General features: G+C 46.5%; 1 protein-coding gene across 1 annotated transcript; it reads right to left on the minus strand.

Moving 5' to 3' along the window:
- Window positions 1-39,700: 39,700 nt before the first annotated feature.
- On the minus strand, window positions 39,701-120,342 carry LOC144773820 (uncharacterized). The gene is made up of 7 exons (XM_078658916.1): window positions 120,114-120,342; window positions 119,439-119,533; window positions 118,912-118,925; window positions 118,376-118,515; window positions 42,212-42,304; window positions 40,844-40,975; window positions 39,701-40,117 (listed from the first exon to the last, which is right to left on the minus strand). Exons 1-7 carry the CDS (start codon window positions 120,340-120,342, stop codon window positions 39,717-39,719), a joined length of 1,104 nt encoding a protein of 367 aa, XP_078515042.1. The 3' UTR covers window positions 39,701-39,716.
- Window positions 120,343-144,179: the final 23,837 nt, after the last annotated feature.

Consider the following 144,179-nt stretch of genomic DNA (forward strand, 5'->3'; position numbering starts at 1 on the left):
TGAGCAGCACATTTGACCACAGCTACTGTTTCTGGTAATTGGATTGCTTTTGCTTTTAGCAAATCTTTCACAAAATGTCCATTTTTAATAGGAGTGCCTGATGAAGTCAGAAACTCCCTTTGCATCCACAGTTCGCCAAAATCATGCACAACTCCATAGCCATATTGGCTATCATTATAAATAGTCACTTTTAATTTTTTCCCAATTTTACAGGCCTTTGTCAATGTAATTAGTTCAGCTACTTGTGCAGATTTGACTCCAGGCAAATATGATGCTTCAACTGGACCCCATAGAGTACAACAGCATAAGCAGCACTCAAACCTCCTTCCTCATGTCGCATGCATGAACCATCTACAAATAACTCATGTTCTGAATTTATTAGTGGCTCTTCTATTCATTTTTATCTTCTGTAAAATGCGAGTCAGGCAATAATGTTGCTGGGTTCAGAATATTACACCTAGCAATTGTCACATTTTCTGCACCTACAAGAATGTGTTCATACTTAGTCAGCCGACTAGGTGTAAGGTACTGAGTTTTTGTCCTGGTTAACAAAATTACAACTGCATGTGGGATGTATATGGATGTCCCATAATAATGGACTCACTTTGCTCAAGACCCGTGCAAGTTGCTGCTACTGCTTTCAGACATCCTGGCAATGCTGCTGCCACTGGATCCAGTGTAGAAGAAAAATATGCAACAGGACGTCTCATCAGACCATGGGTCTGAGTCAGAACTGAAAGTGCACAATTGTCTCGTGTATCACAAAACAATGCTAAATCTTTTGAATAGTCAGGCATCCCTAATGCTGGTGCTGAACACAGATAATCTCGTAATTTCAGAAAAGATTACATGCTTTCATCATCCCATTCTACTGGGTCTTTTGCTCTCTTCTTCGTCATTTGTATCAATGGTTTTGCTAGGACTGCAAATCCCACAATCCATTGCCTTCAGTAACCTACAACTCCCAGAAACATTCTGATTTCTTTCTGCGTTTGAGGTAGACTCATGTTCTAAATTATTCTGATTCTATCAGAAGTAACCCTTCTAACACCTCTCTCTATCTGGTGCCCCAGATATTTCACTGATGTGGTACAATATTACAATTTCTCAGGTGATACTTTGTGTCTTCCTTTACCTAAATGATTCAGCAAAGCAATAGTATCAGTAACACAGTCTTTTCGATTCTTAGATGCCACCAACAGGTCATCTATATATTGCACCAAGACTGATTGTCTGGGCAATACCAGAGATTCAAGGCACTTTTTCAAAATCTGATTAAAAATCAATGGAATTTCCGTGTACCCCTGAGGGACATGATTCCAAACGTAGATATGGTTGTCAAATTTGAACGAGAAAAGATACTTGCTATCTGGATGTAATGGTATGGAGAAAAACGCATGGCATAGATCTATTACAGTGAACCAGCCTGATGCCCACGGTATTCGATACAGAATCACAGCAGGGTTTGGCATCACTGGACAACATGGGAAAACAATTTTTTTGATTTTGCGAAGCTCTTGTATGACCCTGTACTTTCCACTCGGTTTCTTTATGCCAATTATTGGTGAATTACATGGACTGCTCATTATTTCCTGCAAAATTCCTGCTTCAACTAGATGTTTTATTTCTAGTGCAACTCCTGCTTTTATTTCTGGGCTCATTTTGTATTGTCTAATATTTGGGTAAACTGCACCTTCTTTTACTGTCACTCTTACTGGGTCAACATCCGCCAATAATCCTACATCTTTCCCCATGAAATCCCACACTTTAGGATCTACCGTATGTTGCAATTCTTTTGGCAAGTCTTTTATGGTAAAATTTGTTGTTCAGTTTCTTGTTTTGCTAACATGATTTTATAAATTCCATCTTCATCTGGGGTTTGAATTTCAACGCCATTTGGTGTACAAAAGAAAGTGCAATTCATTTTGCACAACAAATCCCTACCTAACAGGTGTACTGGACTGGAGTCACATACAACAAATTTGTGCATTCCTTTAAAATTACCTATTTTTACTTCCATTGGTTCTGTAACTGGGGTATTAATTTGTTTATTAGAAACGCCCACTACTTGGTTTGCTTCGCCCGAGAGGGGTAGGTTTGGAACGTCTCTGTTCTCACAGTAGAACGGGTAGCGCCTGTATCCAACAGAAAGGTAACATCATTTCCTTCAACCTTTCCCTCAATGTATAGACATGACAGATCAACCTGCAAGGATGCGCCAAGTATGCACTCCTCGTCCTCCCCCCTCAGGCACCGTCAGAAACTGTCTTCATCAAAGTATGAGTCGCTCAATAGAAATTGGGGTGTCACTGTGTCCCTCTTACCACTTCCTTCCCAACTTGTGGTATCTACACTGTATGTAGGCTGACTCCCAGGGTTTGGCATAGGCGCCAATTGTAACTGGTTTTGTATTACCTGTTGTTGCTGCTTTTTCGATACCTCATTCCGCGTCTGTGAATTCAAATTATTATTTAATACAGCCTTACACACGTGCTTCCAATGCCCCAACTTGCCGTTTTAATGCAACCCATTTTCCTTAAAGGAAAACGGAATGCGCTTCAAAAACAAAAATGAAAAGTTTTCTTTACATTTTTTAAGAGTAGCCTGTGGTTTATGGGGCCACTGCCTGCTCTTATAAAACGTTGTTGCATACATTTACAAAGGAGATCCTATTTGCGAGTGGGTTACCACCAACTTCAAGTTGGTGGTAAAATGTAACTGTTTTGTGACGTCATTTCGGTTGCAAAACATGCTTACATACTACTGCGACTCACTATTATGAAGGGATGCCCTTAACACGCCCCTTCCTAATCCCGAATTGCTAACCCAATTTGAGATTCAGTAATAGGTTACTGAATTGCAAAGCTGGCATTTGTACATAAATAAATGCTTTTTTCCAGTCGCAAACAGCCAGATTCTGCAAATTGAGCCATTTGCGACATAAAAAAAGCTATGTACATGTGGCTACAAGTGCACAATGCTAAATGAATTGCTTTTAGGAGCTTTTTGTAAATTTAAAGTGTGATTTCAGTGGTGGCATAGGTTGCATATTTGAAAGCATTCAAGTCTTCATCCACAGGAGTGCACTTCTTTTTATCGTTATATGTCTGCTCATAAAGCTGCTCTCCCTTTCAATCCTCACCTTTTCAATTGCTGCCTTCTCTGCAAAGATTTGTCACTGGAGTGCCAGACTATAGCTGTCAACTTGCTCCATGTCATGAGGTTGACTGTTAAATTGTTTACATTTTTCAGCGAACATCGCTATGCATGCTGGGATATGTAGGCCTATACTTATAGTAAAAAGAGTGAAACTGCATGCCCCAGGTTATTTTGTGTTATTGTTTGGTAAACCAGAACTGACTGAAAATAACTTTCAAGTTATGGGACCAATTTGACAACTTTGCGAATAAGATGTATGAAGTGCAAATCTCATACAGAATAAGAAATAATCAAGGGGCAGAGAGCGCAACAGAAACAAGAGATATGAGTGTCTTAGCTGAATTCTAATGGTATATGAGAGGCATTGACTAGAACTGTGACTGACTTTGGTGTGTGCCCACTAATCTTTCAGAGATACAAGTTGAGATTTGAACCTGTTGCCTTCCACCTTTTGCTCTACATCCCTCACCAGGCTGGTTGATGTGTTCTTCCTTGCTTTGTGGCCCTGGCTACAGAGTCAATTTGCAGCCACGGCACTAGTGAGTCATTGGAGGTGGACATCTGAAGGTCTCTGAAGGAAGATACTTCTTGTGGTGCAATGTCCCAGTGGTGTGATTTGTGTGGGTTTCACATGGTGCACATTAGTGCCCTATGATGAAAGGGATATGCTAGAACTAGTTCCGAAGACACAGCTGTCTCGTGTGGTCACAGCACCACCTCAGCCAACCCCTCTTCTCTCGGAAGCTTACAACATGTGCAAATGGGTCACATGCAGGCTAGTAAGTGGTCATAGAGTTGGAATTAATGTTCTATTTCCTAGCTAAGCTCCCACATAGTAAGATCGCAGTTCATAGATGGACTACAGATGTGTTTATAGACTGCTCTTTAGGATTCTGGGGGCACATCAATGGCAAGAACATGCCTTGTAAGTGCCAAAGGCACAATTCAGTCCCAAGCAGCAATCACTGATTTGGTGTTTAGTTGTCTTTAATGAAGCACACATTTGAGGCACACTTGGACCTGGCATGTCATGATTAGTTACTTGTAACTGGTGCTCCTTGCAGTTCTAGCCGCCATCCTCACAGAACTGTCCCAGGCTAAGGAGGTTGGCCAAGCAAAGCTCAAGGACTAATTGGAGCGGGACTGGGACTCACACCAAATAAGATGGGCTAAACACAGTCCCCTTGCAGTGTCACTTTCCCTCTTCACTTGTGGTGTAGCTTTAACTCCTATTGCTGGAGCCATTCCACTTCTCTGGCCAGCCGGCTTTTTCACCAGGCAGCTACAGCTAAGGTTCTCTTCTGTGCATACTCCTCCTGCAGGGATGCCTCCAGCACTTTCTTCCAGCAGACAAGACAGACATTCCAAAGCAGGCCCACAGTGCTTTCAGGGGATCATTGCAGATTTCTTCAAGTGATGTTTCCTAATCTGACTAGGAAACTGGCTATCAAAAACACTAGTCCTGCAACTCTTAGAATTCTACAACGCTCTGTGGGGAGTCGCCATCAGAGCTCAGTAAGAAGTCTCAGAACTCTGATATGTAGTTTAAGTTCTTTTATTATGTTAATCTTGCAGAAACTGTGTATGTATTCCATCGATGTGGGCCTCCAGCATGATCAAGGTGATTTTACCACTTTCTGCTTCCATTCTCAAACAGGTACGCCCCAATCTTTGTCATCAGTTTATGATGGTCAGAAGGTGGTAACACGGCAGTTCTCCATTAAGAGAAACCCAATACATTGCACTATAGGGACAGGAGACTTCATACTTCACACACCTATCACTCTTTCATGAGTTGCAACTCCAGGGGAATAAAAGGGCAGGTCCTGTCAAAAGACACTTCACTAAGGAGATAATACTGGGAACAGAAAATGGCAGTAACAGCAGACGGATACCTCTGCACATCCAGAGGCAATTATTTCCATCTCTTCCACACACTGAAGGCGTGATGTTCCCAAAGGGTTCATGAATGCTTACAATAGACAATGTGAATTTGGCAGGCTTCTCTAACCTCCATTTTGTGTAGATTTTTTCAGTAGTAATCCAAACTGGATTCCACTGAGCTGAATGTCTATTCTAGCCACACACTTCTGTTTCATACTACCATGCACACCAGTTCTACATACATGCAGCCCCTCTATGCAGACAGAATAAAGTGAAACACTTGATTACAGGCAGTACGTTTGTCCTGGTGACGCCAGAATGCCATGCACCCCTCAGTAGGAAACAGGTAAAAATGGCTACCTGTCCTACATTATCGATTAGCAAAAAGCTCCCACTGCCACTCTTGTGTAATCTGATGAGCTAATAGTAGTCATGCTTTTTATAGAGGCACACGTGGTGCACTCCTCAACACCACTTAACTCCACTGTGGTTCTCAAAGTCACAACTAAAGAAGTCCTGCATGATGGTCATGTATGCTAAGAAAAACTCCTAAACAATGCCAGAGTAATTCTTGAGAAAATCAGAGGAGAGGTACATGCTTACAACATCATGCAGAGAACCTACCTGCCCAGACGGGGCCCATTTGGGGTCTCAGCACCGTTCTAAGGGCCAGATATACAAACACCAATTTCCTAATTGCGATTCTCTCCTAATCTCTCCTAATCACAATTAGGAAATCATTATTCCTAATGTATGAAACTCTTTTGAGTTTCATTAGCGACTCCTAATGGGTCACAAATAGTCCTACCTCATACATATTATTGAGGTATGCCGCAATTTGCAACCCATTAGGAATCACAATAATCACAGGGATGGTGGACTGCTGAGGTCAGCAGACCCCTGTATCTGTGATTGCTTTTAATAAAGCTATCTTGGGGTATATTCACAAGAACGTGTGATAACTACCGCAAGAGTAGCTTCACACAACTTTCAACATCGCAGCCTATCGCGGGAAAATAACCCTGTGTCAACGTGGAATTCACAACGCAGCAGTAGCACGCTATAGACACCAGATAACGCATCAAATATCCGCAAGAAAATCAACGCCACGCCGCAAAAATGCGATACGCGAACGCTACAAAACATGCAATGAGGCCAGCCACGTTACAAAAAGTTGTGAAAAGCAGCCACAGGCCTGAAAATCACACGCATCTGGCGGTACAATGCACCATAAAAACCACAGAAAAAATACACCAGAAACAAGCCAAAGCACGTAGCAACATGGATGCACCCTGACCCATCGCAGAAGTCAACTTGAATCCCACAACCCCACAGACCACCAGCAAGGAACAATGTGTTCGGGGAAGGCCAAGGAGAAGAGGGAGAGGAAGGGGGGGTGCAGACCGCAGGAAAACAAGACCAGCGTCACGGAGGTGACAGAACACTACCAGCAGCTCACCCACTAGCAGACCACCTGAAATGCAGTCGGAATGCCGAGGAGGCCAATCGAGGAGGTCAATATGCTCTGGCATGACCTGACAACCTAAACCAGACACAAACCCGCTGCCAACAGGAAGCCAGCAACAGCAACAGGAGGTGGCAGTCCAGCGCCACAGGAGGATCTGTAGGAAACCCAGGCCACAGTCATCAGTGTGGAGATGATGTAAGGAGTAGGGCGTACAGACACAACTCGAGAGGACCTGACACAACATCAACAGGGAGTGCAATGAACAGGGACTGGGGAGATGGGCAGAATGGCACAAATGCACAACGAGGTGTAGCACACTGCACACCCACAATCACCCAGGATCATGCCCCAGATCCCCTTGGCACACTGCGGCACACACACATAGCAAGAACAGCACACCCACATTGATGACAACGTGGTACAATGCACATAGGCGACACTGCAGAACAAAGAACACAACTGGCTCCGCACATGCATAGAAACATGCCTTCTACATCTGACAGAGCCGGAAACTGTGAAATGGAAATGTACTCGTACGACCTCACATCTGTCATGTAGTCCATATGTACACTGTCCCTCAGAAGAATCCAGCACCCCCAAACATTCACAATGTACATTGCCATACAGTCTGCATGCAAACCAGCACAATGCGCCAACATACATGTCAACACAAAGTCAACATGCATCTCCCCTTCACATCGCAAAGGGGCACACAACACCTTCAGCAGAGCACAGAATACAACACACCTGTGATGCCGGAGAGGACCACCACACCGTCGACACCGATGCCCTACAACAGCCAATGGATATTCCACGCAACCCCCCACCAGGACCAAGCCAGCCAAGCCACCAAGAGGAGGACACTGAGCCTGTAACAGACCACACAGCAGGAAGCACCCGCAAGCACAGCTGGCTCACGACACTCCACCCACCCACACATGGTTGGTGAGACCCGAACCCATGTAATGCCAACTAGGACAGATACGTAGGTGTCTATCACCCTTCAGGGCCCACCCACACCCCACTAAGGAGACCCACACTGCCATAGACACATGCAGATGCATATTCACAGTACAGAACCACGCCCAGGGGTGCTCAAATAGCAGTCACACACCCATGTTGGCTCTGCGTATGACGGCTCTGGCCACTCCCCTTATGAATTAAGTGGGTGACGACAAAGCTAAATGTCCAAGCTCCAACCCGCTGCCTGCGGTGACATGTCTGCATCTGATGTACAAGGCACAATGTAATATCGTAGGGCCCATGGCCCTCATGCATACAACAAGACCACAGGGACACACGCATATATCATGTTGAACTGGCTACGGGCACATGCGCCCGGCCCCTTTATTGGCAGGGCCACATGTACAGTGACGCCTGTTCTGGATGTGTGTTGGGTGAGTTCAAGCCAATCCGCACTGAATATCTGGTGCTGGCAACCACTTGAACATTGGACACCAGTGCAACGGAAACAGAAAACACATGCATAAAAGAGTCAACTGCTGAGCAGCATGGAGTGAGCCGGAGAAAGTCCAGATGACAGCCAACATGCCTACCGAAGTGTCTATGAGTTTCAGTGCACTGGGGTTGGGACACTAGAGACAAGCGCGCTCATGTGAAGAAAAAGTAGCGGATTGTTTCTCTTCAATATATTCCTGATGCAGACGCACTGGGGTATGTTAGACCTGCATCGTCTTCCCCATCAACGTCTCAGGGCCCCCACACTATTTGAGGTGACATAGCTGCGCAACCGCTTCACAGCACAAAACTCAATCAGCAACGGACAATGACCTGCGGTGCACTGAGTCACTGGCACCTGGAGTGATAAGCAGGGCATCAGGCCGATGATGGCATCCACGACAGGTCTGAGCAACTCAGTAAGTCTGTCAGGACCACCATTTCGACTCTGGCAGATGGCAGTTGGAGGTGGTCCTTGCGGTGGTGGCGTGTGCCCCCTGCGGTGATGCGAAGTCCGGGCTGGTCTGGACTCGCTTTGGTGCGTGAGCCCTGGTGGGACGCATTTGGGCTCGGAGGCTGTGTACAACGCAAGGCCACAGAGAAATGGTGTTGATGACCCCAAGACCAACAGGGGCCATCCAATATCTCAGGAGAAGGGGTCCCTGCCTGGACCAGCACAGAGTTAGTGGCCCCGGATGAGCTACGGCCGGCACAGGCACCCAGCCCCGGGACGGTGACTTGCGGTGCAGTCAGATGGGCCATGCGACCTGAGCGGGTCCTCATCAATGTCCGAGGTGTATGTTGCGGAGGGTTGCGGGGACAGTGGAAGGTGTCCTCCAGGGCATGATCAGAAGGTTTGATTTTATCCGGAAGCAGCAAATCATGGGGTGGAAAGCGCAAGCCTTGTTTTCACCACCAATCCAGTATCAGCTACGTGAGGATTAAAACTATCCCTTAGTCCATAGACTCAGACGCCACCAATGTACGACCAGTGAGTGTCCATGAATGTCGGGGAACAGACTTAGTGGCACCGGGGCTGAAAGGGGATGGAGTCTGCGATGATGCCGCTACACTGATATGAACTACGCCATTGCTAAAGCAGGACTATGTGACCTACTGGACCACGGTGTAGGCCGGAGGCAGTGGTCAGCACGGGCCATTCACCGAGTGTCGCCGGCCTACGTAGTTCAGGTTCAGTGGCACCACGTGTTTGGTCACCTCCGTGACTGTGACCCGGCTCTTTCGTCCGGACTGAGCCTCATCTTCCTCTTACTTGTCTCCGTGCGGCCACAGGTGTGAACTCCACCATTCGTGATTTGTGACTAGGTGCTGGAGGGGAGAGCTACTGGTCTGCAGGGTATTTCTGGTCCCTCATCCATGTGTCGCCGGCTGGCGTTGAACAGGGTTTCTGGCACCACGTGCCGCCGGCTGGCGTTGAACAGGGTTTGTGGCACCACATGCCGCCGGCTGGTGTTGAACAAGGTTTGTGGCACCACGTGCCACCGGCTGGTGTTGAAAAGGGTTTCTGGCACCACGTGTTGCAAGATGCCCATATGGAACTATGCCTCACTGATCGGGGGGTCTGGTGCTGTGGCCGCTGACCCGGATTTGAGGTCACTGCCATTCAGGACCCAGGACACAGTTTCACAAATGGGACCTACAGGGCCGCAGAGGATGCTGGTGGAGTATGCTAATGAGGAAGGAGTAATGTGGGCCAGCATCGGGGGGCCAGTGATGGTCTGAGAGGCTGGCAGGGTTGAGGGCCTAGGGATTGAAGCTTACACAGGCACGTGGTGGGCCCTCCTTGACACACGCCGGTGTCGGCAGGTGATCAGTGTGGCCTGGCTGCGCAGGGGCAGGCCTGACGTGGTCGTGGACCAGCAGGCCGGGGTACGGCAGGGGCACTGGATCACAGGTGACTACGCTCATGAGGACGGTGTCGGCCTTTTGCGGGATGGGAGGTGCCACCCTGGCAGAGACGTTGGGCTTTCCAGAAGAGGACCACACCCAGGACTACGTGCTTTTTATGCACACCCCTATGCTGGCCTGGCGTATACTGGGCCATCCTACTCTGCTCACGTTTACGGGGGGAGTAACAGCCAACATTTCCGCGAGGACCCCTATTGGCTGGGGTGACTAGCCACTACACTCAATACACCAGAGGTATATGTCGCAGTGGATATGGGTGTGTTCTGCATACTGCGGTCTTTCCAGCACATCACCGCCACTCTTTGCCATGTGTACTTTCTCATTCATGGTTGTACTGCATCCTTCACACATGCTTGGTTGCCACCTCTCCCCACATTCGGCTATTGTGTGGTTGAGGTGCCATGCCATTGATGGCTCATGTTCACAGCTTGCCCAGGTTACCATTGTCAGTTGTTCTGTCGTGTCTGGTGGGTGGGCATGTTGTTGTGCAAGTTGGTTGTGATTTTGTGACGTGTGCATTGCCAGTTGTGGATTGCATGGCTGTGGAGTTGAGATGAGTGGGGTGTTAATTTGGAACTTGCCAAGGGGCTGTGCATTTACCTTGGTGCCATCCTGGGAACGCTGGTTGGTGATGGACTCTCGGAGGATGAAGGGATCATGCATACTGGCTGTGTATTTGGAGGCGACATTGGTGATGGTCCCACAGTGTTCTGATGTTGCCTGCACATTGATGTGTGACGTGTGCTTCCTGTTGCGGTGATTGTGTGCTGTGTCACCAGGGGGCACAGGTAGAACATGTGGGCTGTGGATTGCCTCCGACACGTGCGTGCATCCGGCTATGGCATATGGTCCTTGCTTGGTCTCCAGCGGTTCCTGTGCATTGTATTGGATGTATGAGGACTGGGGTGCCAGGATGATGGCAATGTCCAGCCCAGGTGTGGGGGCTTGGATGTGGCTGGCTGTGAGACTCCTCTGACTCTGGCCATTGTTGGTTGGGGTGTGCCAGGGGCCAAGAGATGCAGCACAGCCAGCAGCTTGGTGTGGGGTGGGATGTTGGTTGTCTGCTGTGTTGGTGCCGTGGGCCTGTTAGGCGATGATGGTCAGGATGCATAGGATGGTTGTCCCTTTCATCCTGTAGTAGACAGTGATATTGTCAGATGTTGGGTCTGTGAGACAGGTGCGTTTCCTGGGGGGCCGTTGGCTTTGTCTGCGCTGCCTCTGTGGTGGTCCGGGGTGGTGTGCCAGGTGGGTGTTGTGGCCCTCTTGAGTGTCCGGGCTGCATGATGAGTGGCTCCATGGCATCTGTTGCCCTTCCGATGACGCCCTGGAGTGTGCTCCCTTTTGTGGTGCAGGCTGTGGTCCAAATTTACACCAGGTCAGAGCAGGTGTTAATTTCCTGCTGCTAACACATCTTAGCGCATGTTTTGTGTTCTTCTCGCCGATCTAGCTGGTCCTTGTGAATGTTGAGGTGTCGTGTTGTCATGGCTTTTTGCACAGGAACGCCAACTCTGCATCTTATTAGCGATATTTGCGGGGGTCCTCTGTGGAATGTTTTTTGTGGCTGCTTTCATGGGAAAACTGGTGCTGAGGGCTGTTAGCACCAGCTTGTGAAAGGGGGGTAAATTTATCATGACTTTGACTGCGATAAAGTGCTGTTAATTCGGCGATAGCTCCTTGTGAATGTGCCCCCTTGGGGTATATTCACAAGAACACGTGATAACTACCGCAAGAGTAGCGTAAGGCAACTTTCAACATCGCAGCCATCGCTGGAAAATAACCCCATGCCAACGTGGAATTCACAACAAGGCGGAAGCATGCATTAGTCACCAGACTACGTGTCAAATGTCAGCGTGAAAATCAACACCACGCCGCAAAAATGCAAAACGCAAACGCAAAAAAACAAGCAAGGAGGCCAATCGCGGTACAAAAATCTGAGAAAAACAGCCACATGCATGTAAATCCCAAGCCTCTGGCGGGAAACAGCACTATAAAAGAAAAAAAAAGAAAAAGCAATTCAAACTGTGCTGCAACATGGATGCACCCGGACCGAATGTAGAGGACAAGCTGAATCCCACAAGCCCCATGGAGGTACTGCCAGGAATCCCGTGTTCGGGTATGGGCAAGGACAAAAGGAAGGCGGGGTTCAGCCGGCAGGAAGACCGGATCATCGTCACAGAAGTGATAGAACACCATCAACAACTGTTCGGCACCTCCACTGCGGCACTGGCAACCCAAACGGGATTATGGCAGGCCATCGTCACCAACGTCAATGCAGTTGGAGTGTTGAGGAGGTCACTGGAGGAGGTCAAAAGGCGCTGGAATGAAGTGCACAACCAAACCAAGGAGAAGCTCTCCGCCAACAGGAAAGCAGCAAAGGCGACTGGAGGTGGGAGTCCTGCAACACAGGAGGAGATTGATAAGCTAGTGGAAATGGTGGCCACAGTCAGCAGTGTGGAGATGGTGGCAGGAATTGGGGGCCTGGGCACAGCACAATATGACCTGACCCAACAGCAACAGGGTGAGTAATGACCAGGGACAGGGGGACGGGGGAGATGGACACAATGGCACATGCACAATTATGTGTAGCATACTGCACACCCACAATGATCATGGAACATGTCACTGATAGCCTTGGCACACTGCAGCACACATAGAAACACCAAGTAGGCCCCCATCCACAATGTGCACAAAGGGGCTCCCTCCATATCACCAGTATCACAACTGACCCATGCACATGTGCTGAATCCAGCAACGCAACGGCTCTGCGACCCACACTGACTATGCAAGTAACACTGAATGCCCGCTAGCATGGCAGCAGCCCAAAAGCATGAGATGGCCTACGAATCGACATGGAGGTAGCCCAGTGCGGATCACATCCGTAAAGGAGCAGTTCACACTCTGACATGTCCACATGCACACACAACCCATGCCGTACGATACACGCAGCAGATGAACAATGCACAAGGCCTCAAAATTTGTCCGAGAGCACATATGACCCAAGCCAAAAACAAATCAGGCCCGAAAAGCACGCAATTCTAAGGCACTCTGCCTCAAAGGGAGAAGGCTACACGGACTCAGAGGTGCAGAGGCAACTCCCCCAAAATGCAGCACACACACATAGCAATCACAGAACAACAGCAATGACGGCAATGAGGTAGAAAGTGCAACACCAACACTATAGGACAGGGCTCACAACAGTTCCCGCACGTACAGAGTAACTGTCCACTCACATCTGGCATTGCATGACACTGTGTGATGATAATTCACGGCTACTACCACACATCCGTCATGTAGTCGTAACACACACTGACTGCCATCAAATACCCAGCTCCACCAAAACAGTGACAGTGTACATTGGCATGCAGTCTGAATGTAAACATCTGCAAATCTTCAACATACTTGTGTAACTCTGTTGACCTGCATCTTACCTTTCACATTGCAGATGGACAAACAACAACTCCTGCAGGGCACGCCACACTTCACATCCTTGATGATGAAGAGGACAAGCTGCACATCTGTCACGACACCCTCCAACAGAAAATGGACAGCCTCTGCATACCATCCCCAGGAGCAGGGCAGACCAGCTGCCCCGAGGTGAGCCCACCTGCACAGACCACACAGCAGGAAACACAAACCACCACGGCTGTGTCCCAGCACCCCCGACCAATACATTGAGTTCCTACAAAGTGTGTGGGGTTGCCAGGTAGAGTTGGCTGAACAGCTGCGGGTGGGTTTCAAACTTGTGGCAGCCAAACTCGATGCCATATGTGGGTGTCTGAGTCCCATTAGGGACCACGTACAGTCCCTATTGGACACTCCCTGTACGCACCATGCTCCACCACAGACCTTGGCTGACCTCACTGGGGCCATGAATCGAATACAAGAACTGTCTGGTCAGACAGGTACCAGCGATTACAGCACAGAGTTGGCACAGATGCATAGGTAAATGGAAACCATGGAGTAGATGCAGGCTGTAAGTATGTATGCCATGGCTGGACACCAGCGAGTAGTAACTGGGAACTTCAATGCCTTGCAGTATTTCATCTTGCCATTACTGCCACTGAGCCACTCCCAGATGACTGCAGCAGGAACATCGACACACACAGCTCCGACCCCTGATGTGTTCGTGGCACACAGTGATGCTGCCCCATCACCTTCGCAGTCTGTTGTGTCATTGGTACACAGTGATGCAGCCATCAACCCACCACACACACCGGACACACACCGGACACAGAACCCATATCAGGGGAGTAGGAAGTGGATAGGAATTACTGTGTGAGGAAGGAGGCAGTAGCATCCATCCCCGCCATATGCCCTGTCCCTGCCTGGTTATGACCTATGCATCATGCCCTGGAAAATACCTCCTACTGACCTCCGGAACACTCTGCGACATACACCTGGACCCCGACACGGACTCCCATTTCATCACTGTTGGCCAATCACACAGCAATCTAGCTGTGGACTGCACTCTCCCACTTCCTAATCACTTCTCAATCCCCAAAGGACTCTGGTTGGCCCACCACTGGGCTTCCATGTGATGGGGCTTTGATGACCAAGTACAGCTCCAGCTCCATCAATCACCTGAATGTGAATAAAACATTCTAAATCACACAGATGTGTCATTACTATATTCACTCATGTATGGAAGTATGGCTGGATGTAAGGACAATGATTGCACCGGAAGGTACACCCTGGTAACTGACATCTATGTGCATGTGTATCCCTGAGACACATGGCAAATTGGATGACTGTGAAGGTGAGTACTAGCTGTGTCTCCATTGCACATCAACAACAATCTCATGACCCCCAAGCAGGCACATGTCCATGTGTTGAAGAGGGCTGTGTGTAGGTGTGACCAAATCGGTAGTAGGCCAGGAGTGGTGTCCTACATCACGTGTGTCAATAGAACTTCACAACGCATACCTACTTACAGACATCTGTGTGGACACATTCTGTAATGATATATGACATTGCTCAACATGGTTGGTGGTGGGACACCATACTCACATTGCTGAAGTCACATAAGTGCACATGTTGGCCAGAACCTATCCCAAAACAATGTCTGGCTCACAGAGGTTGAGCTTGCAAAAGGGACACATCCCCATTGCACATGCGGCAGTCAGTTCCTCCCTGTGTAGGTACGATGCTCATTGTGGCACACGAGTGGACAATGAAATCAACACACCTCACAGTTAGACACCAGTGGGGTGGCAAAGACTTTATTGGCATGTGTGTATCAGTACAGATGAGGCAAAGGCCACAACAGGCATGCTTCAGACACTTACACACAGCATGGGTACATGTTGAGGTTCAGAAAATGTTGGTGCAAACATGGACAATAATCATCATGGATGGCAACGCGAGGGGGTGTGTGGGTGAGGGGGTGTGAGGGTGTGAGGGTGAGGGTGTGTGAGGGTGTGAGGGTGTGTGAGGGTGAGGGTGTGAGGGTGAGTGAGGGTGTGTGAGGGGGTGTGAGGGTGAGCCGGTGAATGTGTGTGAGGGTGAGGGGGTGTGAGGGTGAGTGAGGGTGTGTGAGGGTGAGAGGGTGAAGGGGGTGAGGGTGAGTGAGGGTGAATGAGGGTGTGTGAGGGTGTGTGAGGGTGAGGGTGTGTGAGGGTGAGGGGGTGTGAGGGTGAAAGGGTGTGAGGGTGAAAGGGTGTGAGGGTGAGGGGTGTAAGGTTGTGTGAGGGTGTGAGGTGAGGGTGTGTGGGGGTGAGGATGTGTGAGGGTGAGGGGGTGTGAGGGGGTGTGGGTGCAAGGGTGAGGGGGTGTGAGGGTGAGGGGATGTGAGGGGGAGGGGGAGTGAAGGTGAGGGGGTATGAGGGTGCGGGTGTGTGTGGGGGTGTGTGAGGGATGCAAGGGTGTGGGTTGTGAGGGTGAGGGGGGTGTGAGGGTATGTGAGGGGGAGAGGGTGGGGTTGTGAGGGTGAGGGTGAGGGGTGTGAGGGTGAGGGTGTGAGGGTGTGAGGGTGACAGGGTGTGAGGGTGAGGGGGTGTGAGGGTGAGGGAGGGTGAGGGTGACAGGGGTGAGTATGATGGGGTGAGGGTGAGGGTATGCGAGGGTGAGGGGGTGTGAGGGTGAGGGTGTGTGAGGGTGAGGGGGTGTGAGGTGGTGTGAGGGTGAGGGTTTGTGAGGGTGTGAGGGTGTTTGAGGGGGTATGTGGGGGTGAGGGGATGAGGGGGTGTGAGGGTGAGGGGGTGTGAGGGTGAGGGTGTGAGGGTGAGGGGGTGTGAAGATGAGGGGTGTGAGGGTGAGGGGGTGTGTGAGGATGAGAGGGTGTGTGAGGGTGAGAGGGTGTGTGAGGGTGTGTGAGGTTGAGGGTGTGGGGGTGTGAGGGTGAGGGTGAGGGTGAGGGGGTGTGAAGTTGAGGGGGTGTGAGGGTGAGAGGGGGTGTGAGGGGTGTGAGGGTGTGTGAGGGTGAGAGGGTGAGTGAGGGTGCGGGTGTGTGAGGGTGAGGGTGTGTGAGGGTGAGGGGGTAGGAGGGTGGGAGGGTGAGGGGGTGTGAGAGTGAGGGGGTGTGAGGGGGTGTGTGAGGGAGAGGGTGTGAGGGTGAGGGGGTGTGAGGGTGAGAGGGTGGGTGAGGGTGAGAGGGTAGGTGAGAGGGCAAGTGAGGGTGAGGGGGTGTGAGGGTGAGGGGGTGTGAGGGTGAGGTTGTGAGGGAGGGTGAGGGGATGTGAGGGTGAGGGGATGTGAGGGTGAGGGGGCGTCAGGGTGAGAGGGTGTGTGAGGGTGAAAGAGTGTGTGAGGGTGAGAGGGTGTGTGAGGGTGAGAGGGTGAGTGAGGGTGAGGGAGGGTGAGGGTATGTGAGGGTGAGGATGAGGGTGTGTGAGAGTGAGGGGTGTGAGGGTGAGGAGGTGTGTGAGGGGGTGAGGGTGAGGTGGGGTCAGGATGAGGGTGAGGGGGTATAAGGGTGAGGGTGTGTGGGGGTGTGAGGGGGTAAGGGTGAGAGGGTTGTGAGGGTGAGGGGGCTGAGGGGGGTGAGGGGGTGAGAGAGGGTGTGTGAGGGTGGGTGAGGGTGTGAGGGTGAGTGAGGGTGTGTGAGGGTGGGTAAGGGGGAGAGGGTGTATGAGGGTAAGAGGTTGTGTGAGGGTGAGAGGGTGTGTGAGGGTGAGAGGGTGAGTGAGGGTGAGGGTGTGTGAGGGTGAGGGTGTGTGAGGGTGAGGATGAGGGGTGTGAGGGTGAGGGGGTGTGAGAGTGAGGGGGTGTGAGGGTGAGGAGGTATGTGAGGGGGTGAGGGTGAGGGAGGGTGAGGGTGTGTGGGGGTGTGAGGGGGTGAGGGTGAGTGAGGGTGTGTGAGGAGGGTGTATGAGGGTGAGAGGGTGTGAGGGTGTGTGAGGGTGAGGAGGCGTGAGGGTCCGAAGTAAATGATGGCAGGGCAGACATCATAAGACAGAGAGAAGAAACTGCGTGGTGGCTGCGTTGGTCAGTTTCAGAATCAGGAGGGGCAGTCTGCGAGGGATCAACGTGTCTAGAGGCAAAGCATAGCAGATGTAGCATTGCAGCTAGCTAGTCACATGTTTTCAAGCTGAGTGTCCCTAGAGAGATGGCAACACAGCTACAGCATTCGAGGAGCAAGGCTACTGTAAACAAGCACGGTAGGCTTTCACTTTCGTCCAGAAAAGAAACGAGAAAGGTGCAGAGAACGCCGAACAAGACACGGCTTCCCTGCGAAATGGATGCAAAAAAAAAAATAAGCTCTCGGCATTGCTGTGGTGGGGGGGCGGGGGAGCGGGAGTGCATTCCTTTGAAGTCTGATGGGGGGTCAGGGGAGCGGCAGACTTTGAAGTCTGATGCCGAGGCACAGAAAAGTGGTGGTGTGCAATGTGCACGCGGGGGCGGGGGAGCGGCAGCCTTTGAAGTCTGATGCCGAGGCACAGACAAATGGTGGTGTGTGATGTGGCTGGTGATGGTGTGCACGCGCATAGCTCGCATGAACTGTACGCGATCCGCAGGCTAGGTAGACTTTCTTTTCCGCTTACTATAATCTCGCCTATTTATCCCTGCAGGATATAATAGGCGAGACCTAAAAATATTTTTTTTAAATTCTCATAGGGGTTCACAAGAGACCCCTTACCCTTTGCTGATGGGTTACTACCAGTTTTAAACTGGTGGTAAAGCATTACTGTTTTGCGACCAGCATTTGGTCGCAAAACATTAATAATAATCCTGTATTTGTAAAGCGCACAGCTACCTGTAGTAGGTTTCCCGGCGCTGGGGGCCGTGGGAAGATTAAGCAAGCTATTGCCCAGAGTCACATGGTGCTGGGCAGACCCCTGCCGCCGTTGCCTGGGATCGAACCGTGATCCCCAGCATCCGACGTCAGTCGCCCTGGCTGCTGCGCCACACCTCTTCCACCTCTAATGCATACCATATTTGGTAGCAAATTTGATTTGATTTGATTTATTATTTGTATAATGCTTGAATCACCCCCCAGGGGGTATCTCAGTGCTCAGGACGTTCAATGAAAGCGGTGGCATTGGCTAGACTGAGAACAGAACAGTTTTCAGAGTTTTCCTAAACTTCAAGTGGTCAGGGCATTGTCTTAAGGCAAGAGGGAGTTGGTTCCATATGAGGGGGGCTTGAAGAGAGAAGGACTTGCCTCCAGTCCTTGACTTTTTCATCCTGGGTGTATTGAGGAGGGCTTAGGAACTTGAGCGTAGAGTCCGAAGTGGGGTGTATGGTTGTAGTCTCTCCGCCAGATAGGCGGGCCGTTCCCCCATATAGCTGTATGGGTGAGGCAGAAAATCTTAAATTTCACGCGTTGTCGTATGGGTAGCCAGTGTAGTTGGTGAAGGAGGGGGAGGGAAGGAGATCTATGAGGGGCATTTAGTATCAGGCGGGCAGCCGTGTTTTGTATCATTTGGAGTCGGTTTAAGGAGGACTCGTTGGCTGCGATCAGAAGAGCATTGCAGGAATCCAACTTACTCAGTATTAGAATTTGAGTCAAGTTCTTTCTGGTGGAGTCTGGTAGGTAGGGAAACCTCTCCTAAGGAGGCCTAATATGTGGAAGCATGAGCCCACGGTGTGGGTAGTGTGCTTCTTCATAGTGAGGGGCTGTTCAAGGTGCACTCCTAGGTTTTTAACGGTGGTTGCTGGGGAAGGGGCCTTCCCAAGTTCCGGGGGCCACCAGTGGGGTGACCAAAGGAGTGGGACGTTCGCCGAAAGGCAGAACCTCTGTCTTCCTGGCATATAGCTGGAGGTAGTTACTTTCCATCCATCGGGATATTGCTAGCATGCCGGCGGAGAAGGTGGATTGGGCGATCTGAGAGGTTTTGTTGAATGAGAAGGTGACTTGGGTGTCGTCCGTGTAGGATATAGGGACAAACCCCTGTTTCCTTAAGAGAGCTGCCAAGGGGGCTATGTAGATATTAAACATAGTAGGGCTTAGGCAAGATCCTTGTGGCACCCCCTTGGTTAGTTACTGTGCATTGGAGCGGTAAGGACAAATGTTAGAAAGGCGACCCCGGGGGAGGCAGAAGATGTCTGACTGACCACCCCTAGGTCCACCCCTCCGTCGAGAAGTAGCCGAGCGTTGTCGAGAGGCCTCCTGGGTGAGGGTCCTCTCCTAGGATCGTACAGCAGGGTAACCACAACACTTCAAACGGACACCACACAAGAGGTTAAGTTCTTAGGCTTTATCAAGAATAGAGGTTGCTGGGTCTCAGCGGTATATACAGGCAGATCGAGGGATCTGTAGAGTCTCGTAAAAGGGACAGGGTAGCGGGACAGTCTCGGTATGGATACAGGAAGGGAGACCCTGCGCACAGCTCTCAATCCTCGAGCCGGGGGTTCCGAGAGGTCGAGCCGTGGCAGCGCCAGCAGGACTCGACAGGTGGTCTTAACGGAGAGGAGGCCGCGGCAGCGCAAGCAGGCTCTCAAGATGGTTCAGCCGCGGCACGCAGATACTGACATACATCACTTTCTTATTTCTTTTAGAACTGCCCCTGATGAAGGCACCGCCTGCGTGCCGAAATGCATTGGGCTTCATGTCAATTATTTGAAATGTAAAATGCAGTTAATATGATGTATAACTGTCATGCTTTTACAATTGATTTGTACATATACATGTGAATTGTTATGATGACACAATAACAAATATTTGAATTACTGAGAATTCATCTTGAAAAATTGTTGAATAAATGTGACAATTACTACTATAAACAACTTTTATTGTGGTAAAACATTTTGAGAATGATTTAAAGTGCATAGCACTAAGTGAACAGTGCATGATTAGGTGGGCCACTACTCACCATAATTTATCAATTTAGCACCCAGGATTGACTCCCCTGAGTAATCATAGCACCAGTTGAATAACTTGTATGATTGGTAATAATTATTTTGCTCAAATCGGAGTGCTCCCCACAACCCCAATTACTATTTCAGCCGCGGCAGCGCCAGCAGGCTCTCAAGATGGTTTAGCCGCGGCAGCGCCAGCAGGCTCTCAAGATGGTTCAGCCACGGCAGCGCCAGCAGGCCCTCAAGATAGTTCAGCCGCGGCAGCGCCAGCAGGCTCTCAGGTGGTTCAGCCGCGGCAGCGCCAGCAGGCTCTTAAGATGGTACAGCAAAGGTGGGCCGCGGCAGCGCCAGCAGGCTCTCAGGGTCTCTTCCGGTTACAGGCAATGAGTTCTTCTGGTGTCGGCCGTGACAGCGTTAGCAGGGCTTCCAGTCCAGGATACAACTGCCGTCCTACTCCGGGGCTGGCCCAGATATAGGACTGGAGTCCTTTGATGTCCGGACCCTCGCGCCTGGGGGTCAGAGGGGCCGGGATGATGGTGTCCAGACACCCAGCAGGGGGGTGGAGCCAGCGCCCAGGGAGGCCTGAGGGCGATCGAAACCAGGCGTCCGGGGACGGCTGGAGGGCCATCGAAACTCCCTTTTCTCCGGGATCTGTCGAGTGGCCACTCGACCACCTGGGTGGATCTTGGTGCCTCGATGTCTGGGCTTCGCTGGGGCCTGGGCCGGGGCCGAGGCCACGTGGTCGTGACGTGGTGGGCCCAAGAGGGAGTCGGGCGCGGCCTCGTGCTTAGGTCGTGAGGGGCCCATGATGGAGCCAGGCCGGTAGTTGGGGTCCGGGATGGTGACCGGACCAACAATGTTGGGACGTGCAGTGTCGGGCAAAAGGGCTGCCCGATGCTGGGTGGAGGGCCGATGACGTCCTGGGCCCGCCATGCGGGTGGGGTAGGACCACGCCATGAGGCCGGGTCCAACACGCGTCCCCCCCAGCTGAAGGCAGGGGAGAGTCACCCATCTTCTTGGGGATTCTCCTCGCCGAGGCGGAAGAATCGGGACAGGCCGTCAGCATTGGCGTGGTCGTTGCCGGGGCGATGCTCCACAGTGAAATCCATCCCTTGCAGGGAGATGGACCATCGCAACAGTTTCGGGTTTTCTCCCCGCATCTGCATCAACCACCGCAGGGGCCGGTGGTCGGTCTGGACCCGGAAGTGGGTGCCGAAGAGGTAGGGCCGGAGCTTCTTTAGTGCCCACACCACGGCGAAGGCTTCCCTCTCGATGGTGCTCCAGCGCTGTTCTCTGGCCAGCAGCCGCCGGCTGATGAAGGCAACGGGAAGGTCGATTCCCTCAGGGTTCACTTGTGAGAGGACCGCCCCAATGCCGTGCTCCGAGGCGTCGGTTTGGACCACAAACTCTCGGCTGCAGTCGGGGGCCTGGAGCACAGGGGCGGTGCACATGGCAGTCTTTAGAGCCTCGAAGGCTGCTTGGCACTCTGGGGTCCAGCGCACCTTTTGGGGTAGCCTCTTGGAGGTCAGTTCTGTGAGGGGCCCCACAATGCTTCCATAGTCTTTTATGAAGCGCCGATAGTATCTTCTGAGCCCCAGGAAGGCTTGGACGGCTGTTTGGGTGATCGGGGGCTCCCAGGCCCGGATGGCGTCAATCTTTGGCTGGAGGGGAGCCACCAGGCCGCTCCCCACTTGGTGTCCCAGATACGTCACGGACCCTTGGCCGATCTGGCACTTGCTGGCCTTTATTGTTAGTCCGGCCCGTCGGAGGGCCGACAGGACCTCCCGGAGGTGGGTCAGGTCCTCACCCCAGTGGCGGCTGTACACCGCAATGTCGTCTAGATAGGCGCACTGAATTCTTCTAGTCCGGCCAGTACCCGGTTCACGAGTCTCTGGAAGGTGGCCGGGGCGTTTTTCATGCCGAAGGGCATCACTTTGAAGTGGTAGTGGCCATCAGGGGTCGAGAAGGCCGATCGCTCTTGTGCTCCAGGGGTGAGGCCGATCTGCCAATACCCCGCCGTGAGGTCGAAGATGCTGAGATATTTGGCGGCCCCCAGGCGATCGATCAGTTCATCTGCCCGGGGGATGGGATGGGCGTCTGTCCGGGTGACTGCATTCAGCCCCCGGTAGTCAACACAGAACCGGAGCTCCGGGGGTGTGCAAGGGACGGTGGCTTTAGGGACCAGGACAACAGGACTGGCCCAGGGACTGTCGGAGGGTTCGACTACCCCCAGAGCTAGCATCTTGGCCACTTCGGATTGAATGCAGGCCCGAACTCGGTCGGGCACTCGGAAAGCTCGGTGTCTTACAGGTGGGTTGTCTCCGGTGTCCACATCGTGGACACACCACCGGGTGACTCCAGGGGTGAGGGAAAATAGGTCTGCAAATTGCCCCAGCAGCTCCCGGCAGTCTTGGTGCTGTTCTGGGGTCAGGGTAGAGGAGAGCGTGACCCCTTCGATGGAGCCGTCTTTCTCGGTGATGCTCATGAGATCTGGTATGGGTTCGGAGTCGTCTTCAGCTCCGTCATCGGTCGCTAGCAGCAGACTTAGTTCAGTGCGGGAGAAGTGTGGCTTGAGCCGGTTAGCGCGCAGAACCCGGAGGGGGTTCCGGGGGGATTCCAGGTCCACCAGGTAAGTGACGGGGCTCTTGCGCTCCACCACTTTGAAGGGCCCCGTCCATTTGTCCTGGAGGGCGCAAGGTTCAACCGGGGACATGACCCAGACTTGCTGGCCTGGCTCGAATTCGATGGATGAGGCGTTCTGGTCATACCAGCGTTTCATCTCCTCCTGACTGGCCTCGAGGTTGACCTCGGCAAGTTCCCGGAACTTCCGAGTCTGGTTGCGGAGTGTCAGGAGGTACTGGTAGACATCTGGTGGGGCACCTCGGACAGCCGTCTCCCAGCCTTCTTTGACCAGGCTGAGGGGGCCTCGGACCGGGTGCCCATACAATAGTTCGAAGGGGCTGAACCCCAGGGACTTCTGGGGTACCTCTCGATACGCAAACAGGAGGCAGGGCAGCAGGACGTCCCATCTGCGTCGTAGTGGCTCGTCTAAGCCTTTGATCATCCCCTTCAGTGTTCGGTTAAACCGTTCTACAAGTCCATTTCCTTGGGGGTGATACGGGGTGGTGAACTTATATGTGACCCCGCACTGTTGCCACAGGGATCGCATATGCTTGGAGATAAAGTTTGTACCCCGATCACTCACGACTTCTCGGGGGAAGCCGACTCTGGAGAAGATCCCCATCAGCGCTCGGCCTACTACTGGGGCCGTGATGGTTCGGAGGGGGATGGCCTCAGGATAGCGGGTGGCATGGTCCACCAGAGCGAGGATGAAGCGGTGCCCCTGAGAGGTGCGGGGGTCCAAGGGTCCCACAATGTCGATCCCCACTCTCTCGAAGGGGGAGGTGACCACAGGAAAGGGCTGGAGTGGGGCCTTGACTTTTCCCCCGCTCTTCCCGCTGGCTTGACACGTCGGACAGGATCGGCAGTGGTTGTGCACATCGTTGCGCATCTTCAGCCAGTAGAAATGGGTCATCAGGCGGCTGTAAGTTTTATCCTGCCCCAGGTGCCCGGCGAGGGGCACGTCGTGTGCCAAGTTGAAGAGGAAGTCTCTGAAACGGAGGGGAACGACCAGTACTCGGCTGGCCCCTAGTTCGGCAACTTTCTGCTCGCTGTAGAGAAGGTCGTGGTCCCAATAGACCCAGCGGGACCCCGAGGGGCCTCCAGCGGCTTGAGTGGCAGCTTGTTGTCGGATTCCCTCGAGGGAGGGACAGGTTTTCTGTTCCTTCCGGAATTGTTCGCGGGTGGGGCCACCTTCTTGGTGCCATTGAGCTAGTTCTGGAAGGTGGCCGAGCTCGGTGAGGTCTTCATGGTTGGGCCCCTGGGGGCCAAGTTCAGGGTCGGCGTCCTCGGGGACGGCGGGCGGTGGCGGTGCGGGCCACTCTGGTTCCTCGGTCGGGGCATCCTCCGGTGGGGCGAAGGCTCGGGTGGACATGGAGCGGGTGGTCGCACAGACCCACTCTGGAAGGCCTTGCATCCCCAGATGCTCTCTCCGCTCTCCGCTGGCCCAGGGGGAACTTTCCAGGTCGTTCCCGAGGAGGCAGTCCACGGGGGCATCGTCCCGGACGGTCACCTTCAGCATACCCGACACCCCTCCCCATTAGAAGGTAATGCGGGCCATCTGGCACAAACTCTCGGAGTTGTCCGCCGTCCGCACCGGGCACATGATATTGGGGAGAATTTGCTCTGGGGTCACCAAGTGGCGTCGGACCGCTGTTACGCTGGCTCCAGTGTCTCAGAGGGCTTCGACCCGGCGGCCGTTGATGGTGACCCATTGGCGATATTTCTGGTTGTTGCCTGGGATCGGGTCTCGGGGGACCAGGTCTCGATCACCCAGGCATGCCAAGATCATGGCGGCGGGCTCCCATTCGGCCTGTTCGGGGTCGTTGTCATCTTCCTCGCCTCTTTCTTCCCCCAGGGCGGCGGCCGCGATCTGGCGGTTGGGAGGACCGGTGGTGCCGGGTAGCTGGTTCATCGGGCAGAGGGGGTCATTCGCGTAGTGACCCTGTCGCTGGCATCTGTGGCACGTCACATTCGGGCGGGGCCCGGGTCGGGCTAGGGGAACCCCCCTTCGGCCCAGGGCTGGTGAAGTGGAGGTAGGGGAGGACCCCGTGGGGGTGTCTCGTCCCCTGCTCTGGCCTCCTCCGCCGCCTCGTGGTCGGTGGTTCCCCGGGGATCCCCGGCCGTAGTCTCCCATCGGACTCCGGGGGACTCGGGTGCTCACCCATCTATCCGCCTCGACAGCGAGTTTTCGGGGCTCAGTCAGTTTGCTGTCGAGGAGGTGCTGCCGGAGTTCGATGAAGCAGTTGTTGGACAGATGTTCCCATATAATGAGGTCGACCAACTGCTGGTAGGTGGTGACCTTGCTGCCTTTGATCCACCCCTCGAAGGCTCTGCTGTAAAAGTTCACGTATTCAACCCAAGTGGTACCGGGGATTTTTTTACAGTTTCGGAATCGCTGCCGGTACATCTCGGGGGTGAGTCCATAGCGAGTAAGGAGAGCGGTTTTCATGTGCTCGTACGAGGTCATCTCGGCGTCGGGGAGCTCTAGCAGGGCATCTCTCCCCTCATTGACGAACTTCCCCCACAGGCCGGCGCCCCAGTCCTTGAGGGGTACTCGATGTGCGGTCATGGCAACCTCGTAGGCTTTGAACCACTGTTGGATGTCGTCGTTCTTGTAATATTCCTTGACGACATCCTTGGGTATGTGCGCCTTTGTGTCCAAGGGCGGGGGAGAGATCTTGCCCCCGGAGGCGTTGGCATCATTCGTTTTGGCCTTGAGTTCTAGTTCTTTTAGGCCGCGCTCATGCTCGAGCATGAGTCTCTTTTCTTCGAGGTCTCTTTGTTTCCGCTTCTCTTCCAGGTCTCCTTCTAGCCGTAGTTGTTCGAGTGCGATTTTCCTTTCCACCAGCTGTAGTTCTCCATCCAACCGGAGTCGGGCGAGCTCCAACTCGTGGAGCCGGTTCCTCTCTCGCTCTCGGGCGTCTTCATGGGGGCTCGTGCCTGGATTGGCGGGTCTCTCCCCCGCTGGGGTCGTGTCGGTTTCCGGGCGTCCGCTCGGGCCCGGGTTGTCTTCATTCCGGGGTGGTGTATCATCGGCATCCACCCATGCTTGTAGGGCTGATTTAAAGTCTTCCTTGGTGCTTAGCCCAGTGGTAGCGATGCCCAGATCTTTGCAGAATTGTTTTAATTCTTTGTGACTGTAATCTTCCATTTTTTCTTTCTGGAATTCCGTAGTCAGTCTTGTCTCTTGCGTAGTCATGGTCGTAGTGTGTTTTTCTCGGTAGTGAGTGAATCACCCTCTGTACGATCTGCGTCGGCTCGGATCCCGTCGCTTGCCACCAATGTTAGAAAGGCGACCCCGGGGGAGGCAGAAGATGTCTGACTGACCACCCCTAGGTCCACCCCTCCGTTGAGAAGTAGCCGAGCATTGTCGAGAGGCCTCCTGGGTGAGGGTCCTCTCCTAGGATCGAACAGCAGGGTAACCACAACACTAAAACGGACACCACACAAGAGGTTAAGTTCTTAGGCTTTATCAAGAATAAAGGTTGCTGGGTCTCAGCGGTATATACAGGCAGATCGAGGGATCTGTAGAGTCTCGTAAAAGGGACAGGGTAGCGGGACAGTCTCGGTATGGATACAGGAAGGGAGACCCTGCGCACAGCTCTCAATCCTCGAGCCGGGGGTTCCGAGAGGTCGAGCCGCGGCAGCGCCAGCAGGACTCGACAGGTGGTCTTAACGGAGAGGAGGCCGCGGCAGCGCCAGCAGGCTCTCAAGATGGTTCAGCCGCGGCAGCGCCAGCAGGCTCTCAAGATGGTTCAGCCGCGGCAGCGCCAGCAGGCTCTCAAGATGGTTCAGCCGCGGCAGTGCCAGCAGGCTCTCAAGATGGTTCAGCCGCGACAGCGCCAGCAGGCTCTCAAGATAGTTCAGCCGCGGCAGCGCCAGCAGGCTCTCAGGTGGTTCAGCCGCGGCAGCGCCAGCAGGCTCTTAAGATAGTACAGCAAAGGTGGGCCGCGGCAGCGCCAGCAGGCTCTCAGGGTCTCTTCCGGTTACAGGCAATGAGTTCTTCTGGTGTCGGCCGTGACAGCGTTAGCAGGGCTTCCAGTCCAGGATACAACTGCCGTCCTACTCCGGGGCTGGCCCAGATATAGGACTGGAGTCCTTTGATGTCCGGACCCTCGCGCCTGGGGGTCAGAGGGGCCGGGATGATGGTGTCCAGACACCCAGCAGGGGGGTGGAGCCAGCGCCCAGGGAGGCCGGAGGGCGATCGAAACCAGGCGTCCGGGGACGGCTGGGGGGCCATCGAAACTCCCTTTTCTCCGGGATCTGTCGAGTGGCCACTCGACCACCTGGGTGGATCTTGGTGCCTCGATGTCTGGGCTTCGCTGGGGCCTGGGCCGGGGCCGAGGCCACGTGGTCGTGACGTGGTGGGCCCAAGATGGAGTCGGGCGCGTCCTCGTGCTTAGGTCGTGAGGGGCCCATGATGGAGCCAGGCCGGTAGTGGGGGTCCGGGATGGTGACCGGACCAACAATGTTGGGACGTGCAGTGTCGGGCAAAAGGGCTGCCCGATGCTGGGTGGAGGGCCAATGTCGTCCTGGGCCCGCCATGCGGGTGGGGTAGGACCACGCCATGAGGTCGGGTCCAACAGCAAACGTTGATGGTCTGGGACCGGTTAGAGAGGAAGCTGACCATCCATTTCAGGGCCCCTCCCCGATACCTGCCTCCCTCATTCTCATGAGGAAAGTCTGGTGGTCGACCGTATCGAAAGCGGCAGAGAGATCTAATAGCACTAGGAGGGTGGGCTGGTTCTGATCTACGGATAGCCTGATGTTGTCGGTAACGGCCACTAGAGCAGTCTCAGTGCTATATTTGGGTCGGAAGCCCGATTGGGATGGGTCCAGGTAGCCTACCGCTTCGATATGGTCGGAGAGATGTTTGTTGACATGTTTTTCCAAGACTCTGCTCATGTATGGTAAGAGGGAGATGGGGCGGAGATTTGTTAGATTCTCTGTGGGTAGTTTGTTATTTTTCCATATGGGGATGACTTGGGCCGCCTTTCATGAGGGGGGTAGATATCCATCCTCTAGGGATTGGTTTAGAAGGGAGCAGATGGGCTCAGATAGTTGTTGTGCAAGAGATGACTTAACCTTGGCGGGTATGAGATCAAGAGGGGATCCGGATTTTATGGTGTACATTATTCTTTGGGTTTCCTTTTGGGTTAGAGGGGGGAAGTGTGTCATGGAGTGATTGTTTTGTGTGGGGATGCACAGGAGAGCTGTGGGGGTGTCAGTGAGGGAGGGGGGTTGGTGGCAGTGATTTTATTGTATATGGCGTCAATTTTCTGCATGAAGTGATTGCTAATGTTGTCGCATAGCGCTTGGAAGAGGATTTCTTCGGATTCACAAGCTTTAGGGTTAGTGAAGGATTTTAGGATTTGGTACAGAGCTTTTGGGGTGTTTTCAGCTTGCTTCATTTGAGCGGCTATATGCAGTTTACGGGCGCGCTTAATGTTTTTGTGGTAGTGGGTGAGGGCGACCCTGTACTTCTCTTTGTGAGTTGTAAGGTTGGTGCAGCGCCATTTCCTTTCCAGGTTTTTGCACCTTTTTTTTTCATTGTGGAGTTCTAGAGAGAACCATGTTGCCTTTGTAGCTCTAATAATCCACATTTGTAAAGCGCACAATCACCCGTAAGGGTCTCTAGGCGCTGGGGGCCGTCGGGAAGATTAAGCGAGCTATTGCCCAGAGTCACATGGTGCTGGGATAACCTGCCGCCGGAGCCGGGGATCGAACCCTGATCGCAAGATTCCAGCGTCAGTCGCCCTGGCCGCGGCGCCACACCTCTCCAGCTCTGGGTTTAGTGGTGCCTAATTTTTCTGGGGTTATCAGGTTGATGGTAGCTAGGATGGATTTATTAAGGTGGGCAAGGTTGTCATCAGTGTCTGTTCCTGGTAAGTATTTGGGGGGTGTAAAAGCAGATGCAAAGGTGGTTGGATTGACTTTATGCCATTGCCTGTAGGTGATTGGTTTAGGTGGAATGGGCCGGGGGAGCTCTCTGGGTCTTTTAGGTGGAAGTCGATGATTGCATGGTCGGTCCAGGTGACTGATTTTGGGGCCTCACAAGTAAGGAGGGGGGAGTTTGAGAAGATAATGTCTAGGGTGTGCCCTGCTGTGTGGGTGGGGCCCTTGTTAATTTTATTGAGATTGAGCGAGGCGAGGTCTGCTAGGAAGGATGCAGGTTCTGCTTTTTCCTGGTTCTCGCTGTGAATGTTGAAATCTCCCATTAACATAAAGCTGCTAGATGAGATCACGTGAGGGGCCAGCATCTCCATAAGAAGGAGAGAGAAATTGGCTAGGGTTCCCGGGGGGCGATACACCAATGCCCCATTCCAGGTTAGTTGGGGCGAGAGGTCCAGTCTAAATATCATGATCTCGATCACTTTGTCCGAGCGTTGTTCTGATATGGAGAGTTTTGCCCTCTCATTATGAATGATGGCAATCCCTCCTCCGATTTTTGGCTGCCTGTCTTGTCTTAGGATCCTATACCCTTCGGGTAGTGCAATAGTGATTGCTAGGGTGCTGGCTGGTTTCAGCCATGTCTCCGTAATAAAGCCAATGTCAGGGAAGTTGGCGTCAAATAGGTCCCATATCTCTGTTGCATGCTTTGGGAGTGATCTTACATTTCCCAGGAAACCTTTCCAGTTAGTTTGAGGGGGGAGAGTTTGATACAAGGGATTGGGGTCAGTGTATGCCTTTGTTATTTCCCTGGGGACTGAGAAGGGTGAGGGATTGGGGGGGGGGGTGCAGTATAGGCTGTGCTAGTGTGCAGTGTGTGCTTTGGTATCTGCAGTGAGGGCAAGAAAAAAAAAACTCCATGTTTTGGAGGCAATTCGAGCCCTCAGTGATGCGGCATTGGGCTAGGTGGAGGTGGTGATCCCAGATATGAATAAGCTCTGTCTTGGAATAGATGAGTTTATTTTGATCCTGGAGGGCTGGGTCAGGTTGGGCATTGTCCCTGGCAGCTGGCAGCGGTCAGGCATGGACGGGCTTGCCCTTGGTGCGCAGCGCGCCTGCTGCGCACGTCTGCTGCGTGTTCTGTTGACCATGTGTTTTTATAGCCGAAGTGTGCTGACAACTGGCGCACTGACCTCCTAGCCAGAAGCAACTCCCTCCACACAAACAGGATATCCCGCGGTGGACCAGGGAGCACGGATTAAGGGGGATCAACGTGGATCAGGTATGCATGAAAGCTGCTCAAGTGAAGTGTCCCTAAAATTAAAAATGCCTCAGTTTAAAACAAATCAATTTTTGAAATTAGCGGTGCATTAGTAACCTGGTGCTTGTCGTGACTGTCTCTGGGTCTGCCTGGTTGATGCGGCAGCTAGCGCCTGATGCCGTTTCTGTGACCAAGTGCGCGTCCGCTGCACTCACCGGTGACTATGTGTTTTTATTGCCAAAGTGTGCTGGCAACTGGAGCGCTGACCTCCTAGCCCGAAGTACCTCCCTCCACACAAACGGGATATCCCACGGTGGACCAGGGAGCACGGCTTCAGGGGGATCAGCATGGATCAGGTATGCGAGAAAGCTTCTCAAGAGAAGTGTCCCCAATGTTAAAAATGCCTCAGTTTAAAACAAATTCAATTTTTAAAATTAGCGGTGCATTAGTAACCTGGTGCTTGTCGTGACTGGATCACTGACACAAACGGGTCGATTCCGATTCGGGAAAAACTGCTCCGAATAGCCGCACGGAGCGATTTTCCCATGCGAATCGTACCCTACAACGTCCCCCGTACGTACGACGAAGTACGATTTGTACAAGGAGCTGTACTCCGTACGAATCGTACAGAGACCGTACGAATCAAATCCCTGTATGAATCTCCCTCGGAACCCACTGTAAGCGACATCTGTACGGTTCGCAGCTGGTTTCACCAACCCAGCAACTACGATTCGTGTCGGGTACGCACCGTACAACGCTTTTTCTATGGGAGCCGAAAACATCCGGAGAAGCAGAGTTCGCCTTGAAACAGGTATGGAACGCCCCCCCGGGTACGATGCATACACCCCATGATCGCAGGGGTACGGTGCGTACCCCTGCGATCATGGGGTGTACGCACCGTACCCTACGATCATGGGGTTACGCAACGTATCCCATGTTTGCTGAGTGTACGGTGCATACACCCTGCGATCGTGGGGTATGGTGCATACACCCCATGATCACAGGGGTACGCACTGTACCCCGCGATCATGAGGTGTACGCACCATACGGTGTGTATGTGATTGTGTGCTTTTCCGTACGAATCGCCCTTACCTGACATGAACCGTACGAATCGCGTCCTCATACCCCGGTCTGGATCGTACTCGTCGGGTCGTTCGGCATGTTTACGATTTGTACAGAGAGGGCTCAGGATGCGAATCGGACGGTTTTTTTCCAGGATCGGAATCGACCCCGATATCGACGGAAAAAATATCGACCTACACAAAAATCGACGTTGGAATATCGGAAGCAAGAATATCGACAGCCTATCTAGAACATGGTAAGTACAAAAATATCAAAACAAAAATATCGTAGTAAAAAATATCGTAATTAAGAATATTGTTTTTTTAATAAAAAAAAGTGTAAAATAAAGTAACTAATACTTATAAACCAAATAAACATAGTTAAAAATATTTAATAGTGTTTAAAATTAATAAATAATACATATACCATAATATAACATTAATTAAACATATACATAAAAATTATAATATATACCTACCTAATAATACGTTTTAATAATTATTGTATTAACTTATAAATTATTTACAAATATTATAAATTACAAATACATCTACACACATAAAATAATAACATAAATAAAAAGTAAATATTGATATTTAATAAATTTAATAAATAAAAAATTAAATATACTTTCAATATTTTTAAAATTAATAATATACTACATTATCAAAAATAATAATAAAAATATTAAATAGCTAAATAAATAAAACTACTATTCAAAGTCCCCAAAAAACGACAGTAATGATAACATTAGATAGCGTAACACTTAAAATTACTATTCCAACTTCAGAAAATGCAACAGTGGGGAAAGTGTTGGATAGCGTAGGGATAAAAATTACTATTCCAACTCCAGAGGGGGCAACAGTAGGGAAAGCGTTGGATAGCGTAGGGGTAACAATTACTATTCCAACTCCAGAGAGTGCTACAGTAGGGAAAGCGTTGGATAGCATAGGGGCAAAAATTACTATTCCAACTCCAGGGGGGGCAACCGTAAGGAAAGCGTTGGATAGCGTAGGGGTAAAAATTACTGTTCCAACTCCAGAGGAGGCAAGTAGGGAAAGCGTTGGATAGCGTAGAGGTAAAAATTACTATTCCAACTCCAGAGGGGGCAACAGTAGGGAAAGCGTTGGATAACGTAGGGGTAAAAATTACTATTCCAACTCCAGAGGGTGCTACAGTAGGGAAAGCATTGGATAGCGTAGGGGTAAAAATTTATATTCCAACTCCAGAGGGTGCTACAGTAGGGAAAGCGTTGGATAGGGTAGGGGTAAAAATTACTATTCCAACTCCAGAGGGGGCAACAGTAGGGAAAGCGTTGGATAGCATAGGAGTAAAAATTACTGTTCCAACTCCAGAGGGTGGAACAGTAGGGAAAACGTTGGATAGCGTGGTGTTGAAAATTACTATTCCAACTCCAAAGGGTGCCACAGTAGGGAAAGCATTGGATAGCGTAGGGGTAAAAATTAATATTCCAACTAACCCTGGGCGAAGAACTACGCTCCGTTCGCGGAGCTTGCGGAGTTTCGGCAGCTCCGCGTTCCGCGGAGAACGCGTAGCTGTCGATAACTCCGCGATCCGGTGCGTAGCGTAGTTCTCGCGCGCTGAATAACATTATCGCGTGCGCGGCAATGGCTTACCTTCGTTCTGCGTTCGTTTTTTCCTGGTCGCTTGTGCCACCATGTTTGGAAACACTCTCGCACAGTCCCGTGCGACTGTGCGAACGCGATAACGTCATTTTGATGCGCGATAGCGTCATAAGGATGCGCGAGGATGCTTTTTGGTAAGATCGAGTTGCCGAACACGCAGAAACTGCATTCTTGCACAGAATAACTCGCGAGCATGTTAAAACCATAATAAATTACCATTTTGGTTAGGAAAAAAAAGCAAAAAACCTTAAAGTTGTACCTTTGGCTTTATTTTTAGGGGGGAAGGACCCCTCTTTTTGTTTCTACTCTTGTTTTGAAGAGTAAGGAGGAAGGGCTCTTGAGTTTACAACTTCCTGTTCCTGTCCACCAGGCTCCTCCCAGTGCTTTGTCCATGTGGTGCTCACTTTCCTTTGGATTTTGAGCTGGAAGGATCACTTTCTGTCTGTGTTGGCTGCATTACTGATTTACCTTGGATTTAATGAGGACTTTTTGAATTGGAATTCTCTTTTTCAAGTAAGTTTGTGTAATGTATGAGTGATGTAGACTTGTGCTTGTTTGATTTGATTTTTTTTTTAACTACAGTATTCAATCCTGGAATGAAATTATTGATGGAGGCCTGTACTTTCATGAGGTCCCAAATTGTAATTTTTTTCTAACATTGCATTTTGTGGAATTTAAAATGTTTCTAATTTTTAAGCCAATATCTGACCCTAGTACCCCATGTAGTTAGTGTGTAGGCATGCATGAGTTCATTGTATTAACTTTCTGTGGTTGGCCTGGCCATGTGTTGGCGGCCATTTAATGTTTCCAGCCACTTTGCTCTTGCCATAGGCCTCCAACCTTGTGGCCTACTCTGGCAGTAGGCCATAGGTACTACTCATAGGGTCATGAAAGTTAATCAACTGTTTTTGTGGTGTACCCTTAATGTGAAAATCATGGATGGCTTGGATTGATATAGAAAATCTTATTTTTATGTGTGGGGTATTTCTGGTTTTGGGTGTGTTTAAACTTTAAATACTCTGTCAATTTCTGCCATTAGGTAACCCTAGGAATACAGCTTGGGTAGTTTTGGTAACTTCGCACAGTGTGAGCACGTGAACTTACATTTTTTGTCTTGTTCGCGCACTCAATGTACTTGCTCGGGAACGCGAACACGACTTTTTATTCCATTCGCGCTGCCGAACATGCCGATTTAGCATTCTCGCGGACAATATGTCCCGAGTTGCATAAAAGTTTCTCAAAAATGTTGCAGGTGTTTCTTGTGCACCCAAAAAGTCCTCATTTATGTTATGTTGTCATTTTGGTTGTAGTTTTCTCTTTTTGGAGCATGTACCACTTCCATTTTCTGTCCTCTATGTAATTTTTTTTTTTTTTTTTGGGTGGGGTGACCAATTTGGGCGGTGGTGTGGTGTGTCCATTTTCTGAAGCAAAGCATTGTCCCTTTGCCATAGGCATTATTGTCTGTTTTCTCTTTCTTGTCATGTTGTTGTTGGTGGCCAGGCCATGTGGTGGCGGCCATTTTGTGTATGCTTCCTTTGTGATTTATTTTGCCATGTTGTTGTTGGTGGCCAGGCCATGTGGTGGAGGCCATTTTGTAAAGTTGTCCATGTTGTTGTTGGTGGCCAGGCCCTATGGTGGTGATCTTTTTGTGTATGCTTCCTTTGTGATTTATTTTGCCATGTTGTTGTTGGTGGCCAGGCCATGTGGTGGAGGCCATTTTGTGTATACATCCTTTGTGATTTTGCCATGTTGTTGTTGGTGGCCAGGCCATGTGGTGGCGGCCATTTTGTGTATGCTTCCGTTGTGATTTATTTTGCCATGTTGTTGTTGGTGGCCAGGCCATGTGGTGGAGGCCATTTTGTAAAGTTGTCCATGTTGTTGTTGGTGGCCAGGCCCTATGGTGGTGATCTTTTTGTGTATGCTTCCTTTGTGATTTATTTTGCCATGTTGTTGTTGGTGGCCAGGCCATGTGGTGGAGGCCATTTTGTGTATACATCCTTTGTGATTTTGCCATGTTGTTGTTGGTGGCCAGGCCCTATGTCGGCGGCCATTTTGTGTGTCCTTCCTTTGTGCTTTTGCCATAGGCATAGGCCTCCAACCTTGTGGCCTACTCTGGCAGTAGGCCATAGGTACTACTCATAGTAGGGTCATGAAAGTTAATCAACTGTTTTTGTGGTGTACCCTTAATGTGAAAATCATGGATGGCTTGGATTGATATAGAAAATCTTATTTTTATGTGTGGGGTATTTCTGGTTTTGGGTGTGTTTAAACTTTAAATACTCTGTCAATTTCTGCCATTAGGTAACCCTAGGAATACAGCTTGGGTAGTTTTGGTAACTTCGCACAGTGTGAGCACGGGAACTTACATTTTTTGTCTTGTTCGCGCACTCAATGTACTTGCTCGGGAACGCGAACACGACTTTTTATTCCGTTCGCGCTGCCGAACATGCCGATTTAGCATTCTCGCGGACAATATGTCCCGAGTTGCATAAAAGTTTCTCAAAAATGTTGCAGGTCTTTCTTGTGCACCCAAAAAAACAGAATTTGTCATTTGGTTGTTGTTTTGGGAGCCTGGGCAGGGGTTTGTTTGTATGTGTTTTTGCGGTGTTAGGTTTACAACCTCTGTCTTAGCCATGGGCTATTTATTCCTTGCACATTAACCTGTCATGTGCAGCAGGCATCCTCGTTTTTCTGTCCATATTGGTATCTATAGGCCTGCTTGACTTTATTGGTTCTTTCTGGACTTCATGTGGCCTTTGAGCTGTGGTGCTGCTGGACTGGTATTATTAGTCTTCTGTTTTGTCTTTTATACATTGACCTGTGTGTCTTTCAATTGTTCATGTTGCCTTACTGCTTGTTTGACTGATGTTGTTCTGCCTTCTTTACTTGTAGGTGCACAAAAAAGACTGAGGAGGTGCTGGTTGTTTTTTCATCCATCGCTCGTTCTACTGCCAGACGGACGTCCTTCAGTTGTACGCCACGTGTGGTGTGTGACTCATCTGACCAGACATCTCTGCAATTTGTGCTGCTGTGAGCTGACTGACATCAGAAGAAGATGGGCCCTAAGAAAGCTACCAGGTCCTCCACCACAAAGAAAGTTGCTGCGAAGAAGGAACAGCAGAAGGAAGTGTCACTTAAGTCTGGTATGGACCCCAAAACCTTTTTTGGCACCCCAAAAGGTACGCCTGCAGCAGCGGGGTCTGGGGTGCAAGCTGGGACCAGCACATCTGCATTAGTGGGGGCAAGCCAGCATCCCAGGGCCAAGCACATGATGAGGGTCGAAGAGGTAGCCAGCCTTCTGCTTGCGAGCAGTGATACTGAGCCAGAACTAAACTTATCGCTGTCTCAAAGTAGTACACAATCCACGCAAGATGGAAGTGCTCAACAACCACCGCCAGCAGTAGATGTTCAACAACCACAACCACCGCCCGCAATAGGAGTTGTTCACCCACAACCACAACCACTTCCCGCAACAGTTGTTGAACAACCACAACCACCGCCCGCAACAGTTGTTGTTGAAAAACCCCAGCCCGCAATAGTACTTCCTCAAGAACAACAACCACCATCTCCGCACCAAATAGTAGTAGTTGTTCCTCCCGAAGTCGGGGCAGTTCAGGAAGTAGAGCCTCCTTCCGAGCAAGAAGAAGAGGAAGCCACTTCTGTAGGTGATCTATTTCCTTTGAATTCACCAAGGGAAAGGAGGGTTAGTGCATCGAGTTCTTCGCAAAGCATCCCTTCCGATGACCTTGATACGGATTGGCAGCCACAACTATCTGCGCATTCAAAGGAGAGACATCCCAAGAAGACCATGCTAGGAAAAAGGAAGTTTCCAGGCAGGCTTGAACTTATGGAGGTCGATGTAGGTGAGCAGGATACTGCTGGTGATAAAGACGGGTCTGACACTGTCATCATCACAAGCGTTATTCCTGGTGCAGAGGATGTAGAGACCAACATTTTCACCCTATCCAGAAATGCTGCAATGACTGATGAGCAGGTACCACGCATAACTCCTACACACTCAACACCCAAATTAACACCAGCTCCAATTTTTTCAACAGCGAAGGCCCGGCAGCATCCGACATCCAGCAGAAGCGCCACTTCAACAGAAGGAGGTAGTGGCAGTACTAGGACTGAGCTGTCCCATAGTGAAATTCCACAATCCTCCAGTCCATCCGGCATTGGCAGTGGGTCCTCCTCTTCCTATGGCAGGAGACAAAAGTTTACCTCCCCAGTGTGGGACTTCTTTACGGTTCACCCAGTTCAGGAGAACATTGCTGTATGCACCATTTGTCATGTCAATGTTAGTCGTGGTAAGCTTGGTACAAACTATGGGACTGGAGGCCAAACGACCCATTTGAAAAAAACACACTTGATCAGGTGGGAGAACCACCTTGCAAGCTTAAAAAATGTTAGCACTCGTGTTGGTGGGGATACAGTGGTACAAGGTCCACTCATGGTTGACCAGGAGGTAGAAGAAGAGGGAGACGATGACCTTCTATCTAGGAGTGGTACACAATGGACCCCTGTCGCCAGCACTGGAGTGGTAAAGTCCACATCCTCCGCATCTGCAACTTCTCAGTGGCACCAGAGTCAGCTGGAAACACCAAGGAGTGCAAAGTCTGCGATGCAAGGTGGTCCGTCTAGCACAACTCAAAGACATGCAAAGCAGCTTACCATTCCTAGCATGTTAAGGCAGGAGGGAAAGTACGAGCGGAACCACCCAGTAGCACGTTTATACAATGCCAAACTTGCGAAAATGTTAGCACTGGACCTTCTCCCATTTTCATTTGTTGAGGCTGTTGGATTTCTGGAATTAGTGGCAACCCTCTGCCCAAAATGGAACGTTCCCAGTCGCTACTATTTTGCCCGAGTGGCTGTTCCAGCACTACACCACGATGTGCTGGAATTGATTGGGAAAGCCTTGCAACAGAGTGTTGTCCATTGTATCCACCTGACAACAGACATGTGGAGCAGTTGCGATGCTACAGATTTCATGTGCATCACCGCACACTGGATCTCTTTTGCAGGTGTTAAAGACAAGTTAACTTCAGGCCTCCGTGACGTTGCTGGAATTTTTAATGATACGCGCAGACATGCAACTATAGCCATGTTTGGTATGGACAAAAGTCATACTGCTGAAAAAATTTTGTCTGACTTTAACGACAAGGTCTTTGAATGGCTGAAACCAAGAGGCCTTAAGATTGGTTTTGTTTCCACCGACAATGGCAGTAATGTAGTGAAGGCAATGAGAGAAGGACATTATTTCAGGGTACCCTGTTTGGCACACTGCATAAACTTAGTCGTGCAAGACTTTCTGAAAAATGAAGCCAAAGTCAGCAACATAATGGCCATCTGCAGAAGAATATGCACGCACTTTAACCATTCTTTCAAAGGACGGAAGCTGCTACGGGTCATTCAGCAAGAGCATAGGTTGCCAGTCAAAGCACTGATCCAGGAGGTCCCAACACGTTGGAACTCAACTTATTTCATGCTTGAGCGTCTCTTTGAGCAGTACATCCCACTGAATGCTTATGTCATGTCAAGAAGATTAGGGGATCCTACTGTTAATCTTAAAGCCCTGACCATTGAGATGTGGCAGTGGGACCTCATTAAATGCATCACAGAGATGCTACAACCCTTTGAGGTCTTCACACGTGCAGTTAGCAGGGAGGACTGTACTATGGGCCAAGCCATCCCATTGTTGTACATGCTTGAGCAACAGGTGAAGGAGGTCTGTCAAACATACGAAGGTGACGAACAAAAAGTTGATGCATATACCTTAGCCAAGGGCTTAGTCAACCGCTTGTGTGAAAATGTAAGGCTCAACAATATTGTGTCAGGTGAACATTACATAACTGCAACAATCTTGGATCCACGGTACAAATTATTTGTCAGCAGTAACGAAGTAATTCCATTTTCAGATGAGGATGTTGACAAGTACAAAACTTCCATAGCTGCGGAAGCTAATGAGTTAGATACTGAACGGCTGTTACTTAAAGGCCTGCCACTGCCAGCCCAGGCCAGTCCAAGTACTCCTGACGCAAGTTCTTCACAGCGTGAGAGCAATGCGTCTGCTTTCCAGCAGGCACCAACAGTACCAAAAGCAGCACCTACACGATCTGATTCAGCAGACCCAACCAAAAGCATAACTGCTTTTTTTCTACAGAAAGGGATGGGTAAGTCCGTTGCTGTTGCAAAGGGAAAAGAGGACCAGCAAAGCCGAGCACCAATGAACATTGAGCGGATGGTTCAGGCCTATCTGGATGACACAACAGAGGTGTTCATGGAGCAAAGCCCATTGGTCTATTGGTATGAAAGAAGGAGACAGTGGCCAGTGCTGAGCAGGCTGGCGATAAAGTATCTGGCTTGTCCTGTAGCCAGTGTCTCCTCTGAGCGGGTTTTCAGTGCTGCTGGTGCCATTGTCACATCGAAAAGGACTAGTCTCTCCCCCAAAAGCGTGGAGCGGCTGACAATGATAAAAATGAATCAACGCTTCATACCACCAGACTATCAAGTACGTGAATCACCGCCGGATGAAGAAAGCGAGTGTGAAGAAGACGTCCTCACTACTGGGTTACATGACCTACTTCTGTCTGAACGCACAGAGTTTGAGGACGAGCTCCTCTTCCCTGACAACTAGGACAGGTATATTAAAGGAATGATGCAATGCATTGCATAGGATTGTTTAGCCGACTCTGAGCAAATGTGCATGGAATTAAAGTATACTAGTAGTAACTTCAGACTCACGTGATGGGCAATTTTCCCATGTTATCGTTAACATGGGAAAATTGTTAATTTATCGTTCGTAGTTCATGTTCATGTTGCACAAAGTACATTATTTGGTGAAACAGTCCCCCCTCCACCCCCCCAACAAACACAAATGAACTTCAAATGTTTTCTTGTGAAAATATCTTTGTTTTATTGTTATATTTTCATAATGATAATAGAAAAATAAAATATATAACAAATGTAACCCCCTGACCCAGAGCTGTCCCTACCCTCCCCTAACCCCAACCAAATTTCAACCCAAATGTACACCCCAACTCCCACATCCCACCCACCAACAAAAGGATTAAAAAAGGGGCAAAAAACAGGGTCCATTTCAAAGCCGGCGGGCTTTCAGGTGTTTGTCCACCATTATCTTCACACGCTCCTCTAGACCGTCCTCCAGCTTCTTCCGCTCCTCCTCCAACTTCGCTACCCGGCGGAGAATCTTTGCTTTGAAATCACGGCACCTACACTTGCATGCATGTTGTTGTTGTTGTGGGGGGGCCGCCGAAGATGTAACAATGCGGCGGCGGGCGGCTGCCTGACCACGGCGACGTAGTCCTGCAGGCTTGGGGCCCGGGGCATTGGAAGAGGCAGCAGCTGCTGCCGCCGCCTCCTCCTCCTCCTCCTCGGCCTGATCCACCAGCCGGCGGTAGGCCTCTACAATTGCCTGCAGTTTCCGCTGCCGGGCCCGGACTGCCAACTCCTTCCTTGTTGGTTTTTGGGAAGGAGTAACTATAAAGAAAGAAACAGAATTGTTGTAATCCAAACTCCCCGCAAATCAAGAACACAACATTGATTCAACACATAGTGGGCGGCACAGTAGCACTAGCAAGCAAGCTGAGTACCAGAAATTGTGTTGCGTCTATCTTGAACATTCTACAGCCTCTATTAATTTTTTGGACTTTTTGGCACGGCATTATGCCTGCCCTATTAGCATGGGTGTACTTCAACGGTCACACACATTAGAACGAACACCTGTCTTTTTCATATCTCCTTTTGTATTATATACTCTGATTCCGGGAAGGCGGGAACACTCTCAAAGTAACATTAATTAACAGGGGGCAGCTAGTAGCACATGTCTAGTAAAGACTATAATACTTTATACCGCGCAACAAACCTTATTTGGTTTGTGTTTCACCAGCAACGACCCATGCACCCAGTCGTCCCCTCCTTACCTTGCCTTTGGGTTTGCCCAAAACACCGCTGCTGCTGAGACTATCCACTAACCACCGGTATTGGGTGTGTCTCCCAACCACGCTGGCAGCTGTGTTTTCCCCTTTACATGCTTTAACAACAACCCATGCATCTGACTGCTATCAGCCACTTGCATTACTGTAGTGGTAATGCTTAGCATGCTAATGACAAGTAAAGGTAACATCATATATTTTCCAGTAGAGTACAGTGAGAAAGTTTTCCCCTCCCACCAAGTAATGCAGATCACTATTGAATGTAACTTACCATCGCCCGCCGCTGTTGGCTCCCCCCCCACTGCTGCTGGTGTAGGTGCCTCTGTTCCTCCTGTCCCCGCCGGGATCGCTGAAGCTGCGCCGCTGTCCCCGTCGGCACTGGTCGATGGTAAGGGTTCTGCACCTATAAAAATAAGTACACCTTTTTAGATGGATGCACAGCCCCCTTTGTACTTGTTCACCAAGAATGGAGTTCTTCAAAACAGTTAAGTACAACGTACGTAATCAGTATGAGTCCACATTGCATAGTACAGCAGAGTCACTACACATATTAGCATTCATTGTTATGGTATGGTACCCAAGCTCATCTCATCTGTCCTGCTACTCTAGTCCTTGGAAATTGGAAGTGAACTATGTAACCTTTGTACATCAATGTATCCAGTTTTGCGCATGTTAACTCGCAGCTTGTTGCGCAGTACGAGAAGACGCTCTGGGGCAACACATCATTGTTCAATGCATACACCTGAAGAGGTGGGAAAGTAAAAGGGCCCGTATTTAAGTTTTCTATGTGGATTGTGGAATAGAGTTTGCTTACAGGTTACAACTTCTTTTTAGCATGGCTGCATAAAACTGGCATAAATGTATTTCATACTGTCTAACGTGCACCACTTTTGTCATTATTTTTCGGCAGGTGAGAAGATTGCCTTCTACGAAGCGGACATTTCCATAGCTTACAAAAAAAGAGGAATATCTGACCAGTATACGTTGGTGAGAGGTCTCCGATAGTTGCCACATTTCCCTATTGTGCACTAGTAGCTGTACAAATGTTGATTACTTTATTATGCCTTTTTTAACTCTGGATTTTTTCTGGTGGGCCCTTCAACGTATTTGACGGAACAACTTAAAAACATTGATGTTACTTACTTACTTCTAACAAAATAAAGCTTTTGAATGACCACTTTGACTCTGAAGTTTATTTTCAGTGTCTGTTGTCTTAGAGACTCACACGAGTGAGTGAGCAAAAGGGGGTTTCTTAGGTAACGGTTTGTGTCCTAAAAGCATTCGGCATCTTGGTATTGGGGTTCAGGAGTGTGAATTGAATAATTGACCAATGACTCAGGCCATATAGGCTGACGTTCAGTGAATTGTGCGTTCCTCAGAGTTCTGTGACTGAGGTGTAAGTAAGGTCCAACCTGCCTATCAGTACCAACATCCAATTTTCGTGTGCATAGTTACATAGTTGTGTAATATGTATATAACTCCATAGGAGATAGAAGAATACCCACAAGACTAGTAGTGGTATACTAACGTTTACAAAAATACTAGACAAACATCATTCTGGATGCATACTTGGTTGCTGTCAATTGCCAAAGCACTGCAGACACATTACAGAGGAAAAAACAAGCACTGTTGGACTTACTGGGGACAGCAGCAGGATCCTCAGTAGAGGAGCTCTGTGTAACTGGTGGTTCACCCGCCGACTCGGTCCCTGTATTCTGCTTGCCCCTGGGTTCTGTGGTTCATGTAAAAATTAAAATAATAAACAAAGAGAAAAACATTGAGTGCTGTGAAACATAGACATCATTGCAAAAAACACTGCTACAGTGGAACAGAGCCGGAGGCAACAAATCCATGCCAGGGGCCGCAACGCAAATATGTATCCATCCTTAGAGTATTATTAAATTAAGGATATCTATTGGTGCGGTGGCCCCTGAAGTTTGGTGCCCCTGTGCAGTTGCACAGCTTGCACATGCCCCCTAGAGCCGGCCCTGGCTGAGGTAAGAAGAACAAAGTAACGTTAGCATTCTTTGCAAGAAAAGGATTCGATTCATGCAGAAGAGAAGGCCGTGAAAAAAATGCTACAATATGCAAACTACGTACAATTATCCATCCACCGCTATTTCACTGACGGACAAAGGAAGGACAAGACTCTATTAATAGCATTAACTAACTTCAGTTCTCAACAATAAAGAAAATCTCACATCAATAAACAGCAACAGCTAGCGCCAAGTTGAAACAACACGCAAGAGCCAGTGAAGAAGAAGAACACTGTCATACAATGACAGTAGATATACCGGAATACATCGCAAATGTAACTAGGGGCAACAGTCATCGCGTTACTTATTCAGCCAATATTTACAAAGATACAATAACAATATTTATACAACTATATGGCCCGGCTGTACCATCGGTGATGCAGGTTGGGAGTAAGGGGACCCAGGGAGGCTGATCATCTTCACTACTGCCTGATTTCCACACAACGCGCCTTCCCTGCTAACTCTGCTCACTGCACCCACAGCCCCGAATATACTGCATTCTGGGAACTGGAGTCCTACTTGGGAGTAGTGGCAGCGCGGACATGTGACTAGGGGGCTGAACTTTGAACCTCCTATCTCCGCGAACACAGGACACTTAAGGCGTGCACGGATACACTAGCAACAATACAGCGGCATCCGACGAAGGCTACAGACGCCGAAATGCATTATGCTTACGCTGTGATGAATTAAAGCTTTCCCTGCTGACCCCTGTTGTGGCCTCTCACCTTCTGTAACGGGAGTGGTGATTCTTCTGATAATACATATCTCACGCGTCTGCCAGTGGCGCGTCAGAGGCCCGGCTCCCTCACTGTGGCAGGAGACTCTGGCACCAGCTGTTCCAGCTTCACTTAATTATCCAAGGTATTGGACCATCTCCTGCCCGCCAACGCTGCCGATAACGCCAGGGACCCTGCAAGCTGCAGCTCGTGACTTCATGAGGAGTCGTATTTGCACACCGGCATCGCGACTCATGGCCCGGCTGTACCATCGGTGATGCAGGTTGGGAGTAAGGGGACCCAGGGAGGCTGATCATCTTCACTACTGCCTGATTTCCACACAACGCGCCTTCCCTGCTAACTCTGCTCACTGCACCCACAGCCCCGAATATACTGCATTCTGGGAACTGGAGTCCTACTTGGGAGTAGTGGCAGCGCGGACATGTGACTAGGGGGCTGAACTTTGAACCTCCTATCTCCGCGAACACAGGACACTTAAGGCGTGCACGGATACACTAGCAACAATACAGCGGCATCCGACGAAGGCTACAGACGCCGAAATGCATTATGCTTACGCTGTGATGAATTAAAGCTTTCCCTGCTGACCCCTGTTGTGGCCTCTCACCTTCTGTAACGGGAGTGGTGATTCTTCTGATAATATATATATATATATATATATATATATATATATATATATATATATATATATATACACTTTATTTTTGGGGTAGCCACTCACCAAGACCCACAACCTCCACACCAAGCAGGTCCAACAGGTCCTGCTCCTGGTCCAAAATGTCGGCCCAGCGGTGGGACAGCTGATGGTGGGTACGCCGGATACCGGAGCAGCGGAAGACTGCACGGCGCACCTTCGCCCACCGCCGGAGACGCTCTTCAATGCGCTGGTAGCCGGAGCCGGGCCTGCCGCCTGCTGCCAAAGTCAAGGGGAGGTGACGTTGGATAAAAAAGACCAGGGCGGCCACCTCCTCCTCCCCAAAAAGTTGGCGGGGCGTCACTCCTGCCGGGCGCATTCTGCCGCAAGGCAGCCGGGTTTTTTTAGGCACAGCCGCCTTGCCCTTTGAGCCGCCGATGCTGCTGGCACCCTTCACCATGGTTCTGGGTGGAGGGGAGAAGGAAAGTTGAAGACAAAAAGGTTAGGGGAAGAAAGAAGAAAGATAAAAGAAGGAAGTAATATAAAACAAGAGAAAAGTTGCAAAAAAAGTGGTAAAAGTAAAAATAAAATGAGAAATATAAACCTAGGCACAGACAGAAATAGGTAAGAAGTAAAGAAAGTTAGAAAAACTGAGGGAAAAGACCAGGATGGAAGAGATAGGAGTGAGATGCTAAAGTAGGCCCAAAACCATAGCCAGAGTGTGAAATCGAAGATGGCTCTGCCCGTCGCGACCGCCGCGGTAAGTTCGCGCGATATTTGACGCGATCACGCACTTTGGCAGTGCGAACGAGAAGATGAGTTCCCGAACATGTCTAACACAACGCGAGCACGTTACTTGTGACCCGGAACCGGAAATAAGGGAACGCAAGCGGGCGGGACAAACCTCATTGAGTAACTTAGCGCGCTAGCTATTGCGAGCATGCAGGCAGCGCCCCGAACACGCGCACCGCGCTCCCGAAGACGAAAAACGGCGCGCGAACGGGTCTAGCAAGCTACTACGCATGTCCGCGGAGCTACGTGTAGCTCGCGGAGTGCAAGTGCGTCTTCGCGTAGCGTCGCGGAGTGCGGCTACGCGAACTACGCCCAGGGTTAATTCCAACTCCAGAGAGGGCAACAGTAGGGAAAGCGTTGGATAGCGTAGGGGTAAAAATTACTATTCCAACTCCAGAGGGTGCAACAGTAGGGAAAACGTTGGACAGCGTGGGGGTAAAAATTACTATTCCAACTCCAAAGGGTGCGACAGTAGGGAAAGCGTTGGATAGCGTAGGGGTAAAAATGACTATGCCAACTCCAGAGAGTGAAACAGTAGGGAAAACATTGGATAGCGTAGAATTTAAATATAACATGCTTATAAAAAAAATTGTATTTAAAATAATAAATAATTACTTTTTTTAATAACTCTACATCCTTTACGAATACCCATTAATAAGTATTAAAAACATAATTACAATTGAATAATTAATTAACAATAAATTAACAATAAATTAACAATAAATACCAATATATATTAATTAATAATTATTAGTCACCAAATAATATTGAACAATAAAATATTTTTCATTACAACAACAAAAAATGTAATTATTTAAAATTAATTCACAATTAAAAAATATTAAACAATAAAATTATTTTTCATACCAAATAATACTTTTATGAAACATTGGTTAAATAAATAAGACCTGTTCGTGATTATTGGGATCTAGGGTGATACCTAACTCCTTCTGGTGTTTCCACCCTACCAAACTAGAACCTTGTTTAGTTATGTATACTTTACCTACAGTGTGTCTGTTTTTTAAAGAAATCCTCATCCTTACCATACCCTCTAATGTATAGGTTCTTTATTGTATCCTGAAGGACAAATGTCGGCCCTTTCAATATCGATGTTATTCTTGGTAAATTTCTCATTAAATTCCTTCTTGTCTAACAGGGTAAATGGAGAACAAGAGTCAGCATAAACCATAAACTTCTCTCCATCAAGACAAATTTCACAAATGGGATACTGCATTTTATCCTCCAATTATGTCTCCTTCATCTGAAAGATAAAACTTTTCGCCTCTTCCTTCTCTACCTCAGGGTTGTCAATCAAATGCACTTTGGGCGTAAAGACATTGCAAACCTTTGAGAAGTGCCCTCTCTTATTACATTTCCTGCACATTATGTTCCTGGCTGGGCATTTCCAATTATTTGCTAAATGCTTAAAGCTGCCACATCTATAACACTGTAATCCCTCACTTCTCTTTTTAGACTCCTCTTTGCCCTTAACATTTACTTTAAAAACCGCCTCTTCACTACTGGGCGCCTTAGGTTCACTCTTCTCTTTAGATCCCTCTGAAATTCTCATTTCTCTCACGCACAGTGCTGTGTGTTCTAGCCCTTTAGCAATGCGTATAGCTTCTTCCAAATCAGGATTTCTTGCAAGTAATTCTTCCTTTACCTTCTGGTCATTAGTACACCTGACTAACTGATCTCTGATCAATGAGCCAGTCAAAGCCCCAAATTTGCACGTTCTGACATTCCTCTTAACACTGCAATGTAGGAAGAAACTTTCTCGTCCTTCTTTTGACACCTTTTAAAAAACTTGTGTCTCTCCAGGACTACATTCACTTTTACCCTGAAATGTGCCTCAAGTTTCCTTAAAGTGTACTCATAGACATCCTCACCTTCTCCTTCTTCCAGTGGTTCCTCATCTACTAATCTGCCTGTTATGTCCTCAAAATCTTTCCTGCCCTGAATTCCAAGATTGTGTAACAATATGTGTTGTTTTCTCACATTAGAAAAATGTCCTTCCCCCAATGGCTATTAGATACGATTTGAAAATTCCTTCCAACCTTCTCCAAGGTATATCAGGCTCCCCTAACTCGTTCAAGAAGGGGGGTGGTTGGTTCATACCTGCGCCAGCCATGCTAGACAAGAGGTTGTTAAAAACACAAGCAGATATACCAAGGTAACTAGGCTAAAAATGGAGACCATACAACTGTACCCACTGAGGTTATGTATACTTCTACTATATATTTTTTTAGGGAAATACCATTTGAATGGTTCACATACTCATTAACAACATTATGCCCACATGTCCCCAATATTATTTCCCTTAATGAGAGAACAATAACCACACAAAAGTCTTGTTCCTGAAAATATTGCTTTCCTTAAATTGACTGCAGCAGGCTGGATAGGGATGATATCCTAGAATGAGTTTATCATGAAAAGAGTTAAGGCTAAATCGAAAACCTCACTGTGTGCTTGCAAACCTTATGAATTCCTGTTTCTATGGAAATTCCCACAAGCCTCTGTTTGGGAACACTAGATCGAGAAAGAGGGTGGGAACTTCCTTCCTGTGGAGCTGGTGGTGGGCTGCCAACAACACAAGCACCACCTTGCCGCCGAACTTTTCTCTTTCAATGCTCCCGACTCGATGTTGAGGAACTCTCTGCGTGCCAGCTGAAGAGTATGACGTCCCGCGCTGCTTTTCCCACACACGCCGAAGGCGATGCAGGCGGGTGCTGCTGCAAACTCTCTCCCGACACCGCCGTGGGACACTCTGGGGTAGGTGCTCGAATGTCAGGGAGAAATACAGGATAAAGCGCTCCCATCGAAAACATACGCGGAGAAACCCTGAATTCCGCGATGTCACTGCAACTCTTCTTTTCTCTGTCAGTAAATGGCAGGGCAAGCCCCAGTAGAGCCCGCAAAGTCAACAGAAGCTCACACGAGTAACAAGCAGTCGCGCCTCATATCTGGCAGAATTCCAAGTCGCCAACTCAGGTAAACCAATTCACAGGTGCAAGAGGGTTATTTTCATGGGTTAACAACCTCCTGATGACCCCGGTGCCCCGCACATCACCGCTTCCCAGCCGGAAGACTTGACAAAGGCACCAGAGCTTGTAGTGACGTTAAACAAGCATGATACCGATCATACCAGGGGGAAATGTAGGCGTCTTCTCACCACTTCAGCAGTTTTCGTTACCAACCGCGAAAGACTGGGTCCTGAGCCTCAAAGGGACATGAGCTCGAAGATGACCCTTCCCGACCTTCATCTACCAGCAAGCCGGAGAAACTACAGGGGAGGATGCGTCGCTGCCCCTGTCACAGCATCCAATCTTCGTCGCCACAAAGTGTAGTAAAAACGGTCCACACTGCAGGTAAGATACAAGAGTTTATTGTCTCAAGCATAACACGCACCCTCTGCTTGCTGGTGCCAGGTTCTTTCAGTGAAGGCAGTCACGAACATTCCAAGGCTGCCTTCACTTCAACATTCTAAGGAGGAACCAAGTGGGAATGAGAGAGCAGGGGGGAGAAGAGAGGAAGGAACCAAGGGCTAGATATAACTGCTACCGGTTTACAATTTGCCTTTTGTACAATGCAAACAATTTTTGGGGAGCACGCAAAAAAGCTTTGTACATCTGGCCCTATGTCATTTGCAGTTCTCTTTATCCAATAGCATAACTCTTATTTAAAACAGCTCTGTCATTAATCAATATTTCACATGAGGCACAGGAGGACCATCTTTCCTTGCTACAGTCTTTTAGCATATGAACTGTGGTGAGGAGAATGGACGAGGTGTTGGAGTCAATTACTGGCTTCAAATTTTTATTACCCTTATATCTGTGTTTTCTTCAGACTAGTTCCTTGATAGTAGCCTTCTACCTGTGGATGATGAGGACTGGAGTTAGAAAGGCAGAAGAGGTTTAGGCCTCGATAACTGCTTGCGCGGTACTGATAAACCCTCACCTGCAAACAGTGGTACTGTGCGGCAACACCTCACCAGTAACAGGCAATCATGAATCAATACTCACAGAATGGGAATAACTGAGCAACGTGGTTTTACTGGGCAGAATTATGCAGTGTTCCCTTTCCCATGTCTATTAACACATTTAGCAATTGCCTGGAGTGATGGTCCAGTGCAAGGAAGTAGTAGGAAGGGTGTGGGGAGCGTAGGAGAGGGAAGGAAATTACATTGCTTGGTTGAAAGGAAGCTGAAGAGGTGTAGCAGAAGAAATCCAGAAAGGTTTTTATGTTTTATGAATAGTGTTTCCTACAGAAAGGCTTCCACAGTCTCCCAGGTATCTCAGCTCACTGAACATTCTATCTTGAACTCCCAGGGGCTCCAGGAGTTCCATGGGACAAAGGACTAAAGTAACCTGGTGGGGGTAGACTGGGAAGGTACCAACTATAAATAAAGTACTAATTACAGGGAAGGGTGATACAAGAAATAAAAAACACGGGAAATTACAACAGAAGCACGATATGCTTCTCCTGTGCCTTTGTAGGTGGATTGAGCAGGGATCATGATGGAACGGACGGGGATTTCATTACAGCCCATTTCCAAGGCTTTCCCAGGAGGATTTTTCGTCTATGTTTTGGGGAGCAAACGAGTTGCCTTTCACCAGGCTGTAGCCTTACTCTTACAAAATACGGGCAGTAACAGAGAAGGCTCGGACTCGGAGTACTAAAGATCACTAGTAAATAATCTGGGGGCAGATGTATCATCACCATCATTTGCGATTCTCAAATAGCGATTTTTTAGAAATCGCTATTTGAGAATTGCAATTTGGGATGTATGTAGAAAATCGCAATTTTTTAGCGATTTCTTAATATTCCTAAATTGCGATTTGCAAATTGCAAAATCGCAATTAAGGAATAATTTCCCATTCATTTCTATGGGCCAGGAGGCCCGTAGGAATGATTGGGAAGTTATTCTCAATTTGCGATTCGCAATTTGAGAATCGCATATTGAGAATAATTTCAAGGGTGCAAGGGTGTCTTGAGGACACCCTGCTGCACCCCTGAATTTTACATGTGTGCGCATTTGGGGCACATGAGCGCCACATGGCACCTTCACAAATGCCAAAAAGTGCATTTGTGACAGAAATCGCAAATTAACACCAACTTGAAGTTGGTGGTAATTTGCGATTTCTTAAGGTGAATTCGCTAAACTTAAGTGTTTCTTACATAGCATTTAAGAAATCGCTTTTTGCGATGCCTTAAATAATTGCGCAAAGTTAAGGAATGGCAAATTTTGCGATTCTTTAATTTTGCGATGCCATTTCCTTCATACATTCCGTTTTCCTGATTTTTTGTCGCAAACGCTGCTTTTTTGCAAATCGCAGCATTTGCGACTAAAAATCCCGTTGATACATCTGCCCCATGGTCAGTATTTTCCTGTCCCTCAGCGTTAAATGTGCTTGATTTAATAACAAACTAAGGCAAAAGGTTACTCAGCATTTTATCGTGCCCGAAACAGGCCTCTGAGGACGATCTTAAGTCACCACACCCCCAGTAGCCTCCTCATCAAAGTACAGTCATACATTGTGTTTTAGGAAGCTTCTGTGATATTGAATCAGTTATTGAATGGTCTCCATGCATCTGGAATGTCTGATAAGGACGCTATCAATAACACGCAGTCATGCATAATGGCAAGAAAAGCTATTCCTGGAATGCCAGCCGCATTTCAGACATTGAACAAACTCAATAAAGCAGACCTCGGCTCAGGTTATCGTCTCTCCGTTTCCTTTCATGAAGTCACGAGGCCTGGCATGCTTAATTCCGTTTAAGTGCGCCCTTGCCTCGACAATGCAGACGGGGCTGCGGTTTTCTTTCCCGAAACAGATGTCATTCGTATCTAAATCAACAGCTCTATCAACGCTGGTGCGGATTAAATTGCTCTGTGTGAGATTCAATATGCTGCAGGCACGGGCTCCTGTGAAGAGGGAGAAAGGTCGTTAGAATACGCAGCATCCGCTTCCATCTGCGATTTCCATGGGCGTGTGATTTATGTGTCTGCGAGAAAAGCGTCGTGTCTGCACAAGGCAGCGCAGCGGGTAGTTACAGGCATCCCATATTAGATCAACAACGGAATCACGCATCTGCCGACAATGCGCTCGACAGACACGTTTGATTGCTCCACTTGGTAGAAGCTCCTGGGCTGTTAGCAATGAAAGCTTTTCGGCCTTCCTTATGAGTTGGATGGACTTTAGTGTGGAGATACCTATGGGAGGGCAGAATGTACTTAAGGAGCGGGTATCCTTGAACCAAAAGTCTGGCCATTACTATTTTTTTTCCTCCTGAAATGGGGAATAACCGCTGGGACGCCGAGTTACCAGGTGCTTCACTGGGCACTCTTTTCTTCCTTTTTGAGGAAAAACGCTGACCTTTTCTGCCTGCTCTGAGCCCCAGAAAGCAATCTTTTTGGCTGTGACGGAGGTGAGCAAGTTATATCTGTCGACTAGCGCCCCCCCCCCTCCCCCGGAGAAAGGCCCGGCTCCAGGAATTTTTAATTGGGTGGGCCAAGGACGCATTTGGGTGGGCCACTGCGGCCTCGATTTGTCGCATATATGTCTAGGCAGGCCTGCTTCAGGGCCCTCCTTTACCTCTTCTTAGTCTTACAAGGCCCAGTAAAACTCACTCTTGTCCAAATCTCTTTTTAATGTTATCACTCTCAAAAAGTGTTTTTTCTATGTAATGTTCCTTTGATGGGAAGAGGAGGTTTCTGAGGTGGGAGTATCAGGCAAGTGACACTTCTCGGGCTCCCTCTGTGTGAGCCTTCAGGGAGAATCCCTCTTCATTACTACCTCCACCTGACCACGGACTCTTAAACGCACTCCCTTACAAGCTTGATTAGCCACTATTCCTCTCCAGTGCACCTTATCTCACAGATGACCTTGGGCCCCGCCCCATGTCAGGCACCATCTCCCGGTAAAAACATTAGTAAAATCCCCTTCATACTTAAAACATTGAATAGAGCAATAAATATAATTAGCACGCACTTTAAAGTATGTTCCACAGTGGCCCTTATGGCCCGACTGCTAATTAAATAAACAAAAACAGAAAGGCCATGACAGGGCCGGGTTCAGCGCTGATGCAAAAGTCTTTTTTGGCGCTGCACCAAAAACCTCTTTCTCCATAAATACCTTTACTACCACCTTCCAACAGTGTACCTCATCCATCCATGCCCCCCCCCCTATTGACCTCTTCCTCGGATTCCCTCACTGCCACACGCCACAAGTGCCCCTCATCTCCCCATAGCCCCTCCCTTTTATGACCTCCTCCTCGGATTCCCTCACTGCCACCCTCCCCCAGTGCCCCTTGTCTCTCTGTAGCCCCTCCCCCTCATGACCTCCTCATCAGACTCCCTCAATACCACCATCCACCGGTGCCCCTCATCTCTCCCTAGCTCCCCCTCCACCCCATGACCTCCTCTTCGGATTCCCTCACTGCCACCCTCCACCAGCGCCCCTCATCTCTCTGTAGCCCATCCCCCTCATGACCTCCTCCTTAGACTCCCTCACTACCACCCTCTACCAGTGCCCCTCATCTCTCCCTAGCTTCCCCCTCCACCCCATGACCTCTTCCTCGGATTCCCTCATTGTCATCCTCCAACAGTGCCCCTCATCGCTCCACAGCCCCTCCCACTACCTCCTCCTCGGATTCCCTCAATGGCACCCTCCACCAGCGCCCCTCATGTTTACGTATCCCCTCTCTCATATGCATTTAATTTGTTGTATAACGCTGCTCATATCAATGTAGTGTGTGTCAGTACTTTACACCACGCACACACTTACAGAGACAATGAATCATGCAAGTATGCAAATTAGTCTACAGGGAATGTCACATAAGCCAATGAGGATTACAAGGTGTAGGAATCGTAGGTCATCCATTCTGGTGGGTAGTCTATTTTAAGAGGGTTTGGTCTGGGGAAACACAACCTTAGGATTTAAAGAGTATTCCATGGGGGTCAGCTTTACTGATAAAAATGTATATCTGCCCAAACATACTCATTTTAGCAACATTAGAATAATGTAAAGACTAGGGAAGTACTAACTATATCACAAAACAAAAAAAGCGAAGATCTAATTATACCATTCATGTTTGTTTGCAGCTCTTTGGTGGCTGGGTCGCCCCCACGCTCCTCCTGCTCCTGTTCCTGGTTCCTGGTTCCTGCCTGTTTGCCGCCACTCGCCGTTTCCTGCCGCTGCCTCCCTGCGGCCCCGCCCCCCGCCAGCCGATTGCCCCCCCCGCTCCCGCCACCCAGCGGACCCTCCCTCCCGGCTCCCTTCTTATGCCGCCTCCACGCACGCGTAGCGTTGACGCGCAGCGGGCGCGCCGATTGTGCCCCGAAGGCGCGCCAAAGGCAAGCCCGTCTGCGCCCGTCCGCGCCTGGACCGCGCCCAGTGCCAGGACCCCTGGCCCTCCCCGCCGATGCAAGACGACCCGACTGACCTACGACGCCGCCACTCTCAACGCACTCAATGCCGTCCGGAACCACGCCTGCTACCGAGCCACCCCGAGACGCACCCACGGACCCTTCACCTGCTGTACCTGCAAGTTCACCTGCCTCCGAACCTGACCCGCACCCGCCAAGCCAAGCACCAGCAGCAACCACCTCAAGTGCATCCTGCTCAACACCCGCTCCGTCCACAGACACGCCGTGGAACTCTGGAACCTCCTCGACACTACATCACCGGACGTCGCCTTCCTCACGGAAACCTGGATGAACGCCTCCTCTGCACCCGACATCGCCATCGCCATCCCGGACGGGTACAAGATCATCAGGAGGGACCGCGTCAACCAGACTGGAGGAGGCATCGCCATCGTCCACAAGAACACCATCCGCATCACGACCGACGCCAACGACTCCTTCGCCGCAGCTGAACATCTCCACTTCCAGATTCACACCGACCACGCACACAATTCAGCGAAGACATCACAGACTTCATCAGCCCACACGCCCTCCTCTCCGCTGACTACATCCTCCTAGGGGACCTCAACTTCCACCTGGAGAACAACAAGGACCGCAACACCACCGCCCTGCTGGACAACCTCGCCAACCTCGGACTCAAGCAACTGGTCAACACCCCCACCCACTACGCCGGCCACACGCTTGATCCCGTCTTCTCATCCAGCAAGCACATCACCTTCAGCCACTCCACCGGACTCCACTGGACCGACCACAGCTGCGTCCACTTCAGCTTCAGAAGAACCACGACCCACCACCACCCGCTTCAGATTCCCCACAGAAGCTGGAGTAAGATCACCACCGAGCAGCTCACCACCTCTCTCAGCCAGAACCCACCCGCCAGCGCAACGGACCCCAACGAAGCAGCCCGGAACTTCACGCAGTGGCTGACCACCTGCGCCAACGACCTCGCACCACTGAAGAACCCTCCCAGCACACCCAGAAGCAAGAAGGCATCCTGGTTCACCGACGAACTCAAGGACTCTAAGAAGACCTGCCGCACCCTCGAGAAAGCTTGGCTCCTCGACCGGACCACCGACAACATGACCGCCCTCAAACACGCCACCTGCAAGCACCACCAGCTCATCCGCACCACCAAGAAGAAATCCCTGAAGGAACGACTGGACAACAATACCCACGACAGAAAGGAGCTCTTCAGCATCGTCAAGGAGTTCTCCAACCCCAGCACTGGCACCAACGACATCACTCCGTCACAAGACCTCTGCGACTCCCTCGCCTCGTTCTTCCACCGCAAGATCGCCGACATCCACAACAGCTTCGGCGCACCACCCACGCACCCAACCGTCGAACCAACGCCCCCCACCGCCACCCTTCGCACCTGGACCACGGTGACCACCGAAGACACAGCCCACACGATGAACACCATCCACTTCGGATCACCGACCGACCCCTGCCCACACCACGTCTTCAACAAGGCTGACTCCACCATCGCACCCCAACTCCAGAACATCATCAACACCTCCTTCAACACCGCCACCTTCCCGGAGAGCTGGAAACGCCCTCTTGAAGAAACCTACAGCGGACCCCACCGACCTCATAAACATCCGCCCCATCTCGCTCCTCCCTTTTCCTGCTAAAGTCATCGAGAAGATCATCAACAGACAGCTGACCGCCTTCCTCGAGACGAACGGATCCCTCGACCCCTCACAGTCCGGCTTCAGAGCCAACCACAGCACTGAGACCGCCCTCATCGCAGCCACCGACGACATCCGGACCCTGCTCGACAAGGGGGAAACAGTGGCCCTCATCCTCCTGGACCTCCCCGCTGCGTTCGACACTGTCTGCCACCGCACCCTAGTCCAGCGCCTCAGCAACATCGGTATCCAAGAGAAGGCACTGGAGTGGATCATCTCGTTCCTCGCCGGAAGAACACAAAGAGTCTGCCTCCCCCTGTTTCGCTCCGAGGCCACCGAAGTCATCTGCGGCGTCCCGCAAGGATCTTCACTCAGCCCCATCCTCTTCAACGTCTACATGAGACCTCTTGCAGCCATCGCACGCCAGCACAACCTCAACATCATCTCTTACGCCGACGACACCCAGCTGATCCTCTCCCTCACCAGAGACCCCGACACCGCCAGAACCTGCCTACACGAAGGGATGAAAGACGTCGCCGAGTGGATTCAGGACAGGCGCCTGAAACTGAACTTGGACAAGACGGAAGTCCTCATCCTGGGATCTTCGCCCTCCGCCTGGGACGACTCCTGGTGGCCCCCAGCCCTGGGCACCGCACCCAAGCCAACCGACCACGCTCGCAACCTGGGCTTCATCCTGGACTCCTCCCTCTCGATGACCAGACAAGTCAACACCGTCTCCTCATCGTGCTTCAACACCCTGCGTATGCTTCGCAAGATCTTCCGCTGGATCCCGACCGAGACCAGGAAGACTGTCACCCAAGCACTCGTCACCAGCCGACTGGACTACGGAAACGCCCTCTACGCCGGAACCACAGCCAAGCTACAGAAACAACTCCAGCGCATTGAGAACGCCTCCGCCCGACTCATCCTGGATGTCCCCCGACGCAGCCACATCTCCAGCCACCTGAGGAACCTGCACTGGCTCCCCATCGACAAGAGGATCACGTTCCGGCTCCTCACCCACGCACACAAGTCTCTCCACGTCCTGGGCCCCAAGTACCTCAACGACCGCCTGACCTTCTACACGCCCACCCGCCAGCTACGGTCCACCAGCCTTGCCCTCGCAGCCGTACCACGCATCCGAAGAGCCACCGCCGGAGGAAGATCCTTCTCTTACCTGGCCGCCAAGACATGGAACTCCCTCCCCATCCACCTTCGGCTGACCCAGGACCATCTCGCCTTCAGGAAACAACTCAAGACCTGGCTGTTCGAGCAGTAGCTTACCCCTTCCCTAAGCGCCTTGAGACCCTCCCGGGTGAGTAGTGCGCTATACAAATGGTTTGATTGATTGATTTCATTGTTCACTGCCTTTTGTTAGGATTGTAACTTCTGAAGTAACACAAGGATCTCTGTGACAAAGGCAGTAACCCACTGAGCTATCCACATAAAATACAGTGCGTCTGCATTTAAAAAATACTAACAGACAAACGATTGCTCTAAAGCAGGATCATTAATCGCCAACTTTATCTGGGCTTTGCCATTTTGTATTGTTTTATTGTTGACCAGCATCGGCTATGATGAAATGATAAAAACTGTTTAAATGAAGCACATACGAAGTATGTGTCCTGCTGGGCCTGTGCAGATTTTAAAAATATTTTTTTTTGTAACACATTCTCTTACCTACTCCATTAGTCATACTTTGTGTCACAGCCTTATGTGATAAGCAGCTGCAGGGGTCAGGGGGTGACTAGGAATAAACAGACCACTTTTCCCCTGCGCTGCATAGAAAAAGAAATATCAACGCAGCAGGACGTAGGCAAAGGTTACCAAAGGTTACCGTTGTCAAAGAAAGGATTTGTCCCCTTTCACCATGCAGAGATGAAGGGGTGAAAAAAGTAAACAAAGCCTAGTTAACATGTTAATGGTCTTTTAAAGACCTGTTAAGTACTTTGGTGCGGCTGCGATAATCTTAAACTGTCTGTGTGTGTGTGCGCCCGGGAAGCTGTCTCCCTGGGCTGACACGCACGACCTGTGCGTCGCACGCCTGCCTTCAAGCCCTCACTGCGAGGGCCAAGGCTCCTGTTTGGGTGGGCCAGGCTCATCTTTGGGTGGGCCGGGCCCACCCGGCCCACCCGCTAGAACCGGGCCTGCACCCTAGGAACAATCGTCTGTGGCGCCACCCTCCCCCCCGTTCTTACTTGCGGCGGGTGACAAACTCAGGGGCCGCCCCTGGTGGTAGTAGGTCTACCTACGCCACTGGGAAAGTGTCTGCTGGATTACTGCTTTTTGAGGTCGGGAGAAGTGCAGGACATGCTTGTACTTGTCCTCCTCCATGCTACAGGTGTGGCCCGGAGCCGGGCAATGGTGCAGCCCATAGACCCCGCTCTACAATAACTTTGACTACAACAGATTTTTAGGATCCGACTATTCTGGGCCTAGACTCACTTGGAATTGCGACCTAGGGAATGTCACCCAGCGTTATCACTCGGGGTAAAATCACAAACTTGTAATGAGGACATAAAATGCAGCGTTTTATTGGTCATTTTTTGTATAATCATTTGTTCTTTCAGTGTGTGCTACTTCCATCTCCAGCTTACCAGGTTTGGGCCACAGGGGAGCAGCACAGATCACATACTCGCTTCTTGTGTGAAAGAGGCTGCTTTATTGAAGAGAGGTGCACATTGAGGCAATACAACCCTAGGCCTTCGCATCACAAATTTACACCTCACTATACAATAATTCACCTATAGCCCAATGAAGCCCAATGTAGCCTCGGATGTCCCATCATCCAAGTCTCCCCTGGGGGCACACCTCCTTTCGGTCGACTGACTCCAAAAACCCATTGGGCCAAAGGGGAGCAACGGAGACCACATACTTGCTTCTTTTGTGAAAAGGCCGCTTTACTGAAGACAGGTGCACATCACAGCAATAAAACCCTAGGCCTTTGCCTCATAAAACTACTCCTCACTGTACAATAATTCCCCTACTTTCACCTACCCCCACTCTTACACTGATATTGCACTGATGACATATACATTCCTTAACACTTCAACCTACATCTATTAACCTGTTGCTATCTAAGTATCCTAAACAATAACTGTTAATTTGTTGCTTCCTCCAGGTACAACTTTATTGCCTCCCCTTATTGTCCTGATTCACTTATGTTCACAACAATAATATTATTCTAGAACCAAAAAAACGACAACTGCCAACCGCCACTCAGAAAAGGACTTCCCTGACTTTTTTGACTCCTTCCTTCACTTACAAAAAATAGAGCTCAAACCCCTAACGAGTTAACTGAACCACACACCCCTAACAATTCTGGTGAATCGTATCTCAACTCCGGTTGCTGTACCCACCCAAACACTTCAGCCCTACCAAAGACTTGTATGTCCCTATTTATTTTGTGCCTGACCCTATCAAATCCAGTAGGCTTCATCGTGCCCCTCCACTATCTCCTCAGAATAAGTTCCGTCCTCAGGATGCAGGTTTCTGCCACTGTCTCTTAATTTCCAACACATTCCTCCTCATCTCTTTTAACCAACCGAGTCATTTGCATACTACCAAACCGTTTTTACCTAGGTGTAGGGCTAAAATATCTGAACATCTATGCCTCTCCCAAAAATTATTCAAGCATTTTACCAGCTCTCGCCATCTCATACCATCTTTCCTGTGCGAGTAAGTTTAAAATAGCTTTCGTCAAGCCCAAGATTAGTGCCTCGGTCTTTCTGTCTTTCCACCCATTCAATAAAGGAATTTCCTATGATCTACATCGACAAATCGATTGCCTCCTGCCCAGCAGCTGCACCTGAAAAGAACAACATATGTGAGATGCAACTGAAATGTTTCATGTCATAAACAACCCCCTTTCCCCAACCGCACGTACAGGCGAAAACACTCCTATGACCAACACCCTAACTGCATGATCCTACCCCTGACCCACCCCCTCCATTCTGCCTCTGTGGCCCACCAATTCTTAACAAATGTGCACCATAGTCCCCTGGTGCTTCTCCCAGACTTGACAATACCTTCTGCAGTACCCACAACAGTCGGTACGAAGTCACCCGTTCCCCATTAGGGCAGCTAAAAACTGCTCCCTGAAAGACCCCGCTAATATTCTTCATCAATGGGCACAACTGCATAACTGACAAAGCCTGTAACCCCACCATCTTCCCCTTGGCCCTTTGGTCTGTCTTAGATTGATAAATGCACAGCACTATACTGCGACTCATGCCCCCCATGTCCACCCAGTCCAACTCAGGGACCACTTTCCTTCCTATTAGTTCAGAAACCCTAAAGGCCCTGAAAACAGCCACAACATTAATGTTCCTCTTCCCAATTGTAAACATTGGCAGCACCTCCAATACTTTGTGGGGCAAATTTGTTGATAAAAGCCTCCTCACCCTTGGCTGGCAACTCTGTTAACTTGGCTACCCCTTCAGTATCCTCCTTCCTAGTTCCCTGTCTGATGGCACATCGCCCTAGAAAAGCTTGCCCATGAGAGCAATTCCAGCCAATTTCCCGACTATCACTGACAGGATGAACTGTACTTTGCCTTCTTCCCTACTCCAAACCTCCAACTCCAATTTGCCCCCTGCTTGACGATCCTGCCAAGTCTGCAAATACATTCTCCTGATGGATTCTGCGAAAGACCCTGCCAACAACTGAAGCATCCTTTCTCTCCTATGTCCACATGTGCACTGGCACAGTTGTCTTGTCCTTGTCTGCCCCAGTGGCCATCCCACGGAACCTCTACCACTGTCAACTGGAAGGATCACCTGGAATGTCACTGTCCCCCCCTGTCTTGCCTTGAAAACTACCACATGTCTCAAGTAACCCATCACGAAGGCCTGCAGAAACTTAAGCACCTGCTCATCCCTAGCAGACTGTCTCTTCACCCCATATGCTACTGCCATCTTGTCAATTCTGAACAACACCTTTTTGTGTACCAGCTTCTACCTCTCAGAGAAGCTTCACTACCAATAAGGGGTGGAATTCAAAGGAAACAATGCTCCTGCCCTTGTTCTACACTGCGGTCCACTCCTCCGCACACCACTTGTCTTGCCAGTGCAAACCAAAACCTAAATCCCGGCCGCTTCTGAAGATATGTGAACGTCCCAATCACAAACCTTTAGGGTCACCATTGGAATGCCATTTAAACCTCCAAGAACCTGTGCCACCTACGCAGGTCCTGTGTCGTGCCCATTGATAATTGCATGTGGTGATGAGGCTGCAACTGCCAGGCTAAGGACATGCCCAGTTGCCCACCGAAAGTCTCCCTTGTCCTTAGTAACCGACAACCAAAATTCAAGTGTCCCAGCAGGGCCTGCACTTCTTTGACAGTCACCCTGGACTTCTCCAACATTGCATTTTACAACAGTTGCATATGAACTTTCCTGTCAACTGGCAAGCATGCCTCCATGGAAGCTGAGTCCATTTTGATAATCAGAAATAAGAGAATGTACTCTACCCCATTGCCTTTTCTGGAGCCAGTAGCACCCCGGTGTCACCCATGAGCACTTGGAAACTTGCCAACTGTTGTTGACAGTCTGCAGAACTAGGTTCTTCCCCGAGTGCCACATGAAAACCCACTATAGGAAGGAGCTGAAGTGTTTAGAGCGCAAGAGACAGAAAATCCCATGGGGAACGCTTTGTCGACATACAGTACCCATTACACAGCATGCCCCCATAACTGAAAATCCTTCAGGGTGTACCGGTAAGAGACTGATTCAAGTACTGTACAGTATGTGATACAGTTTATTACCATATACGTTCCAGTTTGAAGCATATCTGAGTTGGCGTCATCTTTCTTTCCAGATTTCCTTCCCCGCAGTACCCTTCCTAAAATCCTTCCGCTCATCTGGGCACTCTGAGCTTCTGGTGACTTTTACCTCACAGAATCAGAGCTGCTGGAACGTGGGCAATTTGGGGGTACTGCTCCAGAGGAACCATCAGTTGTGACAGTGGCATGCCCTGTTCCCCTGTTGCCCCTGCTTTGGGTGACCCTGTCAGTGGTGCCTGCCCAGCTACTTCTTCCATGTGCCCTAGCCAGCCAGCAGGCTTATCCTCAAGAGGCTATGCCTCTGTACCTACCCCGGCATACATAAAACACAAACACTTCGTACAGTGTACTGATTTAGGTCTGTAACCTCCAGCGCCTTTACCTAGTGTCAATGTCAGCCTCTGCTCTAGATCCAGCCACCTAACCAGCTGTGAAGGAGCTCCACCAGCCACTTGTGTCTGATGGGATCAACATCCATCATGACACTCCTGTAAAATACTAGGACCAACCATATCATCTGAACCCCCCTGCATGACTGTTTTGCCACCACTTGTTTTTCTCCTCTTCTTGATCCTCATCATCTACCAATTCATCTTCTTCAAGCACCCTTACCTGGCGTCAAGATCAGCCTCCACTCTAGATCTAGCTGCCTAACAAGTTGGAAAAAGAGGTACCACAAACCGCTAATTTCTCACTTGCTCCACGTCTGGCATGAGGCGCCTGCAAAATACTAGGAACAGCCATATTATCTGAAATCCCCCTCAGACTCAATGCTTCATAATCCTACTGTATATGAGCTTCCATGACTTCCCACAGACCTGTGGGCACCATGACCTGTGTATCTGCACTACAAACCACATTTTTCTTGAACCCTACTGCACTTCCTGGCAGTGCTCCCACCTGCTGTTGCTCTGTGCCGCTGCCCCTTGTCACAGGGCTCACACTGAGCTGTTTATGTTGATGCACTGCTGAGGCCACACTAAACGTTTGTGTAGCAGGGTTGTAGCCATTCCACGTCAGCATCTGGTTGGACGCACTAGACCCTGCCATCACTTTCCCTCAGGGTCTGAGCGGCATATAACTCTCCTGAGTCCCCATGCCGCTGTGGTGCTGAACCTGCATTACAATTGGAGGTCCGGCGAGCTAAGGGGAGTGTCCTTATCTGCCTGGTCCTCACCCTATTCTGGCACCCAAAGCCAGAGCCCCTGCACCTTGTCCCTGTCAATCTACGATGTCCATCCTGCCCGCCTCTGCCTGCTGTAGAAATCGACTTCACCCTTGCCCTACACACTCCCGTTGAGTGCCCCCCTGCTGTGCCAGAGCTGCATCCCTCTCTGTACCCTGGTGCATATATACCATGCTAGGTGGCCCTACATCAAATTGCTGCATCACCCCCTTCAACTCACAGCATCATCCACTCCTTATACCACCCTCCTTTTCCCGTCATCCTGCTCCTCTTCATCGCTCCACTCTAGAATGCTGCCTCCAATGTAGTCACAGGGCCCACCACGTGGCCCTCGGGGTCTCCATGTGCCACCCCTGATACACCTCCACCTGGCCACAAGTGTGATACAGGGGAGGCCTGTAGTACTCATCCGCCCTTCTCCGGTCAACATGACTGCAGACACCTGGGTGTCCTTGCTAACTATCGCCCGGTCGACAGCAACACTCGGGGCCACTGGCGTGCTAACCCACTCTCACTATGCCATCCCCTATTTCCCTGCACTTCCCTCTTCTGCACATGTCTACCGTCGCTTTGGTCTCCCCCTCTCTCTGTATGGAGGGCCCCGGGCTCCTGTGACTGCCCCTCTGTATATTGCCTGCCACCCCTCCTGCTGCATGAAGAGCCCTAGGACCAAAAGACCTTAATTCTAGACCTCATCCTCTTCTGCTGCATTGAACCCACCTTCCTCCCCTCACAATCCTCATCCTCCTGCTGGTCGCTTGCTGGTCCCCAGATGCTGCCTCCTTCACCCCTTTCCCACACTACCGCCTGTGGGGCTTCGACCAGTGCTGTAGGTCATGCCCTTGCCCCACCCCCTCCCAACTATAAATTCAAGTACCGGCTGCCGCTCTGTGCCTCGCACACACCCAGGGGCCGCTCTTCTCCTTCTCGAGCGCCCCTGTTGCTCGCATTAGGCCGCACTTCTTCTGGACATACACAATGTGGCAGCGAGCAGGCTAAGTTTGCTGTCACGACCAAAGCATCTTGCTACGTAGTGGCCACTGTGTCACCTACCAAAATGGCGCCTATCTGCCTAAAATGGCTGCATAGATATTGGACTGACAGCCTAACAGTCTAAAGCCTAACTATAGCCCAATGAAGTTCAATGTAGCCCCGGCTGTCCCATTATCCCAATCTCCCCGGGGGTCACACCTCCCTTCAGTCGGCTGCCCCCCAAAAGCCCATTAAGGCAGCAGTCCAAAGCTGTGACAGGACTGATGTTTGCATCAGTCCCATGGTTTGTTCATTGTTCTTAGTGCAAAGAAACCAGATTCAGACTATTTTGCATCCTATATAAGCTCAAATCAAGTTATAAAACCGAGATAAAATATATTTTTGTTGTAAGAGACTATGCACATGCATGTTGTAACTAAACGGTGTGTACATATTTTCTTGGGAGTATCCAGAGGAGTAAAGATCCTGGAATTACGCCAGTTTATAGTGACTTACTTTGTACTGTTTTTCGCTTACCCCCTAAGAGGGCAATACACAAATATTTTTGAACAGGGTAGGGTAAATACATTAAAATAGCAATAACCATGTAGCATACAAGGGGCCTTGTTATTAATTTTTACTCCAGTGGTCCAGTTTACAAATTCATTGTAGTAATCTCATTATTATATTTTATTTAGAAGCAACTGAAAACATGGATCAGCCAACCTGTGTTTACAACCTCAATGTTGCACAGGCCTGGGACTTTTTCAAGGCTGTTTCACTATTGATTTTCACATAAGTGTTAATAATCATTCCAAGTACATTCTTATATGGCATAAAAAGGGAGTGGAATAAGTAATAAATACACAAGATAAGAAAGGCAAAGGAAAACAGATAAACGGAATTTAAAAAAAAATCACCAAGAAAGGCCAAGTCTCCTTCCACTGGGGTCTTTAAAATCAGTATGACAGTGACAACCTATGAGTAATATGTCCTTTTTCTTTGAGCAATTAGGATCAGAATCCTAAATGGGATGTATGCATTTCAGAGAACAAACCACCATGATTTCCTTGACTATTAGATTTTTGAGATAAAACAGTATATACTTTAGTTACACTATCCTGCATGAAATCTTATATCTTATAGTAAAATGAGGCCCAACACTATAAAGCTGCACGTATTTATTCTGTACCCAGTATCTCCTGACTTCTTGGAAATCTGCACTCCCACCAGCCCATCTTCCATTTTAGTGAATATGATACACCCACTGTGACACCCACAACACGAGTACTCTGACCTTCATTAAAATTATAATCCCCTATGAACACAAATATGTTTATATATACATATGATATTTTCTGATACATTTTTTCTAATCATGTTAATGAATTTTTCTTATTTGTCTTGTCTTATCCAGTACATTTATTACTTATTTATTTCCCTTTTTTATGTCATATATGAATGTTCTTAGATTGATTATCAACGCTTGAGTAAAAAACACACTGTTGCTTTCAAATAAATTATAATAATGAGATGACTACTATGAATTTGTAAATTTGACCACTAACTTATAAATAACAGACCACATTTAAGTTACATGTTTATTACTATTTGAATTTGCATCCCTTCCCTGTTAAAAATATTTGCATGTTTTCCTAGATTACCTGTACCTCTCTTGAAACATTTGTTTGCTTTGCTATCAAGGGCCCAAGGTTAAGAGAAAGGTAGAATTGGGGTGCCTTAGGAGGTGTGAGTTTTTCCTTTTGTTCATCTTGACATTTCCTCTCTCTTCCTCTCCTTTCCTACTTTCTCTCCATCCCTTCTAGAAGGCCCCAACTCCAGTCCAACCTCAACCATAACAAAGTATTAACAAAGCCAAGAGGTTTCACTTTCAAACCACTTTTTTGTTGATTGGTGAATTTGTCTGTTTGAGATTGGGTAGATAACTGAGGAGGAGGGAACAAGATAAAGAGACAATGGTAAGGTGCCTGAATGGATGAATAACTGTATGGATGATTGAGTGGGCATGTACGTTAATCGGTGGGGTGTAGGTGAGATTAAATGTGTGGGCAGATACATGAGTGAGGAAATACATGGCTCCATGGATAAATTAAGTAGGTCCGGTCAGTGTGTGTGGACAAGGACAATGTGTAGGGGTACATTTAGAATGAGGTGGAGTTATGACTGTGCTTAGGGCATGGGCAGCATGTGGGGCATTGGTAGTGTGAGATGGTGCTGTTGAGACAGTATGGGGAGTATGTGTCGATGGAGCAGTGTGTTCAGAATGGGTCTTAAGGACTTGCAATGCTATTCAAATAATGTAATGCTAGATACATACTGAAAAACACAATTTATTTTCACATGGAACCATTACAGTACATGATGGTTTGAAGTACATATTGTTCCTAACCTCTACACAAACTGTATCCCAGTCCGGCAAAATTGCAATTCAGAAAATCAGTGTGTATAGTAGACCTTGCATGAACATATTAGAGTGGGTAAGGTACATGGATTTAGCATGTTGTTATTCATATGAGAGCGTAGTATTAACAATGCCAAACGCGGAAAAAAAATGCATTGAGTATTTTGACTTAAAAGGTGCATCACATTTTTGATACTTTGTTTCATATATTCCATTGTTATTTTCCTATTTGATGTGAAAGTGTGAAAACGATGGTTGCAGGGGACTGGGCCCTGTTGAGAGGCATATGTATATTGATATATGTGCTAATGTACATGTGTGAGGGGCACCTGGTTGAGAGTGGGGTTAAGTGAAAAGTCCTACAAACACAGAAGGGGTTCACCCTTCCATTGCTGCTATAGGTAATGAGTCATAGGGCCACAGCAAAGTGGGGGAATTGGATAAGGAAACACAGCAGACATTAGCGTTCTCCAAATCTCACATGTACTCTGAGAGGGTGTAGCCAAGATGACCATGTTCCACTCACTTCAGTTAATTGTTATGGCTTCACCAAACAGATTAACTTGGTGAAAAACCCAGTAATTCAGCCTCCAGAAAAAGAGATAGTTGTATTCAAATGACAGGTATATCCAGTGCAATCCGTGGGTGCTCTAGAAAATTGAAATTGAACAGGTTCTTCAGCAAAGTGTAACAAATCCCTCCCCCAAAATCTGATAATATGTGTTAGACCCTGGCACTAACATGATGAAGTCTTTAATGCCACTGTCAGGCCAATTGATTGGCAATGAGTAGGATATAAATACTCAAGGGACTAGCATGCCACAGCCACCATGGTTTACTGGGCATACTTTAGAAGCCTAGGAAACACACATTGCAAACTCTGGGAAAGAAGAAAAAATGAAGCTAGGCTTCCTTTAGGTGTGCACTGCTACAGGGGGCCTGTATGGTACTGGAGAAATTACAGTGTATTCAAAAGTAGACTTTATAAAGAAAATATAACAATGCTATAGACTGAATGAATGAGGTGCTGATGTTCCCATATATTTACCTATTTCCATACAGAGAAACCTAACTGTACAATAGTATAATCCTTTTTTCAAATAAAATATTTATTGTCATAAACTAGCCAAACTTCAAATGTCAACTGTTGTTTAATGGGTTATATATCATTATAGTAAATAAGAAAGGTGTGGCGCTTCAGTACATAGACCTGTCCCCAGTGTATACGCAATATGGTAGTGTCAGGATTTCATTGAAATTCATCCCAGGGACTCCGATGCTCACCCCATTCCTTCACATGTCTGTAAAATATGTTCAGTAATGACCCCCAGAATCTGAAGTGACTACACAGGGTGAAAAGTGGGAATGAAGACATAGAGGAAAAAAACTTCATGAGCGTCTCAGCCTGCGGACCTCTAGAGCATGGGCTGCTACAAAGCATGCAGCAAGGACCCTCAGTGCAATGGACTTATTGGCAAACCCTGTAATGCTTTACCCCATGTTACCTATGAACTAAATGTACTTCTGTACAACAGGATAAAATGTCTTGAGATTATCAGTAGAATAGTTTAACACGGTATGGAAGCATAGAGGCTGTGCATAACTTCCAGACAGCCAGAATACAGTCTTGGAACCAAATGCAAAGGTCTGCTTCCAATTGTAGAGATTTCAGGAGCCAGGATGTCTTGGAGTGTTTGAAGTTGGAGCAGGATTTCTACAATGGCAGCAAGTAAATCTCACTATCTGTGGAAGGAAGGGGTAACCTGGACTGTCATAACACGCAAAACCCTAATCCAGGCAATGATCATCAGCCGCCTGGACTATTGCAATGCCCGTCTTATTTCTGCAAAGGAAATCTCCCTCAAAAAACTACAAGTAGTCCAAAACACCACAGCCCGTTTGGTGACCAATGCCCCTCCCAGAACCGCATCTACCCCGCTACTTCGTAAACTACACTGGCTGCCAGTAACAATGAGAATTATGTTTAATACCTTAACCACGGCGGCAATTCCGACGCGGTGCAGGCGTTCTGATGAGTGGGCGGGGACGCATCGGCCAACGGACGTGCGCAGCACTACGAAGGTAGTGCTCGCAACGGCCGTTGGCCGACGGCAGAAACAAAAGGGTTAAAGTCTGTTGTATGGTATACAAAGCCCTAAACAACATGGGCCTAAGCTATCTGACCAAAAACTGGTCAGATATACACCATCCAGGCCACTGCGTTCGAGTCACCACGTACTTCTCCAGACCCCGCGCTTCAAACTATCCCGCATGGGCGGCAAAGCTTTCTCCCATCTTACCCCACATTACTGTGCTTCTCGGTGTTACCTTGTCACTCGACTCTCCATTGCCTCCCCATTTGTCACTGAGCCATCAGCCACAGACTCCAAGGCATGCCCACATTAAGCTTGTATAGTGGTGTCTGGGAAATGTGACAGAGTTCCTACAACTCTGGACATGATTGCTGGAGAGCACGAATTCCAGGATTCCTGACAGGTAGCTACAGAATAAGCAGAACTAGGTATGTCCTACTGGCATGCTCTAAAACCAGTTAACAATGGACACAAATGTGGTTTGATAACCTACATCAAAAAGTTACTTTGTTTGCTTTGCATAAATAGTGTCAAGTATATCCTATCGCTAGTATAAAAATCACAACTTACTTGGGTACTTAATCTTTGCACGATTCAGTGACTGAAAAAAGCCTTAATTCACACAAGGTTTGCACTCAAGGAAATAAGGTATGGAGAAACCTATCATTATCATCAGATAACAAGATCATCTTTTACATAGAGGTGCATAACTTTCATTGCATGGTAAGACAAGAAATCACATTAACAGTTGTAAAACCAAAGTATCAACATTTGGTTAAGAATGATCATAACACTGACTCAGAAAGACATTTTTTTTCGTATAATGCAATGATTGAATAGGGCTCAAAAGGGTAGCCAGCATGTCTGCATAATTGAAAAGAGCACTGCTTTCTTTACCAGGTTGAATATGCCAATATTAAGATATGATACCAATATTCAAAAACGTTTATAGTTCTTATTGTAGCCAATGATTTAGTTCAGCCTCCTTGTTCAGGCCTTGCTCGACTGTGTCCAATCTTGTTTTCCACAAATATTTTTTGTCTCAGTCTCAATTCATGGTCATTTCTTTGCCCATTTTTGGAACAAAAATAATTGCACAAAATGTGAAGGGTTTTTTGTGTTCATGTTTAATAGTGAAGTGTTTGGTCAGATGTGGTATGCATACCTTATTCGTTAACATTCCGGTATGTTTCTGTATTGTCAATCTGATTGGAAGTATGGATGTGCCAAAGAGAAAACAGATCACAACAGTGCTGATGCATGTTAATCAGTAGTGGATTTGGTGGGTATTATTAACCTGGTATCTAAGTTCAGTTATTTTGCACTCACTGGATCTGCACATAAAACAATGATGTTTTGAAGGTCTTTTGGTGTCTGTGTTTCAAAATGTCAGATCTGCACCGCATATTATTCAAGGTGGTCCCTTTTCCAGGGTGGAGCTGGTCTATAGGGCAATCAGGCAGTGCCCAATGGGCTGGTCTGACAGATCAGTGTGTGGGATGTTTTGTTTAGCGTTGTAGGCCTGTTTTATGGCCAGGTGGGATGGTTTTAACTGTTGATTTCCGTGAAATGGCCACTTTTTTAGCCATCTGCTTCACTAATAGGAGCCATTTTTATTTTGGTACCACTGCCTATATTTTGTTCCACTAAACAAAAGAGGTGGGGAACTAGGAACTTAATGAAGGGCCAGTGCCCGTGCTCCCAACAAATGTATAAACCAAAACAATGGGTCACTGTTCCTAAGAGAAGAAAGGGGATGTTGGTCTAGAAAATGGAAAGGGAAGTCAAAGTGCCCTCACACATCCCAAGGCATGTCATGCTTCATCATAGGGCGGTCCTCCTTTTCGGGCCGGCGCTGCAATGCCCTACGGGTCCTCCGAAGGGTCGCTTTAATGGAGATTTTTTGATTTTATGATGAGTGCGAGGTAGTGCCCATGAAGTAGTGAGTGAGTTTAAAAATGGCTAGAGGATATCTGTGCTGTATACATTTTATGAATAGATTATTGGTGTGTCAATGTCAAAGTTTTTGCAGTACCCTCCTTATATGATTTCACTTATGAAATTTGGTAATGAGTTCAATTATCTAACTGTATCAAAAGTAAAAGGATGACCAAGGGCGGTTATAGGTCCAGCATACATGCCCCTAATGAATCTCAAATATATCAACTGGGTATGCAGTTCCTTAAGAGAAGTAGAGAGAGAATAAATGTGGTCAGTCAGATATCTAAGGGAACAGATGGGGTCCACTCATTTAGGAAGTCTAATCATCAGGACAGAAGAACATATTATCATCTACACAGTGGTTGGAATACAGGTTAGTACCAGGGGTAATCCAACCACAAATAAAACCTAAATGTGGTGTACCGAGTTTGCAGAGAGTGTGTGTAGGTTGTTCGGTGCAACCGTCACTATGACGCAGATGTTAAATGAGCATTCTCTCTGTTTTGTCTCGAGGAGGCCTGTTAGCCACCCAACTTGCGTTGGCATTTTATAAGGTATACCACATTTAGGTTTTATTTGTGATTGGTTTACCCCTGATATTAACTTGTATTCCAACCTCTGTGTAGATGATTACATTTTCTACCGTCCTTATAAATTGCAAATTGATCGGTTTTTTTGATAGACTAGGCAAAAAACATGTTGACCTCTGACTTCTTAGAGCTACCAGAGATCATTGTCTCCAAGGTTAGCCACTGCGATTTTAATGACACAAGTAAACTCATTTATTAAAACTTGCTTTAGAACACTACTTAGTCTATTTTAGCAACATCCTCCCGACGCACTTCCACTTTACAACACTCATCTACACATCACAGCCCAACCCCCCACTTCACGTAACAACTTTGGATTAAAAGATCTTTGATAAAGAGCCCCTTTATGGGTGCTTGTCAGGCACTGCTGCGCCGGCCCAACGAGGAGCAAGCCCTACGATAAAGCATGACAGCCAACTGGGTGTGTGAGAGCTGTAGTTCCTAAAGGAGCGGACCTCCTGTCCCTTAAATATCTGACCAAGCACATTTATTATTCTCTCTCTTACTTGTCTTATGGAACTGCATACCTAGTTGATATACTTGAGATATATATTGAACTCTATACATTTTTAGTTTTTGCTTCAGAAATATATGTCAATTTATGTGTCTCCTGTTGTCCTTTGAATATCCTCATTTTGTGAATCTTGCTGCCACTTCGCTGCTTTTTGTTAAAATATCCCATCTTATCATATATGTCGCTGGATATCCATTCATTCCATGGGATATGGCACTGGTCACTGTTTCCTTTCTCTGTAGTTTTGTATGGAGTGGACTTGATTAGATATAAATGGCCAGAACAAACAATTCCACATTTGCGGTGGAAGTGTGGTGTGTGAATTTAATGTTAAAGTTATTTACATTCATGTGAATGACGCATTGTTGTTGCTCATTTTCTTCTTGCTAGATCATAAGAACATTGTTTATGTACCTTCCCTAATAAAGTAAATATTTGGTATGTATTCTGCAATGTTATGGTCCTTGAGCCAGTTTGTGTCCACATGCACCATGAAGAGGCATGCATGTGGTGGAAAATACATGACTCCCATAGTCAGCCCTTGTAGTTGTAAGTAGAGGTCATAGTTAAAGGCAAGGAAGGTGTTGTCTGGTTTGAAGTCCAGCTTATCAAGAATAACTCTGTTACATGTCATGAGGTGAGCACTTGCAGTAGCAAAAGTTTTTTGTTTGCCGTAATGCTATCAAGGCTCTTGATCGAGGTGTACAGACTGACCGCATGTGTTGTAGCAAGGACGTAATCAGGCTGCTGTTTGATGCCCTAGAGTTTTCATATTACATCTTTAGTATCCTGTATGTAGGATGGGAAGTCTTTCATCAAAGGTTGGAGCTGGAGGCCAAGGTATTTCCTAATCCTGGAACATACTGCATCTATCCCTTCAATAATAGTGTGACCTGTTTGAGGAAGCACCCCCGCCCATGTATAATTCAGTGATTAAGTGAAAGGTTGCTATGTTTGGATGCTCTATATAAAGAAAATTATTTTCTTCCATGTTAAGTAGTCCTTTAGAATGCCAAGCCTCCAACGTTTGTTCAAGTAATCATTGTGCTGTTGCAGGATCATTGTCTTGTTTTTGTAGCACGTTTCATCTTAGAGTTACATAGTTGATTTGTTAATGTAGTCATCAATGCAAAACATGACTATGTTTTCTCCTTTGTCCGCTTCCTTAGTTATGAAATCTGGATTTCTTTTTGAGTCTTTAATTGTACAAGGGGTGGTTATGTTATGTTATCGATTTTCATAAAGTGCGTGGCTACCCAGAAACGGGTTTCCCAGTGCTAAAAGATGTCATGAAGGAGGGAGTACACTGCTTATGTGAATAAATGGGTTTTTGATTTCTTTCTGAAGCTGAGCAAGTTATTATTGGCTCTTAATTGAATAGGGAGGGAGTTCCAAAGCTTAGATCCCAGATAAGGAAAAGCACCCACCACTTCTGGCCCTTTTAATTTTGGGAACGGTTAACAGAAAGTGATTTTTCGACCTTAGATCTCTTGCTTTGTTGTGTGGAACAATGAGATAACTGAGAATGTGGGGTCTCAGTGCATGTTTTATTAAATGTACAACACATAGTGTTTTAAAATATATGCTTTTCTTTACTGGTAGCCAAAGAAGGCTGGCCAAAGCTGGGCGTGCAGACTGCGTTTTTGAGAAGCTCATCAGAACTCTCGCTGCAGCATTCTGAGTAACCTGCAGCTTCCTGGTAACATATGCAGGAGTGCTGATGTACATAGTCTGATTGCAACAGGACAAGACCTTGTACTACTATTCTTCAGGTTTTCCCAGGGAGCCATTTCATAGACTTCCTGAGTGCTCTTAGGAGACCAAAGCATGTTCCTACCACTTTCTTAGCCTGTGAGGTCATAGTAAGGTCGTGGTCCAAAAAACTCAGGGAGGTGTCTTCTTTGAAGGTGTTTCTTCTTTTTGGTATATTTAGAAAATATTTAGTCTAAGTCTAGAAAAACTGATGTATGGAAGTGAGCTACGAAGTTCCCTGCTGGGAGTATGTGGTGAAGGTTTACTTGGGTTTCAGTTCAGATTTATTAATGTGACAAATATCAACGCCAAAATCTTGTGCAAGTTCCTCCATGTCTAGTATGTTTTTAGGGCTGGGATCCAAGAGGCTAGTATATCCTCTAGGTCCTATTTAGCAGGATTTGTCATTCTTCTTGGTTACGTATTTGGTCTAGGCTTTGGTTAGCCCTTGAAGAAAGTTTGCAGTTTGAGATTGTACACACATCTGAACAGATACATTTAGTTTGCTCACTTCCCCACTCAGCTACTGGACAGAATGAAACATATATACGAGTCCATCTTACAATCCTAAACGTGTTCCATTCAAAAGAACTTTGCTCTTCAAGCTTCCACAAAGTGAGTGGCCCACTGTTTTTCAAAACTGAAGTATCCTTTGATTGTGTTATTGATGCTAGAGATAGAATATACTTGAAACTATTTTGCAAAACAAAAATTAATCTTTTTTTGGTTTCACAATAATCTTTTTCGTTTGTGAGAAAATAAAAATAAAAGTAACTATATAGGTAAATAAAGCTTGAGACAACTAAACGCTACAGCAAACGCTCTGTCAATACTATACTTCTACAAAATTGGGCTAAACAGCAGCTAAACAAGGAACAACTGTTAAGAAAATATAAGATGTGGCATAAGAGCAAGGCTTATAAGTGTAGCTTAGATCTCAGGATGATGATGTGAAAACATCTTTTGAGCTAGGCCATCCAATTATATTCTTATATATCACAATAGTTTTGACCACATTGCACTTAGACCAGTAACTCCTCGCCCATAAATGGCAATACACTAAAGGGCTTAATTACAAGAAACTGTTGTATCAACATAGATGCGTAAGGTTCCCTACGCCTGCGTGAGAAACCTTTGCGCCACAGTGGATGCGCCGTTTTTATATTACGGCACACCGTGGCGCCAAGATTGACAGATGCATCAGAAATTCTGACGCATCTGTCGGCGCAATAGTTACACATTGCTGGAGTCGTGTTGCAAGCACGACGCAACTCCAGCAATGCATGGGAGGCCTATCCTTAATACACTGTGCCACTCCTTACGGATGCTCCAAGTTTTGACGCAGTGGTGTCCTAGAAGTGGCGCAGTGAAATTATGTAGATTTCATAGCTTCACTACTATGAGGCTTTCCCGCTTGGGAACGCCAACCCTGCATACATTATACCTGACGCATGTCCATGCTTTCTAATGAAAGCCAACTAGGAGACGTGGCTATTTCTAGTACTCACTGTTAACAAAAGGGGGGAGAGAGAGAATAATCTTAAATGGATTTGTTCTCCCTTGGCTGGCTTTTATAAACAAAGAGAATCCATTTCACAAAGAAGGGGAAAAGGTGTCCCTACGGTGGTTGGGAGCACCCTGGTTGTTTTTGGTACCCCTCACACACCAACAGGCCCCTTGGTGTCATGCTTCATCATCGGGGTCATCGCACCCCTCTACGGGATGCGGCGAGCTGCGACCTACGGTTACGTGGGAGCACTTATAATGGCTATGTGTGGTGTAGGTGAGGGAATTTTTATGTGAGTGCGTGGTGGGGTATTTAGTGAGTAATGTTTAAAAAGTGCCTGGCTCGTGGGGTGTCTCAAAAACTTTATTTGACCCCCGGGCTGGTACTATTAAAATGGTGAAAAAAGAGGTATGCTGCGCAAACAATGTGCGCCACCTCCTATGTGTGTGTCAACATGTTTCGGTGTAAAAACACCTTCTTCAGGACTGGGGTACACAAATCCCCACCTTACTCACGTATTTCTACTTTTTTCTAAAAAAGTGAGAATGAAAGTGCAATGTACCTATCAGTTAGCCGCTATTTTGCTGAATGTTTTTTCAGGAGTCTGCTGCTCCATGAGCCCGTGAAAAACATAGGGGTTCCTCGCGCTTCCTTGCTACGAGTCTCTGAGGAGAATCCCTCCTGGCTGCCCCTTACGCCGGCTCCGTGGTTGTGGTGGCTCACAGTGTGTGCGCATACGGGCCAGCAGAGGGATGTGCCAGAAAGGCTGGCAATCACATCCGTGGCCCCATCAAGTCTCCCGGAGTTGCCCTTGTTAGTGGATGCGCCTGGTTTCGAAATTATCCAGCAGTAAAGGCCACCGTCATACAGATGGTGCATCTAGTGGACATACATGTAAGATAATTTGAAAGTGAATCGTTCTGTGTGATTTAAAAGGACATAGTAGTAACCACAATTCTAAGCAGGACTGTCCACGCTCTGAAAAACAGTGAAGTGTAGTAAAGCGTCCGATGTTAAGGACACATGAGCTTAAACACTTTTAAGAAACTATGCAGTATGGTTTTGGGTCCTTACCTAATATCGAAAGGGAGAAGTACTCCAAGAGCTAATGGCGTCAGAAGCCCAGCACCTTACCGGGCTAGAGAGGAGGAAATTACACAGTTGCGCAACATGTCTGTAGAAGGTAAACTGATTCAGAGGCCAGTGTCCTACAGGCACTTACTGTGCAACATCATGGGTGCAAAAATCAGGGTTGCTACCTACAATTCTGCTTGGGTGCAGGCTCACAAGCACCTACCCCGTCTGATGCCTGCCTGAATGTGAGCAGGACGGGACAGGAGGAGCCCTATATACTCGCCATGATTGTTGCTGGGGTGGTCCTTCCATCCGGGAAGCTTTGTCACGGGATGATGCTTGCGCAAGTGCCAGTATCTAGTGTTTTGAACTTGAGGCTGTACGCATGCTTGGAGGCTGTCTATGCTTTCTCACGACCTGCGCGCGAGCGCACAGTTATGGTAGTCATAGGTTACTGATGCCTGTGTAGTGGAGTGTATGATGTGGTCGGAAAAATAAGATAAGTAAAAAGAGGGAAGATATGGTGAGTAACCCTCGATACACATGAGGCATAGTGTTATGTATGTGAGTGTCACATAAGGCCAAATGCCTATTGTATGGTAGTTGTCACTCAGTCCTTATTTCTACACAAGTCTGCATCTCTTGCCGAGATGAGAGTTATGTCCTATAGCAGGGTTTTAGGGTATCCTTACTAATAAGACCTCGAGGACTGATTGCTACTATGTGGATGTATGGAGTGCGAGGATGTGGATCTAACGGTGTCGCAGAAGGTGGTCTTCTCTGATAGCCCTTACAGTCCCTTAGTGTGGCCAGATAAGGGGACATGGGGTAGTAGGACCCTAAATATGTCTGTGGGATCTTGGTCTAGCGATGTGTTTGGTATGGATCATGCAGTTGTATTAGGATTAGTTATATTACATCCCCCTAACAGTACCTATGTGTGGCCAGGCATTGGAGATTGATGGTTGTAAGTGCATTGCTCTTCCCAGTAGGCTGGGGAGTAAGAAAAGGGGGGATTTATAGTTAGACCCATGGTATTTTGTCATTTAGGCCTTTCTGATGGTACAGGGCACCTCGATGGGTAGCACCTTCGCGCCCCATCTGGCGGGGAGGTACATGTCTCATTTTGAGGCCATTAACATCTTCATGGACACCAACCCGTTCCAGAATAACTTTTTCACCTGGAAGAGGCAAATTGACGACGTCCTCATCCTTTGGAAAGGAACAGAGGAGACCTGCGCCGAGTTTCACGATTGGATCAGTACCTTAAACCCACATCTACGATTCACAAGGACATCAAGTGATAGGTCCATCCCCTTCCTGGACCTACTAATCACCTTGGATGAGGGACACCTCCACACGAAGACCTCTAGGAAGGCGACAGACTGCAATAGCCTGCTGAGTTTCAAGAGTCACCATCCTAAGGCCCTCAGAGAAAATTTACCCTATGGCCAGTTCCTGAGATTACGGCGCAATTGCAGCAACATCAGTGAGTTTGACGAACAAGCCAACTCACTCGCCGATAACCTGCAAGTAAGGGACTATCCCAGAGATGTCATCCACAAGGCGAAGAAATTCACCAGGAACAACCATCGGCAAGGATTACTCGAGACGAGGGTCCTACAGACAATCAATGCCATAACGTGTGTAACAACCTTCAGTCCGCTGTCTAATAAGATAAAAAACATCATCTGACACAATTGGAAGATCCTCAACACAGGCACACTCAATATTGAGCACCCACACAGGTTGAGAGAGCCCTTTGTTTAAAATCCAGCTTAGCTGAAACCTGACTATGTCCGGACTTTTAATCTATAGACCCCCTGGGCCTTCCGGAAATTTCCGTGAGGACGTAGTGAATTAAATTGGACAGGTGGCCAGTAAAGCATCTAACTTCACCATCTTGGGGGATCTCAATCTACATCTTGAGCTGGAAAAAAAGCCTGAGATTACCAATTTTTTTGCGGATCTGGATGCTTTCCAGCTGCCGCAACTAGTCCTTGAGGGCAGACACGTGGCTGGACACTTGCTCGATCCCATTTTTTCCAACCATGGTTGCCTAAAAACCTCTTCCCTGGTACCTTTGACATGGACAGATCATTCATTAATACCATTCTCTCTACTGTGGCAGGGTAGAGTTGATGTCGTTCGCCCAGTCTTTTTGTGGGAAAACGGCCCAGGCATAAGCTTGACCAGAAGATGCTCGCTACTTGGTTAGCGGAGCACAGACTGAAGCTTCCCTCAGATGTTGAGGGGGCGCATTTGTGCTTTCACGATTGGCTGGTGGCTGGTCTGGATAGTTGCATCCCAGCAAAGCAGGGAGGTAAGGGACGTGGGCCATCTAATCCGTGGTTCACTGACCTACTAACTCAGGCAAAGAAGGGGTGCAAGCAGCTGGAGCGTGCCTGGCGCCGCTCTTATGAGCCTTCTGCCAAAGCAGTATATCGAGCGGCAGTCAAGGACTATCATAAGCTCATCTGCAAAACACAGGCAGAGTTTGTAGCCAATAAAATCTTGGCTAGCTCTAATCCCGCCAAGACCATCTTCACCTTGCTTAAAAACATGGAGAGTGCGGGCATGTCCCGTATTTCTCCCGTAATGTCGAACCATCATTGCTAGGCTTTAGCACTCCACTTTGTGAAGAAAGTGAAGTTGATCTATCTGGGCCTCTCCACAGGGACTACCCCTATTGAGAAAGTTGTGCCTGCAGGGACGGACATTAGGGCGGACAACTGTCTGTCAGCCTTTCCTTTGCTGTCGCGGAGTTTGAGGCCTTAAGTGCGAAAATTAAGTCGGGCTCTCCAGCTGACCCGGTGTCATCGACCCACTTTCTTCAGCTCCAGCCACTTATTTCCCCTGTGGCTCTAGAATTGGTAAATTTGTCACTGAAGCTAGCCTCTGTCCCTAGGGCGTGGAAGCATGCAAAAGTCATCCTGTTGTTTCAAAAGCCATCACTAGATCCGGTTGATCCTGGCAATTACTGCCCCATATCCCAGCTACCCTTTATGGCGAAAGTGATGGAGGCACAAGTAAATTCCATCTTGTCTAAATACATCGACAAGAATAATATCTTTGACCCCTCTCAACATGGGTTTCGCCCCCGCCATAGTACTGAGTCAGCTCTCCCCGCTGTCACGGAATCTATCCGGAGCCTGCTGGATGTAGGATACTCTACGGCCTTGGTCCTTTTAGACCTAAGTGCCGCTTTTGACACGGTGTCCCATGTGATCCTCCTTGAACGCCTTTGGGCGGCTGGAATCAGGGATGATGCCCTGGAGTGGATTTGTTCCTTCCTGGCTGGGCGGTCTTTCCAAGTGTCAGTGCCTCCTTTTCATTCTCAGGATCATGCTCTGTGCCACGGGGTGCCTCAAGGCTCCATCTTGAGCCCGCTTTTATTTAATCTGTATGTGAGACCTTTTGCGGAGGTGGCCAGAGGCAGGGGGCTATCCTTGGTGTCGTACGCAGACGACACCCAGCTGGTGATCGCTTTTTCCCAAAACTGCCGCGCCAACCTGGAGAAGTTCAAGGAGGATTTGTCGAGTATCTCGGACTGGATGAAGGCTAACTGTCTTCAATTAAATGCCAGCAAATCCGAGATTCTACTGTATGGGAAGGACCAGGAGCTTTGGTCAGAGCAGTGGTGGCCTAATCATCTTAAACCCACCCCGTCACCTAAGGAGACGGTAAAGAACTTGGGGGTCTGGTTCGACAATGGACTAACATTCGAGAAACAGACAAGAGCTGTTGCCGCTATTTGTTTTGGGTTCCTGAGAGGATTGAGGCCCTTGCTTGTTTTTTTCCCTCCCAGAGTGCGCCAAACCATCCTGCAGGCCTCCATTCTTGCTAGGCTTGATTATGGCAACGCCTTATATCTGGGTGCCAATAAAGCTAGTATTAAACGCCTGCAGAGGGTTCAGAACGCGGCAGCACGTATGTTAGTGGCACTTCCAAGATCTCAGTCGGTGGCTCATGTGCTCTCTAAGTTGCACTGGCTGCTCATTGAAGAGCCCATTCAGTTCAAGGTGCTGTGCATCACGTACAAAATTTTGAAGCACCAAGCCCCTATTGGGCTATCGGGTCTATTGAAGCCCTATATGCCCAGGCGGGCTCTGCGATCTGCCAATCACAGTCTGGTCTGTGTCCCCCGAGTAAAAAAAGCAAGGGCAGGGGGTCGATCGTTTGGCCTCTTGGCGGCCAAACTCTGGAACTCCCTCCCAGCACGCATCCGAGTCATCCCTAATCTTTTGACGTTTCGGAAGTCCTTAAAAACATGGCTGTTTCCTACCATCTGATGTTGGTCGCTTGTGAATCTCTCTGCTCCTCCTCGGTTTCTGGTTGCGCTGGGACGCCTCGTCGCTGAGGCAGCCATGCGCATTATAAATCCTGTATAAATAAATAAATTTCAAACGTACCACGAATCTACGGGGCCAACTGGTCAATACATGACCAAAACCAAAAAACAAATCCCAGGACACCACCCTGTGGAATCTGCCACCAGTTTCGGGACAATATCCTTGTGGAAATTGTGGGGCCAGCTCCTCTACCGTACACTCTAAGAAACTACAACTTAATGATTTCTCGTGGGAGCAGCGCATACACACTAAGTGTAACACCAAAAACGGTGTCTATCCGATTATCTGCCCCTGCCCCCTGAGATACATTGGAATGACTACCCGACCGGCTAAGGTCAGGATTAGTGAACACAAGTGCACGATCAGACTAGGCCGGACGGCAACTAAAATGACTAACCATTTCATTGAAAAGGGACACTCCTGTGATGATTTACAATGGACAATCCTCAAGGCCAATCAGATGTGGAGCAATAACTCACTCTTACGCCACAAACAAACAGTGGGTCCACCATCTGAAAACCCACCAATGTGGCCTAAATGACGAAATACCATGGGTCAAACTATAAACCCCCCTTTTCTTCCTCCCCACCTACTGGGCAGAGCAATGCACTTACAACCACTAATCTCCAATGCCTGGCCACACATAGGTACTGTTAGTGCGACCTAATGGAACTAATCTCAACACAACTGCATGATCCATAACGAACACATCGCTAGACCAAGAACGCGCAGATATATTTAGGAGCCCTACAACCCATAGTCCCCTTAGCTGGCCACACTAAGGGACTGTAAGGGCTATCAGAGAAGACCACCTCCTGCGACACCGTTATATCTACTCGATGCACTACCTTAGGTCCAGTACCCTCGCACACCATACATCCACTTAGTAGCAGAGGGTCCTCAAGGTCTTATTAATATGGATACCCTAAAACCCTGCTATATGACATAACTCTCATCTCGGCAAGAGAGGCAGACTTGTGTAGAAATAAGGACTGAGTGAGAACTACCATACCCTGGGAATTTGGCCTTATGTGACACTCACATACATAACACTATGCCTCATGTGTATCAAGGGTTACTCTACATATCTGTCCTCTTTTTCCGACCATGTCTTACACTCCACTACACAGACGTCCGTAACCTATGACTATAATAACTGTAAGCTCGCACGCAGGTCATGAGAAATCATAGACAGCCTCCACGCATGCACACAGCCTCCACTTCTAAACACTAGATACTGGCACATGCGCACGCATCATCCCGTGACTCAGTGTCCCGGAAGGAGGGACTGCCCCAGAAACAATCACGGCAATTATTACAGGGCTCCTCTCACCTCCGTCCTGCTCACATTCTGGCAGGCGTCAGACAAGGTACGTGAGCCGGAATAAGGGCGAGTCCGGGAGACTCGACAGGGCCACGGATGTGATTGGCAGCCTTTCTGGCACATCCCTCTGCCAGCGCATATCCACACTACCTGTGAGCCACTACATTGTGCACCTGCCCCCAATGACACCCTCACTCAGTCAGTCTTGTGTTGTTTCTTTTAAAGCACATAGGGGTCAATTCCGATCTGGTAAAAAGCGCTCCGAATCGTCGTACGGAGCGTTTTTTCCCCGTACGAATCGTACCTGTAAACGTCCCGTACGTACGACGAAGTACGATTCGTACCAGGAGCTGTACTCCGTACGAGTCGTACAAGACACCGTACGACTCTAATCTCCGTACGATTCTCCCTCGGAACCCGCCGTACGCGACATTTGTATGGTTCGCGGCTGGTTTTTACGACCCAGCAAGTACGATACGTGTCGGGTACGCACCGTACGACCCTTTTTCTACGGGAGCTGAAAACAGCCGTAAAAGCAGAGTTCGCGCCTCGGAGTACGAGCGGTACCCCATGTACGATCGGTGTACGAGCCGTACCCCATGTACGATCGGTGTACGAGCCGTACCCCCAGTGTACGATCGGTGTACGAGCCGTACCCCCATTGTACGATCGGTGTACGAGCCGTACCCCATTGTACGATCGGTGTACGATGGGGGTACGGCTCGTACACCGATCGTACATGGGGTACGGCTCGTACACCGATCGTACATGGGGTACGGCTCGTACAACGATCGTACATGGGGTACGGCTCGTACACTGATCGTACAATGGGGGTACGGCTCGTACACTGATCGTACAATGGGAGTACGGCTCGTACACCGATCGTACATGGGGTACGGCTCGTACACCGATCGTACATGGGGTACGGCTCGTACACCGATCGTACAATGGGGGTACGGCTCGTACACCGATCGTACAATGGGGGTACTGCTCGTACACCCCATGATCGCAGGGGTACGGTGCGTACCCCTGCGATTATGGGGGTACGGACCGTACGGTGTGTATGTGTTTGTGTGCTTTTCCGTACGACTCGCCCTTACCTGACGTGTACCGTACGAATCGCGTCCTCATACCCCGGTCCGGATCGTACTCGTCGGGTCGTATGGCATGTGTACGAGTCGTACGGTATGTGAACGAGTCGTACGGTTCACGGTTTCAGCCTTGCAATACGTACGGATCGCGACGATTCGGACGGATTCACGAAATACGGATCGTACTTCGCGACTCGGACGGACGGGTACGATTCGTACGGAGAGGGCTCCGGATACAAATCGTACGGACGGTTTTTTTCCCGAATCGGAATCGACCCCATATTGTGAGCAAACTTGATGTACACTATTGAGGCAGATCTCAATGCCTCTCTCTAGTTGCCTGATGTATGTCTTGTTGATTCTTTGTCTCCTAGGTCATATCAGGAGTGTTCCAACCAATTAGTTGCAGCCAGTCTGTAGGGTTCACAGGTCTGGCACGCACGGATTTCACAGAGGGTTCTTCACTCTTCTCAAACTTTCACATGCACTATTTACATTTCACTTAACGTTTTGGTCCTGATGAAGTGCCACTGATCACTATGACCATGTGGGCGTGAAACATGTCGACCTCTTAGTTACCCAGGCACATTGCACCAAGTAGGGTAACTGTTAACCTTCGGGTTTTTTATTCTGACAAGGGTACCATCATAATAAACACAGTCCTTTGGTAACCCTTAGCCAGTTTTAACCTTGCACTCACTGACCCACCCTCCACATAGGACTCACCCCTCACACCCGCATGCATCATACAGCATTTGCAGAAGATCTCCGCTAAAGCGACCCTTCTGGGGACCCGTTGGACATTGCAGCGCCGGCCCGACGAGGAGCAAATGCCCGATGATGAAGCATGACATCCTTCGCGGTGTGTGAGGGCAACAAGAGGGAAGATGTGCTCTTCCATCTCATAAGTGGGTTCTAGGCCTATGACACCACCTTTCTGAACTCTTCTTACACTCTCTAGTACCCTTTGAAGTGAGTGGGTGACACTCTGCACCCCCCACTTGGAACAGTGTCTCCCTTGTTTTGAAGTAAAGCTCATTTAAGTCAATCAGCTTTGATGAACGTGTCTATGCTACCTTGAGAATCAGAATACCGCATCAGGAGAGAAGTTTAAAATTTCGACTTATATTGGTTTTGAACAGGGCCATATAAAAGCTCCAATTATATTGAATCTCTTTGTAGCTTGTACCAGTTTTGGGAACATAGGGTCATTTTTACAAGGGAATATCGACACAAGAACGTCAATTTTAGCGCTTTTCTGGTGACGATATCCCTTTCTCCTTATTTACAAAACAGCGTCAAGCCACTTAATGTGACTTGTAAATAAGGCCCATTTTCACGCTTCATTTAGCGTGAAAGGGGTGCGCAATGGGTGTTGCAGTGGGTGTTCCTCTGCAGCTCCATTTCTTTTTGACGCTGCCCCATATTTACAAGGCTGGGGCAGCACCAAAAAGTAAGATCAGGGAATACCTGATCTTAGACTGGCGGTATGAGTAGAAATTATTCATTTCTCCTTGTTTTTTCTCTTTCCATGTATGCTGCATTCTGCAGCACACATAAAAAGAGCAAATCGCCTTTCAAAATTCTTTATGTGCCGGAAGGTGTCCCGTCCTGCACCTAAATAATCGCCCCTGAAGCTCAGGCACCCTTGCAACGTGGTGCAGGGGTGTCTGCGCAGGCACTAGGCAGCTTTATTAGATCCAGAGCTAGGGGAAATACAAGGGTGCACCGTATTTTTGTAAATACGGTGCATCTCTGCATTTTAAAACTGTCAGAGCACGACATTGCCAATTTTGGCGTAACACCACGTCCTACATTTTGTTGTAAGTATCCCCCATAGTTCACAAAGATTGGCAAGCAATGAAATAGCACCATTCAATACACAGATTATGCTTCAGCTCTTAATTGACCCCACATTGGTCTAGAGAGACAAATGGAGGCCTTAAAGTCTATGTTTCAAATAATAAAGTCATAAGTAATTTCCCGTGTCCTTTGGAAAAACATGGGCAAGCAATAAATGGTCAATAAACAACAAACCAATGGAAGAGTTGGCAATGTCTTTTAGCAGAAATTGCACTTAGAAATCCCATTAAAAAAATTAAGCATAAAGGCTTTAACCAGTGGAGAGAACCCCATCCCACCCCCAGTTCTCTTTACCTTGTCTTGAATCTCTGACAATCATCAATAATAGGCATTCTAGAATGTTCCTTTGTTTGATGATGTTCTCTTCCTTTTGAGACATTTTGTGATATTAACCTGATGGCCCCTTTGGAGCAACCAGCGTTAATATTTTCTTTAGTGGAATCTCAATAGTACCCATGATTCAAGGCTTAGAGGCAAAGGTTATTTCTCAGCAGATGCCAAGATTTGGAGAACGAGGGAAGCCCTTTGACTCTGGTGGATGTTGAAAATAGGAAAACGTGTTGGAGGACACTTGACATACGTCATAGGGCCATGTTTTCTGGCACATGTGTAGTCATATCTACTTGAAAGATTTCAATCTGAAAATGAAAGATATCATGTTTTTGTTGAGCGGAAAACCTTCTTCAAAAGACAATCCTGTGATGACGTTGCTACAAGAACAAGATTCATACCCTATGACATGCAAACTGAATCAACTTTAACATTAAAGAGATAATCACGAGTCATTAAATACGTGCTATGATTTCATAATTGGAAGAACATAGATAAACATGCGGGTAAAAAACATGGAATTGAGCAGATATGTGCTATTGCAGCAAAGAAATATTTATATATAATTGTGCGTAAACACCTTATGTTTGGAAAGATATTCATAAGAAAGCTCTGTGTCCAAATTACGAGGAAATCTACACATTTAAAAAAAAAATGTTTTTATTAAGAGAACAATCAGGGCAACGATACACACAATTGCATCAATATGTAGCGTGGATATTGCAAACACAAAGCAACCTTGTCCAGTATTTGAGTTACATAGGAAAACAATCATATTGACACCCCAACGCATCATCACTTCTGAATTCCCAATCTACATCACTCTGAGGTAATCTCATCTTCTTCAATGCTTGGTGGCTCACAAATATAACCTCAAAACCTATTCCAGGCCCCCCAGATTTTCTCCCACTTCCCAGGGCACCCACGGTGGACAAATACCGCTCTCTCCGCCACCATCGCTTCATCCATATCCCTGCACCATTTTCGGAGTGTAGGCAGCACTTCTGAGCCCCATAACATGGCGATATTACATTTTGCCACCAACATACCCAACATTACCCAGTCTTGCTGCCGGTGATTTAAATCATTGGGCTCCCATACGTTCAGCAAACAGCGTCTGGGCTCCGACAATAAGGAAACATCTATAGTTTGGGAAATTGTACGCAATACCACTGTCCAATACGAAGCCATGTACCTACAGTCCCAGATAGTATGAAAGAATGTCCCCTCCTCCCCACAGTTTCGTGGACAGTATTTATGTGATGCCTTCCCTATCTTGTACAATGTCGTTCTGGTGTAATATGTACGATGTAATATTTTAAGTTGGACCAGTTTTAACCTGGAAGGCATTGCTGTTTCTCGGGGGGAGGAGAGGGCCTCCTGCCACTCGGAATCATCTAAGGTGCCCACATCTATGGACCAGTTCTGTTTCAGTTTGGACGTCATGTCTGGAAAGTTGTTGATCAATTTCCGGTAAGTCAAAGAAGTGGCTTTTTCCGGCATATGTTCTGTCCGAAGTCTTCTAGAGGGGAGGATTCCTGCAAGTCGGTACCAGTCGGTATGGCAGACTGAAGTGCATGTCGAATTTGAAAGTACCTGAACTTCTCTGTCTGTGCCATTTCGTATTGTGTTTGCAGGTTGGAGAAGTCTACCACCTTTCCCTTCTTCCAGAGATCACCCACCACAGAGATGCCTATATTGTCCCAGACCTGGAATTCTTTACTGTTGCGGAGAAAGCCCAATTTGTATGAATCCCACAGCGGTGTCATTTGCGTGATAGTCCCAGAGCATCTAAGACGCCTATTCGCTTTATACCAAAGCTGCACAGAATGATGCGTAGGACCAATTAGGCCTGGTGGCATGCGACGGCTATATAGATTTCCCATCCGCCCTTTACACTCCAAACACTGTCTGTCAGCAAGGTATGCCGGCTCGGTCTGCGGGGTATGCAGCCAGTAATTTATCTGCTTAAGATGGGCTGCCCAATAATATAGCTCAATATTCGGAAGCGCTATACCCCCATCATACCAGCTTCTCATGAACTTATCTTGTGCGATGCGCGCTGGTTTCCCACCCCACAATAGATTGGAAACTGCTGCAGTTATAGCTTTGAAGTACGATGCCGGGAACAAAAACGGCGTATTTTCAAGGACATACAGGAAGCGCGGGAGTGCCATCATTTTATAGAGTGCCGCCTTGCCCAAAAGCGTAAGGGGGAGAGCTTGCCATACCTTAATGTCACGGTTAAACTGCTCCAGGTGGGGTCTCAGATTTAGAGCATAAAATTCGTATGGGTCTGGCGTAATGCATATACCCAGGTATTTGAACGCATTCGCAGTAGTTCGCAGGGGGCAGCTCACGGGTAGTACCGGTGGGGGGCCAGCCAGGACATAAAGGATGGACTTGGACCAATTAATCCTATAACCGAACACTCTACCGAACTTCTCACATACGTTATACAATTCCAAAATAGATTTTTTGGGGGAAGTGAGGTACAACAGGATATCATCCGCATATAGGGACATGCGGTCTTCCCACCCGTCGGTCCAACAGAGTCCTTTGATAGAGGGCTCCCATCTAATCCAGACCGCAAGCGGTTCTAAAATCAGCGCAAAAAGTAACGGGGATAACGGACATTCCTGCCTCGTGCCTCGGCCTAGTGGGAAGTCTCGTGAGATGTGCCCATTGGCAGCCACGTGCGCCAAGGGTTTATTGTAAAGCATACGGATCCAGGCACAGAACTTAGGACCGAAGCCCATGTGCTGGAGCACAGCGAACAAATAGGACCATTCCACGGTATCGAACGCCATAGTAGAATCCAGAGAGAGGATGACTGCAGGTTCCTGGATATATGCTGTGCGCGCCAGGACCGCGTAGAGCCGACGCAAATTGAGTGCCGTGCTACGATGTGGCATGAATCCAGACTGGTCCGGATTCACCAAGGTGGAGAGGTGGGGAGTCAACCGCAACACCAGCAGCTTGGCTAGGATCTTGGGTTCCTCGTTTATTAGTGAGATTGGGTGGTAGGAAGCGCAGTCCATCTCTGGCCTGCCAGGCTTATGGAGTGCGACAATCGTGGCAAGCCGCTGATCCCTCGGCAACTCCCCTGCCTTAAGACTGTCGCTAAACATATTCAATAAGAATGGAGCCGTTGTTTGCACTGTTTTTTTATACAGTTCCAGTGGGAGTCCATTGGGTCCCAGCGCCTTACCAGACTAGAGTGAGAAGGTTGCCATCTGTATTTCTTCAGTAGTGATGTCTGCCTCTAGCAGGAGTGCCGCTTCATGGGAAAGTTGAGGGATCGCCAGGTCCTTAATATATTCGTATGCCTCTCAGCCGTATATGACGCCTGGGGAGCATATATTTTTTCATAATGATCGGCCAGGATGTTAACTATACCATTAGGATCAGAGATCATGGAGCCTGTGGAAGACGCCAGCTTTGCAATGACTCTGCTCGCTCTTTCTTTTCTATCTAGCCAGGCTAACATCTTCCCCGCTTTGTCCCCCATCTCATATACTCTATGCCGAGTTGTTTGGAGGTTGCCTTTCGCCATTTCCCTCTGATACGCTACAAATGCAGTCTGCTTAAGTTGGACCTCGCGGGCGGCCCCCGGAGACGGGTGTGCCGCCTGTTCTGTTATTGCAGTGACTAGGTCTACTTCAAGTCTATCCAAATCCGCTCGGTGTGCTCGCTTGTGACCTGTAATTGAAGCCATTGCTTGCCCACGTAGGACTACTTTATAGGCCTCGCAGAGCGTGCTGGGGGAGTCCACCGAGCCAGCATTTTCTTGGAGAAATTGTCTGGTAGTGTTTGTGAGGCTGTTCATAAGAGGCGACACATGAAGGAAAACGGCATGAACTGTGAACATACGTCTTCTATGAGTCTAGTGATGTGTATACTTTAGCAGTAGTGGGGAGTGATCTCATATGCCCCTCCTCTATTCCCTGCAAACCGTCTGCGGATACCAGAAAATAATCAATGCGTGTGAGACAATTATGGACCCCGGAGTAGAAAGTGTATTGTCGTTCGTCAGGGTGTTTGTATCTCCAACTATCCGTGAGTCCTAGGGCGTCCAACAAGACCAAGGAGACGTCGCCCACCCTGTGCCTACAATCTAGTAGGATATCTGTCTACTGTGCCATCAAGTATATCCTTAAAGTCGCCCCCATCAACAGTGTCGCAGCAGGTAGTGTCAGCAAGAATGCTGTGAGAGCGGAATGGGCCTGTGCGTAAAGGGCAGGTGGGATGTAAACAGAGACAAAATTAAACAACCGCCCCTCCCATTGACATGTAAGTGCCGCGAAGCTGCCTTGGTCATCAACTCGCTTCTGTTGTATCACCAGTGGGAAATTCTTTCTAATAAGTATCCCCGGGCCTCTAGAATCTGAGGAGAATTCCGTATGTGCCATCATTTTATACCCCCATCTATCCATAGCTTTGACAGCAGAGTCCACTAGGTGCGTTTCTTGCAGTAGAACTACCGCAGAGCCACAACGTTTTAAATATTGTAGCACCAAGCCTCTCTTCACTTTGTCTCCCAACCCTCGGACATTCCAAGTCAGTATAGTTAAGGCTGTTTGGGGAGCCTTAAGCTCTCGTGAAACAAGCGTGGCCATCAAAGATAATAAAAGGTGTTGAACATTCAAAGTTACATTTGTCCCGCAGGGATCCAGTAATGAAACAGATTGATACCCCATCAACATTACTCTCAACCAAGTCAAAAAAAGTAAACAGAACAGTTACTCCCCTACCACGGCTCCCACCCACCCTCCCTGCCTCCCTGCCAAGCAAGCCTACAACTGCCCGCCACCCCAACTCAGCAGAGTGCTTCTTCCCACCCATAACTACGATACTTGCTTGTCGGGGGTAACGAGTTCAGCGAGGCGCCAGCCCTTCTCAATCTCCAAGGCTCGCCTTAGTCCAAAACCTCAAGACGGCTCAATCACAATAGCCCATGTAGCCGCTCAGTGCGTCGGGGAATGCCGGTACCGCCGTCCGGCCTATTCCTCCTCCAGCGGTGTCACAGGGTCTGACCCTTGGCTTCTGGAACTCTGCTTCCCAGGATCATCCTCTCCATCCCTGCGACGGCGAGATCCATTCCCTCGATCGGCATGGCCCACCGGATGCCATCCCTCCAGCCAGTAATTTTTTTATTTCAAAGAAACTTCGCTTGCATCTGGATGCAGCTGCAGTGTAATCTGGGAAGAAGCTGACCATGGAATTCAATATTCGGATGGGAGGAGAGACCCTTGCCGCTTGTAAAATTGCGTCTCTGTCTCTGAAGTTGAAAAGCCTGGCGAGTACTGGTCTTGGGGGTGCCCCCGGCTTAGGCCTGCCTCCAGGCACCCTGTGGGCTCGTTCCACTGAAAAGAAATGGGAGAGTCCCTTAGGTTGTAGTTTAGTTTTAACCAGGTCTTCCACATATAAATCCATCGCTTGGGCGCCTTCAGTTTCCGGAATACCAATAATTCTTACGTTGTTCCGCCTCGCACACCCCTCCTGGTCATCAAGCTTTTCAGCGAGCATCTTATTCTCCTTTTCGAGTTGTGCAACCGTATCCACTACCAGAGATTTCGCAACTATCTCCACTTCCTTCACTCTATCCGCCATTTTGTGGAGGTCGGCCCGCAACAAGGAGACATCCGTGGAGATTGTTCCTACCGTGGTCTGGACGCTCGTGAGAGCTTTCATAATGTCTTCGAGTGTGACTTTTTTGGGACCTTCACCATCCGGTACCTTATTCAGGGACGGGCGCCCTTCCGACATTGGAGGTGAGATTTTGTCGAACGCAAATTTATCAAGTTTGAGCTGCGCGGCCTGATTCCGCGGACCCCTGCCCACCATGGCTCAGTAGGTCGATGAGCTATCGGGGGTAAAATTCTTTCACGGTTGCACGGTCTCGGCTGACGCCGGGCCTTCCGTTATGCACCAACGTTTCCACCCCACAACGTCGTCTTCTCGGGTACTACTCCCGTGGGGATGGGTTCTGAGGTGATCAGGGGTCATGGGGGATGGAAGAACTCACAGCGCCACGCAGGCCCAACCGCCGGCGTAGCACCGAGACAGTGGAGTGGATTGCTCTTCTCCCTCAGGTCCTGCGTGGTATCTATTATATCTCTGGGCGGCAATTCCTCTCCGTGTAATGCAGCGTGCCACCGGGACCTGTCTGATGCAAACACCTCTGTGATGCCCACCACTAGGCCTCTGCGTGCCGCCAGCTCAAAATCCCCTTCACACGCCAGGACGTCAGCGCCAGGGGGCAAGGTGCACCTTCACAAGGCCGCGCCTTAGTTCAAAGCGGCAAATGATTTCCGGCCGCAGGAACATCAATGGTAGTATGCCCGAAGTTGTGGGGAGATGAGCCAGTATAAGTGTGTTGAAAGCAGTGGCACCAGAGCAGTTCTTGCCACTTACTAGCGTTTATCCGCGGTGCGTGCGGCGATAGCCGATCGTTCACCAAGTCTGCTGCATGTACCAGGTGGCAATGCCGGTCACAAGACTCCAAGCTATAATGTTAGCAATTTCAGCGGGCCCCCCGCGGGGGAAGAAGTCAACAGTCTTTTAATTGAGGCGTCAGTGGAAGGCGGGCTCGGCGGCGTTCTTTTCCCACTTACGGATGCCAGCCGCGCTGGGCACCGCGCTGCACCCGTGTCTGTCCTGGGCGCCGCCCGCTACTTTAGTCCCCAGTCCGTCCGCTACGCACAGGCCGTTTCCTCGTAGGCGGCGATTGCAGCCGTGATCAGCGTCGGATTTTCACCGGAGTCCCTCCGGTCAATGCCGCTTGGGTTTGGACATCCGCTCCAGCCGATGGAGCAGTGAAGATGACGGATTAATGAGCGGAATGACGTAAAGGGCTGGACCATCCCCGGAGCTCAGAGACTAAGCCGCCATCATGTTCGGCCGACAGCCATGCCCCCCAAATCTACACATTTTTGATTGGGCAAAGTGATATCTTTTTCAAAGAAGCGGAGTGGGTCGATTTCTGGTGTCTCCCTTTGATGGCTCATTAGGCTACTATGAAGAAATGGACATATTTTGGAAAAGACACAGATGGTTTTTTTAATCTGCATTTTTGTAAGTTTTGTGCTGTATTGAAACCTCGTATTACCAGTGCATTCTAGAAATAATATTTGGAAGTTACTGATTTGGAAATAAACGTAGTTTCTTGTGATTGGGTGCTTTCAATGTAATGTTGCAGAACTGCTGTAAATTATATGTTAAAATCATTCACAGAATATTTTGGTTTATGATGAGTTTGTAATCAGTCTAATTAGGATTTCTGCCAATTTGAATGTTATAAATATATTGGAAACTCAGGGATGAATTACACAAGAAAAGAAAATATATTTGAATTGTCACAATTATTCTTGTTATGCATGAAGTAGTATATCCATAGGTCGAGATGATTGAAACTGTCCACAATAAAATACATTTCAAATCTATTGCTCTTTATGTTGAGAAAGCACTCAGATGTTTATCATGCTACAGAATTATATATATATACCTACATTAAATGATGTCGAATGTACATAATGTATATTATTTTGGATAAAGGATGGCTGAACAACAGCCCCTGAGGTTTCTTTATGGGGTACATACTTCTTTCTCTTATGGTCACTAGTTCCTTTAAACCTGGCTCTTCAACCGTAATATTTTAATGCGAAATGCATTGTAAATTATTCTGATTTACTAAAGTAACATATTATTTTGATTTATTGATTTATTGACAGGGTCTATTGGAGACCTTTTTCATGTTCTGCTCAAATATCAATTTAGAATAACTGAGGGTTCATGAAAGTATCATACAACCTAAATTTAGACCAGCACAATAAAAAATTTCAGTGGGACACCAGCGAGTTTCTGATGTTTGATGGGATGTGAGGAAATTATGGAGGACATCTGTCACCTTCAGAAAAAAAGAGTCTTGAAGAAAACAGGTGTTTGGTATGACACAACTAATTTCTTTCCTGGCTCTCCCATGGAGCGCCCTCTTTAGCTGAGATAGTAGATTTTATGCCAAGCCTGCGACAATGCATGGGCTGCATGCACTTTCGCTTGCAAGACATTATTGTTTGCAGTAAGGGGCTTGGAGTCTGCCTATTGCTTACCATTTGTTTGCATTATTGTCACTCTGCTTTGTTTCCTCCTAATTGGTCAGCATGTGTCAGGCATCACTTCCAAGTTCTTCTCTGGTGCATGAACCAAGCACAGATTGATTTCTTTTGTCGAGTGTCTCATTCCATGAAGAAGGTACTATTTTTAGGTCTCGCCTATGCAGCGATTCAGTTTTGGCCCCAAAAACGTGCAGCGTTGCATTGCTTTGAATGGCAACGCGTGCACGTTTGGCGATTCCCTTGCGGGAGCGAGCTTTGAGACCATCTGTTTGTAATTAACAGATGGCTTCAAGGGAAACAGGCGCAGGCATCCTCCTATCTCCCCTCCCCCTGCTGCCTCCTCCTCTCCTTGCGCTTGTTTATTGGCTTTTTGTGAAGGTTAAAACATCATTGCGGTAAAGTGAACCCTAAGTAACATGTCAGTGGGAGCCTGGTCTCTGCCCAACCCCTTTTGCCTTTCACAGAACATTTACCCCCTATTATGAGCCTGTGCCCCTTTATCTCGCACTCTCTGCCTCCAGCCCCCGGGTACCATCAGCTCTGTGACTCTACACAGCCCTGCCTTGTGAAGAACCGGGCCTTATGGGCCTGGCGGTGCAGGGCACGCCTTAAATCTCCGAGTTCACCTGCCTTGTCGGACAGAGACACGAGACACTCTGTTAGGCGTAGAAAATCAGGTTTATTAGCTGCCGCTAAGCATAGTTGTCCCAGAAGTACAAAGTAGGCTCTTAGGAGACTGCCACTTCAATTCCGTGCCGCACAATCTTTTATAGCACACATATTTACAATGTATACTCCCAATACATACAAGGCTAGCCAATAGGAAAAGTTGGAAAACAAGCTATTGAATGTCCCAAATACGCCCTTCTTTCAGACCCCGTGTGTCAACCCTCCCCACAAGTTAATCAGTACTAGTGCCTGTGATCTAATTTGCAGGTGGCAGGACATATTTGTGTGCCTCAAAGGATAGTTGTATAACAAGAGAATACAAAAGAAGAATAGCGAAGGCCAGTCGGATAAGATAGAATAAGGAAAGAATAGGGGAAGCCGAACAGTCAGTCGAGACAGGGATCAATCAGTCCAGACATGGATCAGTGGACTCGGCCAGACCCTGACATCGGTTGCGTTAGCAAGGGCAGGCGGTTACTTTTTAACAGAAGAGACACATAGCAGCTGGAAACGGCAAAAACACTCCGGTCGCAGTGCTGCCTGAGTGAAGGCAATACAAAATGGCGACAGAACACAAAATGGCGGCTGAATACGGAACGAAGTCGAAAATCAAAGAACCTCAGACCCTCCTTTTGCCATTACTCAGGCAAAACACAAAAATACTCAAGTTAGTCTGAGTCGATGTCAATGGCCATGAGGTCATCGAGCTGTTGCTGCAACATCATTTTAATGTGCTCTGTTCTCTGTGACACAGGTCTTGGGACACACATAGTGGTACAAAGACCGCAAATGGCAGGGCCACACTGTACACAAAGGCAACAAGTAGAAATGATGGCCAAAACCATTCCAAAGAAGGTTAATACCTTCCATCCCCATGTGGACAGTAGTCCCCAAAACCATCCCATCATAGACCAATCTCCTGCATCCTGGTGAATCGACTCGGAAATTACGTGCAATTTAGAGATGGCTTGGTATACTGTAGGGGCATTATCAGGAATATAAATGCAACAACTAGACCCGATCAATTTACAGACTCCTCCGCGATCTGCAAGAACAATATCTAGAACCATGCGGTTCTGCAGAGTCATAAGGCGGTCCGCCTGAAGTTCGGCTGTTAGATTACTCAAGGCTCCGGAAGTCACGTTTATGGTAGCCTCAACAACACGAACTAACTGTCTAATTTTTCTGCTATTGGCCATCGGGCCCCAGAAAAGAAGGAACCCTTTGAGAAAGTCCCCTCCCTCTTGTCCTGGTATGTCTTTAGTATCGATGACCCCTCTGCCATATCTATTTCTATGATGACGTGAAGGAGCAGTGTATGTCGAAGGGAGAAGAAAAGCCACATAACATGTTCCTGAAAAATTGGTGGGGAGCCATGTGTAGGCTCTATCGTGGCAGACAAAGTATGTACCCTGAGATGGTATTAATGGTGAGGAAATGTGGGATGAATAGATGTATGTTCGAGAACAAACACTCTTTTCCTGTTGGTTTTTAGTATTCTGACCATTTATCTGTAAACACAAATTTCCTCGATGAGGTATGGTCCAAATTGGTGGTGATCTTCCTTGTCTAGCCTTATCTGTGAGGCTAGTAACGTAACGAGTCACGTTCTAACCATCATACGCTCGTTTCTCATCAACGGAAATCTTACCACTTTCGGCAACTCTAGCCATGCCACTATTCCCTTTATTACAGAACTATGACTAAAATCTGCTTTTCCACCATATGGACCACCAAGAGGATGTCGAAGTTGATTCTGGTATGCATTGGAAAACATGGCCAAATAAGCCCAAGCGGAGCCTTCATAAGAAAACAGAAGGACTAAATATGGCATCCCTTTCTCAGTGTTATGAGGCATGAGTCCACAAACCCAACAGTCAGTAGTATTGACTGCCAGTTGATGCTGATGCAACGGCTGGATAAATGAATTGTTAAAGTATTCTGTTCTCCTAATCTGTTCATGTTCTGGGAGTGTATAAAACTGGTGTGGAAAAACAGTAGTGGACAAAGGCAAAGATATAGAGGTAGGAATGGGTGCTTGCTGCATAGTGTGAACCACCCAAGCCACACAAGCCAATAAAATACATGAACATATTAAAATGCACAAGGTTACGCCACATGGACTAAACAACAATTTCCTATATAGGCTATTCATTTTTTGCTTTTTATCATTCTTTTCAAATTCAATATCCATTCTCTAAGGCGTTGCCCACGGTAATCTTCCTAGATCACTTAGTTGTGGTTATTAGCCGTCCTATGACACTGCAAGTCCTGCAGACCTACTGCTACTACTCAGGTCACAGCCTAAGACTCCTACCGTGACCCTGCAACTTGATGGATGGTAAAAAGAATGTCTCTTAAAAGTGTAACAAAAAATTAATTAGTCGAGGTCTTAGGTTGTACCGAGTCTTGTCAGGTACCGTTTGCTCCCGAAACAAAGTCTCTGAGTTTGTTGTGATCAGTCGCAGATGTGATGGTACAGCTTCTTGCAACACGTCGACGTCTTCTTTTTCAGATCTCATCCGATCCAGACGTGCACTACTGAAAGGTACCAGCCGAGGGACCCTTTCGCCCTCACTATTACTTATACCCTTGCGGACCCACTGGTCAAATGGCAAAGGCAAAGGTACCCTTTTGCAGTGCACGCCATGGATCCAGTTCTTCTTTCCAACGACTTTTACTGCTGTATGTGTCACCAGAAGGACCTGTCGAGGCGGCCCCCACCGAGGTTCCAGATTCTTCTTTCGCTGAAAATTCTTCAGACAGACCCAGTCTCCAGGTTGGATGGAGTGCCCTGGGTCTGCGGGGGCCTCCGGTAAAGCGTTTTGAACCTGCTGATGAAGAACACGCAATTTAACTGTGAGGTCATGTAAGTAGTCAATCAACATAGGATACGGAATATCAGAGTACTTTTTAGGTCGTGGGACTCCCCAAACGTTAGCTGGGTGCCCAAAAACAATCTTGTATGGGCTGAGTCCCAAACGAGAGTGTACGGTTGTTCTCGTAGATAAGAGTGCCAAAGGTAAAGCATCGGGCCAAGCAAGACCCGTGCTGGCCTGAATCTTTGCCAATTTGAGCTTTAGAGTGCCATTATAGCACTCTACCAAGCCTGCTGACTGAGGGTGGTTTGCCGCATGGAATTTCTGCCTAATACCAAGGCCTGCACACACCTTCTGCATAATTTGGCCTACAAATTCACTTCCATTGTCACTCCAGACAATTCGCGGCAAACTAAACCTCTGGAAGAATTCCTTCAAGAGGACTTTGGCAGTAGACAAAGCAGTATTATCCTTTATGGGGTAGGCCTATATCTATCTGGAAAAGGCACACACCACCACCAGAACATGCTTTAAGTTATTGCAACGTTCTATATGAATGTAATCAATTTGCAATACCTCAAAAGGATACGTAGGGGGAGCAAAATGACCTGCAGGAGTTGGGGTTCCCTTTCCTGGATTATGCATCAAACAAACGATACAATGTTTCACCACATTTTCCGCACATTTAGGGATTCCCTCATTCTGCCATACTGGAGCCAGAAGTTTGCATTTCCCTTTCGCACTGATGTGGGCTGGACCATGCGCCATGGTAACTACAGGCAATACATAGGCGTCTGGTAACAGCCAACGCTGGTGTTCTGACAATTCCGTCCAACACCCTGTCGAGTCCAACATTCCCGTACTTTCTCTCCACTTACTCAATTCCTTCTCTGTAGCCTCTTCTTGAATCATTCTCACACTTTCTATTGTGTCCTCACACATTCCTCTTTCCCTGACCCATCTTGCAGGGCCTGCAACATACATACATACGACTTGTAGCATCTCTCGCTGTTTCTTTTGCTACCTCGTCTGCAAAAGCATTCCCGCGACCCACATCATCAGTGATCCTTTTATGTGCACTACACTTCACAATTGCTATCTGGGTCGGCAAAACAAGTGATTCCAAAAGATCATTTACTAACTGACCATGCTGTATTTTAGTACCATGTGAAGTAAAGAATCCTCTTTCTCTTCAAAGGCGGACAAAACTATGGGCCACCCCAAATGCATATTGGCTGTCGGTGAACACATTCACTCTCTTCCCTTCAGCCAATACACAAGCTCTGGTCAAAGCTATTAATTCAGCTGCTTGGGCTGAATTCTGCCTAATGCGTGCTGTCTCTACAACTGTATGCAAAGTGGTAACAGCATAGGCTGCAGTCGTTCCTCCATTAGGGAGCTTAAACAAGACCCATCCACCCATAGGATCCCATCCGGGTTCACGAGTGGTGTATCTTTTAAATCTATTCTGCCTTTCGTTTCCTCCTCCGTACGGAGAAAACAATCATGTTGTTCTTGGGTGTCTTTCTCTTCTGGAATAGGTAACAATGTTGCTGGATTCAAGTATTACATCGCTTGATGTGTATATGACTAGCCAAAAGCGTCAGCTCATACTCAGACAAGCGGGCACTCGTAAGATGCTGTGTTTTCGTTCTGTTTAAAAGAGTTTCCACTGCATGTGGTACCATAACAACAAGGGTGTTATCCAGTACCAATCCAGCAGATTGACAAATGGAGATCGCTGCTGCCGCTGTAGCCCTAAGACAACTAGGCAATGCCTTGGCTACTGGATCCAATGTAGCCGAAAAATAGGCACATGGCCGCTGTTTGTCTCCAAATTGTTGTGTTAGAACTGACAACGCACAACCCTCTCTTTCATTAACATAGAGTGTGAAAGGTTTACTGTAATCCGGAGTACCTAACACAGGGGCAGAACACAAGGCAGTACGTAAATCAGAGAAGTTCTTTTGACATTCGTCAGTCTAAGGAAGAGGTTGGGGTGTGTCTTTCAAAGTAAGTGCCAGCAAAGGTTTAGCCAACAAAGAAAAATTTGGAATCCACTGCCTACAATAAGAGGTAATGCCCAAAAAGGCACGCACCTCCCTTTATGTGGATGGTACAGACATTTGTGCGATTGTTTGAATACGTTCTGGGGTCAATCGCCTTCCCTCCTTCGACAAGAGATGACCTAAATAGGTAACCTCTTGACGACAATATTGTAGTTTAGAGGGTGACACCTTGTGATGTGAATCAGACAAATAACGAAACAGTCACATCCTTACAAATCTCCTCTGAATCAGCAGCGATCAACAAATCATCCACATACTGAATAAGAGTAGCACCTGGGGGCAAAGTGAAAGCATCAAGCTGAGATTTCAAAGCCTGACTATAAATGGAGGGACTCTCACAATTACCTTGGGGTGCATGTTTAAATTGGAAACTTCGGCCCCCGAGAGAGAAGCCAAAAAGATCTCTACTCCCCTCAGCAATAGGAATACTGAAGAAAGCGTTCTTGAGATCGATAACTGAAAACCAGGCAGCCGAAGCAGGTATCATTGTGAGCAAGGCAGTGATATCTGGGATGACAGGAAACTGGGGCACAACAATCTTGTTAACCTCCCGAAGATCGATCACAAATCGATAGACAGGAGGCTGAGAAGAACAGGTAGAACAGGACTATTGCAAAAATTTCCTGTAGTTTCCTCAACCACACCCTTCTGAACCAAATCATAAATAATAGCCAACAGAGCTCTTTCTCCGTCACTAGAAATTTTATACTGAGGAATGCGTGGTAATTTAACATTAGGCTTGACAGTAACCACGTAAGGTGGAATTTGAAGCAAACCAACACCATTCGGACCTGTAGCCCAAAGCGTAGCAGGAAGGGAATGCAATTCAGGTGGGAATTGGTCCTTGGACAAATACATAGGAGAAACCAATTTCTCACCTAAAGTAAGATGTACACCAGAGGGAGAACAGTACAATGTTGCATGAAGACGTTTTAATAAGTCCAAACCCAACAAATTTTCACCGCAACCAGTTGTTAAAATGAGCGGGGCCTCCAAAATATAAGGACCAATTGAAATAGGCAAAGGGCAAGAAACCGGGTTACCAACTGGGGTACCAGCGAATCCTACAGAAACATTTGTTAAGCCAGACAAAGGTGCCCCAGGGAGTTTGGAGTGAATAATAGAACTTCTCATTGCACCAGTATCCAAAAGAAATGTCTCTGAAACATACAATGCAACAACTTCAACATAAGGCCCATTCTGATCCACTGGAACTGATACGTCTCCCTTGCTTTGTCCATGGCTTTCCTAACTAGAGTGAAAATCCTGATTCTCATTTTCAATACAATAGTCGTCATTGTAGTATTGTGCAGACTGAGTATTCTGCTGGTCAAAATAATTCATAGAATTCTGAGGGGGAAAGGAATGCTGTCCCTGAGACAACGCACCTCGCCCCCTACCCCTGGGTGCTGACTGGAAACCACCACGGCCTCACGGCCCTGGAAATCCACTATTACGCTGCAATAAAACCGGACAGCTGTTCTTAAAATGACCTTCCTCTTTACAATAGGCACATTGATTAGGACCGAGCAAAGGTCACGGAACAAAAGGTTCAGGTTTCTGTAATAACCTCTGAAACTGGGGAGGCTGTTGAAATTGGCGCTGAGCAGAACGAGGGGGATAAGCCTGTTGTAAAAGAACCTTCGTTTTTAATTCTTTAGTCTTTTTCTCGAGTTTATCCTTTTCCTCCTTATCCCTATTCTCGTAATACTGAGCAGTGGCTAATATCTGAGCAGATGAAGAAACAGCCCACGAACTTTCAGAATCTTTCAATTAATGCGATAATTCTGGAAGTAAGTTAAATACAAATTTATCCACGAATAATCGCTGTCCACCCTCAGTACTCATATCCTGACCACTGTGGTCGATGAACGTCTCCTCGAAACGGGTAAAGAAATCGGAAACACTCTCATCTTTCTTCTGTTTACATGCAGCCAACTTATCCCAATTAACACGTAAGGCAGGCATCATCGTTTTCATTAAAGTGATTATCCTACCGGGCACTTCTGTAATCAAAGCATCGGGTTTAGCACCACCTATTTGTGCTGAATCCGTGGCAACTATAGCAGCCCAATCACACCTAAAGCTTGGTTGTGGTCTTCCCTACGAATCCGAGCCCATAATGCTTGTGGGACTACATTTCCCATCAACATATCAATATCGGCCAAATTCATGACACACTCATCAACAGTCTGGGACAGCTCTTTATAATACCCAGCAGGATTTTTACGAGGGTTTGGTAAAGACTGCTTAAGCGCCAAAACTTCAGATCGTTTCCACGGGACATGTACCCATATACGCTGGAAATGAGCAGGGAGTCCCGGAATATTGCCTGCCTGTGGAACCGCATCTCTCCATATTGGAGGAACTTCTCGCATTGGGTAGTGTTTCACTTTTTGTCTAACTGCAGGATCAGGTTCAAGAAAAGTCTGAGAAGAAAATAAAGACCTGAAAGTGACAAGTGTCCTTACGGCGTTTTCGACCTCAGAACCCACTATAAGTCCTTTATCAAATGTAGCCTGTACATCTAACAGACCCTCAGGAGCTAAACCTAAATCCATATCCTCCCATCCTTTGACAAGAGTGTCACACATAACATTGAAAACATATCTCTGTCTGGGCGCATCCCACTGGTGAAAAGTGCTCATGATATCTGGCACACTATACTGTGGACCACTCATGATCCATTTGTGAGCTAGATTGTTCAACACAATTCGCTCGTCGGGACCTGGGAGTTGACTATGGGATTGCCTTCGAGAAAGAGCAGGAGTCACGTTAAAAGACCCAAAGAGGGGTGAGAAAAGGCCAGAAACAGTATCGACCAATCGTTTACGAGTTGTGGGAGAATCAGTCAGTAGAACGGGAGACAAAGCATTAGGAGGGGTGACAGTTACAAGAGGAACCGGGTGTAAAGGAGACTGAGGTACAGGAGTCTGAGGAACGGGAGTTGATGGCAAAGGAGGCGGGGTGGCAATACTGGAAGAGGCAATTGTGGAAGAGCCGGGATAAATGGTAGAACGACAGGTGGCTGGACAGGTGGTAACAATGGGGGTGCATTAGCACTTTGTACATAGGGCGGAGGCAATCTCAACAAATGGGACATTAAGGGATCTTCGTCAAGATCCCTACTCTGTGGGGAAGTAGGCAACACAGGGTAACATTTATCGATTGCCATACAATGCTGTCTGTCAGAGACTTCAATTGCCTGATCAATCTCTTTATCTTTAAACTGTTGGGCAGCCTGTATAATCGCCATACCTTTCTCTTTCTTATCTCTTTTCGCTTGCTAAATTTCTCTCTGTTTGGCTTCCTTTCGCCAAAGGCGGAAAGAATCAAACATTGCCGGCCGGGCTTTTCTTTTAAACAAAATTGCTTCTAGATTATCTAATATATCAGACTCAAAGCTACCATTCTGTGGCCACTGCAGAACACCATCTTTCTTTGTGTATCGGATCCATGCGTCGTGAAAGACAATGGTGCCAACACCATATTTTGAATAAAGCTCATAAGTGGGAGTTCCAAACGGAGGAATGGGACAAAAATCCTCCAGCCGGGAATCCCTAATACAATCAAGACAACAAAACTTCCTAAACTTACTAAGACCAGGCATTTTTAAATCACTGGTCTATTTACAAACTTCAAGGGGTTTAGAGCTAATCACACAGCACAAACGTACTTACCCCTTGGCTTCGGCTATTGCAATAGTCGAATAACAAACCCAAAGAAAAACAAAAACAAAGAAGTGGGCGCTACCCACGAATACTTAACTAAATGTTCTCTCACGCCAACAGAGGTCCGTCTAACGTCTCGCAATACCAATCGTCACCAAAGGGGACAAGGCAGGGTGGAAGTCAGGGCAGCAGTCATCAGCAGCCGTCCGAAAGGAGTAGTCGTGCTGTAAAAGACCTTCGGTCCACTTCGACATGCAGGGGTCGCTTGACGTGGTTCGCAAATCCTCCGGAATTTTCTTGCGAGGCTCCTCACGACCCTCGGGCTGAACCGCTACCGCTGATCCCGCCCCATGTTGGGCGCCAGTTGAAGTACCGGGCCTTATGGGCCTGGCGGCGCAGGGAACACCTTAAATCTCCGAGTTCACCTGCCTTGTCGGACAGAGACACGAGACACTCTGTTAGGCGTAGAAAATCGGGTTTATTAGCTGCAGCTAAGCACAGTTGTCCCAGAAGTACACAGTAGGTTCTTAGGAGACTGCCACTTCAATTCCGTGGTGCACAATCTTTTATAGCACACATATTTACAACGTATACTCCTAATACATACAAGCCTAGCCAATAGGAAAAGTTGGAAAACATGCTATCGAATGTCCCAAATACGCCCTTCTTTCAGACCCCGTGTGTCAACCCTCCCCACAAGTTAATCAGTACTAGTGCCTGTAATCTAATTTGCAGGTGGCAGGACATATTTGTGTGCCTCAAAGGATAGTTGTGTAACAAGAGAATACAAAAGAAGAATAGCGAAGGCCAGTCGGATAAGATAGAATAAGGAAAGAATAGGGGAAGCCAAACAGTCAGTCGAGACAGGGATCAATCAGTCCAGACATGGATTAGTGGACTCGGCCAGACCCTGACATTGGTTTCGTAAGCAAGGGCAGGAGGTTACTTTTTAACAGAAGAGAAACGTAGCAGCTGGAAACTGCAAAAATACTCCGGTCGCCGTGGTGCCTGAGTGAAGGCAATACAAAATGGCGACAGGACACACAATGGCGGCTGAATACGGAAGGAAGTCGAAAATCAAAGAACCTCACTTGCAGCTAGATTAACCCCACATACATACCCTTTGCTGAGAGTTCACCATCATTGTGGCCAGTGAGGAACCCCTTCCCAATGTTTAATCTAAAAGGACCACCTCTGAATTAACCAGGCACCAGTGAGAAGTGCTTTAGCTCAAAGCGCATCGAATGAACCAGTCATTAATTGTTTGACTTTTGTATTTAGGGTGGGGGGAGTGTGTGGGGAGAGCGTTGGGGGCGAGGGGGTCTCTGCCACCCACTACACTACAGTAATCAGAACTTTTATTATCAGTGTTACATTAAAGGCTCTGCTCGAGTATTTGGGATATAAAAAGCACTTGTGATTACTTGTCAGGCCTTTGGCGTTTGTTTGGCCACTAAAATACGGATTTAATTATAATTTTCTTATTTGAGTGACATTATAAAATATTGGCAGTTCCCAAAAGGGTGAGATTCAAGCGATTTTAATTCCGGTCTCGGCTGGTGAAAATGTCAGTGTCCTGTAACTTTTATGCGTAAATCCTAATTAATGAGGTGGCAGTGAGTAGAGGAGGGGCTTGTAGCCCCAGAGTAAGAGGTCGGGGTGGAGAGGACTGCCCATTGTCCCCTCAAGTCCCTGTTACTCAGCACTGATCTGACTTCAAAGGCTCGGGTGGAGGGGAGCGTGCTTCATGCGTCTTTTAATAAAGATATTTTGTGAGCCGAGGGTCACACCTGATGTCTGTCCGCATCCAAGCAAGTGCCTTCTAATGAGGCTCCACCAGAGATTAATCCACCTTCAGGGGTCACTGACTGTCCCGACACCCCCTCTCTTCGGAACTGTCTAATTTGTGACTCGGAGCAGGGCTTGCAGCTTGCTGGACTCAGCTACCAAGAAAAGCCGGTAGGGCTGGGGTGTTGTCAGGCTCTCTCCGGCAGCTTGTGAATTTCACCTGAACGCGGCGGCCCTGGGTGAATTTTACGAAGTCCCGGAGATACCAAGATGCTCATGGCACTGAGTACGCCCAATGCCTGTGTAGTAATCTGTATTAAGAATATTGCTTAATGTACTTTGTTATTTGTTCTTAGAATGTTTGATCTAAGCTTAGTTACAGTAGAATCTATATCTGCAATCTTGAGTGAAGACTATTGGAGCTGGCTGCTGTTGTGACTAGCCCATTTCCATGTAACCAAATAAATCTACTCAAGACAACAACATTTGTTTATTGCAAATGACTTCATTTTCGTGGCGACAATGGTTACATGGAGAACCCACATGTGCAGCAACTACATCAAGAAGTGAATCTATCTATCTTCTATCAAGTTGGATTTCTTCGAGTCTACCTTTATCTTCAATTTCAAGTTTTAGAGATTATTGCTATATTCATTGGCTCATTCGTCAGCTTAAAACTGCAGCTGTCACTTTTAGGGCGTCTTTATTTCATCCTTTTCATCGTACGCTCTTGCTGCCGAGTTTTAATGAACTAAAGAAATAACTTACTAACTTTATGCCTGCGCACTTTCAGTTATTTCATTTCCACTCTCTCGTACTCATTTTACTGTGGAAAAACATTTACTCTGACTGTGCTGAAAGATTGATTATTTAGGAAATTAATTCAAAATTTAAAGATCTTTTGATCCACCAGGTGTCACTATTATACAGTCTTCCAAGCGTTATGGGAATTTAAAATGAACTTTTGAACACCTTTCGTTTAACCGAGCATCAAAAAGAAGTCTCTTTCTAAGCTCGAAGAATTACAATCAAGTGTGTTAAAAGCCATAAATTATTTTCCCATGTGCGAGGACAATTTTACTTTGTGGTAGCTTACTTCTGAAAAGAACTTGCTTTATACATGCCTATAGTGTAACGTCTATTATTAATGGAGTCAGAAACAAGACGTTGTTCTTGAGATCAACTTTTAAAGCTACAGTAACTGCACCTGTATCATTTGAAAGTTCCTTCTCGCGCATTCTGCTCGACTCACGGGGACTGTTCTCCATCTCCATTTTCCGGACATTCTACGTGACGCATGGTTGCTCTTCCACTGACGTACGACGCTCCTTAGACTGTGCTGTCATCACGCTTCCACAAGCCTTGTTACTTAGCAACCTACGTAATCATTCAGTGCGCTGATGCGCACAGCTTATTTTACGCTCATTGTACAGTGTACGGTCTGAGTAATGAAACGCTGACACGCACAGCTTATTTTACAAGTACGTTCGCACGGATATCCTGATTCATTGATTTTATTAAAGTTCACGCTGATGCGCACAGCTCTTTCCTCATATATACAATCTCAAACATTAACAAGTTGTTTTAATTACAACCTTTTCTCTTGCTGTTTATTATTGTTAATATATACTTTAGTCAAATTGTGTTGCACTACCATCTATGCTTGTTATATCAGTTTTCTTAGTACAATTCATTCAGTACTATACGTGCTTATATTAGTTTAGATTCAGTAATATTACGTTTATTGATTTTACTGCACCTTAGTATACACTTTTAGAATTAGTTGCTGTTTATTATATAGTAACTATTCTGCCTATTAGTACATACTATTACAATTACTTGTTGTTTATTATATAATTTTCTGCCAATTTTATTATCTTAAGAATGTTTATCTGTATTTATTTTTGTGAAATGTGTACTTTACAATCAGTCAACTCTCCTCCACCTTTCCTAGACACTCCTGGAGAACCTCCTATTAGATGGGAAATTTGGCATGATGCCTTTGAGAACTATTTGGGAGCTATTGGTGCTTCTAGATTTAATTCTGACAGGAGAAAATGCTTACTTTTACATTCCTTAGGATTTGAGGGAAGATCTGTATTTAAACATTTACCTGATTTGCCTCATGATGAAAGTACACCGTTGGATGAATATAAAGATACCATTCAAAAACTCAAACTTCAATTTGACAAGCAACCAAGGCTAATGGTTCTTAGACACAAGTTCTTTAAAAGAAAACAAACTGAAAATGAGGATGTTGACTCTTATATCTCTGTCCTACGTAGGTTGGCATCTGAATGCAGAATTGAAAATTTTACTGAACAATTAATCTGAGATCAGTTTGTGTGTCACTGTATTGACAAGAACATTAGACAAAAATTGCTGGCCATGGCTGATCCGTCTCTAGATGATACTGTTAAATTAGCCAAGAGCATTGAAACATCCATGGTCTCCTTGAAAGAATTAGAATAAAAAATTGTCGAACCTCTCAATGCTATTAATCTTAATTCCTCTTCCAAACCATTCAAAAAGAAATTGACTAAAGGAAAGTTTTCATCTTCAAAACCTGATTCTGTTAACATGTCTCAACCTTCAGTTTGTATGAGATGTGGGAACCCACCTCATTCCAAAGGCTCACGCTGTCCTGCTTCTACGTTCACTTGCAACTATTGTAAGAAAGTTGGCCATTTTGCTAAAGTATGTTTAAAATTGAAGAATCAGAAAAACTTTAAAAAAAACTACTGTATGTTTAGTTGATTCAGAATCTTCTTCTGACTCAGAAGTGATTTCTGTAGTTTCTGAATATACTGCAAATGAAGTAGTTGAAGGTGATCCTAAGTCATGCGTTGACCCCATTGCAGATATAGCTATAGGGGATAAGAACGTTAAGTTGCTTGTTGACTCCGGAGCTAAAATAACTATGATCACTAAAGAACTTTTTGATGAGACATGGAAGGGTGAAAAATCACTTTTTCCACCTGATCGCTCTCCAGTGTCTTATGAGGGCAGGAAAATAAATCTTTCAGGTTTCTTTGAGGAGGAATTGTGTTTTAAGGGAATGAGAATTAGAGGGAAGATTTATGTGGCAGTTAAAGGTCTAAATATTTTAGGATGATTCCATCAGGGTCTTTTCGGAATGATTCTTAGACCAGGAGCAAAAGAACAGATACTTGTTGTTGGGTGTTCTGATGAGGTTCAGACTCTTAAAAAAATGTTCCTTCAGTTTTTAGTTCAGAGTTAGGCAAAATTAAGTGTTTTAAACACAAAATTATAGTTAAGGAAGGATCATTACCAGTAAAACACAAACTCAGGGGTGTTCCCTTTAGTGTTAGGGATGACTTAAAAAAGAATTGTTACAACTGTGTGAAAAAGGTGTCATAGAACCCGCTGAATCTTCTCTTTGGCTTTCACCATTGGTTGTCGCACGGAAGAGGTGTGGACAGCTTAGGGTATGTGTGGATTTAAGATCCCTCAACAAGGAGATATGGGTTGATTCTCATCCCCTCCCTAAAATTAACGATTTATTTGCAGCAACTAAGGGTGCCAAGTTTTTCACGAAGCTAGACTTAGCTAGCGCTTACCACCAGGTTGAGTTACACCCTGATTCCCGTCATCTCACTGCCTTTATCTCCCCTTTAGGTACTTTTCAATACCGGTGTATGCCGTTTGGCCTTGCATCGGCTGCGTCGATATTCCAGAGGTTCTTGGGTAATATACTGAAGGATGTTGACGGTGTATCTGTGTTCCAAGATGGTGTTCTGATTTTTGCAAAGGATGTCTCTTCACATGATCTAATTTTGGACAAAGTTTTAAGTTTATTTCAAGAACACGGAATTGTGTTGAAGTTGGAGAAGTGCAAATTTCTATGCACTGAAGTTGAATATTTGGGCCATGTCCTTACTCAAGATGGTGTAAAACCTAGACCTGGTCTTCTGGAAGCAATTGCCAATGCCTCCACTCCTGTAGACAAGACTGGTGTCATATCTCTCTTAGGAGTGTGTGAGTATTATTCTAGATTTATACCCCATTATGCAACTATAGTTCGTCCAATTAGTTATTTACTAAAAAAAGGTGTGAAGTTTGTTTGGAGCAATGAATGTGTGAAGGCATTTGAAGAAGTAAAGAAATTGCTAACAAAAAGCTAAATTCTTAAACCCTTTGATCCCACTTTGCCTTGTTGTTTGACTGTTGATGCCAGCCAGGTGGGGCTTGGCGCTACATTAACTCAAATGGAAGATAGTGTGGAAAGAACTATTGGATTTGATCAAGGGTATTGAGATCACCTGAATTACAGTATTCAGTAATAGAAAAGGAACTATTGGCGTGTACATGGGCCATTGAGAAATTGAGACCATATGTGTGGGGTAAACGTTTTTTACTTCAAACTGATCATAAACCTTTAGTTAATATTTTAGGAGGTGGATTGACGAAGTGTTGTACTCCTAGGATAATGAGGATGGTGTCAAAGTTGCTTCAGTATCAGTACGACATCGTGCATATTGCTGGAGGTAAAAATGGGAGAGTGGATTTTTTGTCTCGCTTTCCTCCCTCTCATTTTCCTGAAGAAGAAGTTGCATTTTCTGATTTGCTTGAAGAAGACTGTGAGGATTGTCTGGTAGCGGGTGTAGACATCCCAGATCTCAAATTCTGTTCTGAAGAAGAATGGAGAGAGGCATTTGCGAATGATAGTGTACTCCAGGATGTATGCAATTTTGTTAGATTAGGTTGGCCAGGGGAAAAAGTTTTGTCTTCTTCTCTGCAACCTTTTTCTAAAATTGAAGAGGAAATATCTATCGAAGATGGTATTCTAGTGCGTAATGATAAGATCATTCCTCCTCACATTTTCAGGAGTGGTATTATAGTAAGGGCACATGACGGACATCTTGGTTCCTCTTTTACCAAGCGTCGCATGCGAGACATGTTCTGGTGGCCCGGGATGGATTCTGATATTGATGAGTTTGTAGCGGATTGCTGCATATGTAAGTCTTCTGACAAGAGCCTCAAGACTTCAGTGCCTCCTCTTATGCCTGTTGAGTGCCCTGATCGACCTTGGACTAAATTGGGAATTGACATAATGGGACCTTATGTCACGCTTAACGGTAATGCCAGATTTGTGATAGTTTTAATAGATTATGTGTCTAAATGGCCAGAGTATATATTGATTAAGGAAGTTGACACTAAAAGTATTATTGATTTTTTGAGTGATGTTTGGACTAGGGAAGGGGTTCCTGAAACGTTGGTATCTGACAATGGGAAGCAATTCGTTAGCAATGAATTTGAGCTTTTTCTGTCCAATTCTGGTATAAATAACGTGAAAAGTTCTCTTTATTACCCTCAAGGTAATGGATTGGTGGAAAGGATGAATAGAGTGATTGGTGATTTTGTAAAGTGGGCCAAAGGTAATAATCATGATGTTGCTAAATCCCTTAAGAGTATAATATGGTTCTACAGAACTACACCGCACTCGTCTTCTAAAATTTCCCCTTTCGAGTTGATGAGAGGTAGAAAACCTAACACGTCATTCTATCCAGGTTGGATGTCCAAGTGGAATAAAGTTGGGTAAAAATGGGAGAGTGGATTTTTTGTCTCGCTTTCCTCCCTCTCATTTTCCTGAAGAAGAAGTTGCATTTTCTGATTTGCTTGAAGAAGACTGTGAGGATTGTCTGGTAGCGGGTGTAGACATCCCAGATCTCAAATTCTGTTCTGAAGAAGAATGGAGAGAGGCATTTGCGAATGATAGTGTACTCCAGGATGTATGCAATTTTGTTAGATTAGGTTGGCCAGGGGAAAAAGTTTTGTCTTCTTCTCTGCAACCTTTTTCTAAAATTGAAGAGGAAATATCTATCGAAGATGGTATTCTAGTGCGTAATGATAAGATCATTCCTCCTCACATTTTCAGGAGTGGTATTATAGTAAGGGCACATGACGGACATCTTGGTTCCTCTTTTACCAAGCGTCGCATGCGAGACATGTTCTGGTGGCCCGGGATGGATTCTGATATTGATGAGTTTGTAGCGGATTGCTGCATATGTAAGTCTTCTGACAAGAGCCTCAAGACTTCAGTGCCTCCTCTTATGCCTGTTGAGTGCCCTGATCGACCTTGGACTAAATTGGGAATTGACATAATGGGACCTTATGTCACGCTTAACGGTAATGCCAGATTTGTGATAGTTTTAATAGATTATGTGTCTAAATGGCCAGAGTATATATTGATTAAGGAAGTTGACACTAAAAGTATTATTGATTTTTTGAGTGATGTTTGGACTAGGGAAGGGGTTCCTGAAACGTTGGTATCTGACAATGGGAAGCAATTCGTTAGCAATGAATTTGAGCTTTTTCTGTCCAATTCTGGTATAAATAACGTGAAAAGTTCTCTTTATTACCCTCAAGGTAATGGATTGGTGGAAAGGATGAATAGAGTGATTGGTGATTTTGTAAAGTGGGCCAAAGGTAATAATCATGATGTTGCTAAATCCCTTAAGAGTATAATATGGTTCTACAGAACTACACCGCACTCGTCTTCTAAAATTTCCCCTTTCGAGTTGATGAGAGGTAGAAAACCTAACACGTCATTCTATCCAGGTTGGATGTCCAAGTGGAATAAAGTTGACTGTGATGTATCTAAACTTATGGATATTGTGAAAGGAAATGTTTCCTCCACTCAAAACAAACAGAAGGTTAGCTTTGACCACAAAAGAGGGTCTAAGACTACCTTTCTGGAGGTTGGAGACACTGTGAGAATTAAGTAGTCTACTCGTGTTAATAAAGGGGAAAGTAAATTTGGTTCTCCTATCAAGGTCATTAAGATTGTTGGTAATGCTGTTCAGGTTGATGGGGGGTTTTGGTGGAATTTGAGCAAAGTCGCTAAAATCAAGAGTCTGGTTCCAAATACTATTCTTAAGAAATCTGTTTCTACGAATTGTCTTAGAAGGATTTCACGCAATGTAGTTATACCTGCTAGGTTTAGAGATTGAATTATTTTTCTTTTAAACTAGTTTTTATTTGTTTCTGCTTTTGTTGTTTTTTTTTGTTGTTTTTTTTCGTTTTGGAAGAAGAGAAGGTAATGTAGTAATCTGTATTAAGAATATTGCTTAATGTACTTTGTTATTTGTTCTTAGAATGTTTGATCTAAGCTTAGTTACAGTAGAATCCGTATCTGCATTCTTGAGTGAAGACTGTTGGAGCTGGCTGCTGTTGTGGCTAGCTCATTTCCATGTAACCAAATAAATCTAATCAAGACAACAACATTTGTTTATTGCAAATTATTTCAGCCTGCCTTCTGTGGCATCTCGCCTAGCGCCCAGAATGTTGCTTTCTGTGGCATCTCGCCTAGCGCCCAGAATGTTGCTTTCTGCGGCATCTCACCTAGCGCCCAGAATGTTGCTTTCTGCGGCATCTCACCTAGCACCTAGAATGTTGCTTTCTGTGGCACCTCAGACCTGTGTCCACCTTTGCCAGATTTTGTAGCTAATCGCTGTGACCCTTTATGTCCCTGTTGCTGGCAGGACATTCTTGGGGACCCCTGGCCCTAGAGAGTGCACCCGCCTTTGACCTTCGCACTATTTAAATATTTCCATCTCATCACTGAATTTATACCCTTCGTCATGGGGTTTACATTTTTCCCACTGCCTCTTCTGATGTATTCACTGCTCTAGGGCACTTAAATGGCCCCACTCCTCCCCAACACCCCAGACTAAATGAATGAATACATTTATTTCATTCAATTAATAAAAATTGTTACAAAGCCATGGCATGATCATACTAAAAATGATCACATTATTAGTTACCTCATTTTACTTCTAAAAATGCGGAAAAAGAAGAAGAATTCATGAGACCCATACCGATTCCTTCAATATTCATCAATACTCACTGGCTTCTTTTTAAAAGATGTTGAAGCTGGTGCCCAACTTTAGCTAGCCTGGCTAGTTCCATTGGAGTTTTTAATTTCAAGTGATTTTTATTAAGCATTTTTGAAATAAACAAGATATACAATCAACTGTTTGTAAAAAGGTGACTTGTATACATTAATTGTCGGACCGGAGGTGGTACAATGTTTTCCCGTACAGATTTGGGGAACGGGTACAAACAGATGACAAAAATACATAGAAAAAGAAGTAGTAAATCATACAATCATTACATATCTGACAAACCAATCTGTGAGTTGTCCCTGAATAAAATTAGGATATATTTAAAACAAGAGAAAGTGACAGAGGGGGGGCCTGCATACCTAGGGAAATGATGAGGGCCCGGTATTTGCACAGAGGGAGATAGATAAAAAAGTTATTGAGCAAATTTATGAAATGCAACTGTTTGTTGCATGAGAGCCTTCATACGGAGTGGCTTAAGATGTGGTAAGTTGTGTGAGCGTACCAAGGTTGCCTAGCGGTGTAGGGCAGGAGGCGGGGTAGAGGGGGTGGTTGATAGGTCAGGCTGCCTGTCAGGTCAGGATGGTTGGTTTGTGGTGAAGTAGTTATGCAATTTGTCCCAGATATGGTTAACTGGTGATTTCTAGGGAGAATGTTGGAGGGTGATATTCTCTGCACCTCTGAGGTGAGTAATCCAGTTAATACAGTTTTTGTTGGGACGTAATCCCACTTCGGAGCTATTTAAAGTACTGAGTGTAAGGTAGCTCGCTTAGCATGGTGGAGATGTGCAAGAAAGTGTACGGTGTAACAGGCCAAAATGAACCATCACAAAAAGGAAAGGAAAAGCAAGAAGAAAGAATTATTCAAAACTAGCGAAAACCAATAATCTCCCCCCAAAAAAGCAAACCCCTCACCCCACCTACCCATACCTGAAGGTTTCGAATAACGGAGGTGCGACAGCAGGAGCGTCAGTCTGACAACTTGGAGTGGAGTTTGTCATCGTAGATAGCAATCTAGAGTGCATCAAGAGCATCAGGCAATAGCAGTAAGAGGTACTAACTTATATCGTATAAGCAAATAAGCAACTTGTCTCTGAAAAATACTCATCGCCCAAGTTTTTGAACTTGTAAAATGATAAGATACCAATGTAAGGACTTAATAGTTTTGGTGAACTCAGCGCGATGAGGAGACCTGATACTTCATCTTGTAGCTAAATAGAAAGATAAGACAAGTGTGCTACATAAACACTAAACTTATGGTAGGTACTTACACATGTGTGTAGAAAACGTAGTTCTGAAAGTGCATCAGTTTAAATGTTTAACTGGTGAACAGCCATTTCGGCTAATGGGAGTTCAGTTAAGTTGTAGGTAGTTAGCAATGGTTGGGTAGGTATATTTCCATGAGAGTGTTAAGGTTTACAAACTTACAAACCCGACTAAACCTTGGTATTTAGCGTACAATCGTAGGCTGAAGTGGTATGCAAAAAGGATATCAAGTCTTTCTTTCATTCAAAGCATGAGTACATAGATCCATATCTTGATCTGTTGGAGTGTCAAGGTGTTTTGCCAGTTCATTTAAAAAAAACCTTTTCTCATGTCGACGGTAGGTTTTAAGTAATCCTGCGTAAATGTTTTTTTTTACCATTCCAGGAGATCTGGCGATTTTTGTGGGCAAAGTCAAGAATGGCCTCTGTGTGCTGGTATCTCATAGGTTTTCAAATGATAGGAGGGTCGTTTTCCATGTAGAGGAGCTAAACGTTGGTACTTTGTGTGCACGGTCAAGCTCTAGACTTTGGTGACATTTTATGCCCGTAATCTGAGGGATCCAGGATTCCAGAAAAGCGACACATGACTCAGCAGAGTCTTCTGAGCCCTTCGGGACACCAAAGATTCTAATATTGCCTCTACTGTTGCTGTCTTCAAGGTCGGCTGCATGACTTTTAAGATTACTGGTAAAGTCTAGAAGAGTTTTAATTTCTTTATTGGCTTGAAAAGCGGTGTCTTCGATGTTGCTAACTCTTTGTTCTGCGGCGACGATTTTAGAGTTGATTGTGCTCATATGGCGGTTTGTTCTAACTGCGTGGCATCTGTGTTTTGTTTTGTTGATTTTGCGAGATCATGGACATCGGCTAACAAAGGGTGTATTAGAAGTTGTATTTTACACACACGTCCCTGTGGTTCTCCCCCCAATCAAACTGCTAACATGTGGGGTTCATGACGCTCCTGTGTGGGGTCCCACTCCTTCTACAATGTACTATGAATCTGTGCATTTGGACCAAAGACACCCTTTCTACTACACGGTTGCATGCTGCTGAGCTCTCACATCATCTCCCCATTCACCCCTCCCCCCTACTTCTCACTCACAAGCATGCATGACATTTCAAAATATGCCACCCCCACCACACACATGCAAGCCCATGGGTACAGTTGCTAACTAACTTTTTGGCTGATCCACCCACCCTAAACTTAATGTATCTATACACTATTTCTGTAGTGAAAACCTAGAATACAACTGCATGCCAAGTGTGTGGTAACTGTATTGCTCTTCAAACTCTGGCGGCACAGCACCCAGGATAATGTGCTGCATGGCTGAACACTTATAAGGTCCTAAAGGCAAGACCTAATGACTTGGCCAATGCTTGTTCCCATAGTTACTGCTTTCCCTTTCCACCCACCAGTTCTCCATTTTGCTGTCCCCTTTTACGCCCACCCTCTTCCCCCGTCCTTGCTTGCCCGTCGTAGACACTATATCGGGTTTCAGAACCTCGAGCACAGCAAAATGTGTTCCCAATCCATTCTCTGTGCAGCAAAGCTAATTTTTTACGGCAAGGACTCTGAAAACCGTGGCTGCAAGCCTGTGTAATGCACTGAAAGTAGCAGGGAGGGTTGTCGATTTTTTTTTTCATTTTGCCCGGTTTTCTATGCTTAATTTCATTGTACTTGCCTTGGTTTTCTACCTATTTCTAATTTTTCACAACTGTGATCATTACAGTCGCAAGGCTTCCCTGTCCACCCTTTCCCCACTATTCTTTGCAGGTAATGCCCTTAGGTGAAATTCAAAAATAGATTCACATATACCAATCTTAACATAATGGTATAGAAATTCAAAACAAGTAGAATGTACCCAAATATCCTGAAGAGATTTACCCTATACAGAAGGAAAATGCTATCAATTCAATTATGACAATGTATGACATCAGGAAAAATAATATTGAGTTAAATTGCAACAGTTGGTTCTAAATAGTAAGCATTAGCCCTATCTTTCCCTACTCTACCGTAACAGGACCATCTACTCTAAGAAGCATTAGAAATCTCCGGATTAGAATAGAAAGATTCAGCTGTCAGAGTCTTCAGTAGAAGCACTCTAATCACGGGTCAAATAGCATAAAGCTAAATAGAGCAAAAGCATAGATGTGCTCCCCATGAAGTCATAAGATGTTTCTCCCTTCTCACTAAGCTAAAGCACATAATATTAGTTGCATTCAAGGTAAACAATCCCACATGACCTCCTGCCATAAATTTCCACAGCTCCCGGTACAAACTGGATACTTGCACCCCCTTTCCCACATCGATGAGTTGCAACTTCATTCGTCCTTGGCCATTCTTCTCCTCCGCCATGAGAACTCATCTCCCAGCTTGTTACAGAGTCTCTCCATGCCAACATCTTTTTCTCACACCTTGCTATCTAATGAAAACAAATCTCTTCTGTGCTAACTAATGAGGCTTTGTCCATAACTGCAGTGGAAACAAAATGCAATGAAGGTTAGTCACAAATCAAACGTTAAACAGCCTTGTGTATTTACATTGAAATTATATGTGAGGCTACACTGAAATTGTACACTGGGTCTCATCAGTAGGGCTAATTTAGCAAGTGCACTGGGTTACAAATACGTGCACAAATGTAGATGCATCACAAATTAAATCCCTTAATACAATAATGTAAAAGACCTTTAAGAATTATTGATGAAATGCACTCAAGAGGAATAAATGTTGTTAAACATGAACCTTCTAAGCTTGCACATATTTTCATTAGTTCTCACAATAATTTTCATTATATAGGTAGATTCTCCTCTTCGGTATTTCTTTATTAATAAGTACATCAAACTTCTTCATTTGTCATATTTCTTAAACGCACGTTTTATAAATTGTATCAGTTATACGTGAAGCACATTTGATATATACAGTACCCCATCTTCTTTTATTAACGTTAATCAAACAAAATATTTTCGAGTGCTGACTACAAATGATTATAACGCACTCCTACAGTACCTCAGGAACTTCACTTCATCACTTTACCATAAGTTACAGTGCTACATAATGTAACCTGAGGCAGTAGATGCCAATAGTCATTGAGGACAGGGCAAGAGGTTGGTTACCTATACAGGGGGTAAGGGAGTGAATTCAAGGTTTATTTATCTTACTTACTTAAAGTTGCAGATATTAAACTAAACATCTTATATCAAATTCGTTCTTCATGATGTTTCATTTTGCAGAACAGTCCCACACCGTAGATAACTAAACAACATTTACCAACAGTAAATAACCTGCATTTAGGGCTAATGTAGACCACATTGGGACATAAATGTTTAAGTTGCTGAAACAGAAGCATAATCATGTGACTGGAGTGAATGTAAACGTGTTTTTACAATCCCGTGGCCACCACTGTAGAGCTGCAGTTTTTTAAGAACATTGCTAAATGTTGTGAAAATAAACTTCCTCCATCAAGCTATAGCTTCTTATAGGAAGTGTCACAAATGGTTGAGCGCAAACAAAAAGGTTGAAAGGCAAAGGTGGAGGTTGCTGAGTGTGTTCTGCTTGCTGTAGACCCTGGAGTCCTGGCATTCTTTTTTTTTATTGCTGTTGGGTAGGCAGATCTACCTTTTGCACAGCAAGGAGTACTGCTTCTTAAGATCAACCTAAAGGGGACTTGTTTTCATCAAGGATCTCCTGGATTTATGCCTAGTTATAGCAGATGTTAAAAGCAGGGCAAGCAAATGGGCTAAAGGGAAAGGGATTGAGTGAAACCCAGGACTACTGTGACGTGTAAAGACACTTTGGAAAGAGCTTGAGAGCGTGGCAAGCTGCAATGGAAACATGCTGAGATGGTTGTGCTGAATGATACTATTGTGTGTTTGACATAAAAGGTACCAGGATAGGCTTGTCTTTTAAACCTAACACAGTGAGGCGGTAGATTGAGATAAGCCTAGGCAAAGTGCTGTGCAAAAGATCACCTTTCCAGTCTCTCCAGCAGCACAAAAACCCAAGCAATAACAAAGCCAATAGGTTTGGAAATCTGAGAAGGGGTGACCTAGACAGTGTCAGCGAAATGCTCACTAACTAAACAAAGCAGTGATGTTGTTTATGTAATAAGCTTAACCCATGTTCCCATGCCGAAGCTCCAGTCAGGCTGTCACTATTTATCTAGCCTGACAAAGCGCTGTTGTCGGGCGGGCAATAACAAACGACAACATTTTGCGCAATGAACTTTAGTTTTGGTACAGAATGTTCAAGGCTCTGATAATATGCCTACGAAGATATGTAACTATAAGCAAAGATATTTCATGGAACATTATCCCATGCCATCATGTAAGCAAATGTGTGCCAAATGTCAACATACAATAAAAGATGTCAACTTTAAATATAGCATGTAAAATGGTGGTGTTCCTGCCTGGACCTACTGTGACCACATAACATCCACTCCTTGGGCGTAAGGTGACTAAAAAGCTTCCTAAAAACCTATGTTAAGAATAAAGATTTCAATCATGTATTAAAACCTAAAATCATAAAAGCATTGTGCTCGTAATAATAATGCATAGTGAAAGCCACATGTTATTAAATATTAATAGAAAAGATGAATACAAAAACTACAATTTATAAACAATTTAGCAAGTGAAAATCTCCACTGCTCAAAATTACCAGATTCTTTAAATGCTCTGAGGAATAGACAAAATATTGTTGTTCCCAACTACCACAGATAATTGTTCCGATGGCACCTCCAGGGAGCAAATATGTTCAATTCCAAATCCCTCAGCAGCTGCTGATGGTTTGACGGCCAATAGTGCATCTGCGAAAGACGAGTCACGATCCAAATTACCAGGAGCTGAAACATCCCAGAGAGGCTCATAATATGTTTTTTGAAGCTAAGGCAATCTCACAGGGCATCTGTACAAGTGAGTCTTTAGGGGATCCACCATCATTTCCATGTCCGTAGATTGGACTGGTTACATCCTCAAGCGTATGTCTAGGGCACACTCCAAAGTAAACAGCTGACAGAAGAATACAGGCTGCATGCAGTGTAGCCAAACAGGCAGAAAATACTAGAGCTAGTTCTCAGTAGCACATGGGGTAGTCCCATCCCCATTTGGCTGTGTGACAGAACATCCATTGCGGAGCAAATAAAATAAAATCAGTGTCCTGTCAACCAGGAATAGGACAAGCGGTAAGCCTCCAAAAATGCTTCCCAGCATAAAGTGTTTGAAAGATGAAATATATCAGAAGACCGTCTGGAAGGTACTAACCAACCCAGAGCCAATTGCTTTAAAAAGTTGCTTCTCCCGCGGTATATGAGATGTTAAAAATGCAGTGCACTAGCTCCCTCAAAACGGTGTGGGAGATTGGTGTGAAGTAGGGACTGTATCTCAGAGGAATACCTTGCAACTTGAATATCAAACATCTCACATGCAGATGGTAAGACCACTTCCATCTGAAACAATAAAGCTTTCAGTCTGCTCAAAGTTTATATTCAAAACGTTATTTGAAGGCCAAATTGTTGCATCCCTAAATGTTCGGGCTGGTGAAAATAACACTTGTGTTCAACAAGTCACGACTGCAGAAACCATCACCAGATATGATATACCCAGGTTTCATCCCACAGAAGCCTTGATCATTCAACATCATAGAGCTCCCACTTGAAAGCAATATGAACGCTGGATGAATAACAGCAGCTGAGGAACATTTCAGATGACATGACAAGTTTACCTTGGATTCATCACATCTGCTGTTGAGTGCGATCTCCCTGTAAATCAGAGAATGGCCTAAAGTATTCTCACAGTCAGTACCGCTAAGAAATACACCAGCCACACCATTACTACACCGATAAGTGAAAGGTAGGATCCATGCCTCATGTACAAACCCTTCTCCTAGCGCTTCATATCTGCCTACTTGATGGTGCAGTATTTGAAGTGAAAAGTTGATATCTGCAGAGAAATAAACCTGTGTATTATCCAATAGCTGATGGCACTTCTGCAACAGTAAATGGTAAATGTTCTAACTTTTCTATGTGTAACATAGTATATGTTGTGTGTTTTCTGCCATGGTGGTCTGTTCTTTTGTAAATGTAAATATATGTAAATCTGTATTTGTAAAGCGTGAACTACTCACCCTTACAGGTCTCAAGGCGCTGGGGGCCATCGTGGAAATTAATTGAGCTATTGACCAGAGTCACCTGCTGCTGAGCTGAGCTGCCACCAGAGCTGGGGATCAAACCGTGAACCCTGTGCTCCGAAGTCAGCTGCCCTGGCCGCTGCGCTACACATCTCCACCTCTTTGTGCGATTGTATCCTACAATCAAATTTGTGGCATTTATGTTCTTCCAGGGAAAGCGACCAGTGCATAAAATCTTAAGAGTCCAACTTAGTAGCATAATAGATCTGAGCTGTGATTGCACATGTTGCAAAGAGGACACATCCCTCTGGGTGATGTCAATAGCAGATAACACAATGTTACCTAGAGAATATATCCTAGTGGATAATGTAGTCCTACCATTGCCAACTACTGTTAGAGCTTTTTCTAAATTTGCTCGGTCAATCTCACGTAGTTTCTCAGCAGCTTCCTGCTGTAAATCTTTCCACACTTCATTGTTTAATGCATAGAGAAAGCACTTTTGAACTGGCCTGAAAATCCTGCATCAGAACAAAGAGACACATGTTTTTTCACCTCAGACAGCGTTGAATGTTTTAAGCAGTCTAGGCACAAATTTACAGCTCTGTATGTTGTGACCATTCCTGGGTGTTGCATCTGCACGTAACTTGAGTCTGGCTTATTTTTCATGAACCCTCGCTTGTTGTCAAGAAAATGTGTCTGCGAACTCGCAAAGTGTTCTAAAGTGGGAATATTTAGGGCATTTAGATGCTTTATCTTGGCCAAGTGGCGACAGGACATCTGCTGTACAATTTTATTCATGAAAATTAGTTGTTTTGGTTGAGGCATTCTCTAAATAAGCCTTGTTCCCCTGAGCCTGCCAATCTTTAGTTTCCCATAAAGATTTTAAATCGATCTTGCCTCTCCAAAAGTCATACCTTTGTGTCGACAACTGGGAAATAAAAGATGCAGAATAAATGAATTTGGTATCAGTGAGCATATTTTTCTTTGCAGGAGAAGGTGTACGTTTATAATAATAGGAGTCTGGGTCTGCTGGATTGTGGCCAGAAAAATATGCAAACTTCTGTGAAAATGCCATTGAGCTACTCTATGGTGGTGTAGGAAAGTGTTCCCATTGCTTGTAATTAAATACTGCACTTGGAGTACTTGCTTTTTGTAAAAAAAAATGGTGACCATAATGGTGAAAACAGAATATTTAATCATAATTAGATGTACCATTATGCATTTCATCGCTATTAAAAACCATGTAAAGCTCTAAATCAGCAAGCATTTCATGTACTGCGTTAATGTCCCAATCATCAGAGATAGTACCAGGAGTGATGACGTCATTTAAGGATATAAGAAAAACATTTAGAACTTGTTAAGACTCTGTTGGTCCCATTATATCATAGGGTACCTTATCCCAAACAATTGCATTGGGAACCGGACCAGCTGAAAAGTTTACCAGGAAAAGGTCTCTTCGCACTTTGTGTGATGAAGAATGGGGTTTCAAATCCTTGTTTACCAGTTCAACTGCAGAGCGTTCTGGGAGATAGTGGCCTGTCAGAAGCTGGAAAAAGGCAGTCATGAAAGCAATCCAAAGGAAGAGGCAAAATAACAAAATTGTTTTCCAAATTTATATCTATGGAGGGCTAAAGTATATCTTTTAAAGCCAAATGTAAAATTCATGTTACCACTCTTTGGAGGTGGTTCTGATGAATCCGGAGAGAAGTCATCAAAGCCGATAAAATAGCAAAGGCTGTTTGTAAAAAAGTAGGGGCTCGAGAAGTTGTGTAGAACTGGTAGCTGACTCCAATAGTGGTACACTGTAAACACCATTGTTGTCTGCTTGTAGAGTTGAAATCTGTAAAGTAGACCACAATTGTATGGTATTTGCAGATGTAACAGGAAGTAGTGACACAGTATTAGATATTCCCAACCGGTGAGAAGAAGCTTCATCTTTGGTCAAAGCTTGTAACAGGTCTTCCTGTAAGGTAATAAGAGGAGGCAGGTTACTACTCAAGGATCTTTGGGGCCTACTATGTAGAACAGGCCACATGATGTGGATTGATGAGATCAATAGACACAAATCGCTTGTGTGTGCTACTGGCAAGGGGTGGTAATAGTACAGTTGTCTTACCTTCAACAGCTAGTTCCGGTACAAGCACTCTGAAAGATGGCCAAAACACCTTCTTGTTTATTATATTCTCCCGTACTAGAATCCTGATCTTTGGAATCCAACAAGGAGTTGCCGGTGCTTCCTTCACTTCAGCAGTGGCATAATGTTTCTGTTGAATGTTGCTCTGAGTATCTCTGTAGTTATTCAGGTCCTGTAAAGCATTCAAACATTCACTGATATCAAAAGACATTTCCGCCACCACAGTACTGCAACTGTCAATATCTGGAACCCACATTTTAAACTGAAACAGGACTTCATAGGGAGTCTGACCACACAAAGATCTTATAGGCAGATTGTTTAGGATTCTCTGGACCCTGTACAGATGGTGAACCCAACTGTGACCTAAACCTAAGATTTTAGCTGTTAAAGACTGCTCTAAGCCATGGTTTATGCTCTCCACTACCATGTTTCCCTCTGGATGATAGGGGGAGGAGTACTACACAGTCACACCTAATGGTGTCTCTGTAAGCCCTAGAGGTGAACACTGGACCCTGGTACAAATGGAATGTGGCTGCTGCATATGTGGTGATAACGTCTTGCAAGCCCTTTATAACAGTTTGAGCATCAGCCCATCATTGTGTCCATACCCATAGGAATAAAGAGCAGGAATCTACTGCTAACATGATGTATTTTTAAGGATCCGCATTGGTCCAGATAACACAAGCCAGAGGCTTGTCTGAGATCGAGAGAGATGTCTCTGGTGGACGAGCTGTAGTGAAAACTTTTATCTGATGGCAAATGTCACATTTAAGGATATCGTCTTTAGCCTGTTTGTAAAGACCTGGACACCAAGACCTGGACACCAATAGCATTGCTGTAATAGTGAAATTGTAGCCGCCACCCCTGTGTGAGCATATGCTAGACCCTCATCTGCTGCTAGGAACAGTCCTAACCCACGATCAGAATTAGGTATTTATCTATCACCCACTCTGGGAATATGGGCAAATTGATTGTTTTACACACTTAACTGGTAGGAGTATTTTACTGGGAAACCTTCCGGTAAGTGACTGCCATTGCACTCAGCATTGGCAGCCGTCATGATGTCTCCACATATTCACATACTGGAATGAGTTATTGCAGCACCTGCAACAGTTTGCACTGTCATTTTGTGCAGGCTGCGTCAGCCATTGAATTTCCTGCAACATGTATTCCTGCACATTGGTGGCTCAGTGTGTGAATGACATAAGTCCATGGCAAACTTCCTTTAAGTTTAGCCACCTGCCCCTAAAGCATCTTATCGTGTACTCTTTGGAATCTCTGTATCCAGTCTAGCTCCAGTAGTGCAAATACTCACTGTAAGATTGGACTCAATAATACGATTCTCATACTATAAGTGTAGGGAACTCATGATCTATATTCTCTAGAGCAAAAATGGGAGCTTTAAGTTCAGCCAGCTGTGCAGTGCAATGACAAAGTGATAATGTGTATGTTTTCTGAGGCTGGAAATCTCCAGCCCTCATTCTACCGTTCACTGCTTCACAAGCGGAAGAGTATTGGTGTTTTGTCTTTACTGCAGGATGGGCAGAACCATCAGCATTGATTATAAAATCATACTGATCTAGAGGTATTATTTAATTGGGCAGAGGATATTCGTGTTCATATTGAAGGTATGCTTGTTTTGTAGTATAGAGTCCATGACATCTGTTAATGTGAGTGATTTGGCATATTGAATCTATCTTGGGTGTAAAGCTTTTGCATTTGGAATGCTGACAGCCTCCAAGGCTGGAATGAGCGTCACACCAATTATTGGTTTTCCCTGAGCTAATGATCTTTCTTTCCATAAAGCTGTCTGTACCACTGTCAGGAGATTTTTTGTTGGTGCAAAACACATTTCTGCATTTGTATATAAATGCGATTCATATGCTATGGGCACAGAGTTACCTTTATAGAATTGAATGTGATGTAAGTGTATCCTGATGCACCCACAATTATGCAGATCACCAAGTTTGTGGTATTTACATGTGTATGTAAGTGTTATGAAGCCAACTTGTCAGCTTGTACTGCATGTAAAAAAGGTGTTTTTCAGATAGCCAATGTGTTCTTGAAAAGTCTGGACAAATCCAGTAATAAAACAGTTTTACCCATTGTGCATTATCTGGTATGTACATTCTGCCAAAATTGAGAAAACACAATATTGTTTGGAGTTTTTTTCAATGTGTTTCGAGGTTGCAGAAGTGCCTTCACTTGACAGCCTATATCACAAGAGCAGAACACTGAGATAGGCAATCTTTGCTTTCTTTTAAATTACATTTGTAGCTCATGTGAGCAAATCCCAAACTTATATGATCTATGGAGGTAAAGTGTGCTGTTAAATCATCATCTGTTAAGTATATGTCAGCAACTTAGGACAATGCTTGGTAGCCATCTAAACACAGCCTGGGGCTACTCTTATATCCTTGGGGTAATCAACAGAACTGTCTTTAAGAACCTAAAGCGCTAAATGTGGTCCAGTACCTGCTTTCAGGTACTATGTTTTGGCAGAAAACGCCATTTGAATTGGCTTATGAGGTTTTAAATTGTTGGCACACTATGTGGATCATCAGTGCCGCACAAAGTGCGTTATGTACAGCAATTGTGCGTGTAGCAGTGTTAAAGCGTCTGGAATCTAAGACTAAATGATATGAATGGTCAGGTTTTGTTACTGGAAACAAGTGATTATTCATTGGTGAGGTGTAACTTTCTATTACACCTTGATATTCAGGTTGTATGATTATCTCTCTAACTTGGTGGGGGAATCCTTCATCCCAACCCATGTGGTAGCTTGTCCTACGACCCACTTCTTGTGCTAAGTCCCACTCCTTGGCATATGTGTGTTTAGGGTTTCTCCTTGTAGACAATCGTTAAACAAACTGAGTTTGCCAATCTTTTCCAGCCAAGAGTACGTTGTAGCCGAATGACACGTTCTACCAGAAGAGAACATTAATAGTATGTTGTATATCTCCCTCCATCTAGAGTATTCATATAATTAACTAGGGACACTCAGTCTCTGGTTTGGTGTTTCCACCTGGACATAGTCACTCATTGCTACTGCTGCCAGATACTTCATAAGATTCTGGTGAATTATTGCGATTTCTACCATGCTGTCCAACATGCTCAGAGCCCACTCCCCATTCATAAGCCAAGTCCTCAATATCTGTGGCATGTTTGACTTTAACTCCAGTCACCTTCTTCTTTTTAAATTGAGGCTTTGACTGTGTAGGGTTGTCTTCCTTTTTAGGTCTCGCCTGAGCAAGCGCATGCGCTGCTCTTGCGATATATTTAGTAGCGGCTTTTCCAGTGCTGCCAAAACGGCCACCAGTTGTCGGTCACGCGCAAAAGCGTGCGCCCCATGCTCCACCTCTCCATGGTTTAGCGCGTCATCGCAATCACTTTCTCTTTCACTGCAATCGCGATCACTTTTGCTTTCACGGCCGCGCTCCCTCCTCGTCAGCTTCTATTATTACAAGCATGGCGCGGCCAATGCTTGTTTCAGTTAGCACAGGATCTGTTAGCTTCAGATGTGCAGCGCCAAAGAGCGCGCTAATTCCCCCATTCTTTCCTTGCTATTAACTGCCATGGGCCTGTCATTGCAGGGTATTTTTTGCAGGCAAGCCTTCCTTGAAGTGCATGCACCCCTGCCTGCTCGCACTGCTCTGTGGTTCCCACATGCACCTAAACCACCAATGCTAGTGAAAAGGAAGCAGGAAGTGGGAGGGTCTCACCACAGGCTGCCTCTTAGAGCTGCTCGGAGGTTGTCATTTATTTATCACAGTAATTCGGCAACTGGACGCAACATTGATTGATGGAATCCATGGCATGTGTTTGGAAATATGATATTGTTCAGCAAGATTGTCATGCTAATCTTTTAATAGCGCTGAGAGGCTAAATTCGCAAATAAGGTGCTACATCACCGTGCAGTACACACCAGTACACACCAGTCTAGCCGGCCGGACGTCTATCGGTTTGAATATGTTGCTAGAGTTGCCGGTCCCCATTGACCTATGAATTGCACCGTTCCTGTACCTCGCCTGGCTGTAATTACAGGTTTGTTTCATTAACTGTTCAATTTGTTAACTGTATTGAGCCCCGGTAACATTCCGGCATTTTTTAATATTTTTCTCACTTCCTGTGCCCTGTTACTGCACAGAAACGCGCAATAAAACTAAATTGCAGAAAACTCCTTTTTTCGACTGACATGACCATAATTTTGTTTACATGTAACCTCGGTGCCGTTAATGGCCCATAAGTATGGCTTTGACAACCCAGGTGGCGCATACCTCGATTCCGGGTGGCTCTGTTGCCGCTGTGTGCCTCCCGTGGAATTTTCAAAGACAGGTCATCTTTTTGCCTGACTGGTGTAAACCGACCTGCTCCCCTCTGTTGTGTGAAGGGGTGCCTTGTTTGTGTGATTGTAGCTGCTAGGGCATTCAGTACAGGAGGGAACTTCAACAAGCATTGGCATAGCCAATAGTTCTCGCATTTGGGGCCTGATAAGTGTTTAACCATGCAACAGGTAATGTTGTTGCACCAAATATATTGTGTTGCATAACTAAATACTTATAAGGTCCCAAAAGCGAGACCTATTGGCTATGCCAATGCTTATTTAATATGAAATCAGAAAAGCATTGTGAATCCTTTGGTTTCACGTACTCCTCTGATCTGCACTCTAATCGCCCTCGGATGACTCCTGAAAGGAACGAGGAGGACATGCATCAGTATCCTGATACCTATCAAGCTGTTTAATAGAATGACAATTACACAAGTTGTAACGCTTCGAAGAGGATTCCTGTTGAGGAGAACCACCTCGTGTTTTAGTCTTTTCTATCAGACTCAGGTTTCTTCAATAATTTTAAGAAGTTTGCACTCCTGATCTACTGTAGCAACCTGCTTGAGTCGCTGGCATAATACCAACGGTGCTGCTTTCCCTTTTATATTACTTAGTATGATTGAGGAGACTGCGTCAAAACTGCCCATTAATTTCATCCCCTAATCCAGGGCAGGGCCTGCCCCGTACTCATTTTGAATATGTTTAAGCACCTCGGGCAAAACAGCTAATGATGGTGTACCATGTCTTCTGGTATAGACTGCAGTAATGACTGTGCCCCAAGTGGCACAGGCTTCCACCAGGGGAGCAATTCCCATTGGCAGGCATATTGTGAGAATTCTCAGTTTTTCTTGGGGTGCAGTAGGGGGAATAACTGCTTCAAGCTGGTTCGTTTTTAGGTCTCGCCTGAGTCAGCGCATGTGCTGCACGGAGAGACATTTAGTATATACGTTTTCAAAGTGCGGCCACAGCCGGCCTAGCGCTTGCGTTCATGCCATCTGCCTCCCTTCCAGCGTGTTCACTGCTGTGCGTGCATCACTTTTGGAGGTGCTGTGTGCACACCACTCGCGTGTTTTTAGGCGCGTTTCACTTTTTCCGTCTTTTTTTTTTAACGGTGCACGCGCACCCCTGCTTTCACTTTTGCTGTGTTTTTAGGTCACTTTTCACCCTTCCGCTCCTTAACTCAAGCTCCGGCACGTGGGTGCTGCCAAGCTGGTCGGATTAAAAGCCTGCTCTTCGCTTTGGTAAGAGATTCTGCAAGGCAAGAGAGTCATGATCCACATTGACATGCAGCCACCTTGAGTTAATAATGTGCGAAATTCTTGTAATTTGATTTTGTGTAACTACGCAAAGTTTTTCAAAAATTAAATGAAATGTGAAACCAGCATTACTGCTATATTTTAGGAAGAAACGTGTCCTTGCATCCATTTCGGACTTGAAGAAGCTAACAGCAGGCGCTTGCTTTCTGGTTGTTCACATTGTTCTTATGCTCCCATACTTAAATTTGGCCTGGTAGCACCATGTGGAGTGTTGCCATAATTTCGAGAATTACGCTGGTGTAACACATTTAATCCAGGCCTAAGTAAAATATGGCTGCGTCCTGGCACAAGTGTAGTTTTAATACATGAACTTGTCTCTATATGACACTACATGAAGTCTTTTGCTTGTTCCTCCTTGACAATAGCAGTGTTCTGAGACCCATCATTTGAGAGTGTAAGGGTGCAAACACCATCTTTTCGTCTTTTTTGTACAGAACAATTTGTCCAGCATTTGAGGTGATGCAACATATTGTATTGTGTTCTGACCAAGACTAGCATCCCTGCCTGATGCTCTTCACTAAGAATTTAAGGTCCTCCCTCATTGGCCCTAATCTGGGGGAGACGCATGGCTTTAGCACAGCATCCTTCCTACTGCCCTCCATGCAGATAGTAGCCATGAGAGTCCCAAAGAGTTCTGTTGCAGAGCCCTAAGCAGAGCTGCTTTTTGTGTTTTATAACATTTGTTTAGAGACATATTTGTGAAGGGCTAATTGGAACAGTGGCCTAATTTAATTGGCATTTTCATTTATTACCCGTTACCAAAGTAAGTCATGAGGAAATTAGGTCAGTGTAGTTTCATTTCAGAAACAGCGTGGGTCCAAAACAATAGATATGATGGGTATTGTGCTTGCGTTTATGTAGACATGTTAGATGTTTCCTTGGGTGTAAAACAGTATAAAACATGTACTCTAACACACCACACACCTCTGAGAGGATGGGCCTTGTTTTGGGATTTTTTTTGCCTTCTGTTGGTGCTTCTCACAGACACTGTAAAACCACCTCCACTTGCGTCGACAAAAGCAAACCAACATACTGGCATGTGAGAACAAGCATTGGCATAGCCAATAGGTCTCGCTTTTGGGACCTTATAAATATTGCAGCACAATATCCTTGGTGCAACAAAATCAGCTGTTACATGGCTAAACCTTGTAACTTATAAGCGTTTAGCCATGCAACTATTGATGTTGTTGCACCAAGGATATTGTGCTGCATAACGAAATACTTGTAAGGTCCCAAAAGCGAGACCTATTGGCAATGCCAATGCTTGTTATTTTTGCAATCCAGAAATGAATCTCATGCCGGCTGCTGGGAACCTTGCCCATTATTGGATTGATGATTACTGTTCTAATTCCAGGCGTAGCCAATTGTTATTGTGAAGCTTGAGCAGCCCTTTGTTGGATAGCCATTATGGTTCGCATAGCAAATTGTACTAAATGTAACTAAATCTCTGTATAGTAACCAATGCTCTAGGTCTGTAATGGTTGCTGTATCTGGATATGGTATATAACTGGCTAAAACAGGCCATGTTGCACCCTCATTGCTGATCAGATCTAGTTTGACATTTTCCAATGTGTGTGGTAGGGCACCAAGGAACCAATTAAAGTGTTCCTGATAAGTAAGTGGGATTTCTAATCCCTCATATGCTTTGTATTGGTTTGTTCTTGCTACTTCAATATATGTGTGAAAATTCCCTGTGTTTGCATTTCCTGCTGGGAATGTAACCGATGAAAGAATACCTCTGTTTTGTACATTTTGTGGGCTTCTACCACAAAGGTAACATTCCCTACCATTTGCCGGAGCCCACATTGTAATAACATTTGTGTTAATGCATGTCTGCAATTAATTGAACCACTTGTACTGGATTAGCCAATGACGTATTTGGAATATTTGGAATTCAGAGCAGGTACCTCTGTGGGTGATCCTTTTAAAGGTTCAAGCTTGAACAACCTACAGCCAAAAATAGGGGTTTCCTAGGTAGCTGAGGAGGATTTTTCCCTAACACCACAGATGACTCAGGTTAGGTGGTAAGTACGGTCTTTGGGCACACAAAAGAAAACCTTCTCGGGAGACCCATTAACTAAGTACCCAAGCTAGAGCATTGGTGGTGCCATGTCGTATGGTTCCTTTTTTTCTCAGTACAACTCTTTGGGGCGGATTCATAGAACTAATCTGAGACAAAATCCTAAACTTGCTTCATTTGGTATTCACAGAGGCATTTAGTAGTAGTAAAGTAAGGATTTTGTCTTAAGTTAGGATTTTGTCTTAAGTTAGGAATTTGTCTTAAATTAGGATTTTGTCTTAAGACCAAAACTTAAGACTAGCCTAGGTTTAACTTAAGTTTAACTTAAGACAAAATCCTAACTTAAGACAAAATCCTAATTTAAGACAAAATCCTAACTTCACTACTACTAAATGTGTCCTGTGAATACCAAAAGTAGTAAGTTTAGGATTTTGGCTCGGATTAGTTCTGTGAACTGGCCCCAGAGTTTGTTGGACAACATAAATGTCAGAACTGCAAGAGACTGAATCCATGCACACCATTGGACTATGTTCGCCTTAGTCCTGGCTAGCTCACAGTGCACCATCTATACACCTAACCTAGCAAGGTAACAGGCAGTATGTGCAACCGCAGAACATGATAATCCTGACTCCCCAAGGAAATCATGGAAGCAAATTTAAAGCCTTTTTAAGTGGTAACTCATGCATGCCCTAAGAGAAGCACAAGAAATACTCAAATTGACATTTCAAATATTTATTGAAGCAATAGGATTCTTGTGTAAAATATGAGCACTGCAATTATCAACAGAAGGAAACTAAACAGAGTAATCAGCATCACAAGAACGGTAAAGAAAATGAACATTTTAACCATTGTGCTGTTACATAGAATATGTGCTTGCATATGAATATAGTTATAGTTATGCTTTTACCTAGCACTCCCTATCCTAGTATGCATAGGGTGGATCAATCTGACACAATCCCTATAGGGTGATCTAACTCTGGAGAACCCGGCCTTATGGGCCGAGCGGCGCAGGACACGCCTAAGATCTCCGAGTTCACCTGCCTCGACCGACAGACACACGGGACACTCTGGTTGGCGTAGAAAAGTAGTTTTATTAGCTGCAGCTAAGCACAGTTATCTAAGAAGTACCACACAGGTAGGTTCTCAAGAGACTGCCACTTCAATCTGTGGCGCACAGTCTATTATACCACACAAGTTTACAATGACAACTCCCAATATACACAAAATTGACAAATAGGAATAGTTCGAAAACAAGCTATCAGATGTCTAAAACACACCCTCCTTTCAGACCCCGTGTGCTCTCCTGCCATCAGGTTAATCAACACTAGTGCCCGTAATTCAATTTGCAGGTGGCAAAACATGTGTAGAATGCTTCAAAAGAAGGGCTATGTAACAAGAGAACACACGGAGAGAATAGCGAAGGCCAATTAAATAAGATAAGGTAGAGAAGAATGGTGGGACCCAAACAGTGGAGTAAGTCATGGATTAATCAGTCTAGACATGGCTTTGTGGACTCGGCCGGACCCTGACATCAGTATTGCACACAAGGACAAAGGTTGCTCCTTGACGAGAAAAACATCGAACAGCTGAAAGGGGCAGAAAAGACCATTTTCTCCGCGTTAGCCGTGCTGCCTGAGTGAGGCAACATAAAATGACGACTAAACGCAAAATGGCGGCTGTAGCGAAGCGAAGCTGAAAACTACGTAACCTCAGACCCTCCTTTTGCCATACTCAGGCAAGGCACAAAAGGAACCCATTTCAATCTGAGTCGATATCAATGGTCATGAGGTCACTAAGATGTTGCTGCACCATCATCTTAATGTGTTCTGTCTGTTGTGTTACTGGTTTGGAGACACAGATTGTGGCACAGAGTCCACAAATAGCTGGACCACACTGTAGACAAAGACAACAAGAAAAGACGAGTGCTAACATCATTCCAAGGAAAGTTAGCACTTTCCATCCCCAAGTGGACAGTAGTCCCCAAAACCATCCCATCACAGACCAATCTCCAGTATCTTGGTGGATAGACTCAGAGATGACATGTAGCTTAGAGATGGCTTGGTATACTGTAGGGGCGTTGTCAGGAATATAAATGCAACAACTGGACCCAATCAATTTGCAAACTCCTCCTTTATCTGCAAGTATTATGTCTAAAACCATTCTATTCTGTAATGTCATAAGTCGATCCGCCTGAAGCTCAGCAGTCAAAATTTTCAGAGCTCCAGAAGTCACATTTATTGTGGCATCAACCACATGGATCAACTGTCTGATATTTTTGCTATTGGCCATCGGACCCCACAAGGGAAGAAACCCTTTCAGAAAGTCCCCTCCTTCTTGCCCTGCTGTATCTTCTGAATCTACCACTCCTCTAGTAACTCTCTTCCTATGATAATCAGTGGGAGCGGTGTATGTAGGAGGGAGGAGAAAAGCTACATAACATGTTCCCGAGAAGTGTGTGGGAAGCCATGTATAACCTTTATCATGACAGATGAAATATGTACCTTGTGAAGCCACTAATGGTGCGGGTGTAGAAGGAGTACAGACATAAGTGTGCGAACAGTTGCTTCTCTCTTGCTTAGGTTTGGTATTCTGGCCGTTTATTTGCAAGCACAAACGACCTCTTTGGGGTAATACCCAAATCGGTGCAGAACTCTGTTGCTTGAGCTTGTCAGTAAGGCTAAGAGTATAGCGAGTTATATTCCACCCATCATACGCTCTCTTTTCATCTTTGGGAATCTTGATGATATCAGCAATCTTGGCCATAGTTACAATGCCCTTTATCAAAGAACTATGACTGAAATCCACTCCATCATTATAGGATCCACCAGAAGGGTATCAAAGTAAGTTCTGGTATGCATTGGAAAACATAGCCAGATAGGCCCACGCAGAACCTTCATATGAGAAGGGGAGGACTAGATACGGCATTCCTCTTTGTGTATTATGTTGTATGAGACCACATACCCAACAATCAGTAACATTTACTATCAATTGGTGCTGGTGTAACAGTTGAATAAACGAATTGTTAATATATTGCATTCTTCTCATTTGCTCGTGATCTGGGAGTGAGTAAAACTTATGCGGTGAAACAGTAGTAGAGGGAGTTAGAGGGACAGAAACGAGAACAGGCACTGACTGCAGGACATGAATAATCCATCCTATGCATGCTAATAAACTACTTAAACCTACTAAAACACATAGGGCTACGCCACAACGACCAAATAATAATTTCTTATAATGAGCTCTCTTCAACATTTTAATATCACTTCCTTTCCCTGCACTATCCATTACTCTAAAGGCGTCGCTCACGATAATCTTCCTTAATCACTTGGCTGTGATTGTTAGCCGTCCTATGACACTGCAAGTTCTGTTGACCTAGTCACTATTCAGGTCACAGCTCAAGACTCCTACCCTGACCCTGCAACTTGATGGATAAGGGAAGGAAAAATGTTATCTTTATTAGTAGAGTTTTTAAAAAGTGAAAGTCAAAATTAATTGTCCTTGGGGGATCTTTTCCTCAAATTATATCTCTTCTTTCCAAGCGTTGTCTGGTCCTGGAATAAATGTTCGGGATCTGTTGTATCGACTCTCAGATGAACAGGTACAGCTTCCTGTAGAACATCATCGTCCTCTCTCTCCGAGTTAGTCCAATCCAGGTGTGCACTGCTGAACGGCACGAAACTGGGTCCCTGCTCAAACTCACTGTCACCAATACCTTCTCGGACCCACTGGTCATACGGCAAAGGCAATGGTACCCTTTTGCAGTGCACACCGTGGATCCAGTGTTTCTTCCCCAGGACCTTGACAGCTGTACGAGTTGTGAGCAGAACTTGTCTTGGAGGCCCCCAGCGAGGTTCCAGGTTCTTCTTTCTCTGGAAATTTTTCAGGCACACCCAGTCCCCAGGCTGGATGGTGTGTCCGGGATCTGAAGAGGCCTCTGGTAAAGCGTTTTGGACCTGTTGACGCATAACATGCAATTTAGTGGTGAGATCATGCAAATAGTCAACCAACAGTGGGTAGGGGATATCTGAGTACTTTTTGGGTCTGGTGACTCCCCAGACGTTAGCTGGGCGTCCAAACACAATCTCGTATGGGCTAAGCCCCAAACGAGAATGAACAGTTGTTCTAGTAGAAAGGAGTGCCAAAGGCAAAGCATCAGGCCAAGAAAGGCCCGTGCTGGCCTGAATCTTTGCTAGCTTAAGTTTGAGAGTGCCATTGTAGCACTCCACCAAGCCTGCTGACTGAGGATGGTTTGCCGCGTGGAATTTCTGTCTAATGCCTAGACCTACACACACCTTTTGCATAATTTCACCTACAAATTCACTTCCATTGTCACTCCAGACAATGCGCGGCAAACCAAACCTCGGGAAGAATTCTTTCAGGAGTATTTTTGCAGTGGACAAAGCAGTGTTGTCCTTTAGGGGGTAGGCCTCTATCCATCTGGAAAAGGCACAAACCACCACCAGGACATACTTGAGATTATTGAAACGCTCTATATGGATGTAGTCTATTTGCATTACCTCGAATGGGTACGTAGGGGGTGCAAAGTGACCTGCTGGAGTTGGAGTTCCCTTTCCTGGATTGTGCATCAAACAAACAATGCAATGTTTCACCACGTTTTCTGCACATTTAGGAATACCAGCATTCTGCCATACTGGAGCTAAAAGCTTACATATAGCCCGTGCATTAATATGGGCTGGTCCATGGGCCATAGTAACTACAGGCAGTACATACGCATCAGGTAACAACCATCGTTGATGCTCTGACAATTCCGTCCAATATCCCATACTATCCAACATTCCCGTACTTTCTCTCCATGTACTTAATTCCTTCTCAGTGGCCTCCTCCTGGATTGCTTTCACACTTTCCACTGTGTTCTCACACATACCAGCTTCTGCAATCCATCTAGCAGGCCCTGCAACATACATGCGACTTCCAACATTCCTCGCTGTTTCCTTCGCTATCTCATCTGCAAACGCATTTCCTTGACCCACATCATCAGTAATCTTTTTGTGCGCACTGCACTTCACAATCGCTATTTGAGTAGGCAGGGCAAGTGATTCAAGAAGGTCAGTTACCAACTGACCATGCTGTATCTTGGTTCCGTGGGAGGTAAAGAATCCTCTTTCCCTCCACAAACGACCAAAACTATGGGCGACGCCAAATGCATATTGGCTGTCGGTATAGACAGTCACTCTCTTCTCTTTCGCCAACACACATGCTCTTGTCAACGCAATCAATTCTGCAGCTTGCGCTGAATTATGCGGAATGCGCGCAGTTTCTACCACAGTATACAACGTCGTTACTGCATAAGCAGCTGTGGTTTCACCATTAGGGAGCTTGAAACATGACCCATCCACCCATAGGATCCCATCCGTATCCACAAGTGGTGTGTCCTTAAGGTCTATTCGACCCTTCGTTTCTTCTTCAGTGCGAAGAAAACAATCATGCTGATCTTGTACATTGCTAGCATCCAAAGCAGGCAACAATGTTGCTGGATTCAGAACATTACATCTTTTTATGTGTATGTGACTAGCCAGAAGTGTCAACTCGTATCCAGACAAGCGAGCACTCGTTAAATGCTGAGTTTTCGTCCTATTAAGAAGAGTATCTACTGCATGTGGCACCATAACATTAAGAGTATGAACTAGCACTAGTCCAGCGGACTGACGAATAGAAATTGCCGCTGCTGCTGTTGCTCTAAGGCAACTAGGTAATGCCTTAGCTACTGGATCTAATGTTGCAGAAAAATAGGCACATGGCCTTTGTTTGTCGCCAAATCGTAGCGTCACTACTGATAATGCGCAACCTTCCCTTTCATGCACATAGAGTGTGAAAGGTTTACTGTAATCTGGAGTACCCAACACAGGAGCAGAACACAAAGCAGTACGCAAATCAGAAAAACTCTTTTGACATTCATCAGTCCAAGGCAAAGGCTGGGGCGTGTCTTTAAGTGTAAGTGCCAACAATGGTTTAGCAAGAAGGGAAAAATTTGGAATCCACTGTCTACAGTAAGAGGTAATGCCTAAGAAAGCACGCACTTCTTTTTGTGTAGACGGTACAGGCATTCGTGCAATTGCATGAATACGTTCTGGAGTCAATCGCCTTCCCTCCTTCGACAAGAGATGACCTAAATAGGTAACCTCTTGTCGGCAATATTGTAACTTGGAAGACGATACTTTATGATGTGAATCAGACAAATGCTGTAAGAGCGATACAGTTGCTGCTTTACAAACATTTTCAGTATCTGCAGCGATCAACAAATCATCCGCATATTGGATAAGAGTGGCACCTGAGGGTAAAGAAAAGGTATCACGTTGTGACTTCAAAGCTTGACTGTATATGGAAGGACTTTCACAATAGCCTTGGGGTGCGCGCTTAAACTGGAAGCTGCGGCCTCCGAGAGAGAAGCCGAAAAGATCCCTACTTTCTTCGGCAATGGGTATGCTAAAGAAAGCATTTTTAAGCTCAATCACTGAGAACCAACCTGCTGAAGCAGGAATCATGGTGAGCAAAGCTGTGATATCTGGCACAACAGGAAATTGAGGGACAACAATTTTGTTGACCTCTCGAAGATCAATTACAAAGCGATACACAGGTGGTTGAGAGGGATCAGTACGTTTAAGAATAGGCAGCACAGGACTATTACAAACGTTTCCTCTAGTCTCCTCAACCACACCCTTCTGAACAATGGCCAACAAAGCTCTCTCACCATAACTGGATATTTTATATTGGGGAACACGTGGCATCTTAATGTTGTCTTTAACAGTAATTACATATGGTGGAATTTGCAACAAGCCAACATCATTTGGACCCACAGCCCAAAGTGTAGCGGGAAGTGAACGCAACTCGGGTGGTAGCTGTTCTTTAGATACATACATTGGAGAAGTCAACTTATCACCTAAAGTAAGGTACACACCAGAGGGTGAACAATACAGTGTAGCATGCAAACGTTTCAGTAGGTCCAAACCCAACAAATTTTCTCTGCATCCTGTTGTTAAGAGGAATGGAGCTTCCAAATCGTAGGGACCAATAGAAATGGGCAAAGGACAAGAGATAGGATTTGAAACTGGGGTGCCAGAGAATCCTACAGAAACATTTGTTAAGCCAGACAAAGGTGCCCCAGGGAGTTTAGAATGCATTATAGAACTTCTCATAGCACCAGTATCCAAGAGAAATGGTTCTGTAACACCTAATGCCATAACATTAACATAAGTTCCTTTTTGATCTACTGGAACTGATATGACTCCCTTACTTTGCCTATGGCTGTCCTAGCTAGTATGGAAAGCAACGTCCCCATTATCGAAACAATAGTCATCATTGTAGTATTGTGCAGATTGAGAATTCTGCTGATCAAAATAATTCGTAGAGTCCTGAGAGGGAGAGGGACGTCGTTCCTGAGGTGGCGCACCACGACCCCTTCCTCTGGATATGGATCGAGAATCACCACGACCCCGTGGTGCTAATGATCCACCATACCGTTGCAATAAGATTGGACAAGTATTCTTAAAAGGACCATCTTCCTTTCAATAAGCACACTGGTTGGGGCCCAATGGAGCTCGTGGAACTGAGGGGACTGGCTTCTGCAACAACCTCTGAACTTGCGGGGGCTGTGAAAATGAGGGCTGAGCAGAACGAGGGGGATAAGCCTGTTGCAGAAGGATTTTTATTTTCAAGACTTTAGTCTTTTTCTCCGCTTTCTCCTTGTCCTCCTTATCCCTATTCTCATAATATTGAGTAGTAGCCAATATCTGAGCAGTGGAAGAGACAGCCCAAGAACTCTCTGATTGTTTTAATTTATTCTATAATTCTGGAAGTAAATTAAAAACAAATTTGTCTACGAACAATCGTTGTCCACCTTCAGTACTCATATCCTGTCCGCTATGGTTGATGAAAGTCTCCTCAAACCTAGTAAAGAAGTCGTAGACACTTTCATCCGTCTTTTGTTTACACGCCGCTAACTTATCCCAATTAACACGCATCGCAGGCATTAAAGTTTTCATCAAATCTATTATTTTTCCAGGCAATTCTGTGATCATGGCATCCGGTTTGGCCCCACCTACTTGACCTGCATCCGCAGCTGTAATGGCAGCCCAATCACCACCTAGAGCTACCGCATGATCCTGCCTACGAATCTTGGCCCATATTGCTTGTGGGACTACATTTCCCATGAGTAAGTCAATATCTGCCAAATTCATAATACAAGCGTCAACAGTCTGAGACAGCTCTTTATAATATCCCGCAGGATTCTTACGAGGGTCCGGGAAGGACTGTTTGAGTGCCAATACTTCAGATCTTTTCCAAGGATCGTGTACCCATATACGCTGAAAATGAGCAGGAACACCAGGAACATTACCTGCTTGTGGACGGCATCTCTCCATATCAGAGGAACCTCTCGCATAGGATATTGTGCCGTTTTACGACGAACCGTGGGATCAGGCTCAAGAGAATTTTGAGAGAAAAGTGTAGATCGAAGAGAAACAAGTTTCTGAACAGCATGCTCTACAGCAGGACCCACAATAAGTCCCTTATCAAATTGATCCTGGATGTCAAATAAATCCTGAGGAGGCGAGTATAAATCTACGTCTCCCCATTCCTTAATCAGAGTATTACACATGACATCAAATACATATCTCTGTGTGGGCGCGTTCCATTGAAGGAAAGTATCTAAAATATCACGTGCATTATACTGTACACAACTCATAATCCAATTATAGGCAAGGGAATCTAATTTAGTCCGTTCTTCCAAATCTGGAAATTGACTACGAGATTGCCTCCTAGACGAGGCAGGAGAGAAGAAAAGAGGTCCAAGAAAAGGTGACAAAAGACCTGAGACAGTGTCGACTAAACGCCGTCGAGCTGCAGGGGAATCTGACACTAAAACGGGGGACAAAGTATTCTGTAAAATAGAAGAGGAATCTGTAGCAAAAGAAACGACAGATGGAGAAGGCTGAGGCACAGGAGATTGGGGTACCGATATTGCGGGCAGAGGGGGTTGAGGCGGAATCACAGGGACAGGCAACTGTGCAGGAAGTACAGCCCCTGCATTGGCAGCGTGCTGTAATGGCGGTGCATTAGCACCTAACACATAAGGCGGAGGTAATGTCAACAAATGGGACATAAAAGAATCATCATCAGGAGTTTTACTCTTTGATACCGTAGGCAATACAGGATAGCATCTATCTATTGCCATGCGATGTTGTCTTTCTGAAACCTCAACCGCTTGATCAGCTTCGTTATTTTTAAAGTGTTGGGCAGCCTGCAGAATCAACATACTCTGTTCTTTCTTATCTTTCTTCATTTGCTTAATTTCTTTCTGTTTGGCTTCCTTGCGCCATAGGCGAAAGGAGTCAAACATTGCCGGCCGGGCTTTTCTCTTGAATAAAATCGCTTCCAAATTATCTAATATATCTGGCTCAAAGGACCCATTTTTTGGCCATTGCAAAACACCGTCCTTTTTAGTGTAACGGTGAGGTACCGTGAAAATCGTTACGGTGTTTTGGGCATTGCCGAATATGGACGAGTTTGGTATCTATGAACCGTAAATGGCGAGTTCGGTAATGACCGGAGGAATGACACTGCAGAGGCAAATGGCTCAGCTTGAGGGTAATCTTGCCGTACCAGCCTATTGTTTCAGCCATGCACGTGCTGGGATCAAGCTCTTTGATCCTATGTTCATGTTTCCAATATTACCCCCACACTCTTTTCTTTAGGTGTGCCTGACTTCCTAGCAGCTGTTCTTGTCTCTTTACTCTTGCTCATTTACAACTCAAGTGGAATGTACCTAATGATGGGAAGATGTGCTTTTACAGTTGGAACTATTGGTGTTAATGTAATTATTTTCCGGGGTTCTGAATACATGAAAGCGATCCTTTTGAATTTTAGTGTGGGAACTGAGCCGTAACCTTTTGCTTACATATTGTGCAATGACAAGATCTTGTATAAAAGAGAGCGAACCACAAACACAATTTGAAGCAGACTCTTGGAACCTACACTCTGTTGTACTTCCCATGACTTTTGCATCCCTGCAGTAATAAACGCTGATCTTTGACGCCGAAGGAAGTCTCCCGTGTCTCTGTCTTTAGTGCGCCTGAACAGGTATCCCACGAAGGTTTTAGGTGTTGTTCCCTGGCACCGCTGGGCCTTAAATAGTCCAGTCCTTCAGTTGGCGCCCAACGCGGGGCGACATCGGCGGTACCGGTCCAAAGCCTGACGATTGTGAGGAACTTTGTGTGAAATCTCCGAGGAAAAGGTGCACCCCGCTTCATCGATCCTGTTGTCGAAATAAGTGGTCCGAAGATTTTTCCCGCGAAGATTCCCGCCTCCTGACGGCTGCGGCGGACTGATGCCCTGACTGTCGACCTGTTTTCGACGCCTGGCGTAGACCTTTCGTACAAGCGAGACGATAGACGGGCCTTCCGGGTGACGCCATTGTATTTTCAGTTAAGTATTTGTGGGTCGCTCCCAGTCCTTAGTTGTTGTCGAGCTTTTTTAAGCTTTGTTGTATGCATGGTTCCATTGCATTTGTGGTTCTTAGTTGTTGGTTCTTAGTTGTTATTTGACAATTGCAATTGCCAAAAACCGAGGGTTTTGTGTTCCACGAAGGACTAGTGCTTCGGTAACCCTTGAAGTTTGATACTAGGTTAGGGTGCACGATGCCTAGCCATAGTGGATTTCTTGGTCTCTTTAAATGTTGCAACAAGGATTCCCGGTTGGAGGACTCGTGTCCGATACCTCCAGTTAGAACTCCGATATATGAGCTCTATAGTCGACATGGTGTGGGTCCTATTATTTATAATAAATATTGGGTCCGTTACACGAAAAAAGATGGTGTCCTTAGTTGGCCACCGCATGGAAGTTTTGAACTTACGATTTTAGATAATCTTGAAGCTAAATTATTCAAAAGGAAAGCTAGACCAGCTATGTTTAATTCTTTTCGGTTGTGGCGTAAAGAGGCCAAGCAGAAAGAAATCAAACAGCTTAAAAAGGATCGAAGAGAAGGTTTCGTTCCGATAATGCAAGTTGTACAACAATGTCAGCGAGATAAAGAAGAAAAAGAAATAGAAGTTTCCACTAGACTACATCATATGAGGATAGACAAATGTTATCCGGTTTTACCAACTAGTCAGGATAAGAAAGAAGAGGATTCGAAGGAGGATCCCCTGTTAGCGTATTTGATGAAATCGCCACCCCCTTATGCACAGGGTGCTACGGCCCCTGTAGTTCCTCCTATAGTTCCGCCCGTTGTTCCTCCGGTTGTCCCTCCTGTTGTTCCGGCGGCTGCGGGTCAGCCAGTTGTTGGTCCCACGTTTGTCGCACCACTTGTCTCTATTCCTACTGCTCCTTTGACTGTACCCTCTCTGCCTCTTGTCCCTGCCACCCCGACTACCTTGCCTGCTTCTGCTGTGTCTGCCTTCACTTCAAACGTTGTGGCTCCTGCTCTCCTTTCTCCTTCTGTTCGTAATCGTATCCCTAACACTGTTGCTACCCTTTATTCACCGCTTTCGGGTCAGTTATTTCCATCCGATACTTCTGAAACTCCCCAAAGACGGAGTCAGATCCCTAGTGGGAGGGAAAAAGAGACGCTAGTGACAATGGCACATAGGTGGATAAGACATCCTGCCAACTACCCTCCACGCATGGTTTTCGAGACGTTTTCTCAGTTTAATGAGCCTACACAGAGATTCGTGTTCGAAGAAATGTGTAACTTTTTGAGGGAAGAATGGTATAATAACAATTTAGATAACGTATCGCCCGATATGATTGAACTTCAGAGTCAATTTTTGAGCGGTATGATTGTAGGTGGAGATGTACGACGTGCCTTAGAGCGACTGTTAGCCCATAGGTCGACAGTGCATTCCCGAGTGGTGTTTGATGACGACTCTGAGAATTGGAAAGCGGCTCCTGGTCAGTACCCTATGAGAGAGGTTCCGCCAGTATGGATGCCAGGTGATACTGGTGCTGCCCCTCCGATCCCTCCGCATTTCCAAAGAGTTTGGATACACCTCCCATGGAAGCGATCAGAAGTCTTACAAGTCAAACAGTCCTTACCTGATCCACGCAAGAATCCGGCGGGTTACTACAAGGAGTTGTCTCAATTAGTAGATGCTACTATTATGAACCTTGCCGACATCGACATGCTGTTCGGTGATGTTGTACCACAGCCCGTTTGGGCGAAAATTCGTCAGGAAAATCATGCGAATGAGTTAGGCGGTGATTGGGCTGCAATAATAGCGGCTGATGGCCGACAAGTTGGTGGGGCTAAGCCTGAGCAGGTAATTTCGGATCTACCCCAGAGAATAATTACGTTCATGAAAACGCTTATGCCGGCGATGAGGGTAAACTGGGATAAATTAGCAGCTTGTAAGCAGAAGAAGGACGAGAGTGTCTCCGATTTCTTTACTAGATTCGAAGAGGCATTTGTCGATCATAGTGGTCAGGATATGCGCACTGAGGGAGGCCAACGGTTGTTTGTTGACAAATTCGTGTTGAATTTGTTGCCAGAACTATGCAACAAATTAACCAATTCAGAAAGTGCATGGGCTGTTTCAACCACGGCACAGATATTAGCGACGGCTCAATATTATGAGAATAGGGAAAAAGAAGAAAGTGATCGTGTAGATAAGAAAACGAAGGAGCTGAAAACGAAGGTTTTGTTGCAGCAAGCGTATCCTCCGCGTTCAAATCACACTGATTTACAACAGCAATATAGACCACAATCACAATCCTCCAGAATACAGTCACGTCCTGACTCCTCTGACTTTAGATCTATGCTTGGGTATAACCAATGTGCATATTGTAGAAGAGAGGGACATATAAAATACGACTGTCCCGCTTTGCGTGACCGTCTGAATGGTGTGTCATCACGAGGAAGCCGTGGTGGTCCTCAGCAGGCATCTCGAGGTAGAGGCCGCGGTACCATTCACAATCAGAACGATCGCCCTCAGAATTCATCAGATACGAATAATTGTTTTGACCAGCGAAATGCGGGGTCAGTTAGATCAACACAATATCATGTGGACGATTACTACGTTGAACATGAGAATGTTGCAAACGATCATTACTAGGACAGCCACCGACAAAGAGAGGGAGTAGTATCAGTTCCGGTTGATCAGAGCGGGCCTTACGTCGCAGTTGCTACATCTGGCGTAGTCGAGCCTTTTCTGTTAGACACTGGTGCGACGAAAAGTTCCATCATGCATTCGAAACTCCCTGGCGCACCTTTGTCTGGCTTAACAAATGTTTCCGTTGGATTCTCTGGCGCCCCGGTTAGAAATCCTGTCTCCAGCCCTTTGCCCCTCACTATCGGTCCTCGTGAGTTGGAGGCTCCATTGATTCTATCTACTGGTTGTGGTGAGAATCTTTTGGGCTTGGATTTGTTAAAACGGTTATATGCGACATTGTACTGCTCCCCTGAAGGAGTGGAGCTTACATTAGGTCGAAGAGTAATCTCTCCTATGTACTTGTCGACCGATAAACTCCCACCGGAATTGAGCTCCCTTCCTGCGTCTCTATGGGCCACAGGTCCCAATGACGTGGGTCTCTTGGACATTCCACCCTATATGGTCAAGCTGAAACCAAATGTGCGACTGCCACGTATACCACAGTATCGTATCTCCATTGAGGGAGAACGGGCGCTATTGGCGATTGTACACGACCTGATCAAAAAGGATGTAGTTGAAGAAACTCGAGGAAATGTGTGTAATAGTCCTGTACTACCAATTTTAAAACGAACTGATCCATCTAAACCTCCTGTGTACCGTTTCATAATCGATTTGAGAGAGGTGAATAAAATTGTGATTCCACAATTTCCCGTGGTACCTGATATCACCACTTTGCTAACCCTGATTCCAGCTTCTGCCTCCTGGTTCACGGTGATCGACCTAAAGAATGCTTTCTTTAGTATCCCGATTGCTGAGGAAAGCAGAGACCTATTCGGATTCTCATTAGGTGGTCGCAGTTTTAGACTGAAACGTGCACCACAGGGCTATTGTGAGAGTCCGTCTATCTACAGTCAAGCCCTCAAAAGTCAACTTGATTCATTCGTATTACCGGCAGGCGCAGCCTTGATTCAGTACGTTGACGACCTGTTGGTAGCTGCTGATACCGAAGATATTTGTAGAACTGCTACGGTATCGTTGTTGCGGCATTTATGTGACTTACATCACAAGGTGTCACCTTCCAAGCTGTGCCAAAAACTCAGAGAGATGTACGTGCCTTTCTAGGTATCACGTCATACTGCAGACAATGGATCCCAAATTTTTCACTATTGGCGAAACCATTGTTAGCTCTCACGTGCAAGGATGTTCCGACTCCTTTGCCATGGACTGAAGAGTGTCAAAAAGGTTTTTCTGAATTACGTGATGCGTTGTGTTCGGCTCCTGTGTTAGGTACTCCTGATTACAGTAAGCCGTTTACACTGTACGTTCACGAGAGGGATGGTTGTGCGTTGAGTGTTCTGGCGCAACAATTTGGTGACAAACAGCGCCCATGCGCATATTTTTCTTCGACCTTAGACCCAGTAGCTAGAGCTTTGCCGAGTTGTTTAAGAGCAACAGCGGCAGCCGCGGCGTCCATTCGACAGTCCGCAGGTCTGGTCATGGATAATATGCTTACGGTGATGGTTCCACATGCAGTTGACACTCTCTTGAACCGAACGAAAACTCAACATTTGACGAGCGCAAGGTTGTCTGGGTATGAGCTGACGTTACTGGCTAGTCACATACGGATAAAACGGTGTAATGTGTGAATCCAGCAACATTATTGCCGATCAACACGGAGTCAAGTGATGTAGTACCGCATGACTGTTATCTAAGAACTGAAGAGGAAACAAAGGGTCGTATTGACCTAAAAGATACTTCATTGGTAGATCCCGATGGTACTTTGTATGTGGACGGTTCCTGTTTTAAGTTGCCGAATGGTGATGTGACGACCGCGTATGCTGTAGTGACATTGAGTACGGTTGTAGAAACCGCAAGATTGGGTCAGAATTCGGCCCAGGCTGCTGAGCTGATCGCCTTGACGAGAGCATGTGTGTTGTCCAGAGGGAAACGGGTGAATGTGTTTACCGACAGCCAGTATGCTTTTGGTGTGGCGCATAGTTTTGGGCGATTGTGGAAAGAAAGAGGATTTTTTACGTCGCATGGTACGAGGATTCAGCATGGACAGCTTGTGAATTACCTTTTAGATGCACTCACGTTGCCTAAGCAAGTGGCCATAATTAAATGTAGTGCGCATCGAAAGGTGACAGATGATATTGGTCATGGTAATGCGTTTGCCGACGAAACTGCTAAAGAGACAGCTAGAGATCTGACAAATCGAATGTACGTTGCGAATTCAGTAAGATGGCCAGCAGAGACTAGCATGTGTGAGGACACGGTTGAGAGTGTGAAGGAAATACAGAATGAGGCCACTGAAATGGAAAAGACTAAGTGGAAAGAAAGCACGGGAAAGTTAGACGAGAATGGATGTTGGGTTGACTTGTCAGAGAAACAGAGATGGATGTTACCGGATGCATACGTGCTTGCTGTTGTTACAATGGCCCATGGCACAGCACATATTAGCTCGAAGGGCATATGCAAGTTGTTGTCTCCTGTATGGAAGAATGATGGGATTACTAAATGTGCAGAGAGAGTGGTTAAGAATTGCATGGTATGTTTGATGCATAATCCCGGCAAGGGCACCCCCACTCCACCTGGTCATTTTGCCCCTCCTACATGTCCTTTCGAAGTTATCCAATTGGACTTCATCCATATGGAGAGATGCAACAATTTGAAGTACGTTTTGGTTGTAGTATGTGCGTTCTCCAGATGGATTGAGGCTTACCCCCTTAAGGATAATACTGCCCTGTCCACAGCAAAAATTCTGCTCAAAGAGTATTTTCCCAGATACGGCATGCCTCGGATTGTATGGTCGGACAACGGAAGTGAGTTTGTGGGAAGTGTGATGAAGAGTGTGTGTCGTGGTTTGGGTATAGTACTGAAATTCCATAGTGCTAATCATCCTCAGTCAGCGGGTTTGGTGGAAGGATACAATGGCACCCTGAAACTAAAACTTGCTAAAATTCAGACAACAACTGGTTTATCATGGCCCGACGCTCTGCCTCTAGCTCTCTTATCGACCAGGGCTACTGTACACTCTCGAGTAGGGCTCAGCCCATATGAGATTGTGTTTGGCCGTCCTGCGAACATTTGGGGGGTTCCAAGGCCTAAAGAATTGAACAGACTTGAATATCCAATGTTAATCGACTATCTATATGATCTGACTGCTAAATTGAGTTTGATTCATCAACAGGTCTTTGAGGCTCTGCCGTCACAAACAGAGGGTCCTGGTCACCGGCTCCAACCAGGGGACTGGGTCCTCACTAGAAATTTCGGACGAAAACGCCA

This window comes from Lissotriton helveticus, chromosome 8 (assembly GCF_964261635.1).
Source record: "Lissotriton helveticus chromosome 8, aLisHel1.1, whole genome shotgun sequence".
In the NCBI taxonomy this organism is placed as follows: domain Eukaryota; kingdom Metazoa; phylum Chordata; class Amphibia; order Caudata; family Salamandridae; genus Lissotriton; species Lissotriton helveticus.

What these genes read in the sequence shown, in the direction of transcription:
- LOC144773820 (XM_078658916.1), bottom strand. Translation starts at nt 120,342, where the DNA reads ATGTCTTTTGATATCAGTGAATGTTTGAATGCTTTACAGGACCTGAAT. An exon ending in TCTAACAGTAGTTGGCAATG is followed by an intron (nt 42,305 to 118,375) that starts GTAGGACTACAT and finishes CATGAACCACAG; the next exon opens with AACCCAGGGGCAAGCAGAAT. An exon ending in GCCAACAGCGGCGGGCGATG is followed by an intron (nt 40,118 to 40,843) that starts GTAAGTTACATT and finishes CTTTCTTTATAG; the next exon opens with TTACTCCTTCCCAAAAACCA.